Below are 144,179 nucleotides of genomic sequence, written 5' to 3' on the forward strand. Positions count from 1 at the left end.
CACTGCAGGAAAAATCCTAAGTTACTAATAAGGCACTATTAAGCAACTTAATACAGGACACTAAACCTATAAAACTAATATGTATTCGGTGAGTGTCACTAGCTGGAATACATTGTGACAGCTGGCACTGTCATAGAAACACACCATCTCCCTATCAGTATATTGATTCTAGGTTTGGCACTGCGTTCAAGGTCATCTTTGTCTTTTAAACCACTGAAACAGTACAGTATTTTTTAATTTTTTTTTTGGGTATTATTGTCTTTACACTTTGCACTTTGTAACTTGTTTTTGAAAAGTGCTCTACAAATAAATATTATTATTATTATTATCATCATTATTACACATCCATAACATTACAATTGTAATATTATGGATGTGTTTCCTGTTCTACAAAGACTACAGAAATATGCTTCTGATTTTTCATTCCTGACCAATTTCCTTTATCCTTTTGTTTCCGCTCTGTAATTTAAAAGGCAAAGTCAAACTTCTGTTTGTTACTGGTGTCCTTTACCTGAAAGTAGACAGATTCTTTTTCCTGAAATGACTTCTTTATCCCTCATGAAGCTTGAACCAATTTGGGACTTGTGAAGGCTTTAGAGATGATGAAGGGAATCGAGCGTGGAGGCTCACTCTCTGCAAAGCTCCTGAGGGAATAGTTAAGCACACATACCTTGTGTAGTTCATGATATGTAGTTAACTGTGCATGTCAAGAAATGTGTCACAAGCTTACGTATGTCTTTAGACTTCTAAGTGACAACTTGTTCCGCCTCCAGTCACACCTTTTCTGTTCTCCTTTGGCTAGATGTGGTATCACAGTGTGTTTGATAAGAGCTCAGGGGGCTTATTTGTATCAGTGTTTGTAAAGCAGTTACTGGCCTGATTGAGAGTTCACATAAGTCACATGACCACGCACTTAGTTAATAAGTACAGATGTACTGAAAGGGCTGTCGCGTTTCTTATCTGCTGCTTTGACTGTTTAGGAGGAGAAGAAAAATAAGATAAAAAAGGAAGAGACAGAAATAAGGAGTGAAATAAAGAAGAAAAAGAAAGTGATGTATGGTGAGAGAGTTTTGACAAAGATCGAGAAAGGGCAGGTGAGATAAACGTGACTGTCACGAACAGGAGTGAGCCGAATGTCTGTGTCTGGGTAGACTTGGCCGGCTGTTTATACGCTGTTCTAAAAATAGAGTCTGACTCACGGCTACCCACAATACCTCAGTTGTCCCGTTGACTGCCTCAGTGCGTGTGTCTCTATGTGTGTGTGTTTCAGGTTTGTGTGTGTAACTCTGTGACAAAGAGATAAGAGAGAACATTTTGTTTTTTCTTTTTTTTTTTGTCTGCTGTCTGCACTCGAGTTGGTTTTATCCTGCAGCATCTGATACTGCTGTTGTAGGAATAATTGAAAAGGGAGAATAATCACAAGTGATCCTTTATGCCGTCCACTCACTTCTCTGTATCGCCTCTGCTGCTATTGTTAGCCTTTCTCACTAGTTTCTCCAAGCAGGAGATGCCGGCTTGGGCTAATGTGTGGGTTTTTTGTTTGTGTGAAGTAGAGTGTGTGTGTGGTTTGAGTCTTAGCTGTCACTTTTGAATACTTTTGTGGCCAATAAAATTCTTGTGCGTTTAGGGAAATTTCAGTGAAAAACGTTAATTCATCCTAACATTAAGTGAAGGAGCAAACGCACACACGTTCCTTTTTCTTAAATGTTTAGGGCGCGTTAACCTAGAAGGGGCAAACAAAATACACACCATTCTCCACTACCCATGCAAATGACAGCAGAAAGATGAGCCTCATGTGGAACGAACCAGGGTACTGTTTAAATAAGCTCAGCAGTGTAGAATTAAGGCTATTAAGGGCAATTAGGGTTGCATTTAGCGGTGCTGGTTCAATTCAGTTCAGTCTGCTAGTTCTGCATCAAATAGCCTGTGGCGGACTCTGATTGCTAGGCTGGTAGAGGCCTTGATGGAGAGAGCAGGGAGACAGATCGTAACGAGAATGCTTATGCAACAAGCTGCAATGTCTGAGCGCAGCGGTTCAGAAAAAGCCTGTGGGGGCTGTGCAGGATCAGAGGTTGGGAGGGGGAGAGAGGAGATTGCAGGCTACAGCAGGAACCCCTTCAGCTGTCCGCCCATCACGCGGGCCGCACACCCCAATATAAGATGACAGAGCTGGGAGAAGGCAGCTCCATAGGAGGGAGCAGTTTCAGTTTCCTCAGCTTTGTTTTGATAATAATTCAGCTGACTATGCTGTTACAAGAGAGCTGTGATGAAATAGGCAGCACGTTCTCTGAAAGCATGTTGCTTTGAGGTTCTTGTTTAGAAGTCATCAGTGTGACATTTAATAAGAGGCACTGTCTCCAACCTGAGGAAGGAGGACAGTGATATCAAAAATGCCTTGTTTTACAGTTGTTAGGCTGGTCATTTTCATTCCCTTTTTCATTGTTCATCAAGTATTACACCTTCTGTCTAGAAATGAGTGTCCCACCCAATCATAGAGCTACTGCACCCAATTTCATATATTCTGCAGAAGTACCAGACAGGATGTGCGTGTGACACAAGCTAATGTTTGCTAGACACAAGCTAATGTTGTGGAAACATCCAGTCTAGATTGTCATATGGCTTGAGCTCATGGGGCTTACCACAGTTCACAAGGCTTTACCTCAAAAACCTGTTATGGAGAAATCAGAGGCTGTGAAGTAATTTTCATTGCTGAAATGATGAAAGCCTGGCAAGCATAGTGGTTGGGATTTAACTCCCTGCCCTCCCCCGATGCTAATAACCTAACGTGTGTTTTCTTCTGTCTCCCTGCAGTTCATGAGGCATCAGCGACAAAACCTGCCTGTCTGGATGCGCCTTACGATGGCCCTGTTTGGCTTTCTGTTTCCAAGAGAGGCTCTGTTCCCCCGCCTGAGAGGAGAGCAGAGATGAAGGGACGTCCTGCTTGCCCTTGCCCCACCCCCCCACTCTCCTGCCCCACACAGGGACAAGGGACCAGACTTTAAGAAATGGCACTGTAAGATGGAACACGGGTTTGGATTTTGTTTTCTAATTGAAGATGAGATGAAGAAAACACTGGTCACCGCTGGACGGAGACTGATTACAATTTTTGGGGGATTTTTGTTTGCTTGTTTTTTGTCTTTCCAAGAAGGAGCCATTGTGTTTGAAGAGATATTTTGGAAATATTTGTAAGATTACCTATTTTGTACAGTATACTGCTCTTTTTATTTGGTATTTCAAGTCTTGAAGGACCTCCATCAGTCCAGGGAATGCCTTATTCTCGCCTGCCACAGTGCAACTGTTTTGCATCAAGGAAAACATAAGAAAGAGATCAGTTTTAAGATTAGGCCACTTTTTTGGCAACAAACTGTTGATGTGGACATTTCTGTGCTGAAGTTACTGACTTAAAACCTTGAGGACTCAAGGCACATTTCTAATTTATTCTCAGAAAAAAAACAGCCCTGTACTTATCCGTTACTGTTCCACACTGGCTAATTTGAAAATGGTTGTCGTGATATTGTGGCGGTGTTACACACTGGTGTTGCACTGTTGGTCGGTTCAGATGCTTGTTTCACCAGCTTCCACTGTAGATGTAGGGACATGAAGTCAACATGTGTCATCCATCAGCATCGCCATCTCGAGTACCGTTCGTGTTGTTAAAGTAACCTAACAAACCACTATGTAAAGTCAGAGCCTGATTAGTTAAAGGATAAACACATGCATACTTGAATGAATTTAGGTGTACTGAAGATATCTTAGTCGAGTAACTTCAAGACCTGACATTGTCACCAAGATTACTCTTTCAATGTGTGATCATGTGTGTAGAGTGCGTGCTGACTGTTTCCAAAAATGTGCAGTAATTTTGAAACCAAAAAAGCACAAACGAAGTCAAACAAATCTCCTTTGTGTGATTACGATCAGGGAACTGGAAAACAATCAGACAGCTGAAAATCTTTGGATAAATGTCATCATATCCTAAAGCTTTTCAGGGGGTTTCTTTCTCTGGCTGGATTGACAATCGCACTTTCTGCCCTTGGCTGCCTGTGAGGGAGATGGCATGCATCAGCAATATTCAAGCCAGTGGAAGGAAGTAAAAGTTTAGGGATCTGTTGCATTTGCAATCAAATTGACACCCATAGAAGGACATTTCCCAGAATGTGGCTGTGTTCTCAATGAAATACACCTCATTAAACCAAATCTTTGTTACAGACACATTTTAGGTTAAAGTTACAGAGATGCATTTTTATTTTATGTCACTCCGGGTGCACTGATTCAGTCCTGTGCTGATACATGTATCTGTCAACTCAAACTTTCATTCAAGTGCTTTCTTTTCACCAAACTGCCAGTGGTACATTCAACTTCACTGAGAACTTCTTTTGTACAGTTAAAAAAAAAAGACACTTTTTACTTGTCACACAGACACATTTAGGTATAGAAGAAAGTTTATACATCCTTGTGCGACACCTGCTACGTTAGCATTTTGCAACGACACAGCCACTGTTTCTCAACATAAGGTTAATCAAGGAAAAAGTCTTTCAATGACTTGAAATGAGATGTTAAAAATTCCTCATTTGATTTATTATTTTTGTAGATTCATGATATGAAACTTTGAAGACACTGTTGGGGTTTTTTCTGCTTTATGTTTTGTTCAGGGAGTAGTTAATAATCATGAAAATGACCTGATGCTCATTATGAGTTGTGTATTCCCATTATCTACCTTCGAGTGAGGAGTCTGTGCATCAATGCTGTTAGTCTTTCATTGACGCTGAACAAGTAAATATGTTTCATTAGACTTTTTCTGTTTTCCAAATCATTTTCACACAATACAGAGGTGTGTTACAGATTGTTGGGCGGGTTTTTTCTGTAACTACATGAGGAGCTGAACCAAAAGTTTGTTTCCTGCAAACACTGAACACTGAGCCAATTCAGATCGCTGTGACACACTCTCTGGTCTTCAGTCCAAAGCTTCCTACTCTCGCTTTCTTCCATAGAACGTCATGTTTAACTACTCTCTGCCTGTATTGAGAACAAGTTTCATTTTGTTTGGTTTCTTTCAGATAATTTATTCTAATTTATTTTGTGTATATTTGCTCAGTGCTACTGTATAGATGCTATCTCAGTGTGTACAGTCGTTTTCTTCTCATTGTTGATGTGCATTCAGTAGTGTGTTTGATGCCTGTGTGGGGAGGTTGGACTAAAGCCACGTGCCTCGTGCGTGCTCACACGAATGTTGTGAGTCCTTACAAATCAACATGTCAACAGACAATCAAATGTACAAAATGTGCCTTGTGAGTAATAGACCTGCCACATCATCATCAACATCAACACTTGGCATAATTATCCAAAGTCACTGGTCACAGCTCTTGTTTCACTCGGGCTCTGTGAGATCATGCATGCTCTGATACAATAGAGTTGGCACAAACCGTACAGCGTGTTCAGTGTGCCTTGATGCAAAAAAAGAAATCAGTTTGATTTCTCACATCAGCTCACGAGGCACAGGCTCAACCTTTGACATCTCTCAGCACGAACGGCGAGTTTCACCACGCAAAACCTTCTCAATATCAGAAACGACTGTTTGCAATCAATGTGCACTGTAAAAAAACAACAATTTTTTACCTGTATACTGTATTTGCGCCTCTGTTTCTACTCCTGTGCTGAACTTCCCCGCTAGATTCCTGAAACCTTTTAAGATCTGTAATATGCTGGATCTGCCTAGCTCATCTAGGTTTTTGTGCTTTATTATCTACAATCTAGTAGGGTTTACATTTGAAGGAGGAATGAGCCACCATGGTGCCCAGTATTATTTCTATGTGAAATGGGTTGAACAGCCATTCAGTCGGTGTGGTGGTGATCTGAGCCTGTCGTTACCAACCACTGTTGCAACCGTGACTCAAGTGAGACATTTTTTATTCGTTCAACCTTCAGTGTCTTTAATATCAAATTTATTCAATCAGTTTTTTTGAATATCCAAGAAAGAGTGCATCTTTACTGTCAAGTGCTGTGATTTGGTGTTTTTTTTTATACATTAGACATGAATTTGACACAGCTATTGTTGCTATCTTTTTAAAGATTTTAGCAAAAATGTTTTCATATCTTTTTGTAAGAAGACGAAGAAAGAACTACAACAACACAACTTTTTTGCTTTTCTATGATTGCTTTTTTTCCAACGTTGTGGCATTTTTTAATTTTGGATATTGCCAAGTCTGCTGTGTCACTCTCAGTTCAAGGGCTTTTTTCGATATATGTAAATGGAGTTAAAATGCATGTCCAACATTCCTGAAAAAATCTGTATCTTAAGAGTTTGAATGTAATTTAATGGAGTGAAAACCACAATATCTCTTTTAATACATGAATTGAACAGTGGAACTTATTTCAGACTCCTGCACTGTGTGTGCGCAGGGAGTTTGTATTGTCTTTACATTGCTTTCTTTACGTTCAGAGTGGTCTCAAGGATTTCACATTCATGTGTCCTATGAAGTGAGACCCAGGCCAGATGTAGCAGTTTTTGTTAAAGCATTGGCTGTGTTATCGTTGGGACTGCTCTGTGTCTACTGCACAGTTTTCAATATCGCAGGACATGGAGCGATGGAGGGAACGGAGAAGGATGGGGGGATGTTTATTCTTTTTCTAGTGCAATATGCTGTACATAAGAGCTTGGCTCTCAAAATCTTACAATTTCTCTTAATTTCTTTTGTTGTTAAATGGGTACATTGCTGTTTTTTTTTTTTCATTAAAACTTTATGGACAATTGAAATGGCCTGTGCTTCATTTCTTTTACTAAACGCAAACAGTAAAACTGTTTATTCTCAATAATAGCAAGAATACCACATTGGCAATCCTCGTTTAATTTCTTCCCAGTCCACATAAACCGTCTTAACTATGAAACATGTTTGTTGTGTTTGTCATTCTGGTTATTTGGAAGAAAATGAGGCCTGCAACTGTCACAAGGCCTTTTTGGTGGTGGTTCCCCATTACTGGTTTAGACCAACCTTCGTCTAGCCAGCCATACATTTTAAATCCACATTAATAATGGAAAATTTTGTGGCTGGGAAAATTATCCTGGGCTGGTTATGTGTTTGCACATGTAAACATCATAATCACTAATGATTAGATGGAGAAATTAGTCCACCAGTGTGGTAAATTCAGTCCAGGGAGGCAGAAACTAAAGTGACTTTTATACTGTAATCTTGAGCTAACTCAGTTGATGCAGAAATTACATATTTGCTGGATGTGTTAAGAGTTATAATCATGTATACAAGGAGCTGAATAACAAGGTTTCTCAGTATTTCCATGTAAATGTCATATTCCTAATGTAATCAAAACTTCATCCAGGAGACTTATATTCATGTAAAACACTCACTGAAGCATTAGAAATTAAGTAAGTATAACTATTTACTTCTCAATTGTTTAATAGACATCCAGTAACCAGATTCAAGAGTCTACGGCCACGTTACCGGCTGTGTGAAGCTGTACATAGGAATAGCTGTGCTTTGCGCTAAATGCAAACATCTTTACGCTAGATGTAAGATCAGATCTTAATCTATCATGGCAATCCATCCAATAGTCACTGAGACATCAGTATAAAACCATAAACATCAACCCCATGACACTAAAGTCGGGATCACCAAATTCAGTATGATGTATCCTCTGGGAACCATGAATGTCTGTAGAAAATTGTGTGCCAAGCTGTGCAGATATTTCTCAGAATAAGTGAGGAAAGTCACAGGATCACCAGTCACACCAAAGTCATTAGGGTTCATCATCTGGGGAAAATTGATGTCTGTAAAGTTTCATCTCAATCCGCCCAGTAATTGTTCAGATTTGTCGGTCTGGACTAAAGTGGTGGACTGACCAACATTGCCATCCATAGAGCCATGCTGTTAGCATAGCTAAAAATCACAAAGACATTAATCAGTCTTGTGTGACACCCCACAAGCATCTGCTGCCACAATCAGCAACAATGCCAGAAGGTCTCTAATAAAAACCTATTCTATGACTTATCCCCACTGAAAGTCCCTAAAAAGTTATTGTAGCATGAACAATAGAAGCATTTCATAAGCCCTGGAGGCAATGTTGGAGTTTTTTAATACATGCTCTTCCTTCTGTTAGTGAAAGGTGCAACCTTACATAAAGTGTGATTCACCTTTCTGTCGCCATGTTTCTTAAGCGATCTCCCTCAGGCAGCTGCTTTGTGTAGACAGGGGCAACAAAGCAGTTTAAAGGAGTGTATACATATGTGTGCGAACTTGGGGAGTGCAGAAACACATGGCCTCAGGTAAATAGAGAATTCTTGTTCTTAGAGAAGGCCTGACCTGAACGTCATAAAGACTAACACGTTGCAGTGTGTTGAGCCACAGGGCTAGTTCATATTATAATGCTTCAAAAGCCGTTACAGCTGTGCTTTGGGCATTTTTCTGTTTTTACTACTCACACAGAGAGTACATGCTTGTTTCTGCTTTTGCAAACAGCGTGTTAAGGTAAGTGCATGTTTAAACCCAGACGCTCAACACAAATCACTTGCAGACAGGCTGCCTGCCCTTTATCTGCAGAGAACAAGTGTTCTTGTGAGACACATTTTGGATTGTCAAGTTACTTCAAAGAATAATGCCATGTTGTTGGTATTCCCAGACGTCCCGAGCACACCACATTGTTCATGGACCTAATGAGATGCTGACATCTTTTCATTCTTATTTCTAATTTCAGAATAATTTGTTGTCCTGATTTATGCAAAAAATATTCCTTATGCCTGAGCAGTAAATAAACCAGGGCTCAGTGAAAAAGATATGTCAGGGGTTTTTTTTGTTTGTTTTTTGTTTTCTTCGGTGCACTCTTGGCAAAATTTCACTGTGAAAATTGCAAGCAGACCAGTAAACACAGAGTTTGTTGTGCACAAAACATTTTAATCCTCATAATGGTTTAGAGATGAAGAGCAGACATTTTGTCAGGCGGGATGACATTTCTCTCAAAGTCGATTTAACCACAAACCCAGACTGTTAGAAACTCTTCGCAGCAGGTTACATAAAGCTTAAAGATGCATCCCAGAATGCAACGCTAACATATCCAGTTTTAACCACAAAACAGGCTATTTTCCCCTCCTTAACCTCCCACCAGCTGAAGTGAAAGCCTCGTCCCCTGGGACTTCTGGCAAATACAGACAAGTGTGTGTATAAGCATGTGTGTATGTCTTTAGGGAGAAAGAGAAAAAAATGATGGGGGTGGGGGTGGGAGGTGGAGAGGGAGGAGAAGAAAGGGGGGAGAGGGGTTGCTTGGCTCAGCACTTTTTCACACACAGCCCTGACAAAGGCCCCTCTGTTCTCCTGGCCAGTCACTCAGGGAGACGCCCTCATGATAGCCCGTTGCCTATCTCATGGGTCACGCCTCAACTTCTGCAGAGAGAGAAGCTCCAGGCCCTGACTCTTTTTGTTTACTCTTGACTCTCAGCCTGCCAGAGTCTCAAATTAACCCTTTTATGACTGAATGTAGCCTGAGTGGTGCAATGCTGCCAACAAGGAAAGCTTGTAATATTTCTCTACATGTGGCATGCAGCAGTCACATCCAAGCATTTCTTATGTCTGTGTGTCAAATTTGCAGTTTGCTATATAGTCTGGTTTTACAATAACACCGTGGACTAACATTTCCCCGTTTCTTTGTTCAGTTGTTTCATGTTTCCCCATTCATTTTGTGCTGATGCTCTGAACGAAGACAAAACAGAGGCTTACAATATCTGCCTGATTTATGAATCTACAAAACAATCCCATGAGATGTATCACAGAGTGATGACATTTCAATTATCACCTTGTAAAAGCTTTCTGTCTTACAGTTGCTGTCAGGGAAACAGGTCAAGGGAGGAGCATCTTACTGCAATGTGAATGTCAGCAACATCCATTTTTACTGAAAGAAATAATTGATCTCCAATCTTTGTCAACACCTACAGAGCTGCACTCAGTTTTTACTGATGCATATATTCCCTGAGATACAATGCACTTACTGAAGTATGCAGAAAAAAGATTGAAACATTTCTAAAGTTCAAACAAGTGTGAAAAACTAAACTGAAAAACAGAAATAGGCTACACTTGGGGGTGGGGGTGGGGGGCTAATAATGTGGCAACATAAAATTCAATAGGTGTGGCTCTACTCCATCCTCTGAGAACTTCCTGTCCACAGAGAATAGGTCCTGCTGCTCTGAAAGGGCACACATGTCAGGTGTAGCACTTTAGCGGGGTGTTAGGTCAAAACACGTTGGTGCAGCTGCAGCTGAGGGGTGGCTCTAGGGAACAGCATGACTTCCTTCATAGATGAGTCTCTGCTCTGTGGACCATGCTATAATAACTGCCGAGTATCCAAACACCTACCTGTATTTTGGAGGTGATACCTTATTTGCATGTGTAAAAAAAATCATGCAGAATAGTATCCTGGAAACGACAGGAATCTGCGAGATCATGTTTCATTTGCTCTGGCAGATATGTCTGACCCCCCTCCCATTGAAACAGATTTCCACCTGTCCTAGAGTGTGTCGGGCCAGTCATAAATGTTTATCTAAAAGGGTTTGATAAAATGACTGATGGAAGAGCGCTGTTGAGATGCTTTTGTAAACAACCAAGATGGCTGCCGCTGTTGTGGAACTGTTTCCGTGAATCCTATCGTCAGTATTATCACGGACAGTATATTTTCTCTCTAAAAGCACTTTTGTCTCTAAGAAAGCTGTGCTCACTGTAATTCTGACAGTACTATGCTATGGAACATTTGTTACTCTAATTGGTTGTAGGTCTATCCAATTGCGTTGAGAGGCCTTTTGCTCTGGCCCGTTGATGACACCCGTTGGAAATCAAAAATGAACTGAGAAGTTTATAATCTGGCAATGCCAGGCTAGTGTGTTGCATGCGTATAAAAAATTGGTACCAAATTAAGACCAGGGGCCTTTACTACAAGCAAGTTTAACATACCCAGGATATCTTTTCGTTATCTGGCTTCACTAATCCTAACAATCACTATCAGGCTAAGCGGTCACACAATGCTGGTTATCGACTCTGCAAGTCAACCCTGGGTTACTCAGAAAATAATTTAATTTGAAATGTCTTTTTGTCATCATTTTCAGGGGCACTTGATACTTGCCAGCACTGGATTTGGATTCCTCCAACCCTCTTATCCTTCTGCTTTACAGATGAACTCATCACCTTTTTCCAAAACAAAACCTGCAGGGCCACAAGTTACTATATCATGACAAAATAAAGCAATCTACAAAAAAAACATTGCGATGAGTCACAGTTTCTCAGAGAGCAGCTTCTGCAAATTGGTGGCAAGGCTCCTTAGTTACCTGGCTCCGCTCAGACTGAGCCACGCTGCCTTCACTTTACAACCACAGCCCCTCGTATACACACACACACACACACCGCACCACCCAATAAGGGTGGGGAGCAGCCAATCCATCTCCTTGGGTAATAAAAGTTAAATGCAGCCCATGAGTCGAGACATGCCTCCAGGGGGACTTGGTGCAATGTGCGTCCACTATTGTCTCTGTCATCTCAGGCCTGTATCAGGGGTGGATAAACTACTGAGATGATAAGTGGGTATTTATATGGTGGTGACTGCTGTCTTAACTCAAGACAGATGAGTGGTAAAGGGCAGCAGCAGTTGGCCAAACAGTCTTTGGAGACTAACAAATAACTTCTTTCTCTCTGGGATAAAGGGAAGATATGATAATATGTAATAAAGTGATCATGTATTTTATATACTGTGATACACAATGCCATCTCAACGTGCAGTCAAAATCACAAAGTATCTGTTCCAGACTAGAATAGAAGATCTGGCAGAGGGCCAGTACCACACTTTTTGAACCTACTGATGCAATGCTATCTGATAACAACATTAGTGACACAGAGACAGTTAACATAGTGTTAGTCATGACAGGGTGAAATTATAATGATAGTTATGTCATGTTGAGGCAGCACAGACTGTACTACAACTTTATAACAAAATGCTAATGTCAACACCGATTTTCTTGCTAGTAGAATATTTACCCAAATGCAGCATGATAGTTTAGCGTGTTAGCCTGCTAACATTTGCATTAAACAAAAGCATTAAACCAGAGTTATCACAATTCATCTTGCGGGGAACTTCATATCAGCACTACATTCCATGGCAATAAATCTAATAGATGTTGACAGATTTCAGTCTGGACCAGACGGACCGACCAACAAATGAGGACTGTTTTGAATTTTGAATATTGTTAACCGCGGTATCAGTCTGCCTATTACTGGCAGCCAGGTCAATCACACCAGAATGTGCTATGATAGTAAAATGTTCTATTTCTCAGTATTTTCGTATTCAAATTCTGCTCATTTTCTAAGATCATTACATCTGTATTGCACTCATTTCCACTGTCCAAACACAGGTTTCTCTTTGTCTAATAACGAATTTGCGTCTCTCTGACGTTATCAGAAAGAGATAATTTTCCTTTCGGATGTTTATCTCAAATCTCTGGTGTGTTCCCTTCCCGGAAAGTTTTGTTTATGACAGTCTGCATGTTGGATGAGGTTCAAACTCTGATGTTCGTGTTTGTTGACTCTGCAAACAACCATGAATACTTCCAGAAACCTGAGTTGGTGGCAGTATCAGTTTGCACAGTCACATAATGACTTGGTGACACGACGTTGTGTGATATGTAACTAATTGTGTAAGAACAGTGGAGTAACAATATCCAGCCTGCAGTCAGCCTTTGAATTAACAGACGTGATGAATTAGCTTTGTTAAAGACAGAAAACAATTATTTGTGTGTTCACAGAGATGAATAATATGCAGGTAGTGAAAACACCACATAGGTTTTGTGGTGCTTTCAAGCAGTGCATATAGACAGACAAGATATTTATAGAGCCTCATAGAAAGGATGGAGTGTGGGATGTGAACAAAGGCACTGACTAGTTGACTTATTTCAGGAAAAACAATAATCTATATTGTTGTATATGATAGCGTATTAAAAGCATACAGTACATTTAGAGTGTCCATAAAATGTAAAGAAATAAGTTTTGAGCTTGTTTGTGTTTTGTTTTATGGTATTTTTGTTTATTAATGGGGCACTTTATACATGAAGAGCAGTTTACCCATCATGGTGAGTACAACTCAACCAGTGGAAACAGTTGTATAATGTCATCTGTAGCTCCCGATGAGCTGTTCATACTTCTTGCAGAGTGATTATAGTATATCACATTAAATTATAAAGGTGTTTATGTCAATTTTCTGTAGATATTCAGTGTCATGGTTCATCTAAGGGTTGGGGTTAAATGAGGCCAAGTCCTAGTCAGGTTGTATAGTGAGATAACCCCACTTTCTTCTGATACTCAGTTATAAAGGGCCTTTTTATTAACACTATCAAACCTCATTATATGCTGAACCACAGCCAACAAGTGACGCAATCCTACTTAGGGAATCAACAAATGCGTCAATCTTTGCACCCACGTTGGGTCTGTGCCATTTCTCGGGCATGGTATGGATACACCAAAACAAACTGCCTCAGTAATTTAGAAAAGTCATAACCAAGGGATGAGCTGCATAGTTTCTGCCCAAATATGCTGATCAGAGGTATAGCTGATATATTGCACATAATGGTGGAATGAGTGAAGGAGACATCAAAACTGACCAAGAATAGAAGGCAGCTCATAAACGGCATTAAAAAATAATAAAAATCTGTGAGACTTTGAAATAGATCCCAGAAGCATTTTCAGATCTTCCTGCCTGGACATCTTAATGGCTGTTTTGGTTTCTAAATTGATTGACTACGTAACTGTTATTTCTGACTGTGTAGCGCTCCTCCACTGCCAACTGGAACAGGAGAGGTCTATTAAAATGATGTGAAAGGCAAACAACGTGAGCAGTCATTATGTCTTCCCTTAAAACACAGATCCTTTTCCTTCCAGTGTTTTCATTTCAATTACTCAGCCCGAGTATAATTTCCTCTGTGTGCCCTGAAAAATCTAAGGTCTCTGCATTAACTGTGGCCTCAAGGAGTCCATTGTAAACTGAATTGGACACTCTCCTCGTTTAGCGCAATAAATGGATATGAAATGCGACTTCAGGTCTCATGGGAATGTATAGAAAAGAGAGCTGAAGAGTCTGGGCGGAGTAACAAGGGAACTCTTCTCAAGACATTGTGTTTCATTAGTGTTTCTATAGGAGGCTGGTTAAATGTAACAATGTGTGATGACAGAGTACATTAATAGAAAAATACTTTAATTCACTCTATATATATATATATATATACAGTATATATATGTGTGTGTGTTATCCAAGAACTCTTTGCATAACTTTGGATGGATGACGTTCAGGCAGTGACATACTGTATTTCAGTCACATTATAGTGACCTTAGTATCAAAATCATGCTGTCCACATGAAACTTGACAAATATTCTGAAACTCACAAGTTCGTCTTTTACTTTTGTTTAAAAAGAAACTTTGCCTGAGACTAAAACAACAGAGCACAAGTCAAAACCAGAGAGAGTGTGAAAAAGGTTAAAAGTTCACACATACTGTCAATACCACCGGCTCGCCCCCTGAACACAAGCAGCTCGCTTGGATGTTTTTGCGTGTTCGCACTTTCCAGCAGTTGCTGCCCTGCTCTGCAGCTGGAAGACCACGGCATAGAGGCATTGTTTTGTGTGTTAACACAGTCTATCCCGCTGAGGTAAAAATAGTTCCCAACTCTATTCTCTCGCAGCAGATCCAGGGATGGCTCAGCCAAAAACAATATTTGGACATGGCAGCAGATGTCCCCAAACAAGACCAGGAGGACAGGCCTGCGAGGGGGAACTTTTGGCATCGCCTGACTCCAGGGAGAGGGGAGAATAAGCTGGAAACAATGTGGTTTATGAGGACACTTGAGGGAGAGCATAAGTGCTAGCTTGTATCTCAACTCGAGACACTCAATGGGAGGCTCAGATTTATAGATGATGAAGAACCTGCCTCTTTAAATGAAGTGGGGGATAGTTCATAGAGTTCTTATTCCTGGCTGTATGTGTCTGCACTCAGTCAGGGAGCTTTTTCTTTGATTTTGGAGCTGAGAAAGAGGTCTCTCCCTCTTTTTTTTTGCTTTTGCGATTGCTTTTTATGTGATATCTGCGCGCTGAAACAGAAAATTACAGGAAATGAGCACTAATGATTGCGTTTTAGACACAGATGGTCTGATTGCCATCAGATTTCCCAGGCAATGAAGTCCTTCACTGCCTCTTTTTGCTGCTCATTTGTCTGTCTTCTTAAGAGCTGCATTTGCAATAGTGTTTCTCTACCAGAAGATCATTGAAAAGTGTACACTTTCATACAAAAAAAACAATGCTCCACAGATTTCAGAGAAAAACAATGTAGAGCCAAGCAAGTATCTGACAAGTAAATCACTTTTGTACATATGGAAAAGTGTAAATTACACACATTCTGTCCCAGATATACTGACCACTATTACTAGTGATTCTGCTTCATGTAATATCCTCTTCCTCATGAAAACGTACCTTGTTCTTTCAAATAGAACAAAGTATAGAACAAAGTAGCACATAAACATTTCTTCACAGGTCATGCAGTGTCTAATGTAGTATACCAACCCAAATAAGTGTTTGACAAGTTGCATCCTGTTTATTTTGATTTGACAGTCGGAAACTGTGACTTTTTGCTGGATCTTTTATATATTTGGATTGAAAACACAATTTCTGCTTGGAGTATGTTGTGTTGTCATGAGTGAAGGAAGGCAACTAAAGCACTTTGGTGAAAAGTGCAAACATCACGTTCGCATCCTGCTTCAAGTCTCTTTCGACTTTTTCAATAACATACCAAGACCGCAATCTTTCCCTAACCAAGGGCTGTGAGTGCCCAAACATAACCATAAAAACCTTTTAAAAATGCTTTAGTTTCTACAAGGTTTTGCATGAGAACATATTATTGGGAAAACAAATGAAACGGCATTGCGACTTGGCAAACGACTTAGAAAATGTTGATGTAAAAATGCAATCCAGGTGGCATTGTATTTCTTTCAAAATACATTTCCTGTTGCACATTTGTATTATATAAATGTCATTTATTTCTAGAATGTCAGGGTTGGTGTGTTTTACCAGGATAAATGTTTTTTGGTTGTTCCATTGCGGACAAAACTGTGACCTTGGAGGATTTGTTGGTGTGGTTAGAAAAACAAACAAATCCTTCTATATCTGATCTGATAAAGACACTTTTTATTCATAGAGCGCTTTATCACTCACTCCTTATATAAGGAAAACAAAGTAGTAAAATAAATTAAACAGTACTAATTCAATGGAAAAATAATCATATGCCTTATAATCAGTTTTAAAGGTCTAAAACAAATGTATCTTATTTCGCCATCTAGCCTTGATCCGCCACACAAAGACCTTGTTTTTTGTACACGAAACCAACTTTAATTTAGCATTTAATGCCCACACATAAACTGTTTTGGTTGTACATTCAGCTACTGTATATAAGAAAAATTGATATCCAGTGAAAATCAAGATGAATTCAAGTTATGCAGCCAGATCCTTCTTTTTGTATAACTTCATCCACCATTTGTCACGTTGTTTCTCATGACTTCGAGAGACACTTCAACACCCCTAAGAGCTGCAATGCTGATTTTCCATCTCAATCAGCAGCATCAGCGAGAGAGAGAAACCTACACCACCTCCAGAGACCATCAGACAATGGCCCTCACATCAGTTTTTACTCCCCCTCCTCAACCAGGCTAACAAACTGTGACCTGAACCTGGCACTCTGACATGGAAGCGATTCAAATTGACAAGCTAAGAGACACGAGTGCTACATGATCCTGTTTTATTCTGGCAAGCATATCATGCCTCCAACACCACTGCCAAAATGCCGAGACAAGAGGGGCTGTGGGTTTCTTGCATTAGAGCCATTAAAGACATATAATACCTAATGTCTTTGTTTTTTACATGCGAAGTGTTCAGGGCTGTTGTTATTCAAAGACTAAGCACCTTATTCATGCTACATTTACCAATCTGCCTATACAACATGTTAATGATAAACTATTTAACTAGTAATTAATCAAACTAATGGATTTTCCAGAAACAGAAAAGTCAGAGTATACCTTCTGGCCCGACGTGAGCCAGTTTTGTAACGTAAGTCTGCGTGATATCAACAAGGGTAAAAGAGTTGTTATTCAGTCGTCAACATATATAACCAGCTGAACCAGAAATTCATTTGGGCATATTTAATGGTTTAAATTTTGGCCAACATTACATAACACTTGTTCAGCAAGATTGTGACATGTGCAACAATGCAGGACCAGCATAGGTGGGTCCCCTCCCCAGAATTTACATTTAATTGCACAGTTGAGACACAATGTAGTTCTTGTTCCACAGCTGTGTCCTACAGTGCAATCAGGAGATAGGGAGAGAGCAGAGGGAAGGAAAAAGGCGACGGAGCGGCTCTCATTGTCACCGTGCCTGGTTATTGTTCGCACTCCTCCACATGCAACCCTCCGCCTCAGTCGTTTTTATCACGCTGTGGCACGTGAGCTACAGCTGAGAGGTCCTTTCTCTCTCTGAGGAAAAGGCCACTTGGCTGCCGCTGAGTGAAGGTGAGGAAGGAAATGGAGACAGAATGGTCATGCGTTGGACTTCCTTAGATAAAGCTGGCAGTGTATTAAGACATTTACAGTTTTTTTTCACAATTGCTAACAAGCGTTGGTCAATACTAAAGCCACTTTTTCAAAATTCTTCATACTGTACAGTCTGCCAGCACACATTTTGGTCAAAAAGTTAATCTGACCTTCAGAACTCACTCAAACCACTAAAACACTTTATACATGTCTCAAAATAAATAAGCTTGTTGGACCAAAACACTGGCAACAATTACATACATTGTCACTCATTGACACTGACCTAAAAACACTAATAATGGGGAGCATTACATAAATTGTGAACTTTCATCTTTGAAATGTGAATGATTTTTCACATAAATCTGTATTTCATTATAAAACAGAATTCACTTTGTTGACCGTACTAAAAAGTATATGCAAGAAGGATTCATGAAAAATGCAGCAATTTGCTTCAATATCCTTTCTTGGTTTTATGTCTGAAGTTGAAACAAAAAAACATAATCCTGAACTTCCAGGGCTGCAATAATGAAAAATTACAAAAAGAACCCCATCAACAGCATGTGTAGAATTGTCACTCATAGTGTACAGTACTTGAGGGTTCTAGTTCCCCCTCTCGCTTACATTTGGCCACAAGTTCTAGTCAACATCACATCTTATGTCCTCTCTGGCGATGCATCTTGGAAAGCATCTTCTGGAATGTCTAATCCAACCCCGGCAGTCTTCTGGAGAAGTGTCTCCACACCCTGCATTCATGACATCCAGTAAGGACATCTGATCACATGGGTGGTGGTCATAAACCTTCCACCTCCACGCAGAGAAAAACTCCTCTATGGGGTTTAGGAGGGGGGAGTATCGAGGCAGGAATAGTACTAACATCCTGGGATGTGTAGCAAACCAGTCTGTGAATGCAGCAGTGGTGATTGAGTGGTGGAATGCCACACTATCCCACACAGCAACAAATTTGGTGGAGTTTCTTGCCTTTGTTTCCTCCGCTGGAACAAGGCGATTATGCAGGTCATCCAGAAAAGAAATGAGCCTCTCTGTATTGTCAGGGCCAATGAGTGGTTTTTGTAACAGCAAACCATCATTAGACAGTGCTGCACACATTGTGATGGTAGCTCCTCTCTGGCCTGGGACATCCACAGTTGCTCTCTGTCCAATCATGTTTCTTCTCCTGCGACATGTTTTTGCCATGTTCCAGAAACAAAGTTGAATGTTTCTTCAGTTTGCTATGATCTGTGAGCTCTTCAACCAACTGGTCATAGACTACCTGTCACCTAGTGTGTTCGCTAAATATGTGTTCATTACTAACTGTTAAGACAAAACATATGAAATAAAAAATCAGTGCATGTTTGTATGAATACAAAAGTTTTTCATTCAATGTTTGACCTGACTTTTGGTTTCACTTTAATTATTTAATGAGTCTCTTAATAATGCTGGTAGTCAAGAAATGTCTGAGATTGAGATAGCCCAACTGCAGGCTTACACGTGACACACGAACATTAGTAATCTATTCATTCTGTTACAATAGGACTTGGTGGTTCTGAAAGAGGCCACATTGCTGAGAATATGGCATGATATCCAAGAGACAGAGCCATGTACTGTGAGCTACCAGATGAATTCAAAATAGTCCGACCACTGGCCCTGATGTTGACAGTCTTAGACATCACAAGCTCTGGTTTGTTTCAGAGGAGACATAGTAGTTTGGTCTGCCTCCAGAGGAAACAACATCTGGATTTTTGCTTTTGCTTAATGGTAAAAGCACCGAGTGTGATGGACTTTGTCTCCATGAAAACCTAAATCTCAGTCTAGTAGACATCAGCTGTGATGACAGTGTAGTGTTAGAGAGATTTTAGACAGCAAGCGGACTACAAGCGGTTATAAAACATTTTGACAATGTCCAGACACATTTTGGAAATTAAATTGTTTGATACCAGTGTTGTCAGTGTTTATGTCACTTTGTGACATTTTCAGCTTTTTCCTCTCAGTTTTGTGATGTGAATATGTCACCAATTCTGTAAATAACACTTATTTGAAACACTCTTGTTTGTCTGTATAACTACGTGACTTCTCGAAGTGGTTGGTGTGTCTCTCAGAGGGTTAAAAGGCCACCATTTGAAACTCATGTCTCTCATTATTCACACTGCTGTTGTTTTAGTCTGGGATGATTCTGTAGTTTAACAGCCAAGCTAAGCAGAAAGTGGAAGTAGAAAAAGTGTGGACTTTGGAGCAGGTACAGTTTTCATGGTTTATCTGAACCAAGTGAGAGCAACTTACAGCACAGGTTAGGCTGGCAGTCAGGCGCATAAACAAATCCAAAAAACATCCAACCACGACGGCAGTGACACACAACAACATACAAGGATGAGCGACAATGAACAATGCGAAAACGCAGCGTTCTATAGAGAACAGAGAGGGCAGGGTGGTTGGACACAGGTGGAAACACTTAGACAATCAACACAGACATGAAGCAAAGTTTAGACATGGACACCAGAGGTTTTTGTCTTGTCAGTTATTCATTCTTTCTGTGCTTCCTGTTTTATTTAGAAGTTTCTACATAATAAAGTACAAAGAACCAGAAACACAGAGAGAGGAAGTGATGAGGAAACTAAAACAGGAAATACACCCCAAAACCATGACATTATAGCATAATGGCTTTTTATAGTAAAATAAGTCAACTGTCCACCAGTTCATTTACAAATCGTCTCTGTGTGATGCAGCCTGAGCTTTGAAGAATCTGATTTAGTGCAAAGAATTTGCCCAGCATAACATGTGCGTTGACCTCTGTATAATGAACCATGAACCAATTGATTTCGAGTTACACCAATTTTTATTAAAAACAAAGCAGTTGTGGAGGCAAAGGTTACTATATCATTGCTTTGAATTTCAGTGGTCGAAGAGAGATCCAGTTCTTCAGAGTTGTATACGATCTGCTCTTATCAACATTAATATCAAGTATCACCTGTCTGCAGTTCTCCTAAGGCTACATCCACTCTGCTACGTTTTTGTTTTAAACGGAGTACACTGGGCATGCGCGAAGCGGTGGAAACAGGAAGCAGATTGTCTACTCTGCAGTTGCAGAAGAATCGACAAAAGAAGAAAATACTACTAGAGACGATCGAAGAATAGCAATGGAACCACACCAGAGATTTCTTTGCACGGACCGACAACGAGGTGGAACTGTTAGTGAAAGTAACGCAAGTGGGAGTCATCGCACAGTATTAGTGTTATTTGCACAGTAAAAATATTTGAAAAAAACATTAACACTGTCAGTAGCATTCTGTTTTTGCTTTTCGTGACTGATAAGACCCACCGCTGAGAAACGCCCTGAAAACGCAGCTGGCCAATCACAGCGCAGTATAGGACTCTCTCTAAGTGAGGTCCGACACATTCATGGCTGCGCTCTATTGACTCCAATGCAAAAGGAGCTTTCTTTTGCTGTATTTTTCCAAGATATGGTCAAACGCTGTTCCTGGAGCACTTGAAAGGTTGAAAGCAGAAGTACGATTTATTCTCCTTCCAAAACCTACAACAAATCCAGGAAAATGTAGGCTGTGGATCGTTCCTAATGCAATGTTAGTTAGCTAACACTAGCTAACTTACTACTAAATGTTATGTTATAAAACATTTGTTCATCATTGTTCTGCTTTTTAATGATTGTAAAAGTGAATAGAAACCTACCCAGCTGTACAGGAACAGTGTGATCCTTAATAATGTCATCCTCTTTTTCAATAGTCAAGTAATGCGGTGGTTCACTTTTACTCTGTGATTGGTAGGCTTTAGCTTCTATCATTATTTTTTTCAGGTCAGTTCGAGTCTCTTTGACAGCCTGAATTCAACTTTCAAATGTATAATGCAACTGCAAAACTGTCTGCTTCTTTCCGAGATCTTTTTTGCTAAAAATTAGACGATATTTTTCAAGGGAGTGCTGTTATAGATAGTTGCAGCACCATGATAAAAGCCTGACAGGTCTGACAGTTTGTTGAACTTAGCAACAGTAACTAAGGGGGGGGGGGGCTTTGTGAAGGGTCAATTAGGAAGCCTAATGTGAGTGTCTGCTTCATCGTTTTTTTTAAATCCTCCATTTTTACCTGTTCACACTACTTTGCTTTCCCGGAATTTGAAAACGAAAGCGTTTTAAAATTAAAACGTAGTAGTGTGGTCTAGCCTTAGCATTACAGAGCGCTTTAGCGTATTTCAGCTCATTGTTTTGGTTTTATGGTTCACAATTCTAGTTGTTTTGTTTGACCACTCATGTTATTTCCTGCTGAAGGAGGCAGAGATGTTTTCAGCAAAAGAGCTCAGATGAACACATTTTACACTACATGCTCTCATGCTCTGCACATAGAGGAAGACAGACACAGTTAACAACTAGCTGGTGAAAACAGTGGAGCATTTAGTGGCTACAAATGAAATGAATATTAAATGAATAAGGTGATAATGTGTCAATGTTGTGTTTGCAGCTTGTTGGACCATCCCCAGTAGCAAAATAAAATAATAATCAGTGCAGGTTTTGACCATTCGCCTAGTTCCACACCCCCTAATCACTGCCCAATTCAAAAGGGTTTGGTGTTGCTCTAAAAACGACTGATTCTAGGTTGAATGACCCCCTGAGCAAGTCTGCTAGTCTGCTAAGCTAGGCTAAAATGTCCTGATGCTGAGATGTCAATATCAGCAACATGACCAGCACATACAGTATGTCTCTAAGATTTTAACAGCTGATCATGTGAACCTTTCTTGTAAAAATGGCACGACCTACTCACATTAAGTCTCAAATCTATTGGCCTTTTCTTTATCAAGACCACAAACTCTCTACAGACATGCACTTCCCATAGATATCATCTTTGAGTGACAGGATCTATGAGATACAGGCACTTTCACGCTGAGGATGTGTCACATGTCATAATTAGAGTGTTGACAGCTGTTCCCATCAGACCCATTCCCACAGCTTGACAGACAAGGAAACCTCGTGTCAGACACTGTCTGCTGTTGATAATGTTGTGGTTTTGTATATTAGCATTTGAAGGGATATGTATAGATATGGTTTCAACAACCATCCTCTGCACATGTTGCTGCACACTCTGATCTCTTACTCACAGAGAGAGATAACAAACAAACACAGGCATTGGTGTCACTACCAGGCTTGGTCCCTTCTTTACAGAAGGGTCTTTGTTTTTGAGGATATTCAAGGAATCTTTAAATTCAGTTCTTCACCGCCTTATCTTTGCACATCCCCAACTTGTTGACATGTGGCATAGCGTGAAGCCATCTGCAGAAATTTGTGGTGGGTCACCTGCATCCTTGTGCGTGTTCTACTAGAGCGCGAGATACAAACAAGATGGCGACCCGCTCTTCAAAATGTTGCTCCATAGCACCACAGGTGGTCAAAACTCCACAGGGTGCCTTTGAGGTAGGGTTATATTAGGGCACCTAAAAAAAGGTGGTTCATAAATGATCATGACTTTTATTTACACCTCAGACTTCTTTCTGCTTTGGCACAACATTTTTTTGGGCAAATATATATATTGCTGTTTCAGATAAGTAGCACATAAACATCATATGTAGGACACAGGGATGCCTCATCATTATCTGTATTATTCAGTCGTTGGCCGCATTGGCCTCACCCTGGATCACTACTGCAAATGCTAAATAGATAAGCTGTTACAAGCCGTTCTCAGGGTCATAAACAGTGTTGTCAAAAACTGAACATCTTCCTCGTAAGACAACATAATAATAAGCCCTATGTGACTTTCTGACAGCTGACTTATGAGGAGCTCCTGATTTGAAGGATTTCATTTCACATCTAAATTACACCAAAGCCAACTCTTGCCAGTGTAAGTAGGCCCTTCTTAAAAAAACTGCATTGACTATCACAACATTGAGTGATGGGGAGCTTGTACACTTTGGCACAGGTTTAATTTCGTGTGGAGAACATTAAACTTCTGGTTGCTCAGCAGTGCACAGGGAAACAGCCTTAGGCTCCACAGACACTTACAGAAAGGCCGAAAGGGGAGCTGAGCAGAGCACACGCAAACATGAGTAATGACATCCAGCTGCTGGTGCACACACACACACATACTGTGAGTGAAACAACACAATTCAGAAGCCCGTTCATTCAAGAAACAACATTATGGTAGCTTTAGAGATTAAAACCAGGCAATTTCTTCTGTGTGACAAATGCTGATGTTTTGTTTCACCTCTTATAAGTAGTGTGACACGAGACTGTCATGTAGCCAGCACACTTTTCCCACACTCACACAAAGACATTGTGCATAAAAGGATATCTGCAAATGCAAATGCCACAATCTGCTTCATCTGGTTGAAAGTTGTGGGCGATGAGGTTTGTGTGTAGAACGCCGTGTTTGGCTAATGTTGTGGTTGCTAATGATCACACTCATCTCTGCAGTGAAAACACAGATGTGAGCGACATTATGCCATTGCTTTGGTGACTTTGGTGGTTTCTGTTTACACGCAGTGGTATAGAAAGAGGAGGGCTGCTAAAAAGTATTATATAAGCAAATTTCAGTACTTACTTCTGTTGCAGGGAAGCAGCTAGCTGATTATGTTTGTGAGCATGCCTGCATACGTTTGTTTGCATTTAGAAGATGACCACAAACAGGAGCATGAGCACTTTTCTTGATAAGAGACCTCACTTAACCAGTTTCTTAGATGAGCTTTAACAGTCACGCATAGGGGACTTTCTAGGCTCTTATCTAACACTTAGAGAGGTGACATCACCGTCTATGGAGACTTTCCTAACAGAGACGTTTAGCACGGCATGACATCTTAAGAGTTCTACTTTGGAGCTTGCTACTACATTAAAATGAAAGCTGGATCACATATTAACCTCCTTATTCTTCTTATTCTTAACTCACCAACTCTGTTGTGTAGATCTGGGAAACGCTGACTGCAGCAACAATTGCATTGACTGGGGCAAGCTGTGTGTCTGTTTTACACACAAACAGTGATGTAGACCCCCTAATCATGATCTTTACATCTGTGCAGGGCATGTTTTTTTTATATAAGGCTTCAAGTAGGGCTTCAAACTTAAGGGCAGGCTGCTTTGAGTGACAGGTGGGTGCCTTCACAGATGGTCAGCCACTAGGTGGTTTCAGCAACCAGGCTCTACAGAAACCTATGTGTGATGTCACGGAGACTACATCCATGTTTTATACAAACTATCACATGCACTTTATTTGGAGCATTACGCCTTAATGCACTTGCCCTTTGGGCCCCAAACTGCTTGAAAAACTTCTTTAACGTATATACATTCGGTGAAAATACAGTGACAAGGATACAGGATGTTCAGTTTCCATTTAATGCCACTACACAACCAAGGGTGACTCCAAATGTATATAACTTCTCTATAACTGTGATGTAGTTTGTTAGAACAGGGGACTACTTTCTCCTCAAACACAGGTGTTCAAGATTTTCTCTGTTAAATTAAATGGGTTTTGGAAAGCTATAGGAAGCTTGTGCTCCTTGGACAGACTGAAAAAATGCTTTAAAAGCAAGATAAGACCTTGGAGAAAACAACAGTTTATCACTGGACACATCATCTGCTTGGGTGTATCTCAGCTTTAAGTGCCAGCGACTCGGCTAAAGCCATCATGTATCATAATTTGATTGTCCTTGTGGTCTGCTTTCCTGAAGTATTTACAGTATTTACATTGCAACAGTATAAAACTACAGACATTAACTATGTACAGGACTGGGTTTTGTTTAGATAAGATGATCTCCTGTATCTACACAGTGAAGAAATGGGAATCCGGTGGGAGCAGCTGCTAAGTCTGCAAAGCTATAGTGCTAAATGTATAAACAACTTACTTATAACACTGTCACCAAACTGTGTTCATGATTCACATTTAAAAAGCACTTAAACTTTGATTCTGCAGCTCAAATAAAAAGGCTGTGGCAAGCTATAATTTCAGTGTCAGCTGCGGGAAACAGGGCAAACACTTTGGGTTTGGGGGCACCAGCTGTGTCTCCCTGTCCAGGCCAAAAGTCTCAGCTGGGAATTTTTCTCTTTTACAAAGCTGACAGGAAAACATAGAGTCACTGTAACCTGAGATCAGGCATGGAGGGAGCGAGATGGAGCTAACGTAGAAAAACAAATCCTCTCAATGCTGCCAGTGTGTGTTAAAGAGAGAGGGACGGATTAGTGCAGGGCGGGGTGGTTGAAGCATCCCTCCCCCTCCTTGACAAGCTCACACAGAGACAGACAAAGGAGGAGGAAGGAGGTGCAAAAAGATGAGAAGAAATGTGGCATGATGATAAAAAACACATTTCACAAACAAAAACCTCGAAATGGTCTGAAAGTAAATAAATGATGTGATTTCTGATAATGCCAGTAACATTTTGGTGCCATGTCTGTCTGCATTATGAAAATAGGTTTGCCACCACACAGAAGCCTTCTTTGGAGTTTCAGGGACTTTCTCTGGAGCATCGACTTCTCCGTAGTTCTCCGCAGCCCACTTCAGGGCTGCAATCAGCTTGCACATGTGTAGCTTCCTCCACCTTTGTCTCCATCCCCTGACCCTCCTTCCTCATGAGCTTTCAACTTGGAGGCCAGCTCAAGCCCAGAGCCAGTCTTTTCATCCAGCTGCCCTTTGAAGTCCTCCAGCTGATCAGCAGTGACCTCCTCTCTGCAGGCCTCTTTCTGCATGGGCTTCATCCCCTCCATTTCTAGCTCAAGAGCTTCTTTCTCCAGCTCTTTCGACCAGCTTCAAGTTCTTTGAGACTGCCTCCATAAGCGGAAGCCTTAGCTGATCATTTTTAGCTGCAACAAAACTTTGCAGCTCATTCAAGTCCCTTATGAGCTCCTCTTTTTTTCCTGTTATTTATAGTGTCTTTCGACTCACAGGGGCTCAGCTGGAAGCGCTCTGGAGGACAGACTACATTTTTTTATGTTGCCTTTGAGCCTCTCTACCTGCTTTTCACACATGAGTCTCAAGCTCCGCTCCTCCTGCACTTTCTGCTGCGTCTCCGGGAGCCTGCCCCTGACGATGGCTCTGTTATGCTCCGCCATCATTTCTTTTTCCTGCTGAGATGGTAGTTTGTTACGTGCAGGCACTTTTTAAGAGTCAGTTCCTCCCTCCAGTGGTTTTGTGGTGGCCTTCTTACCCGCCTTGAGGCCGGGGGACTGAAGCTCCTTGTGGACATCCTCCACTTCTTGGCGGATAGTCACAGCTTTTGGCTGGGTGGGGAGCTACTTTTTTATTCGTTTGCTTGATGCTGCTGCTGCTGCCGTCATGGAGTATGGCTCTTAACTCCTCATGCTTCTTTGACTGAGCCTTGATCTCCATGTCCACCATCCACCAATTTAAAACCAAAACTTCCACACTACATACTGGAACACATGCTATGAACACAGTACAAAGTTAAAAAAGAGCCTTGCACAAGCCTTGTCAGGCCAACAATCATTTGTGATAGTCTAATATTATCTAATGTACTTGTAGGTTGATTTAGTTTCAGTGTTTTAAGTCTCAGGAGTTTGAAATGTTTGGAAGACATGTGTACTGACAAGAACCAGGAAAAGAGATCATATTTCTCCCGTTGTAGCTTCTCTGCACTGGCTCCCTGTAAAATCCAGAATATAATTTAAAATCCTTCTCCTTCTACTTAAAATTAGCCTGACCATTAAAGGATTTGTACACCTACAAATTAATTTTAGGACATAATGAGTTGAAAACTTGTGAAAAATGTTGTAGTGTTTGATTGATATTGCTTAACTGATTTGATTGATTGATATCTTTTCATTTCCAACATGTAAAAAAAAGAATTACACAAGGATAATGTCTTTATTTTAACAGCTACATTTTAAATGTAGGTTGTATTTATGTTGTTCCATAATTATTACGAGATTGTCAGGAGAGGAGTATCTCACTGTGAAGACATCCAGAGTCGCATCTGTAACCCCATGCTTGACCCCTGTGACCCTCTGACCCACATCCCCTTTACAGACAAGACAGGGTATCAAAATGTGATTTATGAAATGTGTATGACACAGGTCATCACTATCACTGAGAAAGCTAATATAAAAAATAAAACATATTGTTGGTGAGGCCGATGAAAAAGATTAAAAACTTGTTCTGTAGGCACACACTCAAAACAACTAACACCGACCAAAACAAAGGGGGATATCCTGTTTTTCCAGAGCCCACTCCTCCCAGAATAGCACAGCATGGCAGGAGGGGTTGTTATCGCTCTCATCACAGCCTGCATTATAATGGTCTATGTGGCAAGGAAACATCCCTTATTGTTTTTTCACAGGCTTCCTTTCTGACTAGGGGTTGAGGTGACCCGAGAGGACCTCGTGCTAATGGTACCACTGTCGTTTTCCTCCAGCACTGCCCACCTCATTAAGACATCGTATCTCCATCAGTGTTTGACTAATGTTACAATGACCCCACCCCCAACCTTATCTTAAGTTGCTGGAGCATGTTGAGGAGGGCGTATTGTACAAACATGCACATGCACACACTTACAACGCAATCTCATAGTCTCCCACTTTTACTAGTACAGCGGCATGTGCACAACAATATCCACACAACCTCTAAACTTTGAATGTGTCAGCAATGTTGCAGGAGCTATAAGTAAATAGCGTAATGATACATGCACTAACATGCCCCTCGTTGCAAAGCATCCCATGCATCTATGTGCACAGTACATTGCTTTCACTCAGCTATGGTTTGTGTATCAGCAACACACACACTTGCACATACACAAGACACATTCACACATCAGTTACACCCATATCTGTGTCACTCCGCTGAGTGTGCCACTTCTCATATCCACACTCACTGATACTTTGGAATGTGAAAGTATCACAGGCTCATAACGAGCAGCTTTACGCAGCAGCTGCTCTACTCATGTGCACGCTGCTGGCACGCCTTGCTCCATAAGTAAACCCATGCTTCAGGTATTTGCGGCATGTGATCCGGCCCAAGCCAGGGGCATTGTGCATTTGCGCAGGGGTCAAGGCAAACTTCAACCGAGGTCGAAAAGTCAGTAATTTGAACAGCAAGGTCAAAACTTTCAGTTGGAGGGCTGGTTAGGCACAGGGTTTGGAATGGGATGGTGCTGCAGCTCCTTCCCCGTGGAGGAGCTTCATTCTCTTCAACAGCGTGTTCCCTGCCAAGGTGTGTGACAATAGAGGGTCTGGTGCTTTGCTTTTGGCTCATGGTACCTTTTCTATTCGTGGTGTTACAATATCCGCCCTCTAGTCTACTAGATCCGCTGATTTCAAATTGGATTGTTTCCAATGTGCATATACACAATGTTCTCCAACCTTATGTGCAGACTTTTGCAGCTTGAAAGCACTGCAAAGCACAAGTCAAAGTGTCCAACTATCACTTGAATTTCAAAAACGCTTTGTTTTGTTTCAGGTTGGGCCCTGATTGGCTAGCTGCACCACTGCAACACAACATAGAAGAAAAAAATAGGACACAGTTCTAGTTATAAACACCAAATAATAGTGGCTGAAGTTCACTAGGCATAGCTGCACACTTGATGACTGTCAATGACGGGTGATGATTTGATTTGTGGTCTAAAAAATGTTTCACTTTTATTCATCTGTGGAGTTATGGTGCATACAAGGGCAGACTTAATAATCCTTGTTATATTATCCCTGAAGATAAAACTGAAGATCCAGACAAAACATGTTGTAATGTTTGAAGTGGTATTGTGAATAAACTCAAACTCAAACTCAAACACACAATGACAGTGAGTGAACGCCTCCACATGCAAACTGTGTCCAAACAGAATAGTGTAACTATAGGCTTGTATTGAGTCCTGTAATTTTACAATGTAAACAAAAGTCAATTTAATGTTAGAGCCTATAAATGCAAACAGAGAGGTCTTGCTTGGTCAGTTACGAGTCAAGGTCAAAATGGTGGAGCAGTGCTGACACCGAATGCACAGCATAGTGAAAGATGTGCACCTGTCTCGCTAACTGTCAGGGCCAACTGTCGAGGACAGACGGTCGTGGGAAAACTGGGAGCACGCTGTGCTCTGATGTTTTGTTAGTCTGTCTCAGCTGAGTGAAGAGATGATTTGCCAGCTGAGGGACATGAGCTAAATTTACATACCAGTGGAGTACTTGACTTGCCAAATGTGCAATAACTCTGTATCAAAGATCGGCAAGAATGATATTATAATCTATGGAAAGTATATTTAGAAGAACTAATTCAATCAAAGAGCATCAATTTAGACTTACCTGTATAATAACATATATTTTAAAAGTGTTTTAGCCCTCCAAAAGCTGTCAGTTTATATTTCTAGGGTTCATAATTAATGTCACTACACAATTGTGTTGTTCTGCAAGGCATTGTGCCATTTTTCGCTGAGCATTTAAAATAAATGATAAGTCATGATAAATGATAATACAATATTTAAACCCATGCTTTGCAGAAATTACAAATTGTGGAACTTCTATTTGATGTTGAGTCGAAAAGTGAAAGATGTTGTACTGTGGTTCAGGGGAGGACAGCTGACATGGCTTGGCAAACCACGTCTCACACATCACCCACGCTGTCTGAACTTGGACGGTGCAGGAGGGATGTCTATCTCCAAACTGGGTCGGGCTGCACGCTATTCAAGTGAGTTGTTTTCATCTCAGGAGAAACATGGTTTGAGGAACTCCAGGGAAATGTTCAGAGGCTTTCATGTTAACCACTTGTAAACATGATTGTATGTGCAATATTGTGTGTGTTTTTAAAGGGAAGTAGCCTATTGTGGTCAGTGTTTTGTGGCCATGCATGATCATGTATGTTTCAACATATTTATGAACTCTCCTAAACAGTGCAAAATAAGGGGGAAAACATTACAGAGCAAGGGATCTGCTTTCCTCCACCTTGAGTAGATTGTGATACTAAAGTGTGAATTGACCATTCGCTTAGCCCCAACCTACTCTGGCTGACAAGGTCAAACACGTTACAATGGCCCAAAACATTTCCATTAGTGTGTCTGCTCATGTCGGCTACTGTACCAACTGTCAAATTTCTGTTTCCAAGCCTGTAAAGCTTTCTGTTCCCGCATATGTGGGAACAGAATTTAAAAAAGTACAAAATTTGTATATGCAATACGTGATTTTGCACGAGTCAAAGTTCTGTATATTTCTTTATCTCCCATGTACAAATCATTTCTCTTTTTGCAATAAAGATTTAAGGAGGAAAAAAAGATTCTGATTATTCCAACACCACATGAATGCACCATCAGTCACCCCTCTCTTTCCAAGCATGCAAGAGAAGCTACGGTGGCCGACGGTGGCTCTTGTGCTAAATAATACGCGTGGGCCTCCTTTGTCCAAATTTCTCTTCTCTACTTCTCTGTCTTCAGACTACTACTACTACTACTAACATTACCTGTCTTCTTCTTCTTCTTCTTCTTCGTACATATTCAACGTAGTGACAAAACGCGCTCTGTAGAGCTGTTTGTCCATTTGGGCTACTGTAGAAACATGCTGGTGCAACATGGCGACTTCCATGTAAGGGGACCCACAGTGTCTGTAGATAGAAATGGCTCATTCTAAAGTAATAAAAAGATAACGGTTCATTATGTAAGGTCTTTAAACACCACTGAAAACATAGTTATGGATAATATATTGCATTACTGTCAATAGATCAACATTACACACTGAATCTTTAAGAGAAAAGGATGGAAGGCTTTCAGGATGATGACTAAGAGCTGAGTTTGACAAACGTTATGCTAACTTGGGTAACGTTGTTACAGCTGCTGCAGTGTAAACTTCCCCCAGCCCAATGAATAGCATCCAGGACATAGTGAGGAAATTATACAACGTGGATGTGCTTTTTTTGAACACCACTCTCTAAAGGTTTTAAATATGTAATATTGATCTTACCACAGCCCCATGCACTTCAGCATTTTGAGAAAAGCTTGACAGACCTGCCAAGCTTAGTTACAGTTGCTAAGCCATGATTAGACAACGGCTGGGAGGGGGTGTTTAGCGAAAGGCCAATTGGTCACCCAGTTGTTGTTTTTTTTTACATTACATTTATTTATTTAGCTGACATGTCAGAGGTCGCACGCCTCTGGAGCAACTAGGGGTTAAGTGTCTTGCTCAGGGACACAATGGTAGATGGGTCACAGTGGGGAATTGAACCCACACTCTCACACCAAAGGCATGTGTCTTATCCATTGCGCCATCACCACCCCATAACTAAAAAGGCAGGTGCCTACACTCATCCACCTTCTGACCTGTGATTTCAGTGTCACACTCTTGCCTCTTTTCAGTCCTCACACCTTTAAGAATTATTTTGTGGCCGGAAAATGTGTCTCTGTTATGTTAGGTCTATTCACAGATCACAACTTAGTTTTGGCAAGAAAAAGGTGAAAATATGAGTAACTATCTTAATGGCTTCATTAACACCAGTTCTCTCCGCGGATCCAGCTGAACCGCACAAAGTAATAAAAAGAGTTTGATTATCACTACCAAAGGTTATCACTCTGACGTGGCTTCAGATTTTTTTTGACAGCAACTCTTAATTGGTCAGGGTGTGGTGCCAAGACTCAATGTGAGAGTGAAGTAGTGATGCGATGCCAGCAGAATAGCCAGGCCACAGGAGGAAGGAGTATTTTTCTTGGCATGGATTGAAGAGACCAAATCCAAGCACCCAGATGGACTCCAACAGGCTCCAGCAATAATACACACACCGAGAGAGAAAAGAGGTCACCTCAGGACAGACGCACAATAAATCCATTGTGACTGGTTGTCTCTTTACAAAGATATTTCACTGCTCGGAGACCTTATCTACCTCAGCACACCGAGGAGAACTACTTGGTGAACAATTAGTCTCAAATCTAAACAGAGCACTAGCACACAAACAGCACACTCAGAGGTTTCAAAGTGTATAGTGAGGTAAATGCATCACCGCTTAGGACATATTGGAAATCTACTGCCTTCTTTTGCCTTCATTATTGAGAGTCAGTCATTGTTAGGCTCTCGTCCAAGATCTACTTCAGTGTCTCTTGCAAAAATTCATTATGTAAGTACACCAGCACTGAGCTGTTTGAAGATGGCTCTTTATACACTATTAAAAGGAACTGGTGCATTATAGGGCCTGTAAAAATGAATAAAAATGCAAGAGCAGTAGCTCGAAGTTGTTTGATTTCAGTTTGAGTGTATACTCTGTAGGAAACAAATAATGTGAGACAGTTTAATGCTGATCTTTCTGTCTCCACTGCAAACTGTAGATTTTTATCAGTTAACTGCTTTGCAGTCACTGCAGGCATTAAGTAAAAGATAGATGGCAACTGGAAAGTTTGCTGATTCTAAAGTGTACCTATGTGAGTAGTGTGCAAAAAACAGCCTGCTCTTTACTCAGAAGACATTTGTATGTCAACACAATAACAGACTAACGTGACAATGCCTACAAAGAGTCAAAATGATCATATCCCACAATATCGACTTATGGTATTAATGTCTAGACAAATGCAGACAGGCAGACTCGTACATGTAAATATAAAAAAGAATGTAAATAAGAAAGGTGTAAACTCAATAGAAATGTTCCATCCACAAAAAATCACACGTTTATCTACACATCATTGTCAAGCCATAACAGAACCTACTATAATTCATATATAACTGTAAATGTGTATATTGAAAGTGTAAGTGTATTATAGTGAATATTTACCCTGTGCAAGGAAACTGTTTATTTCTCTGTCTCTCTCCATTTCTCTGTCACTCTTCTCTCCCTCAATCTCTATGTTTTTCTCTCAGGAAAACAAAAAAACGCAGAAGCCATAGCGACAGAGAGCAAAGGAAGACCTGGCCCGGGCCTGTCACCTTTGGAGCGTCCTGATTGGTCGAGGCCCACTGTGTGAGCTTTGTTGCTGTGTGGACGATGAGGCTGGCAGTTCTCTGAGCGTTGCTGTGGACGCAGAGCTTTCTCAGCAGTCCTGTCAGGGTGGATTTATGCTGCAGGCTCAAAGCTGATTTTTTCACTCTGTGACACATTTTGTGGATGGATAAAAGGAAACCTTGGTGTAATAGTTTATACTAACTTCAGTGACAGGAACAAAAGATCTGCTTACTTATTGACTGTTTATTGACACAGGAAATGTTTCAAGTGCTTTTATAAACAAGGGAAAATCAGATGCCCTTCTTTTTTTTCACAATATGTAATGAACTGTTTGTTGTGACATAAAAAATAGTCAGCCTTGAATGTGCAGTTTATTCACTTATGCATGGCAAAAAAAACTTGAAGGGGCTATTTGTAATTTTTTAATGGAATCACTTATCAATTTATCACTTTTTTCTTTATGATTAGGTTGTAACCCCACATAAAAATGAACCACATGCCTTCCTTCTCGATCCCCTGGAAGAGGCACTTTGCTGCTTCTTGTGTGAAGACATTGGGTCGGATTTTCTGCATATGCGCTCCCGAGCCTTTTGCCTACTGATTCTAAACCATATACACACCGACAACACCGCAGCTAACAAAAAGGAGTAGCTAACACCAAAAAATAACTGCTGGTAACAACACAGACTCCAGCAAACTCCATGTAAGGATAAAAACGTTTTATGTGCTGAAGAGGACAAATGAGAATCAGATCGATGTCAGCTTAAAACATGGATTGACATCGGAAAGGTATTTGAATCATGGAGAGGCCTCCGCTTTGTTTTGGATAAAAATAATGATCCAGAGCTGGCTTTCATCCTATTGGACCGGTAAACTAACATTACTGCAAATCATGTGAAATATATTTTGTGCTTTAGTTGGCTCAAGTTAGACAATGTTAGCTTGCCGGCTAACGCCGACCAGTTGCTAACGTTTAGCTGTTAGCTGCAAAATACTATAGTTGTAAAGTTTTAGCTAACCATATTACTTTGCCAGCTTACGTGTCATGAGGCAGGCCTAGCCAGCTAGATTAGTATGAATCTGACATTGTTTTCTTCATAACGTTAAATTTAGATTTATTGCCATTATACCGAAACTTCTACACAGCTTCTTCACTGTAACTTATGTGACCCACATGGGAAGGTAGTGGTTGCAATCAGAAACTGAACTGCTAGAGGCCATAACTACACATGATCCCTTTAATGAAATAAACAGGACATAAAAATTGCCATGAAAATAGTTAATTAACATGTTGTTGTAAGTCAACTTACTGAAATAACAACTATCAAATACAGCTGATGTGAAAGACTTTAAACCAGCATCGATATATTTTTTGGCCACAGGTGGCAGTGGAATTTAAGCTGCAAAGACAACATATTATCCAGTGAACATTTCCGCAAACAATTGTTTATTTACACATCTTGCAGAATACAGTGCCAAAATAGCATTCATTTGGAGTTGTGTTTTGTGGCCACCCGACATACAATAAGTTAACTTTTTAGCTCTGTATTTGTTCTCCACCAGCTCTAGCAGGATATATCTGTCTATTTGGCACCTAAATGCTTGTTAACAATGTCTGCTGTTTGGTTCTGGACAGGTAGCATACAGGGGGTTGATAAGATTGTTGAGACTGAACCAAAACAATAAAATTGCGGGAACACAAAACATGTAGCTAAAAGGTGCTGAAATGCACCATAGCGCTGAGGGGAGTTCTGTGATAATTCTCAGGGTTTGTCAATACAAGCAACCCGTTTCAGAGTTCACATAGTCATTTGAACCATTGTTAATATAAAAATATTTATGAGTGATACTTTAACTGCTCAAAGCAACCACTTTCAGACTCAGTTTGGTTTTGGTATAGGGCTAACCTATGCCATGTCAACCTATGCTATATGCTATGCTATGACAGTAAACTCAACTATGAATTATGTTAAATATCTGTGCAACTTAGATAGCAAGGCCTTATGAATGAATGCAAAGGTATGCTAATACCAAGATTAACATCTGACCTAAACTCACAGTGTTGACCACAATAGATGACTGATTGGACGGCAGTGTGGTAAATGGCACCAAAAGGTTTAAGGGTAGCAAGGTAGCAGCAGCTTGAATGCACAGGCTAACCCAATTTAGAATAGAGGGTTGTATAATGTTTTTGTTCTATTCCAGTATAAAAATCCTATGTGAATGTTTTGTTTAGTTCCCATCCTGTTCAGTGTCACAGAGGGCATTGGTGTCAATCCCAGCATGCATTGTGTCATCAGTTCATCACAGTGCTGTCTTTTATTCTTCCACTAAAGTTCAGGTAGGAAACAGTGCAGATGTGAATCTGCTTTCGGCGTTATTGTTAGTCATCCTACACTTGTTTGCCCTGTGGCACGGTGCTGAAAGATGAGGTTAAAATACAGTGAATAACTACTGACAGTTGTTTCCTCCATAGGAAGAAGACATACAATGAGTTCTCTGATTCTGTTGTTCTCAGACTGGGTCCAGATTGAGGCGATGACTTCCTATGACTCCTCTGACTCACTTTTGTCTGCATCAAGGATCAAATAACAGAGCGTTAAAAAAATCATACTTTTCACCCTGTTTTCAACACTGCACGCATGATTAATGTATAAGTTCAGGCATCCAACACCTTTATAGCAATTTTTAGCTATAAATTCAGAGGCAGTAAATTTTTAATCTTAACTTGAACAAATGGAATGGATCAATGTCAGGTTATTCATTGTGTGCTGACTTAAATTCATTCTTCCTCTGAAGTTGATGCCATTTCTAAAATAGGAAGAACACAAGGCAAAGAAAACTAACAGCCCACAAAATATGGTCATATGGTGTAGTGAGTAATCCCACGCTGGCTTGGCAGACAAAGCCAAACATGATAAGAACTGAATGTGCAACTTAAAGGCAATATCAAACAACACCTCTCCTACTACCTTTCTTACCAAAGGCCGCAAATGACATGCGCACCAAACAAGAATGTATCTCATTTAAACGTTTTTGACACATACAGTTCATATTTTTTAGTATTTGTGGATCTGAATGTACTTAGGCAACAAATTGCAGTCCTACAGTCCAACAACATTATTCATGGCCAGTATAATAGATGAACTTATAAATATGTGTGTTTTTGTCTACACGCACAGACATGTTTCATACAGCTGCAGAGTATGTGGTCTGTAATTACCTGCTAATGTGTCACAGCATTAGACAGAGCTGTGACCCCTGATGGTTGTTAGATTCCCCAGAGAACAGCCCAGAGCGATCTCACTCTGCATTCAAGCTGAACTTTCAACTCACATCAGAAAGACAAAGGATAATGGCTGCACACACAGCCATACACAGACACATGTGTACTCTACATATAACACATACTCTACGCTTTCAAAAAGACTCACACGTACATACACACAAAAACACAGCAATTGCAACAAATGAAAAAGCACAATTTTCTAAATCATAATCATGACATTTTAACTTAAACCTGCAGAAGTATTTTTTTGGGCCACTTGGGGGCCTTGACATATCATCACCTTTTAAGTCTAACATTCACTCTCTTTAAGCTCTTTAGCTACTAAATGCTCCACTTTGTTCACGAGCTAGTCTCTAACTGTGTCTGACTGCTGTTTAGTGCCGAGCAGGTAGTGTACAGTGGGTTTTTAGAACTTTTTCACTGAAAACATCTGCCTGCTGCAGCCAAACATGACAATATGAGAGCGGTGAGAGTGAGCCAAAACAGCAAAGTTGTGTGCCAGACAGCTAAATAATTAGGACCTCACTATAAATCTCTGTAAGAGAGAACACCTTTCACATTACACTGTTTTCACATTGTCATTTTTTTAAATATTGTTGTTTCAGATGGTTTAAAGGGATAGTTTGGCATTTTTTGTCACATAATGAGTTTCACAAATGTCAAATCTGGGTTTTTGTTGCCAGCTGATTGCCACAATACTGAACAGCAGCAAAAGCTGGCAGAAACTGAATCATTTTGAAAATGAGAAATTTGGAAACCGTCTGACCAATTTGGTAGCCCTTATGCATTACTTACTGATTGAAAAAAAACTGAATGAACGCAAAAGCCACAAAAAAAATCATAATGTGACAAAACAGGCAGCTGCTGAGCTAATGTCCTGTTTTGAAGAGTTTGAACCAGAAATATTTGTTGTTGAACTTTGATTAAACATATAGTATCATTACAGATTGAATATTTGATTTTTTCCATGTTTGAAAGGTAGTTTGAAATTTCAAATAGTAAGAACTACCCATAGTTCATATCATTTAATAACAGTATCATGCTGAATGTGAACACTCTTGACACTGAAACATAAAATGTTTTGGCTTAAAATGTTTGTTTGCTCCTGTGTCTGACTGGCTGGCAGGGAGATTTCCAATTTTTAGATTCATGGTCTCAGCTATAAACATTCATGTTTTGACACCAAAACCTGCAAATAATATTGCCTTATTTCAAAAGATCTAAATTATTTCTTTAATATACTAATGGGATTTTAATTATCTTATTATCCTTGTTCAGTCAGAGCAGGTATTCAGCCCTGATTTATGTAGCCCTGATTTATGTAAGGATTACTTGTGACAACCTAATGAAGGAATTCCCCACTGAATTCCCTTAAAATTGATTAAGCTAAAGAAGATTCCTGGGACTGTCCCTGGGGGGACATGAGACCAGGATAAATGAGTAAAGGAACATACTTCAGAAGTAACCCTTTATAACAAGATTAGAGAAAATGTCAGAAAACATAAAAAATATGCCAGCAAGAGCTCACAAGTTGCATTTGGAAAGGGCAGTGCGTACTGTCAGTTTGAGGATGACATGCTGCCATGCTAATGAATTATTTTCAGAATATGTCATTCAAAATAGAAGGGATCCAGAGAAAAGAGTTATTCTGTTTATTAGAAATTATATAAAGCCCTGACAGATTCAACGTTGTGTCTGTTCATTTGACTGCATAAAAAGAAAAATCATTTTCCAGTGCTGTTCAAAATGATCAGTTAAAATAATCACTCACTATTTAATCCCCTGTTAAAAGCATGACGTCAACTTCAAATTTATTGTTATTAAATTAACTATGTCATGAGACTCTGTTCCTCATCATTTAGCACCCATAATCTCCCAAGGCTTGTCTAACCCTCTGAGATAAGTCCAACTCCTCAGTGTTAGCCCCCCCTCCCCTTTCTCCCAGCCGTCAGGTGTAGTGTGTCCAACAGCTTTATTCATGCAGTAACACCAGCAGTGAAGTTCACGCAAAGGTAATTAATCTGGAAACCTAAGGCTGCTCCCCATTCACAGCACACTAGGAAGATAATTATAGCTACAGGCCTTTGGGGGTACAAGGGCAATGAACGTGCAGAAAGACAGGCTTAAATGAACTGAAAAGTTATATTTAAAGGTTTTTTTTGTTTCAACCTCCAGAGTTTCATTTACTCCTTTAACCAGCTGCTTTTGGGGACCATCATGTTGTGAGGATAGAATATAACAAGAAGGCACTAAATGAAGGTTTTAAATAGTCCTCTTTTCAATAAAATCACATTTAAAATTATATCCTTTCTCCTACCTTTAACAACAGGGAGGCATGACGGGAGGTGTGTGGCAGTGCGGTGGTGTGGAGCTGTGTAAATGATGGTGCTGATAGATGAGTTGAGAGGACAAGGTCACAGTTCAAACCTGGAGGCCGTGACGGCAAAATGACCGTTTTAACTAAACTTGTTGTTTGGACAGTCCAGACATCTGTGGGATTCCAGACCAGCTTAAATCCATCTGCCAGTCATTAGGCCTTGAAAAGCCCAGACCTTTTCTAATTGCTGTTTTTAAGTAATTGCAGAGATGAATCTTGTCATCACAACCATTTCTCCAACAGAATATAGAACCAGTGTTTGTATTATTGACATCCAGCCATAGCTATGAATACTGAACGCATAGAGTTCATCAGATGCTTTTCCCAGTTGCATCAGAATGAAAGTAAATATTGGTTCAACTGGTTCATGTGGGTTTTATCTCCATTGTCATGTGCCTACTTCTGGCCAGTATGTTAAAAGCTTCAATGTGGGTTTTGGGCAGCACATCTACAGTAAACAGTATGGGTGGCAATGCCATGGAATTTGGTTGCGATCCACTGATTCATCTGTACCAAGCTGTTTACCTGAGTATTGGTATATTATAGTATTGAACGTTACGACGCAAACAGCGGCAGGTCAGAGCTACTGAAGCGTTAGCTGGCTGCTCCTGGCTGCATCACTATAGGCTAACGATAGTAATCAAATCGCTCCACATTTGCTTTTTACCGTTACATCCTTTCTTGAAGGGTAAATCAACAGTGGTACACAGGATAGTAACATGGGTCGCGTTAGTTGGTGAAGTAATGTGGAAAGCGATATAACTTTGCACCGGATAACATCAGCAACTGCTCAGCGTTAGCCGGAGAGCTAACGTGACTTTCTCTGTGTTTCTCCAGCTTTACTAATGCTGAATTTGTTCTTACTCAACATCACCTGAACCTGTTTGGTCTGATGGGCTTCAGCACATAAAACTTTATTGTTGTTTTGTATCCTTACGTGGAGTCTGTGTTTTGCTGTGAGCTGGTTGTTTTATGGTGTTAGTGGACTGCATGTCGTTAACTGCCATGTTGTCGCTGTAGTCTGAGAGAAGCTCGGGAGCGCGCACAGGGCTGAATCCGACCCAGTGTCCCCACAATCAGTGTCTGATGGAAGCAACAGAGAAAACAGGCATGTGCTTCATTTCTAAGTGAGTTTTGAGGCCATTGACAATAAGGCAATGAAAATTTGATTAATTTCATTGAAAAACTTACATATAGTCCCTTTAAGGTGCCCACAATATGCTTTTTTTTTTTTGCTTCAATGCTATTCAAGCTAAGGTCGATACACAAAACAAGACTTGACACTGGTAATGTCGATATTTTAGGTACAGATCCGCCCACCCTTAGTAGACACGTGAATTTTGTCTTATTAGTCAGCTTAACTGATCACTCTATCCTTCGTAAAATGGTCAGTGACTAAGCAGTCTGGCTTTATGGTAACATGTGACGTTGTGCTAGAAGTTGCCAAGTAGAGCTGATGATCAATTTAATGTTTGAGTCAACAGATCACCTGTTGATTGCACAAATAAATGAATTGCTGTTAGCTGCTTCAATGACTGCTGGCTTCTGAAATACATACATGATTATAACTGTTGTCTGGTTCATTAGGCTTTATGCATGAATGGATTACAACAATATATAGTAAATCATGTTAAAATTGAATAGACATAGGCTGTAATATTTAGGCATGTAGAACTTTGACATAAAACATGTAGAAAGGTTGTTTTCAGAGAGTACTTTGGATTTTAAGAGGAGAGAGAGAAGTAGCTCAGTATCTAGTTGTTTTTAATTCTTACGATACCGTATACTGTTCAGAGTGCATATTGGGCAAGTTTTCATTATTAGAAAAAATATTAGTAGTAACTGCTTGTTGCGCAGTGGCTTTGGAAGTTTGTGGAAATGTCTGTGTACTCACAATGAGTCACTCAGTGAGAAATTTAACACCCACAACCTGCCTAAATGAATATTTCCTGTTGCAGGGAAGTCCTTCATGTGGGTGTAAGTGCATCTCTGTGTGATTTATTAGTATTCATAGTGTTACAGTCAGGATGATCAAGATCAGCTTGCAAATAAAACGTAAATTCAGTCAGAAGTTGCTAAATCCATTGAAAGAAAAAACGTAAAAAAAAACAATTTATCTTTTGCCAAAATCAAGGGTCATGTTTAACTTTGATGATAGGCAGTAAATGGAACAGACCCCATACCCTTAACCATGACCTGAAAAATAATGATCTGTCTTGCAGCTTAATAATGTCCGCTAATATATTCAAAAGCAACATGTTAATTATAATAAGAGTTCCATTGAATATCATATCTCAAAATTCACAGAGGAGATTAGTCTTATCAACAGTAGTGATAAACCAGCACTGCAGGGCATCTCACTGTGGTTCTCAACTTCTCCCTCCTTTGGTCTTCTGATGAAAAGCACGGCTTGGCATCCCGCTAATACACTAATTAAAGGCAAACAGCCGCACAGCTTGCTCCACTATATAATCAGTCACCCCCTTCACCAAGATTCATTTTAACAATGGCATGTATTATCGCCCTTATTCTGTCTTTATAAGAAGATTATTAGTAAAAATAGCCTGAACCTGATGTGCTTTGTAAGGCGAGAAAGGCTTTGTTCAAGAAGGTCAAAGAAAACCTTTGGCTCAATAGATTGTAACAGCTACACTAGATAATGTTATTGGAACATATTTTCTGAAGTGCTATTTCAGACTTATTTGGGGTAATTTTATAAAATTAGGAAGTTAGGAACCCCAGTACCAAACGTTAGGCCCTTAGACGAATAAAAGTGTTATCGAAAGCTACACTATAGAGAAAAATCAGGGGTTGAATCTCTTTGCAAACAAAGACTCCACATATGTTGTCTATTCAAATGGGAAAATGCACTTGTTGAAGCCAACCAGCTGCAAATGCAATCAGCAGAGGTTGTTACACGACTCTGCGAGGCGTGCCAAGATGTGAAGGCTTCAGCTGAATAGTATCTTGAATAGCTGCAAACTAAACCTGTCATTACCAGTGATTCAGACCAATATCCTCACCAAATGCACAAGAAACTGTGCACAAGTTAGGTTCAAGGTATAGGTCAGACCGGGGTCAAAGCATGTCCCAGCAAAAAAAAAGAAGCATGTTTTAATGTTATACCATATCAGAGGCAGTCACACTGGATCTTTTGCAGAAAACTGAATTGTGTGATACTTGTGCAGTGTTAAGACATAGACATACAATCCATCCATCGTCAACTGCTTATCCTGTGTACAGGGTCGCGGGGGCTGGATCCAATCCCAGCTTACATCGGGTGAAAAGCAGGGTACACCCAGGACAGGTCACCAGTCCATTGCAGGGCCACACATAGACAAACAACCACTCACACCTAAGGACAATTTTGGAGACACCAATTCACCTAGCATGCACATCTTTGGACAGTGGAAGCCGGAGCGAACCCACGTGGATACAGGGAGAACCACGGTTTGAACCCACGACCTTCTTGCTATGAGGCAACAGTGCTAACCACTGCACCACTGCACCACCTAGACATGCAATGACAAAATCAAATTCATAAAAAAAGTCACAAAGTTCTTTAAAGCTAGAAATTTCAGCATCAACTGAGAAGGGCATTCGCGCCGTGCAGTGACCCAAATGTAGCAAGTTTGAAACAACTGTTTTATATTTTTAGGGAAGCAATAAAAACTGAGAACCACATGTTCAGCTTTAACCCATGGATCTTGTACTTTGGCTATGTTTTAATCATTTTGCCCTACATCAATGACAGTACTGCTGTCATAAACCACAATGACACTTTATCAAAGGATTCATGGTAAATTGTGGCCTAACTGTATGCATCTCCAGTTAGCAAGAGCAGCCAGAAGAAGAAAAACAACTGTGTACAACATGTGGATGATATGTAAAAATGTGGTATTGTCAGTGTCTGGGTTTCCTGCCAGGTCTCATTAACATGTGTACTAAGAATTACCAGAATTTTCACAACAAGTTTTTCCACATAAACATAACAGATGCACCTGATATTTTTAAAAGGCTTGATGTGGGTTGTATCTGTAACCACTACAGTCATTGGCGACCATGTTTACTTTCGGCACTAAAAATTCTATGTAACTGCACTGTAAGGGCTGTGCCATGGTAAATGATCTTTTCTAATAGCCTTCTGTCACATGAACATTTCATAGGTTATAAATAGTGCTTACGTCTTCCTCTGCAAATAAAAGCATTGATCCATTTCACATAATCTCTCCAGAAACGGTGGTAGTAACACATTTTATTGGGCCAGCAGTGTCAATACAAGCCAAGCATTAAAAAAACAGATTTTTGTTTTTTGTGTGTGTGTGGGGTGGGGGGCAAATGGTAAAATCAGAAGGTTACAATTGCTACTTCATAACCGAGAACTTGCTTTGCAAACATCCAGTTTAAGTTAAAGGAATAGAACATTTTGGGAAACACGCTTCTTTGCTTTCCTGCCGAGAGTTAGCAGATTGTTATTTTAGCTCAGACTGAACAATAGAGATTAACATTGCAATAGTGAGATTAAGAGGTGCTGGTTTCAGAGATTATGTTACCTTTGGACAGAGCCAGGCTGTTTCCTCCTGTTTCCATTCTTTATGTTAAGCTAACCTGCTGCTGGTTAGGGTGACAGACATGAGAGTGGTATCAAGCTTCTCATCATAATCCCAGCAACAAAGTATTTCCCAAAGTGTCAAACTATTCTTTATGTGAAAACTGGTTTTCTCCATGTCCTGAAGTATCCAACGAAGGTTGAGGTCAAGGGCAACTGGACTTGGTTGAAGATACTAGAAGACTGAAATGACTGAGAACCTTCCCAACGTCCTGAAGTATCGAAGTATGAAGTATGTCCTCATATGATCCCCTTATTCTCTGCACTCAGTACAACGATACTAAAGAACAGACAATGTGGATTTGTTCTAAACAACCAGCTCACATCTATTGTAGAAGCTACCAAAACATACCCAGTCTGTGTGGGTGGTTAGTGTGTTTAAAAAATAGGAAGAAGGTTCATACAGACAGAAACAAAACATTCAGTCCTCACACATGATGATGCTCTCTTGAGGGCCAATTAATAATAAAATTTCACTTATCACAAAGTTCGCATATCACAGAGTGAAGTCCAGAGTTCACAAAGTTCCTTAAAGTAACACTTTCCAGGTTGTATAATTCCCTAAATATGCTGTTAAATACAAAATCAAACCTTGACCTGCACTCCTACACAACACAAAGACTGATATTTGAAAATGTTTCCAGCTGTGTAACCCTGACTCATCCAGACTCCGTGTTGGAGGGCCTGCAGTAGCCCACCAGCTGTAAATCTTAGTGGGCTTTCACTTCCTTGCCTGATTAATGAGTGAAAGCTTCAGCGCTGTGAACGTCGTGAATCAAAACAGAGTTAACCCTTTAGCATCTGGGTGTAGTCAAATCTTGTCCTCAGTCAACCTTTTGGGATTTCCTGACTTAACAAAATTTTCAGGGGAAAATAGGTACTGTTGTACACTTGGCTGATGCAACCAAGCTTTGACACTTTTAACTGATTTGCATGTAGTACACTATAACTTCCAGGGGAGCTTTTCTAACATCACATCTCTCTCACTATCTCAAGTGTTTGTGCACAAAATCTGGGCTGTTGTTCCTCTGTGTGACTATGCAGTCTTCCTTTCTGTGTTTGTATCTGTGTGCAATAGAAAAGTGCGATTGTGTGCTGACACGCAGCTGCAGCAGCTTCATTCATACAGGTGTCATTTTGTGCAGGAAAGCCTATATTAGGTTTCTGAACACTGTCAGAACAGGTGCAATGAATTATCTTCCTGTGCACGTCTTTGTTACAGCCTTTTTTTGCATTCAAATGCCTTTCCATCCTTTCTTTTACCTCTTTTCTGCCTCAAGGCAGGATCTTGATTTATCCAAACCGTAACGTGACACTAAAAGAGTATTACTTTCCTTCATGGTGGACAGGTTTCAGAGAGAGCAGAGAGCAGCACTTCCCTGCGTTGCTGGGTCAAAGGACTGTGGCTGAACTGTCGTCATCACAGCACATGTGGTTGAAGAATTCGCAGAAGTTTATCAGCTGATTCACAACTGAAGCCTCTGAGCTTATGATAGCATTTCAAAGAAAAGGGAAGTAGAATTACCACAGTCCCCTGTGTAGGTGTCTGGGGAGACCAATGCCAGCCACAGGATAGCGGATTTGTGGTCACATACACACACTACAGATGGTGACTGAATGCACTTGCAGTTGGAATTAACATAAACATTCTCAGAAGTGTTTTTCATATCGCACTCTTATATAGTACTACTGCTATGTTGGCAGAATTTCCATGCAAATGCGATACGTGTCACCTGGAACATTTCAAATGCTGCAACACCAACAACCTTAATATAAACAAAAGTACAGAGACTTTTTTCATATTTAAAAAACAACTAGTAATAATAATAATATGCTGCCAGGAGTGCTTTGTCACTCAAAATATGAAATGGTCTTTGAAGGGTTCACATATCAGGCCATCAGATAAAGCTGTTTTGCTTTTGTTGTTATATGTGCAGTTGATGTGCCAAATGTCCATTGTCAATTTTATGCCTCTGCATTGAGTATGGGGCTAGAGCTAGGATATATTTATCCTAGCTTAGCATAAAGACTGGAAGCAGGGGGAAACAGCTCACTCTGTCCAAAGTTCAAAAATACACCTTCCAACACCTCTCAAACCCACCAATTAACATGCTGCAACTTGTTCATTTAATCTGTACGCACACAGTGATGTAAAAATGACTAATGTGGTGTAACCATATCTAGACAAATAACAGATTATCCAGTTGCCCAGCACTTCTGTGCAGCGTTTTAAGCTATAGGGTTGCAAAATGCTGTTGTTGAGCTATAGGCTTACACAACGTCTACACAGCCCACCTAGTGAAATCAAAACATTAGCAGAGCAGCAGCAGCAGCAGCTTCAGTCCTATGTCCTATGTCGGTGTCTACACAAGATGTGTTCAGGCTCAATATTGCATGTAGGTTACCTGTGTTTTAGCAGTGCTCAGACTCCAACACACAATCACTGTAGTGACACTGCAGTTAAATGGAAAAACAGCATAAAGCATAAAAATACGCTTTGAGTTGCAGATGTAAAGTGCAAACCGAGTGAAACATTAGCAGTTTTGCAGCCTTTATAGACAGCTGAACTTATTAACGTGTATCTTTTCCTTCACACATATGAGAAACAACTGAAAAGCAGCTGAGACGCCTCCTGTGTAGACGAGCTTTAAAGTAGAAGTCTCTACAGGCACAACAGTAGCAAACATGGCAACCTCACGGTGGTGACAATGATAACTCTAGGAGTGTACTCCTAGACTGTTACACAGTATGCACCTGGATTGCGCTGTACCAAAACCACACAGTACCGGGTCAGGGTTTCTATTGAAGGTTCTCTTTTATTCCGATAAATAGGAAAGGCTGCCCTCTTCACACCCTCAAATGAATGCAGTCCTGCTTCCCCTTGAAAATATATGGAAATCACAGTAAGTTGTGCTGTGTATGAAAAATTACTGAAGTGACCATTAGGCTTCAGAACATGTGCATAGTTTCCCAGTGGCTCACTTGGTTGAAACACAGTGCCCATCACTTTAAAGACACTTTTTGGTAAAAAATAAATAAATAAATAAAAGGTATGACAATAGTGAAAATTTTAGGCTACTGGTAGTAATAATAATGATAATAATCATTTCTACAGAAGGAATGCTAAGAAATGTCTGTGGAGGTTCTTGTATGACAGGCACAACATGAAGTGTCATTTGTGAAAAAAAGACGAAGTTGATTTTTTTCTAAACATTAAACTATTTGTGCCTCAGCACTGATGGTGTGAACAAAGCCAACAGAGAAACGTGAGCAGACAGCGGTGGTTGAGAGTGTGTGTGACGCTTGTCTAGACGGTGAGCAAGATCCTTCCCGTCATTGTTGGTTGGCATTGAGGGGCTGCAAAACAGGAAATAATATTTGAGAGAAAACATAGCTAAGAACATTCGAAAGTCTAACCACACATAAACATAAAAAATAACAAAATGGAGTATTTGAACGTTAATAAAAATGTTATTATAATTCTAATACAAAGCGCCTGCACCCTCTTTTATGTCCCATTAAAAACTGTGGATATTGTCCAAGATGAGGTGCAACATCTATGATTATGTCAGTTTAAGATAATTAAGACCAATATAGAAACTTTAGTCCTTTAGGTCTGTATTTTGTTCACCAATCTGTTTCAAACTATCTAACTGTTGGAGCAAGTCTTCAGGTCTTCAGCCATGGGGGCAGTCAAAGGGGTGTGTGTTTAATGGTCTCAAACGCCATCTTGTGGATATAGCATTCAGGTTTGAAATAGTCATGTTTTTACTCTGCCCATGAAAAAAATGACAAAAATCAGAAATGTAATTAAATTTTCTGTTTCTGTTCATGACGAAACATGGCCTCCGGATTCTCAACATATTCACATTGAGTGTGTTATCACTGCACAGTACAATTATTAATAGGGCCTACAATGAAAAGATCGCTTTTGAGTTCGATAGTCCTATCTTTGTTTTACCATAATTATGAGAAATCATTTCCTCATTAGGGTAAGTCTTATTTTACCTACACCATTTTTGCACAGATATGCTCAAGCGTTATTTGCCAAATATGCAAAGTGTTGCTCTTTGCTGTTGTAGCCAACCACTTTACTTTAATGCCACTTTGAATACCAGCTGACCTACCTCTTCGAACAGATATCATCTTCCACAAAATATACTATCTACTGCATTTTGTATTTTTTAAAGACTCTATACTGCATTAGTTTTATTGTGTGTTGTATATTTATGTGTGTAAACATGTTGTAGCTACTGCACAACGAGAATCTGTTCTCAACCGGCCTGCCTGGTTAAATAAAGGCAAAATAAAGCAGAACACACAACACATAGAAATCAGACACAAAATACCACCTTCATACATACAACCTTGTTATTGACACCTGATTTGTATTAAGGGACACACAGCAGCAACAGATTTACAATACTGAGGGCTGGATGCTGTCTGATCCCCTTATTTTAACTTCACTTGTTAATGAAAATCTCTTCTGCATTGCCCATCCAGTTTTCTGTTTTTCCATTGTATTCTGTGGATCTTGATATAGCTTGTCTGCCTCTTTAGGGGGATGGTTTAAATCAACAAAAATGTTGTTGTGTGTGTGTGTGTATGACAGAAACGCTACATTTTTAACTGAGTTACTGTAATGCTGATAGTCTGCATGACCCTAACCCTTCCCTTAGCGATATTTTAGTATTAAAAAGTTGAGCCAATAAACATAAAACCGCTCTACGGTTTTGGTCTTTGGTTTGTCCCTGTTCGGCTACCCTCGTCGGTCACGTGATCATACATGATATTTGTCCGTGTTGGTTAGCAGTGAAGCTGGAAAAGCAATCGCTTTTTTATAATACATTTTAAGAGAACGCAACGATAAACATGGAGATAGGAACAGAGATCAGCAAGAAAATAAGAGTGGGTATCGTTATGGGCTGAATATAAATTATTTTCTCCGGCCTGGTTACGGGTAGTGTAGCATAGGCGTTGCTAGCTAGCATTAGCTTGCTATCGTAATTTGTCAGTCGGACAGAATGGGAACGAGGTTTTTATTTACAAGGCCGAGGAATGGGCAGGTCTACAGGCTACAGACGTCTAGCAGCTTTTTATTTGATCTTAAACAAACTTCTGTAGTAGCTATACGTAGTGCCACGTTGTCGTTGTTGGTAAATTTATATCAGTGCAGCCAGGATGCTGATCATTATTTGTTTAGCTAGATAATATAACCTGTAACGTTACTGTACTGGTCTTTTTCAGGCTGCCATCAAGGGCAAGCTTCAAGAGCTGGGTGCCTATATTGGTAAGTGAATAAAATACATATTGTGGTGTGCTTGGTACTTCCATCAAACATTACATGCTGTTTGTGTTTCCTCTCTTTTCTGCTTTAGATGAAGAACTTCCTGACTATATTATGGTGATGGTAGCGAACAAGAAAACCTCCCAACAGATGGCTGATGATCTCTCCCTTTTTCTTGGAAACAACACTATCAAATTCACAGCCTGGTACGATCAAAGCAATAACTGTATTTTTCCTGTCTCATAAAAATGTCCATATTTTTTTCTTCTAACATGCAAAAGGAACACACGCTCTCTATGCTTAACAGTTATTTTCCACACCACCCAATCTGTTTTTGCCATAACATGGGTTTGTTGACTGATTTCAGGCTACATGGTGTCCTTGAGAAGTTAAGAACTGTTGCAGTCGGTAAGTCAGACTATGTTGAATGCATTCAAGATTTTCCACACTTTTTTATTTTGCTAAAAGCATGTATGTGACCTGTAGTTTCAGTGTCTCAGACATGCTCTTCTTCCAATTGTTACAGAGCCTGCATCCCTCAAACATCAGCTGCAGTCCGACAGTGGTGCTGTGGCTTCGAAGAGCCGGTCATCTGTAAGCGAAGACAGCAGAGCAGATGAGTTAAAGGTGCTGACGGTGTCCAGTTCACGCTCTGATAGGACTGAAGCTCGTGTGTCCAGTTCAGCTCATGAAAGCAGGTGCCTAATGCGAAACGTGCTGACATTCACTATTTAAAGATCATATGCCAGACCCTGCAAATGTAAAAACACGTGTATACCTCTGTTCGTTAGCAGAAGAGGCGCCTTGGAGAAGAGTTCCTCTCGACTTACCTCCACTGTTAAGCCCCTCATGGAGCTGCTCCCCTTAGAGGCTGTCATTGACATCAAACCTGAGATGGATGACGACCTCATTGCTGAGGACCATTTAGAAATAGGCACAAACCATGGTCGAACACGCCGCACAGCTAATAGACCCACCGCTGAAATCTACAGACCGGCTCAGAGCAAGTTTACATCAGTAAGCTCTGCGGATTCATGTCGACCCACAGAAGGATCCTCTAACACTAGGCAGCAGGACAGCAGAAACAGCAGATCCTCCAGGACTGGGTCCAGTAAGGTACAGTGATTCCGCGAGAGCACACTTGGTCCTCTTTTCCAAGAAGGATCATTTTTCAGGACTTGCTTCAGACACGGGACTACACAAATGATCTTTCTGTTGACAACGTGTCAGGCGGGTGTAAGTAAGGATCCCTTAATAATAATGTTCTGCTGTCTTTGTTCAGCAGGAGGAGTTGTCACGGAAGCGTAAGGCGCCCGTAGCGAGTTCAGTGGTGCGAGTGAACCGAGCGGCAGACGAAGACAGCGATGACGTGGAAGAGGAGGATCCAGGCTATGGAGGCAGAGGCCTGTCAAGTAGAGTGTCCCTACCCTCCAAACCAGAACGCAAGTCAGTGTCAACAACTCATGATATTTTGGAACATCATGTGGTCAAGCCAGGATTGTAATTCACTGTTAAAAATTATGTAGCAAATGTGATTGGATTCAGTTAAAATCCTAATGTGACCCCTGTCTTTCTTCTTAAATTACCAGACTGGGCTTTAATGTTACTGTGGTTTCTATCGTTTCAGACCTACTCTCCCTCCAGGCAAGCAAGCAAACCGGAATCTGATACTGAAGGCCATCTCTGAGGCCCAGGACTCAATCACCAAAACTACAGCCTACCCCACAAGTATGTTTTAACGTGTTACCATGAACATCTCAATTGTTGTTGCTGTTTTCACTTTCTTACCTTGACCGTTCGGCCCTCCAGTACCACAGAGGCAGACTGTTCCTGTGGCACCTCGTACTCGCTTGGCCAGCAGCGAAGAGATGACTGCAGCCATCCAGCTGGTCCAGGACCACCTCCACAGCCTGGCCCCTAGGGTTCAGACCTACACCTCCACAGAGCTACCTCCCACCAGAACACCTGGTATGTGAATTACTACATCAAACAGAATGTTTTTTTTTCCTGAGCACTACTTTCAACACGCTGCTATCTAAAGGCCAGAATCACATATAACATTCTTACTGTTCAGTGAGCTAAATCTAAAAAAAATTTTCACTATTTAAACTCCAGTGAATTAGAAATTGTTGTTTTTTGTTGTTGATGTTACATTTTCCTCCCAGCTCCAGTGAGATCTTTAGCTTCACGCCTCCAGTTGGACTTACCAGAGAGCAACGATGGAGCCGAGCAGAGTGACTATGGTGAGTCTTTTTTGCTACAATAAAAGTTTCATCCCACAAATGTGTACTTGACTTAAAACATTTAAAGTAATTACTAATAATGAGTATCCCAGAAGCTGTCTGATTTATTGTCTTCAGCGATGCATTACCCTGGGATGTGTCCATTTTGTGATGTACCTGTAGGCGTTGAGGTCGCTGCAGGCAGTGAGGCGAAGCCATTTGATACCCGCTCCTTCATAGTGAGTCGATCGCAACTGCAAGAACCTCCAGCCAGAAGCCAGCAGCGCCCTCAGGTCAAAGAGGAAGTCCAGCCTGCTTTGCCACGCACTGTCCAGGCCAGGTACACACACACACACACACACACACACACACACACACACATTATGTGAGTATGCTGTGTCAGATCTGTCCAATATACATAAACGTAAGTGTGTGCCATTGTGGATTTGATGTTTTATTTTCTCCTTTTCGGCTCTGTGGATTTTCTCACACCAGTAAGGAGAGGGGCGACTCTGCCAGCCCCAAGTTCATTGTGACATTAGATGGGGTACCGAGCCCTCTGGGGAATCTTGCGGACTGTGAGATGGAGCTGGATGACGTGAGACCACCCTCAAAGGTCACAGAGGCGACCGTACACGCCAACAGGGAGCCCAAAGTCAGTGTTCTTCACAGACTACAGGGAGGAATCACATCTGAAGGTGCGGGGTCTCGTCAGAGTTCTTCTTTACTGTAATATGGGATAACACAAATAATAATGTCATTTAGTCATATCCCTTAACATTCTGTCCTCTGTTTGACAGATGATGTGATGGAGGTTGAGATGGCGGAGGAGGGTGCGGTCCCTGTAAAGAAACCAAAGGTGATGGAGCGCTGCAAGTTCTGGCCGGTCTGCAAAAGTGGAGATGAGTGCACATACCATCACCCTACAACACAGTGCAAGTGAGTATTTATGTTGATAAACCGAAGAAATGATGATGGAGCAGAAATGATGATGGAGCTTTTATCACTCAGCACTCACCAAATCAGTATTCACAAAGTTTTTTTTCGCATTTTGCTTTTCCGAAGAACTTTTCCCAGCTGCAAGTTTGGGGATAAATGCCTTTTTGTCCATCCGAATTGCAAATATGACGCCAGATGTACCAAGCCAGACTGTCCCTTCACTCATGTCAGCCGCAGAAGCACAGTTGGTCCTCTTCCCAGGCCAGGTACTCTCTCATCACCCCCAAAACACAGTCTTCTATACCAACGTCGCAGCATTGTCATTTTTGATCAACATCACAGTAAAGCAGATCTTTATTTTTTTGCAGTTGTCTAGTTTGTTAAGGGGGTGCATCTCTAACTTCACTTTTTCTGTTCTCAGCAGTGCAGCCAGTCCAAACGGCTAGCGTGTGTCGGTTCTTCCCAGAATGCAAGAAGATGGACTGTCCGTTCTATCATCCCAAGGTAAAACATTCAGAGTAGTGTAGCTATTCCACAGCTACTACAAAGTGTAGCTGTGGAGCTTTGATTCTGTAATGGTAATTTTAATGCATATACAGATGGGTGACAAATTGGTACAGATATAATGTTTGAGTGTGTGTCAGTTCAAAATCTTCCATAGTCTGAAACTGGGTTGAGATCCGATGACTGTAAAAGCTTTTAGCATTTTATTCACGTCATTTTTATATCAGCGAAACCTTTGAGCCAGAAGTACATGGAAGCATCTGCTATGGATATGTCCCTCCACTCTTTTATTCAGGTTTTTCCTTTTAATTTGTACTGTCTGTATTGTCTGTAGGATTAGGTTCAGTGGACATTGTGCACAAGCCCTGAAGTGCCGTCTGACTTTTCTAAATGTTGTTCCTCTCCATCTATAGCCATGTCGCTTCGCTGCGCAGTGTAAACGGGCCGGATGTACCTTCTACCACCCAACCACAGCTGTGCCTCCCAGACACGCCCTGAAGTGGACAAAAGCGCAGAGCAGGTGAACAGATGAACAGACTTTAAATCAAAGAATCTCCTGCATAACAGAATCTCAACTAATGTGTGAGGGTCTTTCACCCAATAAAACATTTAATACATTTTTAAATAAAAGCAGTGATTTATATTAATGCCAATATATTTATCCGATCTCCTAATTACAATGTATTATAATGACATACTATAGTTGGAACACAGCTTATACAGAAATGCAGTCTATTTTTCCACCTACTAAAGGCTGTCTGTCTTTCTCTTTCACAGCTAATAAAGTCCAGGGAGCCTGACAGAAGTCTGATTATGTTAACTTGTGGAGCTGGGGAAGATGTTCTGTGTATATGGGTTTTCATTTCATGTTTTATTTTAATTAATTGTTGTTTGGATTTGTTTTTAAGAGAAGTGTTTTGTAACATGAACATGTTTTCGCTGAAGCTCTCTGAATATTAAAATACTCCACATTGTACTTAATGTTTTATCTCATCATTATATATCTTATATATTCATTCTATGTATATTGTTTGTGGTTACTGATATTTTTTCCAATTTTAACTCAATTTCTATATTCCTGTCACAAATAACTGGGGACAAGGTCAGCCAGTCCTAGTTGAGAAGAATGTCCTTTTGAGAAGAAAGCAAAAGACATTCTTCTTACCTACATTACAAAGAAGTAGGCTACTTATAACATATATGTTAACATATATAACAGATATGTTAAAATAAAAACATCTGTATGTTCTGGTTAATTTACAAATTCGCTTGTGTACCAGGGAGTCTAGATGGAAAAAGATGTTCTTGCATTCTTTTTTTTTTTGTGTCCACAGAGGTGAAATAAGTCGCTTTGGATAAAAGTATCAGCTAGGCTAAATAAATGTAATGTAGGTACAGTTGTAGTTCAGTCTATGGTTCAAAGGTAGATCAGGACTTTACATACAGACAGTAGATGCAGAAAAAAAGGTTTGTCAGGGAAATATGTGATTAAAAAAATAAGCACATTTTCGCCAAGTTTCTGTAATATTTTAAGGCACATCAGCACTTTCAGTTTCCGCCGCTGTCTCGTTCTCCGTGATGACGTCCACGTCAAAAGTCCTGTGAGCGCGTGTAAACGCCGCCGGGTGCGGTGGCGCGCGCCTGTAATCCAAGTTACCGGGAGGCTGAGGCTGGCGGATCGTTTGAGCTCAGGAGCTCTGAGCTGCAGCGGACTATGCCGATCGGGTGTCCGCGCTAAGTTCGGTATCGATATGGTGCTCCTGGGGGAGCCCGGGACCACCAGGTCGTCTAAGGAGGGGTGCACCGGCCCAGGTCGGAAACGGAGCAGGTCAAAGCCCCCGTGCCGCTCAGTAGTGGGATCGCGCCCCTGAATAGACGCTGTAGTGCAGCCGGAGTGATACAGCGGGACCCAGTCTTTTACACTCATCCATAAACTGCTGTCACTACGGTGGCCGGGAAGTGCAAAGCAACATTACAAAGACTGAAACACTTTTGCAAAGCTTGAGACAAAGTTACATTTTGGAAAACATTTTTAGCCAACCATAAAACACAATTACATGGGCGAAACACTTTTACCAAGGGCAAAACATTTTTACCAAGGACAAAACAAATTTACATTTTAGAATACAAATTAGCAAGACGCAAAACACTTTTACTCGTCCCGAAACAAATTTACAAACGATCGATCCCTCACGGAAAGGGAATGTACCACATACCGGAAGTGACGAGTGAACGCGGGTAATAGGTGTTGTTGGTGAGCGCGGTTAATTCGTGTTTTCAATGTGGTGAATATGGCGTGAATATGAAGCATATAGGAATTTAAGTTTTTGGTGACCGAACATGGACTGCGACCGAGGGATGTTTTGCCCGTTTTGTGGTAAACACATGAGCAGCTTAACCCGGTTTTGCTTTACGTGCGGTCGGTGTTTGGAGTTTTTAAAGGACGCGAACCAGACGGAAACACCAGACATACTGCATCATTGCGTTCAGTATTTTAACGAGGGCCACTCGTACGCTGTAATCGTGGACATGATGTCAAGTCTACACGGTGTAAACATCAGCTTGAGGACGCTTAAAAGTAAACTGAACGAAGCCGGGATGTACCGCAGAAAGGATTATTCCTCTCCAAACGCCGTGAGTAACGCAATCAGATCTGAACTTCGTGGACCTGGACAACTATTTGGCTACCGCACGATGTGGCAGGTACTTAAACAAAAGTACAATCTTCGAGTGAAGAGAGATGATGTGATGAATTTCCTCCGGGAGCTCAATCCCCGAGGGTGTGAGAGCAGAGTACGCAGAAGGTTTACAAGAAGAACCTATCACTCAATGGGACCTAACTATATGTGGCACGCAGATGGTTACGACAAACTTAAGCCATTCGGTTTGGCCATTTCGGGATGCATAGATGGATTTTCACGTAAAGTATTGTGGCTTGAATGTGGACCAACAAATAATAACCCAACAGTGATTGCTCAATATTTCAAGTCATGTGTGCGAAACCTCGGTGTCATCCCCATGAGACTGAGGACTGATTGCGGCACTGAGAACGGCATAATGGCTGCAATTCAATGTACCCTACGCCACCATCACAGTGACTACTACTCTGGAGCGTCCAGCCACATGTACGGCTCATCTGTAAATAACCAGCGTATTGAGTCGTGGTGGTCTATATTTAGAAAGGGAAGGTGAGTTGTCTTCATATAGGGTCATTGAATCTTTGGTCTTTCGGGTTTTCTTCTTGGGAACGAGTAATGAAAAACGAGCACAATAAAGATCTATAAAAAATGTAAAGCAAGTCCTGCCCGTCAGGAAAAGTAGTTGTTCCTGAAAAGAAAATTGAATGGCCAAAAGATTCACAGACCATACATTTCTTTACAACTAACCTTTGATTTCATTATTCAAACATATGTGTATATACTTGATAGTATAAGTAAACATTTTTATCCATTTCTATAGGTCTCAGTTCTGGATGGAGTTATTTGCAGACCTTAGAGATGCTGGATACTTCAACGGGAGTCATGAGCATCAGTGCCTATTGAGATATTGCTTTGGTGAGGTTATTCAGAAGGACCTGGATGAGTGTGTGAGACTGTGGAACAGTCACAGGATTCGCCCTTCCAGAACAGCAGCATGTCCAGGAGGAATGCCCAATGAACTCTACTACTTACCACACAGGTAATAAACAGATCATAATATTAATATAATGTTTTAACTTAGATGAAAAGAACTGCAATTATGTTCTCTATTTAACATAGGTTTGGCTCCAGAGACTGCGGATTTCAAGTGGAACAGGCTGAACTGGATGCCCTTCCTGAGGCCAGCCTGTCAATGACTCCTTGTGGGGACCCAAACATGCAGGAATACTTGGACTTTGCCATGGAACACAATAAGATACAGAAGCCGGAGAACTGGGAGTCTGCATCAGAACTGTATATGAAACTAAAAGAAATGGCTCAGCTATGAAATGATCAAAAAGGTTTTTTTTGAAGTGGTGAAACACTGCTGCCTGTCTGAACACAATATTTATGAATCTGTCACTCAAAGCTTAATTGTTTTTAAGTGTGAAGTAAATTAATCAAATGAGTCAAAAATAGTAATGAGCATTTATTACACTTTGTAGTAAAGAAACAATAAATTTTCTTGTTTCTTTATCTAAAACAAGTGATTCACAAAGAGATCCCAGTTTGAGAGTCATGGATCTAAAACATTTTCAAAATGTTAACTGAGAAAAGAACAATCTGCTCACATACTGTAACATTATAAAAACAACTTTGGCAACTGCACTTTTAAAGGGATAGTTCACCCCAAAATGAAAATGCTGTCAGTAATTACTCTCCCTCATCTTGTTCCAAATCCATAAGAATTTCGTTCATCTTCGTAACACAAATTAAGATATTTTTGATTAAATCTGAGAGCTGGATCACTCCTCCATAGGCTTCTAAGGGATCGAAACTTGCTGGCCCAGAAAAGTTATTAGATATAATTAAAATAGTCCGAGTGACTACAGTGACTCAATCTTAAGTTTATCAAGCGACGAGAATACTTTTTGTGCGCAAAAACAAACAAAAATAACGACTTCATTCAACTATTAATTTCCTTCGCTGTTGCCCTCGAGTGAGTTTGCGTAGTGTAACAACGCAGCGCTTCTGTTGTACGTCACACGTAGGCTCACGCTGGTCATGCGTTTCAGAGTCTTAACTCTAGGGGTCATCCATCGTATAGCTTAGAAACAGCCAAATCCTGGACTATTTTGAATTCCAAAGTCCATTTGTGACTTAAACAAAGTGTATGAGTCTAGGAGTGGTAATTTCAAAGTGTTTGAACATGTATTTGCCATTGGGAACACAGAGTCATCCAGGAACTCTATTTGTGGCAGTGGTTCCAAGCCAGATGGGGGAAGTGAGGACAGCCCAGTAGCAAACATCAAAACATCTTCCACAGACACAGCAGCCTGGTCTTCTGCAAAGAAAAAAACAATTCAGATACATCATTGCCATGTGTTTTCTTAACTAGTTATACAAAAAATGAACTAACAAACCTTCACAATCAAGGAGATAGTCTGCCCAGTAGGCCATGGTTTGACTTTCTTTAAGTCTTCGATTACTCCCCGAAGGACTGAGGTCAGTTTTGAAGAGTCTCTCAAGTTCAGAAGCAGTGATTCGACTTTCAGAGTGGTACAGGACAGGGGCCAGCAAAGTAGGGTGTTGCTGTAGTGCATTCAAAAACTCCAGGGTTGAAAGACCATCTCTGAATCTACAGAGTGAACAAAAACATTTCACTGCTGTGTAGGGCCAATTGAATTTAAATTATCTAAAGAAAACTATTAAATATTCTCTTCTCTCCAATTAATATCCACCTTAAACATACATTTGGGGGAAAAAATTATGTTAAATTAATTTAAGAAACCCTATTTTTGCGTTGCACATTAAATGTTAATTGTTACAAACTGAGTATAACACAGAAACAAAAGACTGGAATGACAGACAGCTGGGTGGCTTGAGCACTCATACGATGCCTTCAGAAAGTCTACACACCCCTTGCACATTTTCAAAACTTTGTTGCATTATATAATCAATTTCAAATAGTAATATCAATCTTTTTCCTCCTCACTCTACACACACAATACATCATCATGACAAAGCAAAATTAGGTTTTTAGAAATTGTAGCAAATTTGATAAAAATTAAAAACTTAAATATCACATTCACACAAGTTAATGAACATACAGGCAAGAGTGGAAAATGCTAAGCAAAAAATAATTTCTAGTAATTTTTTATATCATCTGGACTTAAATAAAACATATCCAAAAGAATTAAAAAACAATTAGATATATTTTTGGATTTTATGAGTTGACTCCTGAGTCACTTTGCCTGACTCAGGAAAAGGACCAAGTCATTAATCTGTTGACTGTTACTGCATGTTTACACCAGATCTAATGTTGACAAATGATAGATCATTCGAAAGCTTACGAACTCGAGACAGCCTGTGAAACCCATTTTGAAATTGGACGTTGCGTAACTATAGAATCGGTATTCTAAATTCTTTTAATGGGCTCCTCCCCTTTTGGGCATCGTCATGTTTCATAATTTATGATCAAAACCTTTTTTTATCTTGACAAAAGACATTGTCAGAAAGGTCTAAGTCTCAAGGTTACATATTTTGTGACAAAAGTGATATTTCGACATAACTTTATTAATTTGTTATGGCAGAGTGCATACAATTATTCACCCGGTGGCTATTTTTTCAACTTCAATTTGGAACACAACTTTGTTATATATATGGCTTTGATTTTATTGTAATAAATATTTTTTAAATACATATTCTATAAAAAATGGGGGAAAAAAAAATAGTATATTTGATTTAATGCAAGTTTAAACTTCCATAACATTTTCATACTTTCACTGTTTTCGTTAAAACAAGACCAAACTTAGGTCTATATTCCATAGCATTGTTGAATTACAATCATTTAAGTTTGAATAGTGCATTTTAAATAGAGATAGATTAATTCCTTTTTTATACCCTAAACAGGCAACGTGACTCAGGAGTCACATACATTTCAAAACATAAATAACAACTACTAAATAACAACATGAACAACATATTACTTAATTTTAATTTCTCCTTCAGCACCTTAATACAATGTTTACAATTAGTGTCAGCATTATTTTAAAAAATTTCCCCAGGAGAAAAGTTAGTTTAATATATATATTTACTATTTCTAAAATTTGATTGTTCTGCACCACTGGCAGCCATGTTTTATTTAGGTCAGGCTGACTAATTGATCACAAAAAATTTGAAAAAACATCATGTGACCAGCAGACTCAAGACAGACCAGGCTGTCATAAGTGATAAGGATTTGATGAAAAAAAATCATTCTTATGCCCCAAAAAAAAAGACTGTTTTAGGGTTAAGCACCTTTGGAAGTAATTCCTGCCTGGATTCCTCGTGTATGAAGCTACAGCTTTACACACCCATCAACATCACCACACTCTTTATATCTGATTTTCAGGGACACACACAAGAGATACTAAAACATCTTTGCATGTCATGATCTCTATGAGAACTGGGGTCAGAAATAGATTCAGATCACTTTAATGAGTAACTGGACTGATTTTCCTCTATGGAAGAATTAGTCAGGAGGAGAATCTTGAGATCTAATTTCTGTTTTTGCTTTGTCATTATGATGTATTGTGTGTAGATTGATGAGGAAAAGGATTATATATATTTTAAATTACATCTATAAAAGGTGAGAAGACTTAATGAAGGCACTGTAGTTTGACAGAATGAAGGAACATCACATATCAGTTGAAATACACTAAGGTACAAATTCTGTCACAGTGACAAATTGATAACAGATATACATGCCTGCATAAACCAAAGATGGGGACCATGAGGCATTTCAAACTAGAAAATTTGTATATAAATTCATAAAAAAAGAAAATCATCACTACAAATATCATCTTACCTTTCAATTACAGATGAGTTGCGGTCAATAATATACCATTGGAGGTAGTCTGACACGATTTCTTTCTTTTCTTCCACAGTAGCCACATGTCTCAGACAACCTGCTGTCTGTAACATTGTGCTGTGTCTCATCATACATTCTTGCAGAGCATCCAATGAAGCAGCATTCTCAATCTGAAAGACGTGACAATGGGCATAAACACCCCTGTCAATAACTGTGTGCACTGTATCTCCTTGCCTATTTTTTAATGACATACATAGCATGGTGTAATCTTACACTATTAAAAACTAATAAATTAATTAATTAAATTCTGCACGCGATATAGAAAGTAAACATTGTCTCAAAACACTGCAGGTACTATGTAAAATTCTGCACTACCATACCCTAGCCTTATGCTACTCTCACCTCTTGCAAAGCTTTCCCTATTTCTTCATCAGTTATTAAGTTATTTGTTGCTTTGAATGAAGGCTGGCCTGCAAGATAATGTACAAGATCTTCCGACAGGAAATGGGGCCCTGGACCTCCATGCACAACTGACACAGCAATCATCTTTCCTGCCAGGTAGTATTCATCCTCCCTAACAGCTGTGAATTAATTCATATTGCAAAATAAAACAAACAGTGCATTACTGTAATATACAAGCATATGTCATGTGATATATACAAGCATATGTCATGTGATATATATATATATATATATATATGGTCAATGAGCATTAACCAACCATTAGTAGCCTATAGTACACATCTAACCAATATGCATACCATTTGCATTGTAGACCAAGAACCGATGTCCTTCTGGTCCATCAAAAATGGGCCGGTCTTTTAGGTGTTTCATCAGTAGAGTCAAAAACTCTCGTCTTGGACCACCAGTGTCAATTCCCTCTTCCAGAACACCAGTATCATCAGTAAATTTCACCAGCATGTCACAGGTTTCAGAATAGGTTGTACGCTTGAAACCTCTGACTGCCCCATCCCAAAAGTTAGCCCTTGAGATGTTGAACCGGCTGACTTTTTTGTGATCAATAGGAAGTGACAGGTTTGCCACGATGTCAGGTAATGTAATGCCCGTCTCCTCCCTGTAATGACAAAAAGTGACTTCATTTGTGGATATACCAGAACTATTGTACAGTGAAAAAACTGGAGTGCTATAGTCAAAAGCTGTCATATTACATTGCTGTGTGTTGAAAATTCGTCACATTGACAGCAACCGGCTCTTCGTCTTCTTGCTCAACATTTGGTGAAAACAGGTCTGTGTATTTACTGTTGGGAAATTACCATTTCAATGTTAAAACATCTTACAAACAAAAATCCCATGTAATCAGTTAAATAAATTTAAATTATGTCTTTATCTTTTTTTTTTTTACTTACCTGTAGCAAGACGGTTTTTCTGGATTTGTTTCAGGTGGATCCAGATCCTCAGCATCAGATATTACTATCTGAAAAACAGATTAAAATGTCTTAAACAACAACACTGAAAGCAAGAAATGTCATGCTGCCACAGTCTGCCTTATTACCTGTCCTGGCTGAATTGTTGATGATTGTCCTGGTGCATCTCTGAAACATGATAAAACATATTACAATGATTAGCTCCATGATAAAAGCTATAAGGCAGTTTTGAGTAATATGTAGTAGTAGAGGGAGGGAACAAAAAGATTTATACAAAAAAAACAACAACATTATTTTGTTATAAATCGCATACATATGGCATTTTCTGTTTCAAGTTCATCCGAGCTAATTCTCTGATCACATCAACAACTCAAATAATTTATCTTAAATTATTTCTTAAGAACATGTGGATAGGAGCGCTTCATGAACTCAAATCTGAGTTTGTTTGAGTTTCTTTTTGAATGGAAAATGTATAAAATAAGAGAAAGCTCAAACTACTATTTTTAACTATTACAGTACTTGTATTGCAAGTTTCAGAGTTATAATTAAATAAAGGCCTATAGTACCTTTGTAGAAACGAAAATGATGTGGGACAGTGGATACCCCCCACTTCATTCTCGTGTGTTTTTTTAATGGTTTGGTTAATTTGTGTCATTTGTGTTTATTCACCTGCAAGAGCAACTGTATTTCAGTAGGTTTATTCTGTGATGTTAAAAGTAAAGCTCACACAGGCAGCTGTGGGTACTCTTGGTATGCAGCGAGGGGGCACCTCAGTCAGTTACAGAAACGGCTGATAGCATGTAGCAACGTTGAGCTTATGTGCAGAAATATAAATGTATGTATAATGTGTCTGTGTCAAGACGTAAATAAATAATTTCAACCCATGCAAGCCTGAAAGTTCCTTTGTGTCCAAGTGTGCAACACCTACCTTTCATCTTCCAGTTTGTATTTGGGAGTACTTCGATTTTGTGGTTCAAAAACCTGAGAGGAAACGGATAAAATGATCAGCTTACATCATTTTTTTACATTACAACACAGTATATCAATGCTGAATGGTTGTCTGTGTTACTGTTTAATAGTAACGGCAAAATAATCAAAACAAGCCTTTTTCACTAAAATATTGATCAGGATATTGATGTTATGCTTAAAATCCAATAAATCTAATAAATGATATGAAAATGAATAAATACAAACATACATAATTGGTTTAAAAAAGAACTAACAGATGTACCAAAGTGTCAGCTCGATTGAATTCAGCTCTGCTCCTTGTTGTGATGACAATTTCAGAATCAGAATCTGAGGTATCGTACTCTGAAAAAATTAAATCAAACAACCATTATTTATCCTTCAGCAGAGTATTTGAATATTTAAAAATATTGAATTATGAGATCCACTAACCTCTTTTAAAGTGCTTTTCTAGGCAAATGAAAAAAGTAATCCTGGAATATGCCTTTCCTATTTCCTTTTTATATTCTGCCAATTTAAATGGCCTTTCTGACCCAGGCACATGGACCACCTCTGAGCAGTCTGGATACAAAAGGACATAAGGTCCTTCGTGCATGTCCTTGTTAAATGTTCTCATTTTCTGGACAGCTTGTTTCAGTAGATCAGGTGCTGCTGTCTCTGGGTCTGTAAATAACGGGAGTGTTTTCCCTCTTAGAGGTTTTAAATCAGTCCGTCAGTTCCATGTGGCCCCATCAATCCTACGTTTATCTAGTAATATAACAAAGATATAATTCATGTATAGGTAAAATCCACACACACAAATACATATAGAACATTGCAAAATTTTATAGGACGGTCAGTACAACTTACCTGGACGTTTTTTCTTTCTTTAGGCCTAGATCTTCCTTTTGGCCCATAGTTAAAAGACTGTCTTTCTTTTGACTTCGAGCTTCTATACTCCATGAACTGTTTGTATGATGGGCATGGTTGTTCTGCTGAAATGGATAGAGTTCCGTTTCAAAATAGAAAGTTAGAAGCATAGAGACTGTAAAAGGTTAGAAGCCGCTCGAAAAATCATTAGCATTACTACCCAATTTTGTCCATATGTCCTCAGATAGCTAGCATTATGCTACACTTACTTTGCTTAGCACTGTCCGGCTGTCGAGAAGTCCCCTGTGTTTCCGTCTGGTTCGCGTCCTTTAAAAACTCCAAACACCGACCGCACGTAAAGCAAAACCGGGTTAAGCTGCTCATGTGTTTACCACAAAACGGGCAAAACATCCCTCGGTCGCAGTCCATGTTCGGTCACCAAAAACTTAAATTCCTATATGCTTCATATTCACGCCATATTCACCACATTGAAAACACGAATTAACCGCGCTCACCAACAACACCTATTACCCGCGTTCACTCGTCACTTCCGGTATGTGGTACATTCCCTTTCCGTGAGGGATCGATCGTTTGTAAATTTGTTTCGGGACGAGTAAAAGTGTTTTGCGTCTTGCTAATTTGTATTCTAAAATGTAAATTTGTTTTGTCCTTGGTAAAAATGTTTTGCCCTTGGTAAAAGTGTTTCGCCCATGTAATTGTGTTTTATGGTTGGCTAAAAATGTTTTCCAAAATGTAACTTTGTCTCAAGCTTTGCAAAAGTGTTTCAGTCTTTGTAATGTTGCTTTGCACTTCCCGGCCACCGTATGTCACAGGACACACTCGCAAACATTTTATCTGTTCATCACACAGCTGCTTCATCTTCTTGTTCCATCAAAAACCTCCACAAACCTGCTGCTCTGCTTGTTCTACACCGCCTCCACCTGGAGGACACCTGCAAGATACTTCGCACGATGTCCTGCAGGTGGCAGCAAACTAAAACTACAAACATTAAACAGCTTCCTGTTGAATCACTCATGAACACTATTCCATCTTTATCAATGTTTTCGTGGTGATAGTTTCGTTCTAGAGAAAGTGCAGTAACTGTTCAAACTAAGGAAACACACACATGTGGACCTCCACAAAACTGCTCCAACAAGTATCTGCAGGGTTCTTGTGTGTGATTATGGTGTGAAAAACAGTTTGAGGTGTTTCTGATCTGTTGTCTGAATCCACTGACAGATGATTTAACATTAAAGAACTTCCATCCATGTCTTTGGCTCTGTTCTTCTACACATGTGCTGTTTTCAGTGTAAAGTGTTTTACTCAAACATGAAGCTAAATGACATTAGGCTACCTCATGGATATTCATTCATTTCTCTTAGGGGGAAATAGGCCTAACTGTTAAAAGGAAAGTCTGTGTAGGAAAGACAAGACATTGAAGATTTCTTCTAGCATGGTCCAGGTCTTTTTAACAACGGAGTCTCCCGTCCTGCTGCCTTGACTCTGTATATGTTCACAACAGTGTCAAAATGCCACAGGTGATTGTCACTTTGTGTCACTTCTTCCCACACAGTGAGAATGCGGACTGTTTGACCGTTTAAAAGGGTAAAATATTTTCCACAGAGGTTCAATATCATGTGGGCCACACTGTGTGGATTTAGCTGCAGACATGGTAAGTAAACAGCTCTTTAAAATGACTGAGTAGAAAATAAAATGAAAGTAAACTGGCTTTAGGGGGGCTGACATGAGGTCCATACAAGGGAAATGCTTCAACATCTGTGTTTCTACAGGCTTTTCTTTTTTGTCAGTTGTCTGTTCAAAAGGGCAAAAACTCCACAGACCCATCCTGCTAACTGAACTCTATCTTCACAATAGTGATAAAATCCCACTGGCTGATTGTCGCTTCTTCCCACAGTGCAAACAGATTTAATGTTAGACATCTTTTTATCAAGACGGAATATTTCTCTCTGAGGTTTGATGACATGAGAGCTCCTCATATATTTTACAGTTCTGTGTCAGAGAAGCTTTGCTATAAAATGCTAAACAGAAACGATAATCAAAATGTATTGTCAATCAATCAGTTAAAATATTATCTCATATGCAGAGGTGTTATAATGAATGGTTTATTTGTTTGAACTGTTTCACATTAGTTATCAGATTGTTTGACAGATTACAGAGTATCAAAATAGCTCTGACTTATTATAAAACTCTTAACAGGTAGCCTAAATGTTACTTGACAAACTGATTTTCTGTTGAGTTGTGTGTTTTGATTAAGGTTTTATTGTCATTTCAGTAATAATTGTATGTGTCTATAACCTCATGTCCACCATAAATTAATAACAATACAAAAAGTATCTTGCATCTGATGGACATGACCTTGACCTTGACATGTGATAGGCCTAAAGATGTGTTGTTGTGTTTGTTTTTTAATTGTTTAGGCTCTCGTCGACTTATTTGACTTATGGACTCCATAAGTCCACATCCTACTCATGTGCAGTTAGCCTACGTCACTGTAGCGTTTCAGCCCCAAACAGTGAGGCTTGTTCGAGGATCAATATCTGCAGCTGCCTCGTGCTCCGTGATGACGTCACTTTAGTCCACGTCAAAAGTCCTGTGAGCGCGTGTAAACGCCGCCGGGTGCGGTGGCGCGCGCCTGTAATCCAAGTTACCGGGAGGCTGAGGCTGGCGGATCGTTTGAGCTCAGGAGCTCTGAGCTGCAGCGGACTATGCCGATCGGGTGTCCGCGCTAAGTTCGGTATCGATATGGTGCTCCTGGGGGAGCCCGGGACCACCAGGTCGTCTAAGGAGGGGTGCACCGGCCCAGGTCGGAAACGGAGCAGGTCAAAGCCCCCGTGCCGCTCAGTAGTGGGATCGCGCCCGTGAATAGACGCTGTAGTGCAGCCGGAGTGATACAGCGGGACCCAGTCTTTTACACTCATCCATAAACTGCTGTCACAGCACACACTCGCAAACATTTTATCTGTTCATCACACAGCTGCTTCATCTTCTTGTTCCATCAAAAACCTCCACAAACCTGCTGCTCTGCTTGTTCTACACCGCCTCCACCTGGAGGACACCTGCAACTACTGAAGACTAATATTCAGTTTTATACATTATGTTTTAATGGGTTAATTACATAATCAACAGTGACAGTGATACAAAAGTTGTAGTCGACCAGTTCAATTGCATTTGTTTTCACTTCTTCCCATGTGAAACCTCTTGTGATTTGCTTGTCCACACCACCTTCCCTGGAATAGAGATGTGATTGTTCATTCATTCATTCATTCATTCATCAGACTGAGACTGACTTAGGTGTCAACTACCAGCAGCTGGTGCTATCACGAAGTTATAATCTTGATCTATGATTTTAGGGTTTGCCTTCCCATGGTGGTCTAGCTGTGATGGGGAAGAAGGGTTGCCTCATATCATATCATATCATATGGATTGACGCAACATTCAAACAATGCAACATATTGGAATAACTTAAGCGGTTTTGCAGTCAGAAATGTTCCTGCCTAAGAGTATTTCTAAACTTAATCTGAAACTATGGTAATGTTGGAAACTTTCCACCCTGTTGTTTCCCAGTTGAAAGGAGGGCCATTCTGTCTTATTTTCTTATCACAAACAGGTGACATTTGTGGTCAACCACAAACTATGCCACGGGTGATATTGTGACCATTCTTTCAGCTCGTGTGTGAATATTTGCCAAGTAAAAGTCCATAAAAGAGCCAAACATGTGAGGAGTTACAATAACTAAAACTTTTGCTACCATGACTCATAAATGGCCATTGTTTTGAGGAGAATATTTTATCTGTGTTCAGTATAATTAATCTCACAATACACGTATCAGTGTTATTTTTACGGTCATCAGCTTCTACATGATTCTTCACTTTCCCTCAATAATTCGGTGCTTATTAGAAACCTCCCACAGTCATTTCCAAGGAAGAGAGACCACAAATGAGTGCATCTCAGTTTTCTATCTAAATAAATGGCCCTTTAAGGGTTTTTCCACGTATAAGCGAGGCCTGAAGAAGAGGAGTGACTGCTGTTGAAAAAAGTAGTTAAAATCACTTAAAACTGCACATCAGCTGTCACCTCAACTAAATTTTACCTCAGGATGGGTGTTGTCTGAGCAAGTGTCAAGCTTGAACTCTGTTGCAATTGATAAGCTGCCATCGGTTCTGTTTTGCAAGTTCTCGCCGCTTCTGAGAGCTTGGTTGAGTAACAGAATTAAAATGAGAGAGAGAGAAAAGCTGTCTAATTTTTAGTAATCCCCAGGTGGAATAGGGCATAAATGCAACGCCAGTTCACTGAAAAAAAGTCTGACAAACAAATAAAAAACTATGCTTCATGCTTTATATGTGTTGAAATGATCATAATCCTCGCATCATTTTAAAGACTTGATGGTTTATTAGGGATCCAAATGCAGTTTCTGAAGAGTCCAGGACTTGTTGTGCCTCTAGCACCTTAAGGTCAATTAAGGCTTAGTAATGGACTGAACACAGAAAGCCGTAGATTTGTTTTGTTTTTCTATATTTGTACTGTATTGTGTCTGCGTCCTGGTTAAAGCAGTTAATTTGACTAATCAGCTTTCCTCTCCGTTCTCTTTTCTTTTTACAGCCTCGACTCTTCTGGATGGCGTTAAATGCCAAGCATTAGAAATGTCTGCCCTTGCCCAAGCTCTTCAAAATTCCTGTGATGGTAGAACATGTTTTTGTGTGGGAGGGCTGTTCTGCCAAGCAAAGCTGTTTTGGGCCTGATTCTATTTTCTTTTTCTTTTTTTTTTCTCACAAGAAAATCTTGTTCTTGCATCACCAAATGCTACTTCGTGATGGGGGCAAACAAGACAATAATTCGAGAGCTCACATATGCAGCTTCGCCGTCAGCCCTGACCTTAAGGCAGATTTTAATGGACGTTAAAGCTGCTGTATGTGTCACACACACATAAATATTTCCACACCCTTTCTAAAGTCAATGAATGAGAAGACAAAAATTGTATAAATTTCCAACATGCCACCACCACTGGGTCCATCCAGTAAATTTAACCTCCTCAAACTGTACATTTTCTAGAAGATTCCCCACCCTTAAACATTTTAAGAGTCATTTAGCGTCAAAGACAATGAGGGAATTCTAGGTGGGGTTTTGGGTAGCCCCTTGAGCATTTCTCTCACTGCCCGAGCCCTCCACATTGTCTCACCTTATTGCAGCTGGCGTATCGCAATGCAAGAAAGAAGCATGGTACGGTTGTGGAAATTACCATGAAGCATGGTTAGGTATTGTCAAGCCAGTCATCCATGTGGACTTTTAGGATGCACGGTCTCTTGAGGATTTAGTCGAAACATGATATTTTATGTGGCTGCTATAAAAAGAGGAAGAGGGAATACCCCCCCCCCCCCCCCCCCCACACACACACACACACACACACACACACACACATAATCACATGTGGAAACAACAAAGGTTGCAGCGAGGTTAATATCTTGTCTTTTAGGATAAAGTTAGTTTTTCTTTACTTTTGATTGTGCTGCTGCCAAACATTAATTTAATAAAATGAATAAAATTAAAACCGAGGACAACTCTGGAAACTGAAAATATTCACCCATATGTATTCAAATTGATCAGAACTTAAGCCCTCAATGTTATTTTTCTGGAGTTTACAAGATTACCTTGTGTGCTTTAACTTTCCATCAGACATGTGACTTCCAGTCTAATGTAACTTACCCGGATTCTTACCAGAAGCCACATCAGATACAGCTAATTAGGCAGACAGCTAGTCTCACAGTGTGTGTGTCAGCGAGAGAGAGAGAAAGAGAGAGAGAGAGAAAAGAGAGAGAGAGAAAGGAAGAGAGCACGAGCGAGAGTGAAAGAGAAGGAGGAGTGACAGAAAGGGAAAGAAAAGAGGGAAGAAACAGACTCATTAAGCCAAGTTCTTCTGAGCACTTATTCTGAGTTCTGCTACACTCTCTTTCTCTCCCTCGCTCTCTCTCTCTCTCTCTCTCACACACACACACACACACAAAGCACGCACTATAGCACGATACTCAAAAACACAAAGCAGAAGTGGAGAAAGACACACGGTTTCAGTCGCCGCGGTTGGCTATGGCTCAGGGCTCTGACAGCAATGACACAAGTTACAAGTCCCCGTCTCCTGGAAGCAGGCCGGTAAGTGTACACTCAACAACGTACCCAGTTTTACGTTTGTACATCCTATTTTCTTTGGAGAGCTACAGATGTATTGAGACTGCTTTTTTTAAAAATACAAATCCTATGAATTAAATGCTTCATATTTCTCCTAAATCTCTGATTGGATGCGGCGTTTGGTGCAGATCTGGTGGGCAGCAACGCAGCCTATCACAGTGACACTAGTTGTGTCTTTGTTGGCTCTTTTCACAGCTTCTCAAGTGTTTCACTTGCACACATGGGTTGCAGGCGTGACTCGCCTCAAGTGTAGGCTTTTGTGAATTGCAAAATTTATCACTTATCCAAGTAGTGGGAATCCTTTGTTTTTGCAAGTCCCCAAACTGTGAATGATTGGAGAGCTGTCGGGAACAGACAGTGTGGTTGAACACAGTGTGTGCTGTACGTTTCTGTGCATGTGAGACTCATCGTCCTCATAGCTGACTGGTTTCACGTGTGCTGGTCTCTAGCACATTGTTGCTCCCTCTCTTGCTCAAGAGCATTGTGGAAATAAAACGTTCAAATGCTGCTTGTTCTCTGTTTGCTGCAAGCTGTGAGCTTTACTTCTATGTGGATGAGACAATTACCAGCAGCATCGGTTGTTTGGGGGTTCTCAGTAATTCAGAAGACGTTAGATAATTAATTGGTTATCTCTTTGATGTACAACTGACTCAGCATTTTGAATGAGATTAGTTATTACGATACCAAGAAAATCGAGTATTCAGGACATGAAACAGGGTGTGTGTTATACCTAACCGATGACTCAGCCACTCCCCAACCCTGCCCCTCACATTAGGTGTTAACTTAAGCCCATCTTCTGTCAAACTGTCATTTAAACCCTTCCATTTCACAAAACAAAGCCACCAGCAGGAACCCATGACATTAACAACACAACGCTGTGATCTTAATCAACAAACTAACTTTTTTCAGGTACAGGAAACCCCCCCCCGCCACCCGTTCAGCTTGCCACTTGATGTTTATGTCACTGCACACACACATTAACTGTCAACACTTGTGTTTTTTCACAGAGCTCCTCAGATGATGCAAAGAAGGTGATGCGGCGGGAAAAGAACCGGATCGCTGCTCAGAAGAGCAGGATGAGGCAAACTCAGAAAGCTGACAGCCTGCACTTGGTGAGGAGACCTTTCTCTGCAACACATGCACACACACACACACACGCGCGCGCGCGCACCATATCCATGCTCATACTTCCAAAGCAACACAATTTGACAGTGACTTCTGATTCTTAAGACATTTAGGAGACACTAAAGCAAAAACAGAGAAAGATGTTACATGGCGTTAAATATAAAACCACCGTTTCTTTAATAAACTGCTGCACAATTGTTAGTGGGACAAACTAAGATGGAACACTGAAGCAGATATAGCATTAGTCAGGGTATGATTGAACACAATGACTTCTCCAGTAATTATGTAATTATCTTATGAATCCTTTATGATGTGCAATATCTTTACATGCTGTCTCCTCTTTCATCAACACACATTTCGTCGTACTGACGACATCTCTGTGTGACTTCCTTGTTCAAGCCAAGATACTTTGTGCTGTAGACCTACTGTACTCTGTGTCAGTTTCAGATTATTATATACCTACTAATAGCAGATATAGCATTTGTAAGGGTATCCTAACAAAATACTGTACAGAGTAATTGAGTGAAATTTACTGTCAGCGGTGTCATCTCAATGTTTTGCCAAGAGTGACAGAAGAGCAATGGTGTTTTCCTAGTGATCAATTTCCAATCCAACTCCATGTTATGTGGCCCTGCACCTACAGGAACTGTCTGTAATGCTTTCTAGGTTCCCATGCAGCACTTTCAAGCCTCTGGGAATGGGTTTGTACTATATTTACAAAATGCTACCTGACCATGTGGCGATGTGTCATGGCTTCTGTTGGGCTGCACACTTGGACGCCGCTCTGTGTGTTTGCAGAAGCTTAGGGAATAAATTAACACGTGTGGGCAATCACTCCCTTTTTTGCAGCAGAATCCAGAACCAGAGATTGCAGCGCTGAATACGATAACAGAAGTGCGTTCAGCCCAGCCACTTTGTTAATTGCCTCCGTCATTCGTTTTAGGCAGCTCGTTTCATGTGATGCTTGGTAGTCGGTGTAAGAGATCACTCTGTTATTGATGAGTCTTTTATTCATCTATTAAAACATCAATAAGAGGGCAGGCAGTTCTTCTGTTTTACCTCCAAACATCTGAACTCGCAGCTTGCAGGCACAACGATTTATCTAATGAATCCTTATAACCGACAAAAACATGCAACTTTACATGCTGTCACCTCTTTCATCAACGCACATTTCATCGTACTGACCACATAGCCACTCTCTGTGTGACTTCCTTGTTCAAGCCAAGGTGATTTGTGCTGTTAGGCCTACTCAACTCTGTCACCATGATGCTTTCAGAGCAGCTGTTTCTGTGAACTTTATCAGATGAACCGAAGTGATTTTGACATTCAGAAAAACCACACTGTAGGCAGTAGTAGATCCACTGATTCAAATACATAAGAATCCTGTGAAGAATGATGTATTTTATCAATCTAAAACATCCCAGCGTCACAGAGAACACCAGGGGACCACACAGCAAATTCTGTGGTTTTACTTTCATCGTCTCACTAGATAAACAGGAAGGCAAATTTTCCCTCTCTATGACACAGTGGCTTATTTCCTGTTTCTTCAGTAGTATTTTTTTCTTCTGTGTAAATGAGCTTGAAATTCTGTGTCGTGGGCAGGAGGGGAGAAAAAGGCAGTCACTTCTTGTAAAGCACTGATAGCAGTGGGCTGTATTTGGCTAAGTGACGCAAGTACAGGGGTTTGCCCAAAGGTTCTGTGACAGTAAGGACCCACAGCTCAGAATTATGATCTTTCGGCCACGGTGTGTTGACCTTTTCACTACCCAAGTGGAATATTTCTCCCCTGCTATTCCCACATCAAAAAGAAAAAAATGTTGACGTACAGTTTGCTCTACTTTTATTATCTCGAAGTTGATGTTCGGTAAAAAAGACACTATAGAGAGCTTGTTTTGGAAATGACATGACTTACATCATCAAAAATGTTAGACTTTTCAGATTATGGTGCTTACTCAGCTACACTGTGTTTATACTGTAAAGGTAGTGATTGAATCAGTATTGATAGGTGGGTGTCAAAGGACAAAAACAACTTTACCTAAGTTAGCTAAAGTGTGCTGTAGATTTTTTTTTATGTGTTTTTATTAACTTCCCAGCAACCTATGGGCTCTGTTCATTTATGAATGACAAACATGTTGAATAGACATTCAATAAATGTCAATAAATTTTAATAAAAATTGATGCTCACACCTACTGAAGTGAATGGAAACTAATGGCTGCTATGAGTTCAGAAACAGGACTGAAAGTCTGCACTCATGCTAACTGTAGAGCACAGTACTGATTTGAGCCAAGGACTAATGGCAGCATGCTAACATGCTTACAATGGCAATGCTAACGTGTTAATGCTCCTCATGCATATTGTTTATTAAGTTCAACATCTTAGTTTAGCGTGTTAGCATGCTAACATTTGCTAATTAGCACTAACTATAAAGTAGCCTACTCTACAGCTGAGGCCAATGGCAATGCCATTCGTTTAGCAGGTATTTGGTCATCAGCCAAAGTACTGTGCAAGTAAAACATTTGACCTGATGAAGGTGCTATTAAAAGTCAGAGGATCACAAAAGTTATATATAAAGTTGTGCTGAAGGGGACATGTGTGTACTAAATTTCATGGCAAACCATCCAATTGTTTTGGAGAAATTTCACTCAAAACTACAAATGTCAGCCTCATGATGGTGCTTGGTTAGTCAGGGGATCAACCAAGTCTGTAGGATTAAACCCACAGACTGTATATAAAAAGTGGACGTAGTCATCGTGGTGTGACCCGTTGGTTTGTGGACTGCTGTGTTGAAGGCTTGAGTTTGACCGATAGGCCGCCACCATGTTGACCAGCGTCACCGGACATGACCATATGTGGACGAGACGGTGGAACTAACAGCCGTGTGTGGAGCTAGTTAGTTTGCTTAGCTAGGTGCATCTGTAATTCATGTCATTTTAACAGGGCTGACAACTTTGTCTAGCAGTCTTAAAACTAAATGTACTCACCAGAGAAAGTGAACAGCCAACTCCTAATAAGCTTTTTCAATGGTGCTGGTTAAAATTACACAGTGCCGTGGGTACGAGTCACTCAAGCCTGATTGACAGGTCGCCATGGTAATGACTTGTCAATCATAGATAATTCCGCCCTGAAGCATACTCTGCTTTATGGTCTATTTTCCTCTAAACAGGACCATAATTTACTAAATGAACATCATGTTGTATTGAAGAAGACATGAAACTAGCGATTGAGACCATAATCTCATTAGGAAAGTGTTTACTGAGGTAATTAGTCAGCTGAGAAGTAGGGTCATTTTACCATCATGTCTAATGGAGCCAACCAGAAGAGTTGCACCCTGCTGGCCGTTTGATAGAATGCAGGTTTAAGGGACTTCGGCGTTCGCATCAGTTTGCTGACTGGAAGCTTCCCGCTTGATGAAACCTCTAGGGACTGTGATTGTGTGTACAAAATTGCACTGCAATCCATCCAATAGCTGTTAAGCTGTATCAGTCTGGACCAAAGAGGTGAACCAACAGACAGACATTGCCATCCTCAAAGCAAATACATTCAAATAGATTTTTAATAAATCTGCCATGCTTTGGAAAATGGTCACAGGTGAAATATACTTTCAATATACTTTACAAAAATACCTGGATGGAAACAGGATAATGCTACAGATTTTAATTTCCATTGATAAGATTTGAAGTCACCCAGTCTGACTTGTAACCACACAGTAAAGCCGCTGGTATCACCAATAAAAGAGATCTTTTCTCAAACATCCTGTCCCTGTGTGTTTTCCAGGAGAGTGAGAACCTGGAGAAGGAGAACGCTGCCCTGAGGAAGGAGGTGAAGCAGCTGACTGAGGAGGCCAAGTATCTGTCGTCTGTGCTGAGCAGCCACGAACCTCTGTGCACCGGCCTGACTCCTCAGACCCCTGACCTCCTCTACCCTCCTCATCACAGCAGCTACCACCACCAGCACATCACTGTACCACACTACCAGCACTGACCTGTATGACTACTGAGACGGCCGAAGACGTGCTGCGAACAGATGACTGACCTCAACAGAGAGAAAGACTGACTGGAGATCTGTCCGTAAATGTTAACCATTGTTCAAATTGATCAAGGAATAACATGGCAGGCCAATATGTCTGCCAAACAATGACAGTATGGGACCCAAACTGTACCATGCAGTATTCAAAACTATTTATTTTGCTTCTGCTCATGTCTTTGCTTTTTTTCCTGATTCATTTCAGTGATCTGTATGGCTCAATAAGTAGAATTGTCAACCAGTCTATGTTTACATTGGGAGAAAAAAAAACAACCTACGGTATGTTCAGGTGACTCAGATGATACGGTATTTTTGTAAATTGCTTAATTTTTTTGTGTCACAGAGAGCACCTCTGTCATCCAGTCATGTTTTGAGTTTTCGTGTTTTTTAATGTGTTTCAGTGTGTAAATGTAGATGCGAATATGCTCAGGAGCTTTTGACAGATTTGATTGTGGACAAACAAGAATGTAAAGTCAAGATCCTAAAAAGAGGCTTAAATGTACCAAAAAAACAGAATGGCTCACAGTGAAGAATGCGTATTCAAAGGGTCTTGACTTGTGTACTGGAGACCCAGCAAAGATATTTATTAAATGTGATGCCTTTTAGGTGATTGTTTCTGACCTCTGGAGGGTTTTTATTCAGGCCTTCATGCAGCTAAAGTCTGCACTGGTGGTGATCACATGTGCAAACCACCTTGGTGTTTCATTTTGAGAGAGTCCCTAGATGGCGCTGCTCACCATTATGAGAGATGGAGTTAAGAGTAGCCTAGCTTGTTGTAAAACACAAACATTCATTCATAGTCTGCCTTGTGTGGGCGTGAATGCATATCTGTCTTTGAACACAACTTAGGCTTCCGTGTCATTCACCCTTTTAGTAACCATTCTATTATTATTATTAGGCTAGTGGAGAAAATAAATGACCTTTAATCAGCACTGTTTTTAGACTAGAAAGTAGCCTACAATGGTAGTAATGAAGACATAGCCTACATTATAATCGAAGGAACCGCAGATATTTGAGGACGTAACTAATCGTCCCAGTGTCAGATATCTCAGCGTTACAGGCTGATCAGATAAAACAAAGAACAGTGTTTGAAACTCCGCCCTTGGTTTGCGTTGACCGAGTACTTTCAAGATCCCAAATCGTTTTTAGGTCCGGGTGGAGGGTCACAGTAGGCGCCCCTACACGTGTTTACGCTCGGAAAGGTCGATCTGAAAGAAAGGATCATATTCATTCAAGAAACTGTCTGTAACTCTAACTGAAACTGCACTGGCTTCAGGCGTAAGTTACTAACCTACTGCTGAACGAACTTCAGGAGGAAATGAATTAATGGAGCCGAGAGTACTGCACAAACTGGAAGTTGTAGAGCCGTCACTACTTGCGCATTAGCCTAACTATTCAGATTGCACTGGAGAGTTGAACTTGTAGGTTTAAACATGACGCTGTAGGCCTATCTGTCGTTAACGTGACACATAACGGAAAGCGCTGGGCTGGTAACAGGGCAAGTACTTTGAGACACTTTCAGTGGAGTTTGCGGTGATTTAACGCACATCCGTTGAGCAAAAACGTTATACTCAATGAGTGTATTGAGGAGACTTGTTTAATATGAACGAAAAACCAGCGTTAGGAGATAAACTACACGAGGATCAAACTAAGGCGGACTTGGAGAACCATGTGAAGTTGGAGGCGGGGGACGCGGATCTGCCCGCCGATAATCAGAGTGAGCTGGACAGTCATGTAGCGCTGCCACCCACCCATCTGTACAAACGGCGCTGGATGATTGTCCTCCTGTTCAGCTCATATTCACTATGCAACTCCTTCCAATGGATACAGTACGGCATCATCAACAACATTTTCATGAAATTCTACAACGTGGGCACCTTCACTATAGACTGGATGTCTATGATCTACATGCTGACATACATTCCCTTCATCTTCCCGGTGACCTGGCTGCTGGACAAAAAGGGGCTCCGGGTCATCGCGCTGGTGGCCACAGCGCTCAACTGTGCAGGGACATGGATCAAAGTGGCCAGCGTCAGACACAACCTATTCGCCGTCACCTTTCTGGGACAGTTCTGCTGCTCGTTCGCGCAGGTGTTCATCCTCGGGATGCCGTCGAGAATCGCGTCTGTGTGGTTTGGTTCAGAGGAAGTGTCAACCGCCTGCGCCATCGGAGTCTTCGGGAATCAGGTAGGCCGAGACGAAGGCAGTCCTGTAGTCAGTTACAAATCAGCTCTTCACCTACTTGATCATTGATTTATTAAGTTTTACTACGTAATAGCGCCACTAACTCAGGATCATTTGGACATTCCCACCTCTATTTGGCACGTGTGCGTAATTACGCGCGTTGAAGCAACCACAGAGGATCTCCTGTGCGCACAACACTCAATATTGTCTGCTCTGCTGAAAAGGTGAGAGAATGACAGCAATATACATGGAACCGGCATGCAAGAAGAGACACATTTTACAAGTCTAACAACATCACTATGTATCTTAATATCAGCGAGAGATGAAGCCAAAACAGTTTCTCTAATCATGTTATATTAAACAGTGTGGAGAAAAAAATCTCTACACACCTGCAAAACTATGTCAACTCAAAGCCACCTATTATTCAACAGCATATTTGATTTTTATTTATTAGGATCCCCATAAGCTGATACAAAAAAGCATCAGCTACTCTGACTGGGGTCCACACAGAACTATAACAACAGAGAAAACACACTACACCATCAATACACAAAACAACAAATTACACACAATCAGTACAAACAACAAAACATTTCAAAGAAATACACAATCATACACAGAACAACTTTTATGTGTTGGCATAGAACAAATAAGATTCATATCAGAAAACATGTAGTCAACCCTGTATTTACTTACTTTTTGGCTGTGGCCCAAGGAACACCTAAAGGAGAGTTGGGAAAATGATACGATTTGGAAGGGACATCAAATACATGCATGTCTGATATGTCTTCAGGCACTGTGTGATAGAAACACTGAGGGCAGAACCGTCCAAAAACGAACCAGTAGCTAATGGCTGTAATAGGTGGCCTAATGTGTTCTTGCTGCAGTTTTTTCAAAGCTTTCTTGTTAGACTGAGAATTCTTATTCTTTTTAGGCCTATATTAAGTGCAATTACTCAAAAACAAACAAACAGATCAAATTTTGCATTTTTATCATCCACCCGAGCAGCCAAATAAGCAGACAGGAGTGCAAAGATCAGCATCGTGCCACTGTTAATATAAGCCCACAAGCATCAGATTTAACACTTTAAGATTTTGAACAAACAACACTTACAGTGTGATACAGTACATCAACTCCAAGTAAATGTCACCGAAAAAGTCATCACTTAGTGCTGGACGATTTGCTGTGTGTAACCCAGAGCATGGACTGGGTTTTTTGGATGCGGTTTCAGTAAGTAAGAGAGAACATTTTCTGGCTTTCTGATAGACTTCTAAAAGATCTAGGTAAATGTGTTTTGGCACGGGTATCTGTAGGTGATAAATAACAAAGACTTGGAAACATTAATATTTTCAAATAAGTTATTCTTAGACTTTATTAAAGTTCAACAGAGAAATATGTTATGTTATTCAGACTAAAGAGGTCAGGTCTGAGTAGGTAGGAGTGGTTTAGGTAGAATTGGACGATTCCCTAAATTAACATCATATGACAGGACAAAAGAAATGTGCAATGAGTTGTGAATGGACTCCAGTAACTCCAACTGTGCTTGCTCTCTGGCTTCTCTGAGAAAAGCATCTTTCTACAACAGGCAGTTGGTACACAGGACAGCAAGCTCTGAAATTTTAAGACCTCTCACGCTCCAGTGGCCCACTTTAGGACAGTTGAAATGCCACAAAACAATACTTTGAAAGGCAACCATGCAAATTCTGAACTCGGTGGTGAAGCGTGGATGTGGTCCAAGGCTGCAGAGAATCTCGCTCCGGGCCTCGTTTCGCTGCAGTGGAGTCCAGGAGCTTTAGGCAGAGACATCTCCGCTGGTTCACGGTTAGACGTTGAGGCTTTACAAGGTGATCAGGCAGAGCTGGTCCTCAAGGCTGAAACCAAACTTTACCATCGTCGCTGGTTCATGCTGTTTCTCTTCAGCGCCGTCTCAGCCAGCAATGCCTTCATTTGGCTTCAGTACGGCATTATAAGCAACATATTCATGCGCTTCTATAACACTGACTCTCTGGCCATCGACTGGTTGTCCATGATCTACCTGCTCACTTACATTCCGCTTATTCTGCCTGTCCTGTGGCTTCTGGACAACAGGGGAATCCGGGATATTGTTCTTGTCGGGTCGGCCTTTAACTGCATTGGTGCTTGGATCAAAATTGGTAGTGCCAGTCCCAATCTGTTCACCGTCACTTTTTTAGGCCAGTTTGTGTGCTCAGTTGCCACGGTGTTTGTCCTTGGTATTCCTTCTTACCTTGCCTCAGTGTGGTTTGGAGAGGAAGAGGTGTCAACTGCTTGTTCCATAGGAGTTCTGGGAAACCAGGTTGGTCTGAATATCTGACAGTTTTGCAGCAGGGTCTGCATAGCATGGCTGTCTGACAGCTGTCTGTAGATTTTGCAGGGCTGCACTGGATGCCAGAGTCGCATAAGACCTCTAGTGTTCTGGTGCAAGAGTCCTGAGAAAATTGTGTTAACTGTTCGATGAAACCATCTTGTCATACTTTGTCTGTTTAGCTGTTTAAATGTAAAAGCACTCTTTCCCAATTGTGAAATTCTGTGTTGAATGAGTCTGATCACATAGATGCTTTTAAAACATGTTTAAATGGCAGCCTGTTTTTGTAATAAGACAATAATGTGGTTTGTTATCACTGGGTATCATTGACCTGCACATGTGAATTCTACATGAGTAGTGCAAAATATCTGTTGATGGTTAAAATTTATTTGACAACCAAGATGTGAGGCTACTGTGGATAACTTGATATCTACCTTTTAAAGAGCAAGTAGGTCTTAAAATTATTCAATTTACATTTAGAGCCCTAAATACTATTAAATGAGTGTAATATACACTGGTGTCAAAACAAACAGTAATAGCTACCAAATGTGAAATAAATTCTTGGGAGCTGGTCAACCCTTATTGATAAAGAAGGTGTCAAGAAACTCAGGCTATCTTTCATATGCACACAACTATGTGAAACCATGTTATTGGATGTTGAACTCTAATGCATCTAAAACTGAAGAAGAGCACCGTATCGCTCGTCCTTGGCTGCCAAGGCAACAGCTCGTCCCTATCTACACAGCTGTCTTCATGTACCCACAGATAGAATACAGCGGTATGAGCTACTGAGGCCGAGGTCATTCTGTTTCTATGTCTGCAAGTTACCCCAAGTGTGACTTGCGTATGACCTGTACCTACTACCCTTTTACCCAGCTAGCTCCTTCACACCAAACACACATGTCGTGGTAACACTCAGTCAGTATGAATGAGATTCAGAAAATATGTGGCAACAATAGGATACAAATCAAAACTTTTCTGTTTTTAAGCCACCTTTGAGTTATAGATATTTCGTGATATGACATGGTCACTTTTAAGCTGTTTTTTCTCTCATTTGTGTTATATGTGTTCATTGTCTTATAGCTGGGTATTGCAATTGGGTTCCTTGTGCCTCCCATTCTGGTGCCTAATGTGGAAGACATGGACGAGCTGGCTCACCACATCAGTGTCATGTTCTACATCACAGCAGGAGTGGCTACCTTACTCTTCGTCCTTGTTGTCTTTGGTAAGATTTGCCACGTAGCACAGTTGTTCCCAACCGATGTTAAGGTTGGTTTAGACTGCAATCATACTACTACCACTTAGAGTAAAGATAAATGTTCCAACCATTTATCCATTACTTTTAGCTACCTATTTAGACTTGTGTGCTTGCTTGCTAACTAGTAACCCCTGGTTGGGAATCACTGATGTAGCATGTCAGTCTAGTGCACAGTTTTGGTTTTATGTGCCATCATTTTGAGACATGAAATCACAATACAATAAGTGAATGGATTTGGTTTATGCTGCTCAAAGCATTTTCAAATTTTAATTGGGACAATTACTTTGATGGAAACTAGTTGAGTAACCAGGGCATTGTTTCCGGCATTACCTGGTGGTGTGCAGTTTTTCAAAATGCAATTTCTCAATGCTTTGTTCAGCTCAAAAGAAGTTTTACTCACCTCCATCATGTTGGAATGGCAGCAGTATTTTCAGAGCCAGACATCTCTAAAACCAGATAAAACTGAAACTTCCTGCATGGCTAGATACCATGAACGGTGTTTTCTGCAGTTTCGGCAGTTTTTGAATTTACATAAAATGTACATTTTTCAACAGATTTTTACTGTACCGTGTAACCAACCATATTTTTGTGAATGGATAGAGGGGAAGTGGTAAATGAAGCAGTAAAGTTTGTGAAATATGAGTATTTTTTCATATTTTCCCTCAGAAACATACTCAGAGCTTTTGATGTATATTGTCTAGGCCCTTTTTCGCTTAGTCCTATGGGATTTCTTTATTTGGTGGCTCTACCTGATGATAGTTTTAATTTAGAGCATACTTACACTCTGACAAGAAGCACCATTCAGTGGGAAAGAAAAGTGCTGAACAGCATGTTCACAACAACACAAAAGCCTCCCTCAAGGGGAGATTGACAAAACGGATACTGTTGTGAAACAAGTAAAGTCCTGAGAAATGTCACAAGAATGGGCACAAAAGTACAAGAGTGCTTCAGCAACAGTATTATTTAAGTACATGTTAGATATACTTAGATATGATATAGAGTTATTAGGAATAGAGGACCTATGACCACAAAAGGACAAAGCATCTTCTGGTTGTGGGAAGTGGCGTGACTAGGGTTAGGGTTACATGTGACATGACAAACAGGATATGAGTTGTTAGGAAAAATGCTGATTTTTAGTCTGCTTTATCTGCTACCCCTGCATTTGGACTCTCTTGGACCATCTACCCCATTATAAATGATCTCAGCGTTTATATTTGTAATTGCACGTTTAGCGCGTCACATTTGGTTTTTCTGTCTATTTTTACTGTGGCGAAAACTTGAATCATTCACTGTGTCATTTAAGGAGGGGGCAGATAAATAACAGAAGTGGTTAGTCAGTACAGTTCCGTATAGTAGCAAACTATGGTGTGTGGTCCTTTTCTATAGAGAACACTGGGCTGGGTCGTTGTCAGAGAGGAGGAACAAGTTGCATGAAAAAGCTGTTGTCCGGTCAGGGCTGGGGGAGGGCGCGAGCGCTCATAAGCGTTCTGTATTCAGACACACAAAAGGATGCTTGTGAAGGCATTCCATAGAAGACTCGGACTGTCAGGGTTGTTAGTATTTTAACTGCAGTCTCCTGTCGTTAATTGCTCATTGCTCATTTCATAATTTATTTTAGTGGTTTCAAACATTTTTTGTGACCTTTTTAATAGAACATTTTGGTATTTACTTTCTTGCCAAGAGTAAGATGAGAACACTGGCACCACACTCATGTCTGTGAGGAAAATATGGAGCTACAGCCAGGAGGTGGTTACCTTAGCTTAGCATTACTCTTTCCAAAGGTTACAAATCAACCTACCAGCACCTCTACAGCTCAGTAATTACCTTTACTCATTTAGCTGATGCAAAGCGATGTACAATTGCTACATATGTCAAGTGATTTTTTTCAAGGACATATCAGTGGATGTGTCACAGTGGAAATCGAACCTAGGTCTCTCACACCAAAAGCACATATCTTATCCACTGTCCCATTGCCACCCTGGTTAACAAGTTATTCCATGTTGTTTTACAACAGAGATATTTTATATACTATGGACGCAGTAACTTCATTTCAGTTTTTGTACAGAAACAACAAAACAGATGTAATGTCTTAATTTATTACCTTTAGAGGTGCTAGTAGGCAAATTTGTTTTAGCTTTTTAATGGAGTCAAGCTAGTGGTTTTCCCCATTTCGCGTCCTCATGCTAAGCTACATTAAGAGTCTCACATTTACCCCACAGAGATGAGTTCTTGCAACGCTCATCCCAGTGCACACATCTATGAGTTGTGCTCTTACTGGAAGAGGGATTTTCCTCTCAGACCGTTTCATCTGAATACATTTTAGGTGCATGAATAAGGTTCAAGTGTACGCTTTTTCAGAAGAAAAGATTAGAGAAATTTAACCAAATGTATTGTAGCAGAACTTCCTACTATGAAAATCATCTTGTGACCCTTTATATTGATCCCCTTCTGGGGGACCCAATCCCCACATTAGGAGCCACTGATTTATTTTATTTATTGTAAACAGTGCAATTGAAAGATAGATATACTAGAAATGAAGAATAAAATGTACAATTCATCCACATTGTGTAACTCTGTAGACAAAGCTTTCGCTGTATTAAGATTGATCAGGACTCTGATTCTGTGCAGGAAGTATAGGCTGTCCTCCACTTTCGGTCATGCGATGGATACTGTGGTGCTGGGAAGGGATGTGACTTATGCTGCTCTTGGTTACTCCAGCGAGATAATTCATACCAGTTGGCCACAGTAGTTTCATGATATGACACATTTACTCACACACATAACACACCCTCACACATACGTGCAAGATGCCATGTGTGAGGGTTGTCCTGCTGGCAGGGCCATCTGTAGCCCTGCAACAGGCCTGTGAGTCAGCAGGGCAGACAAAGTCCCAGGATTCAGAGATTTGCATAAACTGTGTTCAAAGAGAGGTGAGAGAAGAAGTTTGGCTGCTGCTTTCCTCTAAACAAAATTGGCAACCAAAGTTAACCACAAAGAAAGTCTGCATTAAGACATGAGTGCCTGTGGTTGATTGGTAAAGGGGAATCCCCGGGGCTGTTGAAGGAAAATTAGCATGCATAAACTGTTAACAGTTTGTGCACTCCAAAGTCTAGCTGAATAACACTTGTTGTTCGATTTCATTTGAATGACCGCACACAAAGTAAAATGCACCTTAGATCCTTAATAATGAGTAAATAAAGAGTAGGACAGTTTCACAGGATTCCTGAGAGCTGGTCACTGAAAAGTGGTCAGATTTGCTGGAGGGAGAAAGGCTGGTTTAGCTCCAAGAACCACAACTGTGATTTCCAATGAGGCCTAGGAGCACGTGTTTTCACCCAGGATAAAGAGTGACTAAAACAGGTCACATCACAGTTATCACCCCAGAAGGTGGGTCAGAGACCGGCCTACTGTCCGTCTGCCTGAGAAACGCTTATGGGAAGAATATAAGGGTATCTTCATCATGCATTATGTGGAGGTGTGTTAAGCATACCGTATGTGCATGGACATGTCTGACTGTGTCTGGATGTGTCCCATTCCACATCTTTGGAGCTGGAGCTGCTCTCTTTGGAGATGATAGTACACAAAATAAAGACGTCTCATCTGTGCTGGGGCAAAGATCCATGCACTTTTTTTAGACTTGCATGTGGAGGACATTTAGAAAGTTGCAGTCTTGTTTATTTGTATCAAGAGGACAAACATAATGCCCAATATGATGCTTCTGTTGCTTTAGCCAGTTAAGCCAGTTAAACATAGGTGTCATTTACACTGGGGACGCTGGGGGCAAGTCCCCCGTTTTGAAAGCATCATTTGTGAAAAAACATTCTGAAATATAGCTTTCAGTGAAATGCTTTTAGAAGGGTTTATTTGCACTTTAAGAAAACATGCAATGCAATTAAAATATAGAAGAAACAAATGTGCATTGCCAAAAAAAGTAACTCAAGACACAGTTTCTTTTTGGCCAAGTTTTCCGTTCTCTCTCTTTGAACATGACAAAAGAGGAGGGAAGACTAATCATGCATACATGTTGCCTCAGCAGGGATGATATTGCATGAGAAAAGTTGATCTCCAGGAGAAAGAGATCTGAAAGTTTCCTTTTAGATAAATAAAAACATTTCCACCATATATTGGTGCAGAAACGTTCACCAGAATGCAGGAAATGAAGTGTTTAATGATCACAATATCCTGGGGAGGTCGCCCCAGACCCCCCACCCCCATATATCTCGGCATTGAGGATGTCTTTATAACACTGTTTAAGAATCTTTTTGTCTTGTTCTTGTGAACTTAATTTCGCATATCACGATGTCTCGCAAGCTAAGTGTCTCTTCACACCCCTAACCTGAGCCCCCTATGCCCCCACCACTTTTCATGTTCCAAATTGAAACTCTAATACCCTCCTAGTGAGTTATTATGCAGATGCAGTGTGGTATTTCTTTCAGTCAGGCAGTTGCAGAGCCTGATAAACTTCCAAAACAACGTTAGTTTGTGTAGATGATTTAAATGTAAGTGTAAAATTTGCTGTTGGTATTTGGGTTTGCTGTGTTTTACATTACAGATTTTGGTCTCTCCTTATATCAGTCTTCCAGGAGCGACCTGAACTGCCTCCGACTCAGGCCCAGGCAACAGCTCGTAGCATCCCACCAGAGCAGTACTCCTACACTGCCTCCATCCTCAGACTGCTCCGCAACAGGCCCTTCATCCTCCTCATCATCACTTATGGTTGGTCATCACTTTTCTCCAAAGTACTATTTATTAAATTGCATTATTCATTATTTTTATGATACAGTATAATAATATAAATATGTTATTTTAAAATAAGGGAGATGGGTAATTTCTTCTTTCTGTGCTTTAAAATGCATCTTGAGTAAGTGGGGGAAATTACTTTAGTTGATTTATGAATTTATGGATTCTTATAGTTACTATTGAATTGACCAGACCCACAATTTTTTTTTTGCCAGATTCAGGTATTCTCCAAAACCACACCAGTTAGTGATTCTCCTGGATAATAGCTGTTATATTAGCACTGAAAACCCTTAACTGATTTCCAAGAAAGCCTCAACACTCCAACCTTTAAAGCTTAACAAGGTTTATCTTTAAATCTCCTAAACAAAAAAAAGCACACAAGTCATTAGTTAATCAAAAGCTCCTGAAATGAGAGGGACTTTGTCCTGGAGTGGTCCAAAGTTTGTTTATGGTGTGACAATGTTTAACAAATGTATTTGATCGACGTGACCCAACTCTTCTTTGCAGTCTGTCAGGTTTGTAACGTCAATCAAGTCATAGCAAATACTGTATGCCCAACAGCTGTGGACTATTTTACGAATTTCATGTGACACAGTTCATGTGACTATTATTATCGTGCGTGTCTCTGTCCTTCTGTCTTCCTGCATAATGATCTTTGGGAGTTTGTAAGACAACTATGCAGAGTTCACTTGGTCTCAAATTTACCTGTGACCATTACTCTGTGTCCTGCAGGCTGCAGCTCCACCTGTCCCTGTCTGTTTCACTGAGCTGTAGCTGCTGATCCTAAATGTTCAGTTATATTCAAGTAACCGGCTCATTTACACAGTAAAAAATATTTAGATACTAATTGTTATGTTTACATCCTCACTAATTTTATCACGCTCTTTTCCAAAAATGTTGTTAATGTTTGTTGTTAATGGGTTTTTTTTAAAGCAAGTGTATCTTTGTGTGTAGTTTGTCTGAGTTACTGACTTTATCTCAAGACTCAGGACACTCAGTGCAGACCTATCCTTTTATAGAAATCCTTGGTTTGGATCAGCTCTCTGTTTCGGAAACTAGCCTGATTAGGTTCATTTGACACAACTCAAAACTAAAACCCTTCCACTGCTCACATTGAAGGTTTCAGAATTCACGCTCAATATTTCCTTAACATTGTGAAACATTTTTCTGAAAGATGTTTTTGTCCAGTGGTTTATGGTGTCCAGACTTTGTTTGACAACATTTCCCAACTCACAGGTTTGAACGTGGGTTGTTTCTATGCTGTTGGCACCCTTCTGAACCGCATGATCATCGAGCATTACCCTGTAAGTTCTGCCTACTGTGTCTCTACATGAATGCACATACAGTATAAATTAGCGGTAAGACAGCATTTTGCTTTAGTGTTTCCTCTGTGTTGACCTGAAATGAACCAAAACTCTTGTTACACTCCCAACATTTTGACATTTCAGGGCTTGATAAACTGGTTTACTGGTATTTAAGTAGTACATCAAAGATACATTTACAGGTCATGGGAAGGTGAGTCAGGCAAGACTAAAAAACAGGAATGTAGTAATAGTAGTAATAGTAATGTCTATAGTAACACTTTCACACAGGGCAAGTAGACTGAAACTATGGGGAAATGGGATGCTTATCTTTATTGAAGCATCAATACAGGCTGCTGCTCAAATATGTGTATAATTTTATGTTGCTTTTATTTTAATTTTACTCTCCATCAATAGGTGGTGTGGAGAAATGATTGCTGTGACACTAGATTAATGCAGAAACTCACTCAAAGTCACCACAGCTACCAGGCTTGAAAGGATGTCTGCTTTCTCTGAAACTGCCTTGCCTTTCCTTAGTATGTAAGGGCACAAGGTCACTAACCTATGTCCTTTCTTCCTTGACACTTTAGGGAGAAGAGGTGAATGCTGGGAGGATTGGCCTTACCATTGTCATTGCAGGGATGGTCGGCTCACTGATCTGTGGCGTTTGGTTGGACAAAACTAAAACCTACAAGTACGTGTTGAGAATCATAAAGATGCACAGAGAGGGAGTTAAAGCTGAAGTTCACGCGGTGGATAATTTAACAAAAAAAGAAGATTGTGTGACTGATTGACAAAGTTTATGACTTCACTTTTTTACTGTTTTTAACTGTATTTAACTGGACTGTTTTTCTAACTGTATTTGTTCCGCTACACACATTTGACATTTTCTGTTTATTGTCATTTTGCTTCTCATCTCTTGTTTGGTGTTTACATGTTGGCTGTTGGGGCTCTGTGTCTGCTTATCCAGGTGCAGCATGCTGCTCTAACATTGATCTTTCTGACCTCTTGTGCTTGTCCTATGGGTCCTCTCACTGTGTAGAGACAGCAGTGTTTACCCTGTGGAGAGCTGCAGTCAACCCCACTCTGTCTTATTTACAAGCGTTTAGGGTATTCAGGTGTGTTTTGTGGCTACATGCAGGGACATGGTCAGGCCCACTTGGCTTTGTTGTCTAATCCAGACATTTGAATTACACACGCATGTATTCTGATTACACTGTGATTGCCCAGTCTCAATACTAATGTCAACATTTCAATATTGTTGAAAATTCTGTAGGATCCTATGCTGCACTTTTTTAAAGAATTTTTCAAGGCCAAAAGTCAAAAAGGCTTTCTACCAACTATATCTATCACAATGAAACTTTACAAGCTGAAAGTATACATACATTAATTAATGAATTACATTAATTATATAATATGAATTATTTATTATGTTTTTTAATAAATAAGGTATTTCCTTATTAAATGTACACTGATTTGAATGTCACATATCACATTTTCCAGCAAACTGATGAGTCAGATTTGTTTTTTGGTTACACTGTGATAATATACCAAATGGCCACACATTTACAGAACTGTTTATCAAAATACAGTTTTTTCATGAATTTATTCAAAATATATCACTCGTGTGACAGACCCTTTTCCCCACATATTTACAGACAATTCATTCTGCTGCTACCATCATCAGTTACATCATCAATAAATATTAATGAGCCTGTTCCAGAATCAGCCATGCACGCCCAAGCCATGACATTACCTCCACCATGCTTCACAGATGAGCTTGTATGCTTCGGATCATAAGCGGTTCCTTTCTTTCTCCACATGTTGGCCTTTCCATCACTTTGGTAGAGAATAATTTCTGTCTCATCAGTCCATAAGATTGTGTTCCAGGACTTTTGCGGTCCATCTCTGTACTTCTTTGCAAATTTCAATCTGGCCTTACGATTCTTCCTGCTGATGAGTGGTTTGCATCTTGAGGTGTGGCCTCTATATTTCTGCTCTCTGAATCTTCTTTGAACAGTGGATGGTGATACCTTCACCCCTGCACTGTGGAGGGCGTTGCTGATGTCACTTACTGATGTTTTGGGGGTTTTCTTCACAGCTCTCACGATATTTCTGTCATCAACTACTGTTGTTTTCCTTGGCCGACCTGTTCGATGTCTGTTGCTCCAAATTGTTGTGCTTGCTATGCCCAATGTTTGTCCAATGGCTCTGGTCGATTTTCCCTCTTTTCTCAGCTTGACAATGGCTTGCTTTTCTCCCATAGACAGCTCTCTGGTCTTCATGTTTGTTTATCCTCTTTAATAGGAAATGCAGTCTTTATAGGTTTGAACCAAGGATGAAAACTTAGACTAGTCATGCAGAGCTATTTAATGTTTGGACAATCAACCTAAAAGGCAACACCTGGGCAACACCTGTCAGTAACATGTTCCAATAGTTTTGCTCACTTGAAAAATGGGTGGATTCAAACATCTAGATGTGAATACCATGAAATGAGAGCTCTTGTTTCTCATACTCATCTTTTGATCTTAAACCCAAATGTCTTCAGTGAACAACAAAAACAAAGGAATTTGCCTTGCCGACCTAAGAAATGACTTGGCTTACAACAATACACTTAGCACAAAACTAAGTTTGTCAGATGAGCACATTTCTTTTAGATATCTAACATCTTCTTTTAAGGAATAGAACATACATGTAAAATGCTAACAAAGATGAAATTCACGATCTGCAGTTGATGGACTTGGTATAAAATAGGCAAATACTAATGTTTATACATATTATTCAAAATTTATAAAAGTATGGTAATTATTGTTGCAAAATACTCTTTAAATCTGATTGAATTTACTGAAATTGACAGATTTAAGCAAGGGATGTGACATCTCACATGTATTCTCTCCATACATGTCTCATATAATTATAATTCAAGTTATAGTTGAATAATATAATTATTATAAAGTGTTAAAGGTGCTCTGAAGTTTTCCTGTAAATAGACAATGTTTATGTACATTCAGTGTTACTCGCCAAAACGCATTGTGTGTATCCTTGTGGTCTAAAAAACGTGTTAATGCATTTCTTTCCTCATAAAACATCTGCTAAGGTGACGTTTTTGAACATTGTGAAACTTGCACTGTTTAAATATATGTTTACTAGCTAACAATCTTCTTGTTCACTGGCTTTGTGGGCGCACTACCGTGTTAGTTCACCTGTGTATCAGAGGAAGAGTGCAAGACCTGCGTGCCCGTGAGTGTGCACGTACATCATGCTGTGCATGCACAAAAACAAACTGCTCATAAAAATGTCTATTGCGCTACTAGTGATCAAAAACTCCACAAAGAACCATTCAAATATTGAAGCTGTCTATAATGTAACATGTGTAGCCACACAAAATACTGCAATACTGTATCGTGCTAATGATGATTACAGTGTTCACGGTTTATATTTCCAGGCAGACAACCCTCGCAGTCTACTTCATGTCTCTGGTGGGGATGATAGTCTATGCTGCTACACTCGATCTGGGACGCCTCTGGGTGGTCTTCATCACCGCTGGAGCACTTGGGTATTTTTCATTCATTCTTTTAACATGATCTAAGGGTTTCTTTATTTTTAATGATTTGTACAATAATATATGATATGTACACATAATATATGTACACATTTCATTCAGTCAAGGGATATGCTAAATTTGTGAAGTGCAATATTTCTGTTGACATTTGCAACAATAATTTACAGCCATGTTTATTTAGCCCTTAACTTTGGCCTGATAAGCATTTGCATACACTCAGTCACACCGTAGGGCCTAGGGTAAAGATTGTACACACCAGTATTCAAACTTTTTTGAATTTTCTTTTCAAATGGGGGGGGGGGCATATGGAGAGAGGCCACAATTGTGTGGAATCATGTTAAACATTTAATGGGACCATTAAAACATGACTGTTGAAGATGGGCAGGTATTACAGCGAAGTGGATAAATACTTTAAAATAAAGGTTGTAGAGCCAGTACGAATTGGAAAAATTACAGTTGTGAAATTTACACATCTTCTTCTCTGAAGGACTACACCAACATAATATTATATATGCCACAGACCGTGTACTTAATTCCTGTGAGGCTAAATTGTCAACTAACAGAAAGCTTCAGTAGTTTATGCAGCTAGCCTCACATTGCTGCTAGGATTCATTGTATTCAATTGATAAAGGTGTCCAACGTATTTTTCTTGTTTTTCTCCTCCTATTGCATCTAAGAAGTCCATTGTTGATAAGTATTAAAATGAAAATGTTTCTATGTCTCATCCCTAAACAAACTCTTTATGAAAATTAAACCTGCGGTGCAGAACTTTTGTCTCCCCTTCTGGCAGTGAGTGGAATTACACAAACACTGTCGATGCATGCTCATGATGTACAGTAAACATGTAGGTGAGCTCGCCTCAGGCTTTTGTTTAGAAATACAGAGACAGTCCACTGTTTACAGCAATGTCGTCTTGTTCAGTTCTCATGACGACACCCCCCCTTCAGCTCTGACAAACCAATCATAGCTGGGTGGCTCAAAACCAGATTTAAAAACTATAAAACTGCGAATACAGATTTACCAAGCGGTTAATCAGTGATGAACTTGTTTGGCAAAGTCTTGAATATAACAGACGTTCATTTATATGTTAAAGTGTGTAAACAAACAAAAGCAAAAAAAAAAGCAACAAGATGAAAGTGTTGTGTTTAAAGCTCTATGTTCCTGTTATCACAGCACATTTATTGGCGGAGGATGCATAGCCTACATAAATGTCAAAGAAAAGCATCTGCTGCTGTTGCCATTTAAGAACCTTGTAGTTGAGTTTCGCTTTTTGTCACTTCAGTGGAAAGAAGACATGGTGCTATTTATTGAGACCAATTACATCTGTTGTCATTGGTCTTCTTTCAAAACCTGTTATTCAAGGGCTTATTATTAAGGGAGAGAGAAAATACAGCACTGGGTAGGGCCTGGGCATGAGGTGTGTTTTTGTGATAAACTACTTAATCCTTTACAAGCACATTCAAGGCAGTGTTATTAATATCAAATACTAGACATTTTGTGGTTTAGCAAAAAAAAGTGCTGCACCTAAATCACCTTGTGATTCTATATAATTTGATATTCAATTTTCAATTCAATTTTATTTATATAGCGCCAATCACAACAACAGTTATCTCACAGCGCTTTTCATAAAAGAGCAGGTCTAGACCGTACTCTATGATGTTATTTACAGAAGCCCAACAATTCCCACCAAGAGCAAGCACAGGCGACAGAGGCAAGGAAAAACTTCTGGGGGGGGGGGAGAGACACTCTCTACATAATATACACACAGAGGTACAGACAGTAAAGGTGATGTTGCAGTAAATGAAAAATTGTATAGATATTTATAGTAGTGTTAATGATAATCATTGTAATGTTAATGATTATAATAACAATAGGACTAGTAACAATAGTTGTGTGGTGTCGAGCAGGAACACTGGAGCAGCAGGTGACCCGCAGCGACAGATCCAGACTCCACAGCTCCAGAACCAGAAACACCTGCAGGAAGTGATAGGAGGAGAGAGGAGAGGGACGAGAAAGCACAAGACTACCGGAAAGGGGAGAAGTTGTGTTAGTAACATGCAATAATGGGATGAGGTTGCATACAGAGGGAGAGAAAGTAGAGGGGAGAGGAGCTCAATGCATCATAGGAAATCCCCCGGCAGTCTAGGCCTATAGCAGCATAACTAAGGGATGGTTCAGGACTCATCTGAGCCAGCCCTAACTATAAGCTTTATCAAAGAGGAAAGTCTACTAAATGTGGAGATGGTGTCTGCCTCCTGAACCCAAACTGGAACCTGGTTCCACAGGAGAGGAGCTTGATAGCTGAACGCTCTGGCTCCTAGTCTACTTTTGGAGACTCTAGGAACCACAAGTAACCTGCATTCTGGGAGCGCAGTGCTCTGGTGGGGTAGTAAGGTACTATGAGCTCTTTAAGATAAGATGGTGCCTGACCATTAAGAGCTTTGTAGGTAAGAAGAATGATTTTAAATTCTATTCTGGATTTTACTGGAAGCCAATGCAAAGAAGCTAAAACAGGAGAAATGTGATCTCTTTTCCTGGTTCCTGTCAGAACACGTGCTGCAGCATTCTGGATCAGCTGAAGAGTCTTAATGGACTTTCTCGAGCAGCCTGATAATAAAGAATTGCAGTAATCCAGCCTAGAAGTAACAAATGCATGGAACTAGTTTTTCTGCATAATTTTTAGACAGAATATTCCTGATTTTCGCAATATTACGTAGGTGAAAAAAGGTGGTCCTTGAAATTTGCTTAATGTGAGACTTAAACGACATGTCCTGATCAAAGATAACTCCAAGGGCGATCCCATCAAGGGAAACTATATCTTTAGATAATGCGTCACGGAGGTGCTTAGGCCCCAGAACAATAACTTCAGTTTTATCTGAGTTTAACATTAGAAAATTACAGGTCATCCAGGTTTTAACATCCTGAAGGCACATTTGAAGTTTAGCTAACTGATGAGTTTCATCTGGCTTGATCGATAGATATAACTGAGTATCATCTGCATAACAATGAAAGTTTATGGAATATTTTCTGATAATATTGCCTAAAGGAAGCATATACAAAGTGAAGAGGATTGGTCCGAGGACAGATCCTTGAGGAACTCCATGACTAACTTTGGTGTGCATGGAGGACTCATCGTTAACATGTACAAACTGAAATCGATCTGATAAATAGGACTTAAACCAGCTTAGAGCGGTTCCTTTAATGCCAATGAAATGTTCCAGTCTCTGCAATAGGATCTGATGGTCAATGGTATCAAATGCAGCACTAAGGTCTAATAAAACCAGTACAGAGACAAGTCCTTTGTCTGATGCAATGAGGAGGTCATTAGTCATTTTCACCAGTGCTGTCTCTGTGCTATGATGAACTCTAAATCCTGACTGCTTTCTCCAGGATCTTACAGAGAAATGGAAGGTTAGATATAGGTCTATAGTTGGCTAAAACATCCGGATCAAGTTTGGGCTTTTTCAGAAAGGGTTTAATTACAGCTACTTTAAAGTACTGTGGTACATAGCCTGTTGATAGAGATAGATTGATCATATCAAGTATAGGAGTGCTCACTAAGGGTATAACTTCTTTAAGCAACCTAGTCGGGATGGGGTCTAAGAGGCAGGTTGATGGTTTAGATGAAGAAATTATTGAAGTTAGTTGGTAAAGATTGAGGGAAGCAAAGCAGTCTAAACATATATCTGGTTCTACAGCTGTTTCTAAGGTTCCTGAGTTTAGAGATAAGTCGGTGCCAGTTGAGGGCAGGTCTTGGTGAATTTTGTTTCTAATAGTTAGAATTTTATCATTAAAGAAGCTCATGAAGTTGTAACTACTGAGAGCTATGGGAATATCTGGCTCAATAGAGCTGTGACTGTCAGCCTGGCTACAGTGCTGAAAAGAAACCTGGGGTTGTTCCTATTTTCCTCTATTAATGACGAGTAGTACGCTGCTCTGGCATTACGGAGGACCTTCTTATATATATATATATATATCTTGCCAAATTAAATGAAAATTTTCCAGTTTGGTGGAACGCCAATTGCTCTCAAGTTTCTGCGATATTTGCTTTAATTTGCAAGTTTCAGTGTTATACCATGGAGCTAACAGTCTTTGTTTTATTATTTTCTTTTTTAGAGGGGCAACAGAGTCGAGTGTCATTCTCAGCGAGCCTGCAGCACTATCAACAAGATGATCGATTTGGGAGGGACTGAAATTAGCATAGGAGTCCTCCGTTACTTTGTGACTTGATAATGAATTTAGAGCTGATGGAATCGCATCCTTAAATTTAGCTACAGCACTATCAGACAGACGTCTTGTATAGACATTTTTGCCCAATGGCGTGTAGTTCAGCAATACAAACTCAAGTTATCAAACAGTGGTCAGATAAAGAGGGATTCTGTGGGAACACTATACTATGTTCAATTTTAATACCGTATACCAAAACAAGCTTCATGAACACTCTGAGAGAAGCCAATGGAATCTAACAGAGAGATAAACGCAGTACTAAAGTTGTCATTATCAACGTCCACATGAATATTAAAATCCCCTACAATAATAACTTTGTCCGTTTTAAGGACTAAAGTTGACAAAAACGCAAATTCAGATAAGAATTCAGAGTACGGACCTGTGTGTGTGTGTGTCCCCGTCCAGGTTCTTCATGACAGGCTACCTGCCACTGGGCTTTGAGTTTGCGGTGGAGCTGACCTACCCAGAGTCAGAGGGAACCTCATCCGGACTACTCAACTGTTCGGCACAGGTACAGCTTAGTGACCTATAGGGTCACTCTCAACATAATAGTGCAGACAAGCCCAGCACATCAGCAAATGGATGGCATGAGAACAAATGTTTTTACTGGTTGTAGAGAAAAAAGTGAGCCCTTCTTCCTCCATATCAGTGCAGGTTTCGAAGAAGACCTGAGTACATATATTAAAACAGTTTAGAGAACAAGAATACAACTAATAACAGTAACAGTCTGCAGAATCTGTCCAGAGCTAATTTCCGGATTTGACTTTACATTTTGAAAGTCTGTAGATTAGTTTGTTCCTTGTTGACCCAGAAGCCTTTTCATCAAATTCTTCAAATCAAAACATGCAAGCTGCAATTTACAGCATGACACAAAACAAACACGATACTTCATGCACATCATGCATGAACATGTGTGAGCCCTGACTCGTACATTTGAGTTTCCCGGAAACAATAATTCATGAAATGCGATGCTTCTACCATTTACAATCTGAGTGTAAGCGGTGATTACAAAAGAGTTTTTGTGAAACGGGCCCCCGGATAGCTGATTGCAGGTACTGGCACTATAATACTTCCACGGAGTACAGCAGTTTTGGCTGCAGGGAAAAATATGGATGCTGCTTCTTAAAGGCCTTAGCTGCTGAGGGATGAAAGTGAGAAGCACATTTGTTTTGTTGTTGTTTTTTTGTCTGCTGTGTGTGCGTGTCTGTGCATGCAAATACCAGCTTTATTCCTAACTGGCGTGTTCTGCATGCCCAGGTGTTTGGCATTATATTCACCATCTGCCAGGGGAAGATCATCGACAGCTTTGGCACACTTGCAGGAAACATCTTCCTCTGTGTCTTTCTTCTAATCGGTACAATAATGACAGGTAAGACCTTTCTGACTATGAAACATATGCTCTATAGAGTCATAGCAAGCTACTGAATTTATCCCACATAGAGCAATGCTGAAGAACTGTCTCGTCGGTTAGTTTCTGTTATGAATTTGCTCTGGGAAAGTGTTGAATTCCAAGAAAGTAGATGATGGGTACTGTGCACTTTGAAGGGCTGTTTCAGGGTTGTGTTATGATACAGATTACCAACATAATGACAGATGTTTTTGTATCGTGTTGTATATTTAGCAAAGCATTGTGTCACATCCTTACAGGAAAGCTATATGACCCTGGAAGTAGTTTCTTAGAAATTATTTCATCTCCTTGAAAGGGTTCAATACTGTGCCTTGTTTAACTGAAGTTGGGGAAAAGATGGTGTGTGCCTCCTCAATTGAAAGTGACTGTTTTTCATTAAGCAAACACTAAGCAGAAGTTTCAAGACAAGTCAGAGGCTGCAGCGGTAAACATTTTGTTGTCAATTGACTGAGTAATGGAAAATTTTGCATCACTCAGAAGGTAAACAATGCACATGCATTCTGACACTCAATATCTTTTTGTGTAAATGTAAGACTTCATGCCTAAGTCAACACGTAGGTTTTTTTTGCATGGCCTATTGAGGGGTTTATAAGCAATGTATAACTTATTAAAAGCGCTTTAGCCACTGAAGCGCTAAACTTTGTACACAATATAAAACCACTGCAAGACTATGTAATGACACTTATCTTCTCACAAAGGTCAGCAAAATGACTCAGTGTCTTTTGTAACTTACTCCGTATTTAGACATATGAGTGGACCTCTTGTTGTGGCCACCGTGCCAGTTTTTAAAGGAAAAGAAACCGCTTTATGAGAAAACCACAACTGAACTCATTTCTTTTATTTGTGTGATATACCGTAGAGTCTTATGTGAAGCTGCCATCAGTGTTGGCCCTGTAATATATTCAGTTACAAAGGTTATAATCTGTTGTGAAATCGGAGTTAATGATTAAGTTGCAATCACGATGATGAGTGCAACATTGAGGGTAAGTTAGGGTGCATGACTTTTCTGCAGAATTGCTTTTGTTTGTTGAACTACTTTTAAAAAGTGTATTAAACTTAAATAGAGCCACAGTTCTGATTGTAATGTGTCTGTGCAAATGAGCCACCTACTGGACAGTCACATTTATTACATCATGTCATACAACCACACTGTTTTTATATATTAATAATCTGCATTAATATTATTAAAATTTGTTTGTTGCTGGGGCGCTGGCTCGGTTGGTAGAACATGCGCCCCATGAACTAAGGCAGAATCCTTGTCGCAATGGCCTGGGTTTGAATCCGACCTGTGGCCCATTGCTGCATGTCACCCCCTCTCTCTATCTAATAGCAAAAATCCCCCCCCGAAAAATGTTTTAAAAAACCAGAAAGTTGTGTGTCATTATGTCATGCAGTCTTTATTTCCCTGCAGGTTTAATCAAGTCTGATCTACGGAGACAAAATGCAAACCTTCTGGCCAAAGCAACAGCAGTAAGTGTGTGAGAAAAAGCCTGCTATGATAGCACTATGAAGTTGAATAGGCTTTTTTTTTTTTTGCAGAGGACATTTTGACATCTCACTATAGGAAAAAGCACAGGTATAAATGTTAAAATGAATTATGGCTGAATACCATTTAGCTGCTTCAGTTTCAGGGTCCTGGTATACTGTCACCGTGATAGCTTACTCTGACATTTGAATAAAATGGAGCCATTGCTAGTGTAGTAACACCTGTGCTTCTACTATGCCAAGTCAAAATTCTGCTGCGAAAAAGGCCCATGTATTCTGTGCTTGCTTTGCAAGTTTTCATGGAAGGCATGAAGTCAATATCACATGTGCGTCTTGTGCTGCTCCAGAAATAATTTTTATAACTAAGAAATAATTCTTTTGTCTCTATTTTTGCTGTCGTCGTGAGTCAGCCTGCTCGTCTGTCCATAAAACATGGTTGAATATGGGCAGATTACTGTCTCTGCAGTATGTGTTTTTGTGCCGTTTTCATCTTTCTCATGTGTCTGCGTGTTGTAAAACAGAAAATGCATCTGCCTGCGTAAACCTCTCTCCCAGACACCTTAAGAGACGCAATGGCAACCGACGCTATTACCCATGGGTTTTAGCCTCCTCATCAGGGTGTCTGCCTCCCATACTCAAGGTCACTGGTTCAAGTCAGAATCAGGCACTATAATTTGGATCCAGTTACACCTGCAGATGCTTACATGTTTAGAAATGTATTCTCAGACATAATATATCTTAATAGCTCATTCAATTTGTCTGAATAGTAACAGTTAATGCTTTATTGCTTTCACCCATTCTGTTTTGATTCGGTCATAATACATTGCTTCCCCTTTCAATTCTTTCTATTTTTATTACAGCATCTGGAAACAGACCAAGAATTTACAGAGGGACAAAGTACCTCAAATTTAAATGATTTAAAGCAAAATTTAGTGAATATTTCAATGTTACACAAAAGCAACCAAAGCAGTGCTGCCCCCATGGACAAAACGTTGTTGTTGATGTCTGGGTGGGTCTCCAAGCTCTGTGGTCAAGTTACTGATGAGCGCTGACAGGAAATCAGCAGTCAACATTCCTCACATCTAATGCTTACATTAGATTACATTTGGTTTCTGGTGGCGAGTTAGATGAGATGATCAATACCACTCTCTGTTAAATACGAAGCTAGAGCCAAGAGATGACTAGCTCTGGCCTGCTCCTGCCTACTCTGCTTTTATGTTACCAAACTCGAAACACTCAATTTGGAGGTCCAGACCGACGTATACCAAGGCACATAACACTTGAACCTCCCAGCAGTAAGTGGTATACATTTTCTTTTCTAGCTATTGGAAATAAAGCAAATGAGCATATTTCTGAAATTGTTAAACTATGCTTTTAAGCATAACCTCCAAGCTGGATTTAGCTTGACTTTAATTACCTAAAAAATACAAACAAACAAGAGGGAATTCATTCTGGCAAGAATTCAGTGAGGGAATTACAAAACTGCCTCTTAGATCATATTCTGTCACAGCAACTTCATCCCAGACTGGAGACTCACCTCTGTAAATGCTGAATGAGAAGTGATCAGTAGCTGTTGTTTTAGGCGGAGGCGCAGAAGTCAGGACACGACTACGGAGCCACGGCGCTCATCTCCCAGCCACAGACTCTTCCTTCTCAAGCCTGATCAATGCACCTTTCTGCTTCCACAAAAATCAAATCTTACACAAAGATGCACAAAGGTAGGAGCAGAGAGCAATCAGCACACCCTGTCATTAATCACCAACACCTGCTGCACGTCCTTCCACCTGTCACTGTTAACCCTGCCTTTTCTGTCTCCCTCTCAGTTTCCGACTGTCACGCTGAATAATATTCACACAATCAGTAATTTTTTTTCACTAAGCCTGGTTGAGTTTGTGTTGATTTTCTTCAACTACATCAATTGCAATTCCATCTGAATTTATCTCAACTAATTTAAGTCCACTCAATAATTAATCCCAACAAAGCCTATGCACCTGATATATAGTTGGCAAAAACCATATAATGATAAAAAAAAATCATTGACATGGGAGTGTACCTGGGTTACTATTGACTACTGCTATCACCATCACTCTCAGAATAATTTTACTGTGTGGATAGCTGACTGACTTTAACCCTCCCCATAAATTCCGTATACGATTTCAGTTCTTCATCAGTATACAGGGACATTTTTTAGATGTTGGTACAAAACCATCTTATTTGAAACTACAGTTTTATTTATGGAATGAAGAAATAGACATTTTGACATGTAAAGCACAGGTGTAAATAAAATTAATCATGGCTGGATTCCATTTAGCTGCTTCAGTTTTAGAGTCCTTGTATTGACGTCATTGGTGCGATGCACACGCTCACGTGGGGATAGAAAACAAACCACAATTTATGAGATCAACATTTCAGGTTGTTTTGTACCTTCAAGTTGTTTTTAAACCAGAAACCTATGCGTGCTGGCTCACTGTTATGTCTTATTGACTGCCATTATTATTGTTATTAGCAACACCTGTGCTGTTCCTACTCCATTATTTCAAAATGTCTGCTGCGAAGTCATGTTGTGCCATTTTTCATCAAGAACTGAAGACATTTGAATAAGTCAGAGAATATATAGTTCGCATATCCACATACAAGCATTCATACAGTGGCTATGTCCTTTAATAAAGCTGAAGAATTAGCGTGTTTTGGTCCTATCGTCTTTCATTAACAGAATGTAGACATGTATTTGCTCTCAAGATTACAATAATGACCAAAGTACAGGTAGGATAATGGGGAAAAAATCCATAGAAATGTATGCACTCTTTCAGTCATAGGTATGTTAAATGTTTGAGTTCAGAATGAATGTAGGAATGTGTACATAGGCTTCAATAAGAGTAGACACTGGTTGTGGTGATCAGATGAGAGAATGGCTGAGATTAGATGGATCTGATGAAACTGTAGTTTAACAGGGAGGAGGTGGGTCGCGATGACTCACAGTGAAATGACAGCTGATGGCAGCAGAGAGGACAGATTGAAAGTTTTGACAGCAACAGTATGATTGGCTGACCGAGATCGTGGCGAATTCTGTTTGGTTTTACTGAAGAGTATACGCCCATGGGAGTTTATGAATGAGAGAGGGTTGGAGAGAGAGAGAGAGAGAGAGATATGAATGAGCGAGAGAGATGTGAATGAGAGAGTAGCACAGTCTTCCTGACTGAGCTTCAAACTTCTGTGTTGAATCCATAAAACTGTTAAATTGACAAACCTGTTTCGATTGATAGGGACCTTCCGACTGCCACAATGGGAGCCTGGCTGCACCTTCTGTCGTCAAAGAAGCAGTTTTAGACGCACATGCACTATCATAAAAGTTTTGAGCATAGAAATTCCCTGCTCAGAAATATCTTTTTATATTTAAGTGTAAATTAAATGCTGTCCCTAAATCTGCAAGACAAATGTATGAAATGTTTGTTTGTGAGTTGATCATTTTACCTATCAGTATGTTAAAAGTATACAGTTGATTATGTGCTGTGTGTGTGTGTATGTGTATATATGTGTGTATATATATATACATATATTTGCCAAAATGGATATACACAAATTTTGTCATTGCGTAAACCGTTAACCATGTAAATCCAGGATCCACAGTTTTACAAGTGACTTTGGTAGAAAATCCATTCAGCAGATGACAGACAGTTGTGTAATATGTGTAACATTATTCATGTTTACTTATTTAACATCAAATAAAACTGTTGTACGATGTTTCTTTACTTCATCGGGTGTCACGTTTTACGTTACTGCGGATGTCATGGTGAAGCTACCTGACTGAGCCATAGACGATTGGACAACCATAACCCAGTATACCCAGATGGCACACCTCCAAAACAAGTCAGGGAAACGGGACCTGCATGATCATACGGTGAATGTGACAATGGCATTTCTCACTGTGTTATCACGATACAGATGCCACTGATTACAACATCAGACATGTATAAAAATTAAGGGCACAGGTAAATGCACACGCATACAGCAGTTATCTCTCTTGAGCAATTGCAGCATGACATGTTGACCAGAAGGCACAGGTTTTACAAGAGTAGAAAAAAATAACCAAGGAAGCAGATGTGGATAATGTTTCAGTCATTTCAAGTACAATTTTGATGTACTTCTGACTGACAACTGTAGTTACCAGTTGGTTTTCAAATGAAGATTTTACTTTCTTTTTTAAAACATATAAGCTTATAAATACAATACAAACCCTCACAAAAAAGCACCGTGTACTCTGGGCCCCAGAGTCTCTGGTTTCATTTAAATAATTGCCTGAGGCTCAAAGAGGTCAGTGTCACAAAAATCAAAGAATAGAGAAAAATAACTATATATTTATGTGTATTGACTTCTCTTGCTCAACTATAACCATAATCTGCTTTTGACTGCAGGACTTTTACTTGTAATGGCCCAATTTCTTTTACATGGTTGGCCACATGGTGGCAGCATTGTTACAACAGGGCTGACTCCTCAAATGAACTGAAGGCCCAGAAGGATTTGAGTGAGGAGCCCAAGAGGAGAAAACATAATTAAAGTACATTGTTGATATAGTTAGTATTCTGAGTGTCCCATTAACTGTTTATACTGTGATTTAATCAACTTTGAAAATCTCTCCTACGGTGTAACCTGAATAAAGGGGATATCTGCTGATCTAAAGTGTTGGTCTGATTAAATACATTAAACTTCACATTGACATAAATAGAGATAAAGTTGCCTCTGAGCAGCTCTGTTATGAGATCATCCTGACTTCAAGCCAGTGCTCAGAGAGCAGCTCCCATTTGACTGATTCTCTGATGATCTCATTGTTCTCCAGTTAGCTAATGACTGATCCTTGGCATATTCTTTGTTAAAGGTTCTGTCATGAGTTTTCCCTGGTACTACAGGTTCATTAGCACATAGATCTGTGGGGAAAAACCTATCCATTAATGCAAAGTCCAGCTAAGAGTATGGCATAAAAATACCCCTCTCTGCACTTTTATCTTTTGTTTTTCAACAGCTGCCAGTCATCAGTCAACTAATCATCTAAATGCTACTTTTAATATTTTAAAACTTAAGTTCCTAAGAGAAGAATAAAAATGTAAACAAACAGAAGACCACATTTCTGTTTTTCGGTTTCGGTTTTGTCAAGAAGGCGTGAGGCTGACCTACCGTACAGCACTGCCCCTTTTAGTAATTGTGTCAACACTTTATAGTGTACACCACGCAGTAGAGTTTCCTTCTTTTATGACCTTTATTAATGTGGAATATATGAACTGGAAGGTCACAAAAGGATGAGGACGAGCAGGGTGTGACCTCAGACTTGCTGGGGAAACTCCTGACGGCCTGCCCACTGTAGGGATGGATTTGAATAAGGACCGTTGTATGCATGTGACATTTCAGAGCTCTTTGGAAGAACTTACTGTACATATAAAAATTTGGGTCATTTTGTTCCTTCTAAGGGCTTTTGTTTGTTTGTTGTCATTTCTTTGGTAGGTGGGAGGGAGGTAGGATGGAGCATAAAACTAAATTTTCCTCTCATCTTTACATTTGTTAAATCGATTTTGTTGATGTTACATGGAGCTCAATACTTGGCCTTGGTATTACACAGACAAAAACACACATCACTGTCTCATGCTCTTATATGTAATGTGAGTAGGAATGGACAACACAGATAACATTTTAATTCACAGTACATACCATTTTATATTATGATATTGATATCTATCATTGAAGAACCCAGAGCCATGTTGAGAGCTCCACAACCTGCCATTGAAAAAGGGCCCATTGGAGAGAATGTTTGTTACTGAAAATTGCTTTCTTATTTTGATTATTATAGTTTTATAGTTTGTGTTAATATGTTGGGCAACATTGTATTGTATGCACTCATGCCAATAAAGCCACTTGAATTTAAATTGAAAAGAGATGACGCAACTCTTTCTCTGCATGGCTCTGGAGCAGCCATAGCTAGTCCACATGAGGAAGTGTCCTTGGGCAAGACACTGAGCCCCAAATTTCTTCTGATGGTTGGCCAACACCTTGCATGCTAGTCACTACCATCAGTGTGTGCGTGAATGAGTCAATGAGCGCCATTTATCATTTACAAACACTGACAATTTGTGGGTTTTAGAAGGAGTTGCAACTAATTCTTGATGAACAAAAGTGTATCTCTCTGCCCATGCAACTCTCTCGACATATCTGTGTACGGATGAAACAATTGTGTTAATCAGTTAGCATCAGTGGTACCAGTAGACCTATTTTTGAACTGTGGAGAGAGCCAGACTACCCGTTTCCCCATTCGTCTATATGCTAAGCTAATTATCTCCATACTTAACACACAGCCATGGGGCAATCTTCTCATCTGACTCTTGGCAAGAAATCAACTAGGGGTATTCCCAGTTATTTTAAAAGATAACTGTATAAATGCTATGGCATTTTTTCAGTATCATCGCCTCCCTCTCCTAGACTTGGTGGTAGCTACTTCCTTGCAGATTACCTGTTTTACCAGCATTACCACATGATCGGTGAGCGTACCTCTCTTTCATGACTCACACCCTGTAAACACAAATACTGAATACTCCTCTGTAAGGGTCTATGATGATTTATTCTGCAATGCTGTTGCATGATGGTTAAGTTCGTCATTGGCCCTGAGGGTGCTGATCCTATCTGGCTGCTGGTGCTTCACAGATACTATCAACTATCCACACCATGATCCATCCTGCAGCCACAAACCCAAAACCTAAAATGCACATCTAAAATTACAAACACTTGTTTAGTTTTCATAGATGTTTGTCTGAGTGGAAGGAAAACAGCACCGTGCGATCAGTTGTGTGTGTTTTTTTGTCACGTAAGGGAGTAGGGACTAGATTTGAGGCCTTCTCATGACTAGTGAGAAACTAGAAATAGAACATCAATTCGCCATTAACACCACAAGTTAGCGTAGGAGTGTAGATAGCCATCAGACTGATGAAGCATGATTGGAAGGAGAAATGTGGAGGGAGGAGGCTAAAAGCGAACACAGCATGATGCAGTGCCTCCTGTTTGTGTTGCCTGTTAAAACAGCAGAGATTGATGGTGCTGGCCACGTACAACACACAGTAGTAAAAGAGGGAGCCATGTGCACCCGAGCACAGACACATGGGCGGGAAAATAGATAAAGCCTTAAAGCAATTTCTAGAGATGAGAAAAACAGAAAGAAGGAGCGCTAAAAAGTGAGATTGGTCTAGCTGACAAGGGGGATATCAAAACAACTGCAAAGAGAGGAGATGAAAGTATTACTACGACTAAAAGTGAAATACAAGTAAGTGTGGTGAAGACTTTGTCATACACAGATGGCCACTTGGTGTATTTTGGAGAGGCTGCTGTACGAGCACATCATCCATGCACATTCTGGAGAAATATAACTCACTCACAGATGGACTGCAGAGAAGGGAGGTGCTGCAGTGAAGTCAAACTGTAAACTGATTCTTGATATTCAACAGTGGCTCGGCGCCAGAGGAGCTGTGCTTGGTACCAGTGTATTCTTCTTCCTCACTCCACAGAGAACATCAAGACTTTTCTCATTTTCTTAGTTTGGTCACTTTCTTTTTATTTATTTTTTTGGCGGGGTGTGAGTATGTCTGTGTGTGGCCTCCTGCCGGCATTAGATAATGAATGCTTGAAATACCAAACACTGAAAAGTTTGTTTTTCTATTCTGAACATACAAAAACATATGCCTGTTTGGTGTTCTTGGTACTTGTTAATGACTGGAGCACACTGAAGATTTCAGGTGAGGCAGAAAATGACAATAAACAGGAAGAAGCCATATGTCTTCTTCTGCTGTACAAACCAGTACAGATTGTTATATTCCATCTCAGTCTCATAAAAATGATTTAGATTTTATGCAGGCTGGCCTTTTCACAACTACTCTTACATTCATTAAATCAGTAACATTTCAAACAACCTCATTAAACACCCCTCCTCTTTAATTATCTAAAATTTTAAATAACTTCATGTCATGGTGAGTCTCATGTGGTTTACCATGATTACAGCATGAAAACTTTGGGTGCCACACAAATTTTTGCCTTCAATTTTGTCACACAAAAAGGGCGTCACGATGTGTGTTGTGGCTGTGTTGATTAGCTACTGCACTTGGGGACTAATTTCTTCCAGTGTTCCCCGAGGGGTGTGTGTTGTTTTCATTTTATTGTTCATGGGGAAAATGGCTCAGCTGGTAAAAATGGAAAAATCACTTAATTTTTCCTCCACTGCCGAGCTACTGTTTTGGCTTTTAGAGCTTGCACGCCTCCGCCTACGCAGCTGTTTGGAGACTGGATGTCCATTAAATGGTTTATGTTTATGGGCACGTGGAGGTAAAGGTGCTCCCAAATCCTGTCAATGACACACTGTAATGACCAACAGTACTGTAGGACATTATGGAACATTTTTCTACAGTACAGCACACACCTAATGACAAGCGAGGTATTCATGCAATAGTTTGCAGAAAAAAAAACTTCCTTTCCTTTATTTACCTTGATTTACCTTTACATTTTTCTTCTGCGAGCAGGAGAGGCCTGGGCCGTAGCTTTCGGAGGAGGTTTCTCTGGCTGCCTCGGGTTTCAAAGCTGGCAGGCTGATCAGAGCACAGGAGGTTTGTAAGCCTTGGCACTAACACACAGCACCAGGCTTTGAGGACCCAGATTAACCTGCACAGTAGTTAAATAAACACACATCCATGCGTGCCGCATGAATGGACGTTTCATCACCACTTGCCACATTTCCGTGATTGTATAAGACTCACACCTTATTGCACTCCATGATGCAATTAAAAATCAACAAAACAGTCATAACACAAAAACATATGTGGAATATTGACTAGCAGTGAAGTATGAGTAGGCCTACAGTGTGCACTACAGTTTAAACTTCCTAAATTACCTTCACTTCTTCACGTTTGGAGCTTTTTCCATGACTTTGTTTTTTCAAGATTTGGTTTAGATGTTTGTCAGTTGTTAGCTGCTTCCTGTGTTCACCGATCAAGCTTTGCATTGTGCACTTTGGTCCAACTAAAATTACCTCAAGACCAAATTGGCTTGGCCCCAGTGTGTGTATGAGTCTGTGGCAGAGTGGGGCTGACTTTCAGACAACTGCAGGGCAGGAGCTTAGTGGGGTGTGAGGTAAACCCCCATGGCGGCGGGTCGTGTTAAAACAGCAGAGGCAGGAGGGTGGGGGGGCAGCACTTGTGTTTGTACACAGGGAACCCCGGGCAGGTCAGTAAAAAGAGCTTTATTATTTAGGCCTCCGCCAAGCAGAGATCAGGGTGGAAAATACACAGGATCCCCGGCGCCAAGTCCCTTGCTCTCGGAAAATCCGCCCCAGAAGCGTCCAAGCGAAGGGCCTGGATTTAATCACCCACCGTGGCATTTGTCCTCAGTCTGAAGAAAGAAAGCTACAATCAATCTACATCAGTGTGACTCTAAATCTCTCCACCAGCAATCGTATTAAAAAGACACGTTCTCTATTGTGTGAGTAACCCTCAATTTTAATTCAGGACAAGAATTCAGAAATGACTTATGTCTGTTAATAGAAACTGTCAAACTATTACTTGTTCTGGCAAAAAAGCTGCACTTCTTTAACTTCATGTCCATTGATAATATACACATTCATGCACTGTGTCATAATGACATAATATTTACTTTACTCTATATGAAGAATTGTGTTTTGCTAAAGAGAAAATATGTCATGCACTTTAAAGTTAATACATTATCTAAACTAAATTCTGCCAGGCAATCTCAATTTTGACATTTTTTCCCTTTAAATTAAGAAATGGAAAATACAGCAGGAGAGTTTTTTTCACACCTTGTTTTCAACTGGGGTCTGAATCCAGCAAACCAAAAGGATGTGTAATGCTGAAAATGACCTGCATGGATCTAAGCTCCCAGTCCCAATTGATCTGTCACTGTTCCCATTTGCTTTTGGACAAATTCAAATTCATCCAGAGCCAAAGTGCTCATTAGTGCACAGAGATACTGGAAATATTCTAAAGTTCAATATAACCGGTGATGTACAGTGACAAGAGTCAATTGATGAATAAATGGCATCAAGCCATATCTGTTGCATTTGTTGGGGATGTTAGTTCGTCTAGTGATGGAAACTTCGACACCATCAGACAGACAGTGCCTTTAGTTGTTAATCTGACAGGCACTTTGGTCATTTCTATCACTCCTGTCCAGTGATGCCCCCAGAAATTTTTCATAGAAGTGGCCAGATGGGGCCACTGGAAGTCCTGGGGTGGCACACCTAAACCAGAAGTCACAAGTGATTTTCAGTTCTATGAGCCAGCTATTTTAAGTGAACAATGGGAGCTGAGCTAGCTGTGTTTATTTTCTTTCACATGAACTATGGTGAAAAATGTAGCCTACATTACTAATTTAAATGAATAGTACCTAATGTAAAATATAATCAGAATAGCATTTTAAACATATGCGACTTGCCAGTGGGGGGCATCTAGAGGGGCCAGCAATTTTATTAAGGTGGCCATGGCAACCCCTGAGCACCCCTTGATGGTGCCCCTCCACCTCTCAATCCATAAACACCTCAGAGGTCAAACAATACACATGAAAAAGTGTGGAAAATAATATCTGACCTCTGTCAAAACTCAGCTAGCTTTCAAGAAATCACAGACACTGTTTTGGACATTTTTACAATCTATAATCTACTATGCTATCGGACTTCATGCTTTATAACATCATCACATAGATATTAATATTTCTTGGCAGAAAAACATGGGGACAAATATGAAGACTGACAGGAGAAATCCTGAGACAGCTGTTTTTGTTGTTTTCTAGCATCTTCTCTCACACTCAGACTCACACTTTGTTAGGTTTTCACTAGAGGATTCGAAAGTGGACACAAGGCAGATGTCAGAAACACAAGCAGGTTTATTCCCAAAGGAGCACAAGATAACACAGATGGTAGGGGAGGGAGCGGAGGCTTCCAGACTAAGTGGGGCTAGACTGTGGCGTCCTTCAGCTCTGTTCTGGGCAGACTGACTGGCAGACAGGCAGGCAAGCAGGTAGGCAGCGTTTCAACACTCAGGTGGTAACTGAGGTAGAAAAAAAACCGAACGTTATGCTCAGATCACAAAACACACAAGACTGTAATTCTAGGAGTTGGCCAGAGCAATTGTACCACAGGAGGTAAACTGGCAAAGAGTGGACGCTGAACCGGAGTATTTGACTTCATGGGTTGATTGCTTGATGAGCCACAGGTGCGAGACGCTGCAGGTGGTGAGCCAGGACCGGACGCGCCCAACAAACACAGACATGACAAACAAGACTGACAGAGACAGCAGGGGAGGGAAAACTGGGAGCACACTAGGAAGTGGGAGGAGGCAAAGCCTAATCATGACACCCTGCCCTTAGGCAAAGTACTATCTGCTTCAAATCATCCTCCTTCAGTCTTCTGCCCAGAAAAGACCTGCTTCCCCAACTTCAAGGCAGAGAGAGTGACCTCAGTCCTAATGAAGACCATCGAGTGCCTGGTTTTGTCCTTCACCAAATGTGTCACAAACCCATCATTATTTTCACTTTGCCTGCATGAGAGTCGAAGTGGGTCTGAACTGTATCTTGGACCTGGAACATCTGCATACACCTGGATACTTAGCTTGGATGATGGTTATTGCTTTGTGTTCACGGCTAAAATTCCCAATTAAAAGCATGGACGACAGAGCTGTATCTAGGAAAGTTCTGGTATAACTTCTCGACAACTGATGCATTGTTAAATAAGCTTTCCTGCTCAAAATTCAACACATTTAATGAATTCATTACATGATTCATTATTTCTGGCTGCCAGACATTGTTTAATACCTGGATTTTCATTATTTGCAGACCTTAAATAAGGATGATTATCTGGATAACTCTTGGTAAGGCTGGTCAGTAACAAGTGAGGGATATAGCAAACACAATTACAGCCTACAGGTTGATATTGCTAGTCCGGTGGAGAGAAAAAATGGCATTTTAACTATAAAGTCTCTGCTTTGTAGCTGAAGTTGTGAAAGAAACACCTAAGTGTCATTCAAGCAAGCCAGGAAAGATGAATGCAACTCTGCAGGACGAAAACAGCTCCAAACTAACGGTGAAACACTAACTAATCCTAGATGTGTAGCCTACACAACCTGTGCAAAAAACAATATGATGAAAAGTGCTGTGTTTCAGGCTCTTTTATCAGGCTGAGTACATGGTCCACATCACATGAGTAACTGTTGTTTATAAAAAAGGGTTTCAACCTCTTGCGCATGTGCGTGATGTGAATCTGTACATTACACACCTGGCAGTCAGGAAGAATTCATAGTATTGCACATACATTCAATGTACATAACACTTGTTGATGATAAAACCTCTTTCACCTCAACCCCACTTACACTGAGCTCCTCCCACATCTACCAGGTGATGATGGTACAGTGGATAGGACACATTCCTTTGGTGTGGGAGATCTATGTTTGATTCCAACTGTAACATCCACCAATGTGTCCCTGAGCAAAGAGCAGAATTTGTGTGATTACATTTGGGGTTTTGAATCAAAGAAACCTTTTCTTCTATAGTTCAAAGAAACACTCAAACTGAATGATCCAATTCTGAATGATCCAATTATCTATAGCATCTTAATGATCAAGTTTCTTTACTCGTCAGACTCAAACTTTGTCTCCTCCAAACCAACGGAAATAAGTTCAAGGCTATAATAAACCAGAAAAAAGTCTCTGACCCAACACATCTAGTTACTGGTTTCAGAGATGATGCTGATTTGTTGAGACCAAGATAACTCTTCCACTGCCTCAGAAAACATGCCCACAAGCCACAATTATCAGATCTCATTTTTCTTTTTATACTCACTATTACTACATCATGCTACTCTCTTCCAAAGCACTGCTGGACACCAACACCCACCAACATGTGTTCAAAGAGAATCTCTCTAGACAAATAGTCCTGAGATCAATCACCTGCCATCAAAAGGGAACATTTTGCCACATCTCCTCCACATCCACTTTGATCCACCAAACAGGTTCTGAGATCACAAGAAAACTGAATTCTTCAACTGACAATCATCATCTGGATGAAGATGTTAGAAAGGCAAGGCAAAGAGAGTTATGTTCACAACACACCCTGTTTGTGATTCACCAAACACAGCTGCTGTTGGCCGAGTGCGTCCAGGCATCAGTCCAGCCTTAAAACTGTTTTATAGTACAGTAGGTACACCACTGAAGAGTAGATTTTCTTCTCTAAAATGTTCCCATGTAATTTTACAGGACAGTAATCAAACTGATCACCATGTTAATAACAGGTCACCTGCAATTTTGAGTTAGTGTTTCTGAATGGTATCACATTTGAAATTAACCTGTTTTTCTCCTGTTCTGTCTTTACATGTTATGTTTGCATTAGTGCCTTTCACAGCAGCAAAAAAATAATGCCGAAACAAAAACACGTTGAATTAGGTTGTTGCATGACCTTGTGTGACGTGAAAAGTGTTAGCTGGCGTAGTAAAATTGTAATTTGCATCACAGATTGTACCAATAAAATAATATTTATTAATGACCTTATAGTTATTTTTTCTGTTATTTTTTAAATATATTTATTGAAGGGGCATTAGGGAGTTTTCAGCGGCCACCAGCGGTGTGGTTTTCACAACCAGGCGTGTGCTCGTACATGTGCTTGCTTGAACTCATGAGCGAGTATAATCCAAAACACAACCGCTTTAATACAGAAATCCTGCAATAAACGCAGAAACACCGGCATGCAGACTGTGGTTTTTCTCCAGACATGTTCAAGCTCTGTTACTTCAACGTTCCCGGCTCAGAGATCAAAACCGGCTCACTTACCTTTCATTCAGCGCAGCAAGCCGCATATTGGCACAATACTCCCAAAAAGAAGGCAGAGTGACAGCGTCTATAGACAGACAGGGAGACCTCTTCACACAACATGCTGGAAACTCAGGTTAACTCCCACTGCAGCGTTACAGTAATATTTTTACCAGTTTGAGGTTTAACTAATCCATGCTCGTTACATAATATCGTTATGTCTGTGAAGATTCTCAGTCATCCAGGTCATAGTTATCCAAAGAAGGTTAAAGTCAAGGGCAACTGGACTTGTTGGACGTTTCGTCCCTCATCCGAAGGACTTCTTCAGTTCTGACTGACTGGTAGGGAAACTAAGCTATTTAACCTCAGCGGGGTTGTTTGCCAGGATCGGCTGGTTCCTGGCTGTTGTAACGACAGTCGTTATGGTCATCAGGGCTACCGGAGGCCAAGACTGAACGACCACTGTTGGCATCCTCACCTGAGGCCAATAGGCTATGTTTGTTGAGTTTCCTTGGAAGTGATGAAAGGACAGCATTGTAAGTGGGGGATAAGTGGTGGCCTAGACCCCCCTCCTCTGTTCAGCTATGGCTTCTCAACCCGGGTGTAGATGGCTTCCTTGACCCTTCTTTCAAAAACCATCCATCTTCTCTGTCTAAAATGTGCACCTGGTAGTCCTCAAATGAGTGTCCTTTGTCCTTCAGATGTAAGTAGAGTCTTGACCTGAGGAGTTGGCCCTTCTGTGTTGAGCCATGCGTTTGTGTAGTGGTTGTTTAGTCTCCCCAATATACAGGTCTGTGCATTCCTCACTGCATTGGGTTCTTGGGTTTAAAAAACGTCTCGGGTTACGTATGTAACCCTGGTTCCCTGAGAAGGGGAACGAGACACTGCGTCGGTTACGACACTATGAAACGCTCTAGGCGTAGCAGGTCTGAACGTGAATGAAATCACTCCAATCCTATTGGTTTGTTGCTAGAACGGTAAGGTGTGACGGAATAACCGGAGGAGTATAAAGCACACCTGTACACACTCATCATTAGCTTAAACTATGAAGCAGGCGCTTCAGGCGGGGAGAGAGGTGCAGCGGGCCGACGCAGTGTCTCGTTCCCCTTCTCAGGGAACCAGGGTTACATACGTAACCCAGACGTTCCCCTTCGAGGGAACTCGAACTGCGTCGGTTATGACACTATGGGAACGAGATACCCACAAAACCGTGCCAAAAACCCCGCCTGCCCCAGTGTGCAATAAAGTGGCACGACTAAGAGGAGAGTGCACGAGTGCCAGGTGCCGAAGGAAGGTCAAGACTGTAAAACCGAATGAATGTGTGCGGAGTGGCCCAGCCAGCCGCTACACAAACATCCTGCAAAGAGACCCCGGAAAGGAGGGCCGCCATGCCTCTGGTAGAATGAGCCCTCACAGCCACAGGTGAAGGCAAACCGCGCACCTGATAGGCCAGGGAAATAGTCTGAACAATCCAGTTGCTAATAGTATGTTTGGATGCAGGGAGCCCAGCCCTGGGGGACCCAAACACACTAGCAACTGGTCAGCCTTCCTCCAACAGGAGGACCTCAGAGTGTAAATACTCAGTGCTCTGACAGGGCAGAGCAGATGAAGTCTCCCGTCCTCCGCCGTCACATGAGGTGGAGGATGAAATGCCTGCAGCACTGTGGACCCTGCCGCACAAGAAGGCACTTTAGGGATGTATCCTGGACGAGGGTGCAGGATAGCCATAATATTCCCCGGGGCAAACTCCTGGCTTTGCGGGGAAACTGAAAGCGCTTGGAGATCCCCCACCCTCCTCAGAGAGGTGATAGCTAGGAGAAAGGCCATCTTGAGGGTCAAGTGCTTAGCCTCAGCTGACTCCAGGGGTTCGAAGGGGGCCTCAGCCAATGCCCCAAGAACCACCGCCAGATCCCAAGTGGGAACCTTGGACCGAGTCGCAGGTCTCATCCTCCGGGCACCACGGAGGAAACTCACAACCAAGGGAAGTTTCCCCAAACAACCCTCCCTCAGAGGGGTGTGGAAAGATGAAATAGCTGCCACGTACACCTTGAGAGTGGAAGGGGAACGACCAGCAGAGAACCGGTCCTGGAGGAACTCAAGTACCTGAACCACTGGGCAGGTAACCGGGTCCACCGACCGCTCCCTACACCAAGTGGAGAAAACACTCCACTTCAGGCCTTTCCACCGCTGTGTTGTCAGAACGAACCAGGACGTGGTGGCCTTGGAGATCGGGCAGGAAACTCCTTAGAGCCTGGAACACCGCCAACATCTCGAGACAGTGATATAACACTCGGACTGATGCACCTGTCAGGATCCCCTTGCAAAGCAGCCGCCCATGACCGCGCCCCAGCCCGTGAGGGAGGTGTCTGTCGAAATGACCAGCTGGCGACAAGACCCTCCCAGCACAGGCCCCTGGGACAGGAACCAAGTTTCCTTCCAAACTGATAGGGAACGAAGACGCTTGCGTGTAACCCAAATCAGACGGAAATGATTTCCCTTCGGGGAAAAACCCTTGGTCCTTAGCCACCACTGCAGGGGTCTCATGTGCAACAGTCCAGATGGTATTACGCTGGACGCAGCCGCCTGGTGACCCAAAACTCGTTGAAAGTGTTTTATAGTGATGGCGTGGCCTAACTTCACCCCTTTCATGGCATCCAATATGGTGTCGACACGTGCCGGAGACAATTGTGCCCACATCGTTGTCGAATCCCATTCTACCCCTAGGAATGTAGTCCGTTGGGTGGGCACCAGCACACTCTTCTTTGCGTTGAGCCTCAGCCCTAAACGCAGCAGATGAGCCAGAACGACATCTCGATGCCGAACCGCCAACTCTCGAGACTGGGCTAGGATGAGCCAGCCGTCGATGTAGTTGAAAATCCGGATGCCCTGCAGCCTCAGCGGGGCCAGTGCTGCATCCATACACTTGGTGAATGTGCGAGGGGAAAGTGCGAGGCCGAATGGAAGAACCCGATACTGGTAAGCCACACCCCCGAAGGCGAACCTCAGGAACTTCCTGTGAGAAGGACAGATGGAGACGTGGAAATAGGCGTCCTTTAGATCTATCGTGACGAACCAATCTCGTAGAGGGAAGGGACCTACGCCTGGCAGCCTCAGCTGCCTTGGGTCCAGACCGGCGAGGGAGGTACTGGCGGAACGCTTCGCCCTGCGTCTTAACGTGCTGGAACCGATCCACCACCGAGTCCACCGCGTCACCGAAGAGGCCTGCCATGCTCACCGGTGCATCGAGGAGGAAGCTCTTATCCTATTCAGAGGTTGAGCCATAGGTGACGCTCTGTGGCCACCAGAACCAACATGGACCGGCCAATGGAGCGGGCTGTTTCTTTGGTGGCCCGGAGAGACAGGTCCGTGGTTCTGCGAAGCTCCGCCAGATCTTCCTCAGAGGGACCGCCCCTCTGAACCATCTCCTGTAGCAGGTCGGCTTGGTAGGCTTGAAGCACCGCCATGGTGTGCAAGCTCGCACCTGCCTGGCCCGCTGCCATGTACGCCTTCCCCACGAGCGTAGATGTGGTGCGACATCGCTTGGAGGGTAACACCGGCTTCTCCAGGGAGGACGCAAGTCGAGGGGAGAGATAGCTCGCAAGCGCATCCTCCACCCGAGGCATCCTCCCATAACCACGGTCCCTAACCCCCATCACTTAGCCGACATGCTACGTCGTTAGTTCGCCTGCTGCTTTTCAGTAACTATCTTTACTATCTGTGTATCTTTCACTGGAGGCTCAGCAATGTTAGCACAGCTAACATACATGTATTGGATTATAATGAAATGGTTACTGAGTTGGACTGAATATTATTAACAAGATTGTGTCACACTTTATAACAGTTAGACCGCAGTAAGAAACGTTACTGCAGTGTTAGTGGATGGATCTTCCTCAGAATCAGAATCAGAATCAGAAGGAGCTTTATTGCCAAGTAGTGTTTTACACATACAAGGAATTTGCTTTGGTGTTAAGGTGCTACACGCAAACAGACATCCATGTGACATAAATAGATGTAGAAATATATAAATATGTAATAAGCATACGCAAGTTACTTAAATAACAGAAGAATAGAGAATAGAGAAATAATACAACTGACAATATAAAAAAATAAAAATAACAATTGAACAACAACAATTTACAATTAACAACAAATTTGTGCAATGTGCCAGGTTCGTGCATGATATGACATGAAGTGATATTTACATGTGCAGAGACGATTGTTTTATTGAAAGGAGGGGAAGTGTCAGACAGGTAGAAGCTGTTTTGTGGCGAGAGGTTTTGGTCCTGATGGACCGCAGCCTCTTGCCAGAGTCCTGGAGACGTGTTCGTCCTGAAGTGATGGAAGATTGCAGCCAATCACCTTATCTGCAGAGTGAATGATACGCTGTAGCCTGCCCTTGTCCCTGGGAGTGGCACCAGCGTACCAGATGGTGATGGAGGAGGTGAGGATGGACTCAATGATGGCGGTGTAGAAGTGCACCATCATTGTCTTTGGCGGTCTGAACTTCTTCAGCTACACTTATCCCCGGACTCTGCAGTTCTCCTAAGCTCTAAAGAACATTTTAGCATTTTAACATCTTTCAATACATTGTTTTGGTTTTACGGCAGTTTTACTTTTTAAAAAGTGAAAACAACATCAACATAAATGTTGTAAATTAAATAAACATTTCTGAAAATGCATCTGTGTTTTATCAAATAATAACTGTACAGCATATATTACATATATGCATGTATGGGACCATCAGGATAAGCTGCTAATTTATTTTGTTTTGGGGTAATAAATGTAAAGGTAAGAAGAACGATTTACTGAAATAAATCTTTAAAGCACCTGCTCTTGTGGTCCGTGGTGCACAATCTCTGTCCGCTTTGATTTACTCTGCGTCAAAAAACTACTGGTGAGTCATTGTCTGGCCCCCTCAGGCTAAACGTGATCCAGGATCCTCTGGCCGGCTCTCCTTTGTTTGTCTCACTATTGGACAAGGCAGTTGTGTGAATCACCACACAGATCTCTGATTTGCTGCGTCAGCTGTCTGTCTGTTTGCCTTATTGCCCTTCTGGACAAATATCATGTAAACTCTTCATGTTTGGATTTTAGTGAGGTAAGAAAACGCCATTCCTCTGGAAATGATCTCTTGGCAAGAAAAGGTCAACTGTGAATGTGATCACTGAGAGTGAAAAGGGAAGTTACATCATCCCTCGAATAAGCCAAGTTAGTGAATTATGATCAATCATTGTCTAAGACTTCCACAAAGCCCAGTGAATGAGTAGAAATGGCAAGACCTGGCATTGACTTGGTTATGTCAACTACCGAACCCACCGCCTCTACAGCCTTTGATTTACTCAGAGAATTTATCAAAAAAGACATATTCCTAACACACCCAGCGTTTAGCTAGCTAGCTAGCATGCACAGTGGGCTTGGTGTTTCACTTAACAACATTACTTTGGTCAAGTTGGGTTTTTTTTTTCTTGTGGGCAATAATACATGTGTGTCTGTATGCATGCTTGGATTTTTTAAGAGCTTACAGGGTCAAACGGGATCCTGGCAGCTAAAAGGCTGTTAAAGTCAATTTTCTGAGGTTGTAAGCCCCATTTTATCCCAGTTTACCCTCTGTTACTAAAGTTATTATTTTAATCCCACATAGCAATTAGGCCTTGCTTTTGTCTTGGCCTTTTTGTATTCCTTTCAAAACATTAGTCATCACACAAAAATGTGTGAGTGATGCAACCGATATCCTTCTTAGAGAAATACAGGCTGATGATGCATCACATGTAGTTGGTTGTTGGGGTTTTCCCCTCACTCACTGCTGAGCTCGCTGGAAGCAAAACTGAAGTTAATCACAAGCTAAAATGAAGCTTTAATGATCCATGAGGGGAACTTTGGTTGCTCTATCAGCAAATAGCAAAAGCTATTATGGCACTTTTTTAGCACGACAAAGCATTCAAAATGCCCTGCATTTACCCATTCATGCAATCAGCGTTGACATGTGGCCAGGGGGAGCCAGGAATTAAAACACAAACCATGCAATTAATGGACGACCTGCTCAACCTCCTGAGCTACAGCGGAAAATTACATAATATGTAAAAAGCTGTAGTAAATACACAGCTTGACAACTTACAGTAGGCTATATACTGTATATGTGGTAAAAACAAGGTAATACCGAAATTGTTGAATGTACAATATAAAATATGAACTATGTAAAACAATGTGATTCTATGAAAATTTGCTCATTTTAATAAACCTAAAGAAACAACAATACAATATATTAGTACTTATTATCATTGGGGCCTTAATCAAGCTTCTGGTTGGAGTTTTACCAAGTTCAAGTTGAAAAGAAATATTATTTTTGCAGGACCGGGGTATGAATAACAATAGTATAGTATAGCTATCACATTGGATATTCAGATGTGAAAAAGAATGGCACAATTTAAAGCACACTAATAATAATAAATACTGTTAACACTCGGACAGGTTTCTAAGCCTGTAATACGAACAAATTTAAATTCATACAGTTCTCTCAGTCTTTTGGCACAAATGTTACATCCTTCCTGTTACTCCATTTCCTATAGTTTTGGCCACCATTGCTCTCTTGAGATGACGTAAAATGCTTTGCTGGTTTAAAACTAATATTGTTGTATGGGATTTGCAAGGAAATTAGGGGTTTGCTTGAAGCCTACAGGGCCCTTCGGCAAGCTGTTCCCAGTGAAAAGTGATCTTACAGAGGCTCCAATCATTTTTCTGCCCTTTCTAATGAACTCTGGGTTGTTTTCCATAAAGAAGAGATTGCTAGTTTCTCCCTTGAGTAAAATGCCATCCAAACATGATTGATTTTAAAACACAATTTCTTTGCCGTACATTTTGACAAAATAGACGTGAATCACACAGTGCAGATTTTTACACTGATACGTGGTGTCAGCGTTCAAAGTCACTAGTGGTTATATTGCTCATTTGCTTCTAAAACCACGCATTATGGAGTGGCTGCTACTTGCCCTGAATCCTGGTGTCTGTTTTCGCAACAGCACAAGAAAAACAGTGTGCTGCCATGATCTCTCACTCTACTCTCCACATCAATCCCCAGTGTGGACTACTGATGCCTTTTTCTCTCCAGATGACTCTTATTAGGTTGATATGAAAACCCGGCTTCATCTTTATTCTCATGGTCGAGAGCCATTCTCACTGTGTGTGATTTTAAACCTCCCATCTGTAGTCTCTGCTGCCTCAAATCAGTCCCTGACCAACAGGCCACAAAAACACTTATTTGTTTTGGATGTACAGTAGAATGGTTTTGCACAACCCTGATGTTTAAATAAAGCCTGCTTGATAGTTATAGTGTGACTCCTGGATCAGATTTTTGTCTGTAATTGCAACAGTAAATGGAGATTTTGGAGGTAATTTACATTCAGCCATTGCCCTTTTCTTCTAGGTCAAAATGAAATTACATTACAACATACTATCAATGAATGTTTCTCAAAGCACTGCCATTAAACTGAATGACCTGCAGTTCTTTTGAAGTCTTTGTTGTATTGGGAGCTGCTCAAGGAGCCATTGGGAGGGAGGTTTCTGGATACGGTGTCCTTGCACTGTCAACACTTAAGAAATCAAAGCCTCCTCGTCTCTTCCTGTGTGAAAACGCCCTCATGTTTTCAATTTCCCAGCGAGTGGTGGACTTTTGACTCTTTTTCACAATACTTTTCTCACTAAAAAAACCCAATGTAGGCGTCTCATGTGGTATGCTGAAGCCTGCGGAGCTGCTGACATGTGCACCAGCTTTAGCTTTCACAGCTAACAGTTTCCCTGTAATATGCTATCTGCTGGTAATTAAAGGCTGATGTTATGTCATTCAAAATGTAAATTAAACTTTTTTTATTGTGTATATATATATATAGTTATTGTCTAGTATATTACAGTATATAACAGTATGTAAGTGTTTGCTGTATATGCACTCACCTAAAGGATTATTAGGAACACCATACTAATACTGTGTTTGACCCACTTTCGCCTTCAGAACTGCCTTAATTCTACGTGGCATTGACTCAACAAGGTGCTGAAAGCATTCTTTAGAAATGTTGGCCCACATTTTTGTTAGCATCTTGCAGTTGATGGAGATTTGTGGGATGCACATCCAGGGCACGAAGCTCCCGTTCCACCACATCCCAAAGATGCTCTATTGGGTTGAGATCTGGTGACTGTGGGGGCCATTTTAGTACAGTGAACTCATTGTCATGTTCAAGAAACCAATTTGAAATGATTCGAGCTTTGTGACATGGTGCATTATCCTGCTGGAAGTAGCGATCAGAGGATGGGTACATGGTGGCCATAAAGGGATGGCCATGGTCAGAAACAATGCTCAGGTAGGCCGTGGCATTTAAATGATGCCCAATTGGCACCAAGGGGCCTAAAGTGTGCCAAGAAAACATCCCCCACACCATTACACCACCACCAGCAGCCTGCACAGTGGTAACAAGGCATGATGGATCCATGTTCTCATTCTGTTTACGCCAAATTCTGACTCTACCATCTGAATGTCTCAACAGAAATCGAGACTCATCAGACCAGGCAACATTTTTCCAGTCTTCAGCTGTCCAATTTTGGTGAGCTCTTGCAAATTGTAGCCTCTTTTTCCTATTTGTAGTGGAGATGAGTGGTACCCGGTGGGGTCTTCTGCTGTTGTAGCCCATCTGCCTCAAGGTTGTGCCGCATACCTCGGTTGTAACGAGTGGTTATTTCAGTCAAAGTTGCTCTTCTATCAGCTTGAATCAGTCGGCCCATTCTCCTCTGACCTCTAGCATCAACAAGGCATTTTCGCCCACAGGACTGCGCATACTGGATGTTTTTCCCTTTTCACACCATTCTTTGTAAACCCTAGAAATGGTTGTGCGTGAAAATCCCAGTAACTGAGCAGATTGTGAAATACTCAGACCGGCCCGGCTGGCACCAACAACCATGCCACGCTCAAAATTGCTTAAATCACCTTTCTTTCCCATTCTGACATTCAGTTTGGAGTTCAGGAGATTGTCTTGACCAGGACCACACCCCTAAATGCATTGAAGCAACTGCCATGTTATTGGTTGATTAGATAATTGCATTAATGAGAAATTGAACAGGTGTTCCTAATAATCCTTTAGGTGAGTGCATATACAACAGCATTTGGATCAAATTTTAAGTAAAATATGTTGACCATGTCCCATACTTCTCACTTTAAAGCGGCAGTGTATTAGCAACATTAGCTTTGTCAGTTAAGTGAGCAGGTAGCTGTAGCGGATATGGGGCAATTACTGAGTGCAAATATTTAATAACAGCTAATCTGTTTTGTTTTGTTCTAATCTAATTTTTTGTTTTGCAACCCATTTTATTTTAGTGACAAATAAATCTCCACATAATAAACCAGCCAAGTGTGAACTTGTGAACAGCTGGAGCAAGTGGGGCCTGATCCATAAAGATGCAAATTGCATTGCACAGTGGTCTCTTTTGATATGAATTCTGTTGATATTTAGTAAGGGAACATTTCTTTAGTTATTCTGGGAGGGTTTCTGCATTACATCATGTCACCTGTATTTATCCAGTGGTACAAACACCACCCCAAAGCTACAAATGGACCCGGAAATCGAAAGTATGTCACTAATAACTGTTAACATAAACACTTTTATTTATCAATTCCTCATCAAACATACAGGTTTAGTGATGGTAGCATGCTTCATTTCCTTCCTTTTGCACACACACATACACACAGACACAGACACACACAGACACACACACACACACACACACACACACACACATACACAATTATCCAATAAAACCACTTTATCTTGTGGTTTTGCCTCATGCAAAGACTCAACTTATTAGCTACAAATTGTTCCCTCCTTTGCAGATTTTAACATGTCCGATGGTGTGATCCACCTACATCTAATACACACTTTAATATCTAATCTGTAGAGCTTCACAAGGACCATGTGGCCTTGTGGTTGCTGTGTGATATGTGTTAAGGCTGAAGCTGACCATTTGAAGTTGCCAGTATATCTGTACCAGATGGGGCTGAGCCAGGCAATGCAGACTCCATGACTGTCGACTTCACTTACGTGCAATTTGCAAGTGAGACATTTCAGAATGACGATGATGGATGTGTTCTCCTCACTGATGTTTAATGTGACACAACTGTTTAAAAAAGTGACTGAATACAGCCCTGCAGACAGTGCCAGGCAGAATCACTGCATCTCTCTGGTGAACAGAATTTTTTCACTGCACGTTACTTTTAGAAGATACTATAGAAAATGCAGCCTCTCCTATTTGTAGGCTGATGTTGTCACCTCTCACCTTGATCGGATAAAAACTCGCTGTAATTTTGTGAAAGACAGCAGACAGGAACTTATATGAATATAAATAAGGAAAAATGTCAGTGCAAGGAGAAAGGTGATGCTGAAAGGTGACTCCATGTGTGTGGTCTCCCCGTATCAGATGCCCTATAGGAAGACATGAACGCACCATGTTGATATTCAAAAGCCTTGGATGTTTGTTTAAAGTGAGTAATTGATACTTGCCACTGGAAGAATTTCCCCCAATTTGGCACAGAGTGTGAGAACAAGGAGAGTCCAGTTTGCCATGTCTGCCTGCTCCCGGCATGTGTTATGCTACGGAAAATACTGGCCCTGGTCCTCCTGCTTCTTTGGAGTTCACTGCAATGGCAGCACCAGACCACACATACTGCCACTTTTATGGTTTTCGGCTGAGGATTCCTACTGTTGCTGCCAAATTGCCTATTATTGAAACTTTCAATAAACAAGCAAAGAAATGTAATGCCTTTGTTTGGTTTGGAACTGCAGTTGAAACACTTTAAGACCAGTTTTTAGGACACCAAAGAATGAACTATTTGAGAAGAGTGCAGACATCTCAAATTGAAAATATGAGCTCTTACTGGAAGGCTCTGGAAGATTAGTAGCATTCCCATGAAATGCTCCCTAACTGAATTACTTTCTTAATTCATCTTTTGAATTACTCGCTGTTGCTGCGGCTGCTGCTGCTCCTCTAGAGACTAAGTGTCCTCCCAGCCTATTGAGAATTTGTTGATCACTGCTCCATTTAAAGAGACGCAAAAGTGGCCATGGCTTCTTTGATCTCAGCCTCTTTGACACCTTAAAACACGACATGAAAAAGTGCACTAAAGAGGCTTAGCCACAGCAGGATTCCACCTCAGCTGTTGTCTTTGCCAGCATGGCGTTGCCTCTGAAAAGGGAGGATCTTTGCACTTTGTTTTGATTGCCGCTACTTACACCGCCAGCATCTCCTCTCATGCACAAAATGGTGCTTGAATATCATTTTGATCATTTCATTCTTCTCCTTTCAGCTGCCCTCATTCTTGTGTCAGTACAAAGTGTGGGCCCTAATCCTTTAATGAATGTCTTCTTCAGGGGCTTCACATGGCAGCACATTCCAGCCTCGGGACAGTGAACAGCTGGATGACTGCAGCACAGTGTGTTTGATTTTATCCCGCATTGTCAGGCGTTCATGTTTGCAAAGCACAATTTATCTTCGTAGATATCAGGGATGACAGCTGAACTGGGATGAATGGAGAGGAAGCCTCACAGACAAGCAAAATGAAATTAGTGATTGGACGGACATCAGTTTAGCAACACGTTCAAACCTACACTGGAAACTTCCTTTTAGTGTTTTTGCAGTTAGGGATGACTTACAAAATGTTTTACTGTTTCATGTGAGAGGGGAAAGGCCTTCATTTGAAGATTTGGTCTGATTAATGCAGGCATATATTGGGAAAAAGGATCATTCTTTACTCAAGTTGAATAATTGCTCCCTGTCAGGGTAAAGGTGATTGACTAGAGCAGCACTGCCATAAGTGTAAATCATTTTTGTTAAATGCATTTTTTTCCTGGGAAGCCCATTAGCTGGCACTTTAGCTGCCACAAATCTTTTTGGGGTCTACCTGTCCAGTTTTTGAACATTTCAATATAATTTTTCTATTTTACAACGGCCCTTGAAAACAATTTGACGCATTGTTATGAGCTCAATGTTTGGGAATGTTTCCTTTTTAGTCACATCAACAAAGATTAAGTATCAATACCAGGATGTGAAGTCCAAAGTAATGCTAAATGCTCACTGTGCTCGCTATCTAAAAAAAAGTGTTTAAGAAAGGATCAATAAAATTACATAATTTGAAGTTTAGTACAGTACATTACCTGTAGTTCAAGTATTTCTATGTATACATGGAGGTATTTCCTCTCAAAACATGACACAGTGACTTACTGAGAGCAACCACTTTAAGTCCTGATGCGATCTTCTCTCCACCATGGCATCCAACCAAGATTTTTATGTTCTTTCCCTACACACAGGTGCAAAAACAAACAATAGTTGCCATAACCATCAGGGAGGATGTATTTTTCACATTCTTCTCATTCTTCTGAACACTGCAACCCTGAAATTAGTGGTCTTCAAGGTTATCTAATCTGTGAAAACCAGCCATTACCTTTCCATTTCCAAGCTCCCTTTCCAACTGTCTTTATCACCCATTCATGCAGTATGTGTCCATGACCTTAAGTACAAATGCTGCTGCTGTTGCTTGATGATGCAGATTTTTGCACACACAAGGATACAACTGCAATTAATGACCTCATCCTCAAGGGCTAAAGAGGCCAGATAATTGTCCCCGCACTGCAAAAGTTCATCCTAATAATAGCTCCCAAGGTAGCGTTAGCAATGCCAAATAACACAATCACAGACTCTCACAGTCCAGAGGGGCATGCATTTTGTGTTTGTTCAGTTTCAGTTGTATGATAAGACGGTGGGAAATTCATTGTGCATGGATGAGGTTAGAAACACAGCTGATTGCTTATGGCAGTCAGTCCTAGTGTTTAATAACACCTCATCAGAAAGACAAGAGCCCCAGTACATAAGAACACTGAAGACTGAAGGAGTGTGTGGCTCAGAAGATCGCTGAACAGACATAGAGCATCTGCGACAGATAATGGTGCAAAATAAAAAAAATCAAACAAATGAAACCTGTAAGGGTAATGCATTTTCAGATAAGTATTATTATACTTAAGGGTTTAGTATGCTTGAAATGAACTAAGGCATACAAATACGATGTGTCATCTGACGTCTGAAAAAGTGTGTACCCGAATGGCCACATGAAGTTTGGTCAAAACGCCAGCTGTCATACACTCCTCCAGGCTGCATCTCACTCGCTCCACGAACTCTCTTCAAGAACTCTGTCTTTTCCAAGAACTCTCTCTTTCCGTGTCTTTGTGGGCTCAATCCAATAAATAGTACAAATGGGAATAATGGCGCGTACTTTCAAGGTACAAGGTTATTTATTTTGCATTATACAACACAAGAAAGTTTGTAGTCATTTCATTCTACATACACAGAACTTTTATTAAAATATGGTAACATATAAAATAAAATAAAAAGAAATAAAACTATATATACAGTATACAGTATTTATATATATATATAAATACACCCAGAACATTCCGCAGTGCATTGTTTGAATTTGCGTCTGGGGTGAATGTAAACAGCAGCAACAACATGATAATATGGTTTCATATTCATTTAAAAAAGTCTGACATTTGGGAAACAGTGTCCATCTTGACTGCGTTTGAGCACCAAACATCATCGATGTGAAACGCCACCTCCTCTCAGCTTGATTCGGGATGTTGATGAGCAGGTCTCTGTAAAGATGTGGGCACAACAGTCTCTGATTTCCTTTGCTTGGCCAACATGAGTCTCATTTTGTCCAGACCAAACAATAGCAGCCTTAAGACAAAGCTGGGCCAACGTGGCTCCTAACCCGGCTCTCTTTCCTCTCCTCTGACTGTTTAACTCACCTGCTGTTGTGCCTGGTCCCGTTGATCCGGCCAAGTGGAAGACCCCGTCCAATTTCTGTCACATGTTTCGGGAATAAAGCTATAAAAAAGAAGAAAAACTAAAGTGTTGGGAAGTTTGAAGGAGCTTCTAATACCGCTGCGAGGTGCCTGTGTCTTTTTTTGTTCATTTTATTTATTTATTTATTTTATTGTTGCTTGTTGTTACTTCTGGCGCCTTCTTCAATTTCTTCTCAAAGGTTTTGATGGTGCTGCCTTCAGATGTAAACATGGAAAGTGGAAGCCATTGTTGGATTGTCTGTTTTGGAAAATTACAAAAAATTGCAGCCCCCAGCTTGATGTCAGAAAATTGTGGGGCGGGAAGGGGCTTTCAGGAGCTGTTTGCCCATCCGACATTGTCTTTGTAGCATGCTGACGCCTTTATACTGTATTAAACATTTCACTTTATGAATACTGAGGCCTTTAGATTAACAGAAGAAAAACTCTTCATTCTCATGATCTTCTTACATCATGTTAAAAAATGTATACCTTTTTACTCACTGCTTTGGGTTTCTCCAAAAGCTCCCTAAGACTGCCCTGTGAGATCCAGCAGGCTTTAATGTTTTGCGTGGTTATAGCTAGAAGGGTTATTTTGAGAGAATGGACATCTTTCTCCCCCTCGTTTTAAGAAGCTCAATGACATGGTGTCCTGTCTGTATTTGGAGGAGATTAGGTGCTCTTCTGACTCTACCGGACAATTCCAGCCTGAAAGGACATATCTGTCACAGCTGCTACGGACACAGTTTGAGCATGCACAGACAATGGTATGGCTTCAGTAGATTTTTCTTCTTTAAAAAACAAAAGAGTCATATGTTGGTGGGGGTGGGGTAAATACTAACTCCAAAAGTTCAAAATAAAATTTAATCACTTTTTGTCACTTTACAGCAGCACCTGAAACCAATCCTCATTCGCTGCCTAATGCACTGCATTTACTTTCAACTGTTTTATTTGACTGCCTAAATTCTAAATGTAAAATGTACACACAATGCAAAGAAACATTTTGTTGTGTCCATAGCATGTACTCTACTTTTTGCTAAAACTGAGATAAGTTAAGTCTTTATCAATCCCAGGAGTTATTATAGCAAATTATAGCATTATAGCAAGGCAAGAGTAAACTATAGCGTGTTTATAATGTAGGGAGAAGTGAGTGATTGAATGAGGCAGGGATTTCAGACAGGTTCTATGTCATTTGCAACCCATTTACAGAGGGACTTTTTATTACAATTTTACAAGACATTAATCAGCAGATATAACGTCATCAAATGCCACAAGGCATCTGCAAAAATCATGGTTTATCTGGACATTATGGGGCGAATTAAACCTCCACCTTAAGAGAGGAGCGAACAGGAGACGCAATATTAACCTCTTGACATAAGAAAGCCATGTTGGCATCCTCCTCAGCATTCCTTTCTCTGATACCAGATGACTGTTTGCACCTGTGAAACGCCCCCCAATTCACCAGTAAATAGGCCCAGGGAATAATTGTCATGCTATCAATGTTTCATAATGCTCACTGACAGATGTGGTGAATACCGCATATTTATTATAACGCTGGCCCTTGTTTAAGTGCAGCTCGTGCTTACTGATTCTAGGAAGGGCTACTATGAAAGTCTTGGCGAAAGCACCAAGTTGTAGTGAAATTTGCTGTTTTAAATGCTGTCGCATATGTCATGATATATATTCCACAATAATAATCGCACAAATTATGCCTTTACAGTATGTTCCACCTGCACTATTGGCCCTATGAAAATGTAAATATTAGCCACAGGAGCAGTGAATAGTCTTTAATTTGAGCCATTCAAATGTGTAATGAATCCAAACTGGCTAGACACTAAACTCCTACAGCTTCTGTAAAAGCTGGCGGTTCAAATGTGCTCTATCAAAATATTGTATGGCTTCAGACATACCACATCATGTATTTGCAGTAAAACTATAATGGAGAGAACAGAAGTACGTGCTCCGTCTCTTCCATTATCAATCTGTCATCCACCTCTCATTGTCCTCCAGCCCAACCGTGCCTTTACCAGTTAGCCATGCAGTCATTTTTTCCCCCGGTGAATTATCGCTTTACATTTACTGTGTGGTATCTTAGGGGCTCTTGAGAGTGAGGAAGACATTGCGATATCATGGAAACTCGCTGCAGAAGCCAACAAGGAAGAGAGAGTTAGAGAGAGGGAGCAATACAAAGTCAATTTTACGGCCGGTCATGGAAGATTGCCTGTAGTAAGACATTTTAAGAACCATGTCTCATAATCTTGTACCCCCAGTCTACAATAGCCAACCATTCCCAGAGCGCTGCATATCCTGTTTACATTAGCTTATAGCTATAAAGCTATAGCTCATGAAGAAGTCTAAAAGCTGGTTATGTGAAAGGCAAAGTTATAGCTGCTACAGAATTGAGAGGTCAAAGTATTTTAATCTATTTTTTGGTCTGATGCTGATTGGATCAGCAATAGTGGTAAAGGCAAAGACTGCTCTGCTATGATGCTGTGAAATGAAAAAGTTCTTTGGGCTGACATCCACGATAAGATTCAACACACGGGCACACTGCTCTTATTGATGTCATGTTACTGAAAATATATCTTCTCTGCACCCCAGCCAAACCCGGATCATCACTTCGGCCAATGTTTTCTTTTCTCTTCAGGCTTGGGGCCAACATAATGTAGTTGGATGCCAGTGGGTTGCTAGGCAGGCATCTTAATGACGTTATAATGGTATTCATTCCTGAGAAAAGACAGAAGGAGCATCAAAGCAGCTCTCTTGTATCTTCTCCATATGGAATAAAGTTATGCTTTTTAGAGTGTTTGTGGTCATGGCCATAGCCCTGTAGCTTCCTAGTCTGAAACTGTATCTTTAGCCACAATAATGACCTCTCCCAGTGAGCTTTTTCTGACATCCCTATACCCCCGCAGGGACATCAACATTTAACTGGCAAATTAACAATGGGAAGATCAACTTTCCTTGTAATTAATTTCTGTGGCATTTTTATGGGCACTTACTTTGGGGTATTGGGTCACAGTTATTAAAAGGTAACTACGTGTAATATCCTCAGAGGGGTCTTTAGGGGGGGGGGGGGGGGGGCGGTGTGTGTGTGGGGGGGGGTGATATAGTCTTTGGTCTTTGGAAATGGAAAGTTTTTTAAAAGTTGCACAGCTTCTTGGTTTTGTTTGTTTTTTATTTCATGAGTTTTCCCACAAAATGGCTTTTTCTGTGTCTGGACTCAGGAACCCATATGTATGTTTGCATTTAGGTATTTATCTAGTCATTCTATCTACCACAACTTGCAATGAGCAGAATAAGCTTAAAACTGTAGATTGTAAAGTATTACATGCAATAAGTGGCATGAAATGTAATGCTAGATGTAGATGAGAAGAAGTAATCAAAATTTTAAGATAGAGCCAGCAAGTGATTAGCTTAAAATTCAAATTGGAAAGGGAGAAACAGCCGACCTGCCTACGTCAAAAGTTCAAATATCCACCTGCAAGCACCTCTTAAAATGTTGTTTTAAAATTTCTGTTTTTGTACAGATTAAACAAATGAGACATACTGTTCAAATTAGTGAGCTTTACAAATGTTGATAGGCAAGATTTTTACCTTTGTTCAAAGTCAGGCTAGCTATTTCCCCGTGCTTCCAGTCTTTATACTAAGATAAGCTAAGAAAACTGACTCTCAGCTGTAGCTTTATAGTTCATTCTAGTTTCAAGCATTCCCCAAAATGTCAAACTATTCCTTTAACAAGAAATTATGGTTTTGGTGCATTATAGTTATTTATGTATTATTATAACATTATAGCATTATAGTCTGTTTGTATTGTGCATTTACATATAAAGCTTTACACAACCACTTGAACTCCGTCATCCCATATTTTTGCTTTGATTTATGAGACTATTCCCATTTTTATTTAAAAAAAAACCAAGAAGAAATTAAGCTCTGTATGTTTTCAGGGTAATGACTGAGTTTAAGATTAACATCTAATCTGATTTCAGCCAAAGAATCCTAACACACGTCTGTTATAAATCTGTTCTCCAACCACATCTGTAGATATACTTGATCATAATAGAGAGGCTTCAATGGATCTACCATATGTAGCTAACCAACAACATACCTGAACGACCTCCAAATTTCCCTGGTGTCTATTTTTAACTCTAGGTCTTGCTGGTTGTGCTTTTGCAAAAAGTAATATTTGGAACATGTGGTACAATTTAGTTTTAGTTTTTAAAGTAAGAGTGCAAACAGGAAATATAGTCTGTGGTTAGCATAAAACACTTTTAGTTTCTGTTGTGTCAGAAGAACTTTAGAACTTTACGGTATGAGCAAAAATTTGTTGGCCCATCAAAGTTCAGATGGGGAAAAAACAACAGTAAGAATTAAGATACAAAGTGAGGGGCTCAAACTATGACAAGAAATAAGAAACAGGAGAAAATGGGTAATCTCTCAGAGGATTATTCTTAGTTCATCAAAGCAATACATTAATCATGTGTCCTGTCACATATTAATGTACAGTTGACTTTTATGTACAGTAATAGATCTTTTCTGAAGAAGAACGCTGGACATGAAATTGAATTCCTTTCCCTTTTCTTTGTTGTAAATTCTTGGCAGTAAGTGGTGATTAAATTGGCAATTGCATGGTCGAGTTCATGTAACCTCCTTTAAATGAAAGCATCCAAAACGCTGACAATCCAAGAAAGCTAATTGAGAAGCTGAAATGGGAAGGAGCTGAAGTGATGAGAAAAAAACTCTTTCCCACCTTCCTCTTGGTAAATGAGAGCCAGATGGGGGGCTATGCACCCCTGATCCCCAGAGGCAAGACAACTCTGCTCTCTGTGAGCAGCAACATGCTAATGAGAGCCCAGTCGCACTGCTAGCCAGCCTCCAGGAGTCATTACTCTGAGCAGAGATAAACCTGCACCGCCAAATTCACTGTCTTTCAGGCTGGGCAACAACTTTGTCAGATTCTGTTCTCTTTTTTTCCCCCTCCAGCAGCTCTGGCACTGCGCTCCATAATTGTCAATGTTTCAGCCTGAAGTTGCAGTCTTTATATGGGATCCACTCCCAGTTGCATTTGAATAACTGTGATTGATCAGTGCTGAGGGGCTGTGATTATGTAAGACAGTGGTTTTATTTTCTTTGATATTTTAGCTCGTATTAGCAAGATGACACATTTTTGACTCGAGCATATCAGTAAAACCACAACATGTTTGCGTTTCATTGCCTCCAAGCACAGCCCTCTCTGTGTGAGGCCTAACATTTGGATGAGAAGTTGTGCCTTGGGATTCATTTGCCAAATACATCTGATAAATGTTGTTTGATAGCAATACTAAGTAAATGATCAGTGAACCAGCAGACGCCTGAATGCCACAGCCACCCAGCATGTATGGGACCACTGCTGGGAGATTCATTCTGACTCGTTACAATGTTTGGGGCAGGGTGTGGCCTGATGGCAGTGCTTGGTGGTCTCTACATCTATAGATTAAAGTTAAAATAAATATTTACTAGTTTTCTTTAAGAAGGGGCCAGTCAGCAGACAATTTTATAATGAGGTACATTTTTTTCTCTGTACAGTACATTTGTAATTTCCTCGGTGTTGGTGATGGTTGACCTGCAATGTGTGTTGGTTTCTCCTGAGTGGAGGTATGGATGAAACCTGAACCCCACATTAAAGAATGATACATACCCCCACCCCCCAGAGAGCATGCACTGAACACTGTAGATTTTACAGGAGTTCAGGCTGGTGAGACAAACACAGAACTCAGTTTTGGTATGAATTCACAACACTTATTCTAAAGGCATAGCAGACTTCAGTGGCAAGGTGGGTTTTTTGGGAGTTTCTGTCCTTGATTAATATTTTGCAAAATAATAAGATGTGAAAATCTTATCTTAAAGCATTTTTTGGCAGAGGAGCAATGTTTTTACTATAAGCTAAAGGGGTAGGGGGATTCTTCTCTGGAAATTCCCTGATACATTTCACCAAAAAAGTCAATTGTCTCTGGACAGTTTTATTCTTGAAAAGAAGAAGGATTGCTCTTAGATATCCATCTTTTGTTTAGTAGCGCTGAATTCTTATCAGATTGTAATGGATGGAGTGAAATCTAAGCCAGGAGTAGAGATTATGACCGCCATGGGACTTTAAAATAGTCAGACCCTGGGGCTTCTGCCTACATTTACAGCACTGATGAAAGAACCAAGCCTGTATGATTGATCTGATGTAATCAAGGGAGACAAGGTGTAATTTGTTGGAAAGGGATACCAAATCCTGCTCAAACACAAGCAATGTTTCTTTACTGAAATGTTGCTAGAGAAGGAAAAGTAAAGGTGTCTTTAATTAAAATGCATTCATGGGAACGATTCCTGGTTCATAATTATCCAAACTGTCAAAAGACACCTAAAACAGGAAGCTCCGGGCAAAGTTAATTGCAAGTGTACGGTAAACCATGTATAATGGTGGAACATAAATTAACAAAAGCAGAGGCCATGTGAGACTGTGACGGGTAATGGCAGGTTATGTGCTGTGTTCTGGAGATTACAGGGGATTAAATTTCATCCTGAACTACCATAAACTTCTATCATTACTGACTTCAAAATGCAAAGTTAGATTTGCAAATGTTTTGTAGAAGATGTTCTGGAAGTTTAAAATGTCTTAATTTGGGGGGGAAACAAAATAAATGAACAAAATCTGAACTCTGTGAGGTTTGTGGCTTCTGTAAAGTGTAAAGTGTGAAGCATACAGTATTCAAAGATGATGCTGATAACAAACTGCCAGTGGTTAGAATGACGTCCTTGCAACTTAATTCATTGTGCCCAAACTCACTATCTTTAGCAGTGTTTGTGGTAGCATATATTTTTCTCTTCAACACCCTTACACGCAAACTCAAATTAGCTGTGCTGTGACCATAAACGTACTGTTGAAGAGTAGCGAGAGAGCAGACAGGCTGCTGGTGTGTAAACTGAATGTATTCTGGGAAGTCGTGAGCCAGTTTAACAATTGATTCAGATATCATTGTTTATTTTGTTTGATTTTTTTAGATCCCTTATTAGCTACAGCAACAACAACAGAAGCTACTCCTTCTGGATTCCTCATAATGTATTTACAATACCTCAATGGATAATTAAAACCAGTACAATAGATTTTAGCAGTAAACTAGCCATTTTTTGTTGTCTCTAAGTCATCATACATAAAACACACAACTGTGGGTGCTTTTTTTTTTTGATGATATAAATAAATGCATAAAACATACATACATAGGATAAATCAACTACTCCCGAAATATCTTTCCACTATTAAATAACCTACTAAAATTAAATAAGGTTGAAGAAGAAGAATCAAATTGAATCTGGCTTTATTTTTCTCACAGTACTTAGCCAGTTATTAGTCAAGACAGGACAAGAAAACCTGTATCACTTGAAACTATTATGTATTTGGATGTACCATGTGACTAGGTGTCTATCACTTAAAGATGGATTCAAGTTCTGCGGGATGTAGTGCGAAGTCTCAAGAGCTCTATGCACCCAAGTGGGTGAACAGGGTGTTTTGATAATCATTTACATTTACATTTACTCATTTGGCAGACGCTTTTGTCCAAAGCGACTTACATTTGAGGAACAACATACAAGCATCAACAGAGCATCAACTACAGATCTACAACTGACAATACATACTAGTAAGAGCAGCAATAAATACTAGTAAGAGCTCATAGTACATATCACATCAATGGGGTAGATACCTAGGGAAGGAAGTAAGAGTTAAAAAAGTGCAATCAAAACAAAAAAGTGCAATCAATACAAGATCATTGTAGGGGATAGAAGAAGAAGAGCACAGGAAGTGCATGTTAGATGTTAGGAGTTAGAGGTGTTCAAAGAGGAAGTGTTCTCGGAAGAGGTGAGTTTTCAAGAACTTCTTGATGTTAGAGAGGGACGCCTCTGCTCTGATGGCGTGTGGTAGCTCGTTCCACCATCATGGTGTCACAGATGAGAATAGCCGGGACCAATATTGCGTGTTATTGTGTGAAGGGATGGCAGAGCCAGGCGGCATTTATTGCAGGAGTGTAGTGGCCGAGAAGGAACGTAAGTTTGTATTATGGAGTTTAGGTAGATGGGTGCAGACCCAGTAGTCACTCTGTATGCAAGCATTAGTGACTTGAATTTGATTCTGGAGGCCACGGGGAGCCAGTGGAGGTCACTGAGTAATGGAATGACATGAGTCCTTTTGCTCAACCATTTGTAAGGGTTTCACCGCACAAGCTGGAAGACCTGCTAGGAGGGCATTGCAATAGTCAAGGCAAGAGATAACCATGGCCTGTACCAGAAGCTGGGTGGCGTGCTGAGTGAGGTAGGGCCTGATTTTCCTTATGTTGTATATAGCAAAGCGGCATGACCGAGAGACAGCAGCAACATGGTCTGAAAAGGACAGCTGGTCATCAATCATGACACCCAAGTTTCTCACCACCCTGGTTGGAGTGATGGTTGAGGAGTCAATTTGTAGTTTGATGTTATGGTGGATAGATTGCTTGGCTAGAATGACCAAGAGTTCAGTCTTAGAGAGGTTTAGTTGAAGGTGGCAAGCCTTCATCCATGTAGATATGTCCAAGAGACAGTCCATGATCCGCGCCGAGACGGTGGGATCGCCTGGCGGGAAGGATAGGTAGATAGGTCTGCGTGGCAGTGGTAACAGAAGCCATTATATAATCATAAGCTAGCTCACAAAGGTTTGCAACAAAACTAGTATGTACTCCTCCAATATTTCCGGCTGTGCATCGACCAAACACTGACTAGTTGTTCAAAAGAGGGTCTAGTTGCATCAAACAACTTGGTGAGGTCTAGCTAAAGATCTGGGAGGGCTATCCAGCAAGCAAACTAACCACAAGTGGAAAGACAGAAACATGTTTGGGCCCTATTGTACGGCTACTACATCAGTTTGATCAGGGAGTGACTGCTAGAAGAAATCTCTCATCTATCTCATCAACATATTTAGATTTGCAAGAACATGCTTAGATTTGGCAAGAACGTGTTCTTGAGGTTAATGGGTCCTATGTAAAAATGCCAAAGAGTAAGTGAAAACATAGTGCTGTTAAAATAAAATTACTGACTTGAAAAATTTATTGAAATAGCTGAATTACTCAATAGAGCTTCTCAAGTGGAAATGTTATTTCTTATTCCATCTTTGGGAATTTTAATAGTAAAACTATTGTTTTTTAACGCAGGATAGATTTCTGTTTCGCATTACGCTGATTATGTTTGTGATGCTGAAAAGATAAAACTGAATTTAAATCTTAATCCATGTAATAAAAGAAACATGTTTAGTCACTGGGCTGGAGATGTGGACTGTTTGGCGGCCCGCAGCTTGACTACAAGGATGTTTGTTATTTGCCTTTTGCAAACATAACATAACACAGCTGATCAGATCAGATTACAGCCACAGTGAAACCACTATTTCATTTGGAAGGGAATACAAAGGGAAACCAGATTGGGGTCTGGAGATGGAGGGGTGAACAGCAGTGACACAGGAAGAAGACATCTTATTTTGTATGTTTACAGATCCGATTTGGCCATCTGTACAAATTAGAATATCTGAGCATCAGAGAGCAGAGCAACTGAGCCAGCAACAGTTTGTGAAGAGGCATTTAGTTTCACAGGAAACACCTTCATAAAACAAAAGAAGATGAACACTCACAGTTGACCTCCTTGTGAGGCTATTTCCATCAAAACCATCAGTGGCTGTATTTAATAGTGCAGCTTGCCAGGTCCAAATCTTATTGTGGTGTGTTGGAGCATGTAGTGGGAATGTGAGAGGAGACTGCCTATTAGTTTTTGTTTACAGTGACGACAGGATGTGGCTTGAAAACTATGCAATGTTTGTTTAAATATCATAGCGACTTGTGGATTATGAATCCTGCATCAGCAAACCAAAGCATCACTCTCACACTGCTCTGGTATCAAGGTGTAAATTATAGAGACGAATCAAGATTGTAGATGGATGTAGACAAGCCGCCGTTACTGAGGTAAACCTGCTAAAAACTATAATGTATGTAAAGGATTTCACTTTTTCAGATCTGCTAGCTTGGTACTACATTTCCTAGCCAAAATACCATATTCTTTTTCTTTATGTTTTTTTTATTAAATGAGGATTTTCTACTGATTGCAAAGCAAGGATTCACTGAGTTGGATGTTAAGTGTAAATCATAAGCTAGCAAGTAATTCCTGCTGCTGTTTAATGAGCTACATCACGTGGCAATTGACATCACACTGTGTTGGTCAGAAGAGGCATGTTAATGCAAGTTTTCTCAAAGCCTGTGTCATAATTCATTTCAGACTAGCATTTGGAGACTATCCACTGTCGATGTGAATGTGTTCAAAAACGGCATCATAGCTTGAGATAAAGCCTCTCCTAACACAATGGTCACTGTCAAAAAGGTATAACCCTAAATATAAAAATATATACTTCATAATCAATGAATTAAAAGATATATGCAGTATATGTATACACAGTATATTTCAGTTCTACTGTACACCATGTTAACTTTACTCCTATTTTCAGTGCATTTATTCATTTTTATTACTTGTACACATGGACCCTATATTTATACCTTTACGTATAAAGGCCCAAACACAAACATAGCCTATACACATATAAGTACAAACCTCCATGGAGAATTTCAGGCCTACTGTACATTACAACACACACAAACATATTGTGTGAGACATAGAGCAGCGAGTTGCCTATGGAGCACTGCCAGCCAAAGGAGTCATGAGGTCTCATGCAGATTAATGTGGAGGCACAAACCAAACATGTTTCTCATTGACTTTGTGGATGAACAGCATGTCTTTGCTTCTGCTGGTTACTTGGCAGCGCCGAGGCTGAAATATCTTGTTACTAATAGAAGAGTAATTACAGCGCTATTAGAGATGTACAAATTGTACTTTTTCCACTTTTGTTGAGTAATGTTGGCATCGAGCTGCGTATGTTAATGGACAAAAGTCCAATGGTGCAGTTCCCTGTATCCACAAGTGACTGATGGTAATGTCACGTTTGAAGCAGCTGGACATTTGAACAGTTAAGTTATTGTTAAATCTGAAATACTTTTCTTCACTTCAGTACACATTTCAGTTTGTTGTTTTTGTCAAACTGTACCAGACCAAAGATACTTTCATTTCAATGGCTCATCATCACTGGTGGCCTGATGCCTGAACAACACATTATTGTTCACCTATACTTATTTAAAGACCAAATTCTTGATTGGTGTAACAGCTTCTGTTAAAAAAAATCTTTAGTCCAATTACAACCCATGTAGTTGAATGTATGGAGTCTGAAGGTACATGTAGACTATGACAGTTTGGCCACAGAGGACACTTTACACTAACTTCAACTGCAGCTGGAGACTATTATGCATATTATATTAGGTTTTATTACAAAGGCGTAGAGCATAGAGTGGTAAAAACCTCTGCTGTAGACACCTGTTTAAAGATTTTTTAGGAAATACCTGGTTTTCATTTGTTCAGTTATATTTCAAACTCCACAGTATATGAAACACCTGCAGACTTTCGTTTCTATGGACGAACTTTAAGTGCAATCCATTTTAATGATCCGTAACTACACACAGTACAGCACTGTATACCTGTGTTTGGACTGGTATTTCCAGCATAAGTTTAAGGCAAGGTCGTGTGATGAAAGTGAGATCACGAAAGACTTTTATTTTCAGCATTTCTTACATCTGCTGGGGCCTCTTGCTGCTCATTGACTTGGTGACTGTAAGCTTTGTATTCCTTAGCCTTTATCCAAGTGGTATAAATCTCTTCTTTGTGGAGAAACCGCTGCATAGCTGTTTTTACCAGTTTGATCCCCAGTAACTGTGAGAACATACAGTATGCCCAGACAGGCAGAAAGATAATAAACTTAGCAAAACCACTTAAGTCCCCATTTTGGAGCTTGTGCAGGAGAAAGCGCCCTGCTGACACTGTCTCCATTACCATTTTGAGTGGCAGCAGCTGTATTAGAGGCTGTTAAGCATATGACCTCCCTCATCAATCTCGTTTGCACTTCTGGGATGAGTTTTAGTGGGGAGGGGGGAAGCTGGTGTTACCATTGCCTAGAGGGTAATCTAACGAGAATAACTGCTCAGGTGTCCATATGATTTAAGATTCTCCTTTTCTCACAACCCATATATGTGCATGTGCAAGCACAGAAACACACCAGCCCAGCTGAACACACATAGTGTGCATACAGGATGCCTTAAATGCCACACAGACGTCCTGCTTTATCCGCAGTCCTCATGTTTCTCTGAGAGTTTATATAGTAGTAGGTAAAGCATCAGGGCCTATAACTTGATGTAAACGGAGAAGGTGTTTACAGCTACAGAGACAAAATAAACAACCAAGTGGAAATCTAAACCCCACTGCCAAAACAAAGTACTCCCTTTTATCCTTTTATTGTCAGGATTTTGTACAGTTTGACTGTTTGTGTATGTGACTTTGTCTTCCTGTGTGTCACATGATGTGAGCACTGATATTTTTTATAGGATTTCTTCAGGATTATTTAAAGATTGAAAGCTGTTAAAGGGGTTCACAGTCATCCTACATGTGGTTTGGTTCGGGCAACAAAAACATTTCACATAAGGTTAGGAAAAGATGGTGTTTTCATTTAAATGTTGAAAAAGCAATATAAATATAAATCTGAAGGGTCACCAGATGATTAAAGAGATAATAAAAGACTTTTGTGTAACAATGGCTTTTGTGTAAAATACTGTATACTTTTACTGTTTGCACCTAATGTCCACACTGTCCAGGCCGTAAGGGGTTGCAAGTAGACATGATTAGTTTTAAGAGATCACAAAGCAAACATGGTTAATTGTTTGGTCTATAAATGGTGAAAAAACAGTGGAAAAATTTCCCAGTATTCCCAATATACAGATGGGCAACAAATTTAAAGGAAAAAAACTATTTAAAGTGTCTTAATAAGGACAGTAATGCTGCGTTCCAATTACACATGGGAATTCAGAATTTCCAAGTCAGAAATTTCAAGAGGAACGCCCCCTTAAGTCGGTTTTTTGACTCAGAAAGTTTGGAGAATCTCACCAACCTCGACCTCAAAATCTAAGATGGCTGCTCCCGGGAATCATCAGTAGTGAAAGCTTTAGTAATTTACTGTTTATCTCACTTCTGTCTTATTTGTATCTCGTTAAGATCAGCCATACACACAGTCCTGTTCAACTTTTATCTGCAGACATGTTGCTACGGTGTTTGTATGTGCAAAGTAATATGTTGTTATTAATTGGTAATGCTAACAATGGCCAAAGGCATCAGTCTTGGTTTTCCGACTTAAATCTGTTGCTCTACTGGAACGCCGTCAACTCGGGTGTGATGTCATTCCCAGCACAGACCTCCGACTTCCAAGGTAAATGCAACGCACCATAAGTAAGAAACTACAAAAGATATTCCCTCATCTGTTGTTGATGATGGTGGTGCTCCTCAAAGTCCGCTAGCCAGTCTGTTCTGTGTGTCCACTGAAAAAAAATCTGGTGTTTGTACACAGCTCTCACTCTGTAAATGGGAAACAAGCTAAGTGGATCAAGCCACTTTTCTAGGCATTTGTGTGTTCGGTAAAAGTCATAAAATCAGTGTGAACTTATTCAGTAATATAATGTTTGTAATATTGCAAAATATATATCTAAAGTTTGCTAACATTAGAGAACATCAGCCACCAAAAGCTGCTGGTCATACCAGACCGAGTAAGCTCCTAAGGGGGCATTCAAACTGAAGACAGCCCTGTGTTACAACAGCACAGGGGGCTGCTTTGGTGGGGACGTGTTGTTTAAGGTACAAGTTCAGTTTGAGTGACAGATCAATGCATTTAAAAGCTTATCAGATCTGATCAGATCACAACGGTTTGTGATTTTGCAACTCTATGGCAACTATCTACTAACTATAGCTTTTATCTTTCGTCAAAAAGATTGTGAGGTAAACAGTAGAAAAATACAGCATTCACGTTACAAAGTGAATCCACCAGGAATGCGTGATCACATATTTAATTCGCCCACCTCTGGTGTTCTGCCAATTGGCTGAAATTAAATGAATGAGAGGATAGCCCAAGTCGGTCTGAACGCTTCCTTAGCATATTGAATTGAGCAAGGATGTGTTTCCATTCTTTCAAAAGTTACATTACATTACATACACACGGTTTCTGTCATCTTATTTACCAATCTTTTTATTTATTTTTTACTTCACTAAACCAGCAGTCCTTGTAATTCAAACTTGAGAACTTGGCTCTTGTCTTCCCAGAGTAATAAACTGTACACAATGTTGCATCCTGATTTAAAGGGTGTGCAAATTATAATCTCACACTGTCTCGGTCTCTCTCCCTTTCTCACACAGTCTCTATTTTCCCTCCCTCTCTCCACACCATCCCTCTATTATTGGAATGCTGTCACGGAAACACACACTCTGCTGTAATATAATGCTGTAGTTTGATCCAGACCTCCCATTCATTTGTTTAGCTATAAAGGTCTATGAAGTTGATATGTGTTTACATATTTGTTCACCCCTTCACTCTTTTCCAGTAACTATGGCTGCTGGCTTGACTTGTATATGTATGTGTGTGTATGCTGAATTACACAACTCTTTCCACCCTGGGTCCTGAGAACTGGTCTGATGTGACCTGATGATTTTATTGCTGCAACAGTCCTTTTGAGGACTCTCTCTCTCTCTCTCTCACACACACACACACACAGATACTTATATACACACACATACTAACTTTCCCTCTCTGTCTTTCACTTCCCCCTCTCAATTTTTTTCTCCCTCCACATCTGTTAATCTGCTCAGGGAATAGCAGCAGACAGTTTTCCAAACCTCTGTGCATTTACGTGTCATGCAATTCATCATTGGTAAGTCTTGGAAGAGCACACGTTCTGAGAAAGTCGGACTCCAAACCAGAAATGGACCCTGAACTCGAATCAGATTATGGCTTCCTCATCCAGTAGCCGGGAGCTGGAAATAGGTTTATTGCAGGTTTGGGGTTGAGGTGGTCAGCTTTCCATCATAAAGGGCAAACAATGTTCTTATCTGCATCTTTAAACCATCCTTGATTATCCCTCTGCTACAAATGAAAGTCCAGACTCATCTGAATCAAGAAGATACTCTCATCATATTTGTCATGTTGCTCAGCGTGCCTTGTGTGTTTGACCAGTTTGACCTAAAACACCTTGATAGAACCAAACGCAGAATCATCGAGACAGCAACTCTTGTCTCCCATTTGATGAGCACGTCCCATCCCTGCAGCGTAAGCTTTATTGTATGTCTCTCACTGTTTGTGTGGTGTTCTGCTGAACAATGCGGCAAGCCGCTATGTGAGCCAAAATGACTCCTTGCATGAATAGAAAGACCAAAGCCAAGCTACAGCCTCTGAAAGGCCTCGCCATCGCTAACCCCTCAGCCTGCTTCTATTACACTGACATGGGAAAAGATACTCTGGAAAATTCAGCTATATTGTTTTACACTTACTGCATTTAGTTGTGCAATATTGCATTTACTGACCTGAAGAAGTCAACAGTGAAATGGAGTTGCAGAGCAGTTGGTGTATGTGATACTGAACCCGTGAGAGCCTTGCTGGGTTGTATTACTTAAATGTCTCTAGCAGGGACTAATGGTCTAAGATGTAACTATTTGACATGACCTCTGCTGGCTTTTGCTGAAGGTTAAAAGTCAATCACGCATAGGGCATAGCTGCTCTTTACCAGTAATGTGTGTTTGTTAGTACAGGGCTATCTGCAAAGCCATTAAATCCCCAACCCCTGTTTCTAGACCTCGTCATGCCCTCTGGTCTTTGTGTTCACATCATGGTTCATCTCTGATTGATTGTGACAGGGAACAATAACGGGCACACAGAGAAAGGGAATTCTCTCTGGCTACTTGTCAGTCCATATTAGCTCAACCCAACATCCCTCAAATCTGTGCGGCTGGTTGCCAGTCCAACAGTCTTTATAATGTGTAAATAATGGCTTAATTAATTAAACATTTAGTAATGCTATAAAGATCATTAATAAGAAATGAATAAGAGCAACTTTTGGAGTCTCACTGGCTTTTCGATTCCAAAAGAGGTCAACAAGTTTAGTTTGCCAATTTTAATTGAGTAATTTATGATTGAAGCATAATGGGTTTCTAATAAACCATCAGTTTAGCTTCAAATCATAATGCATTTTGATCCAGATAGCTCTGCATCTCTTTTTCACAAGGTCAAAAGTCCATTAGAGTGGTCTTTATGATGAATTTAAGAGCTAAAAAAAACAAAGTGTCATGCTGGAGGAGCATAAACACCTAAGCTGTTACCAAATGTACAATATGTTTCTCAGGATTCAGTGTGATTGATATATTTTATGAAAAATAAGAGAATAAAGAGATGTCTGCACATTAATATGTACTGAAAAGAAGAGTAATAGCTTTTTGCCTGGGAAAGCTGTTAAGCAACAATCCCTGAGAAAGAGAGGTTGAATTTATTACTCTGGTAGAAAAAAGCCTCTGCATACGCCTGCAGGAAACAGGTGGGACTGGTGAGATTCGGGTAAGAAAAATTATGTTTGTATGGAACCAAAACATTATGAGAAAATAGCATTTTAAATGGCATTTCAACATGGCAGACAAGACCAGTGGGCAAATTCATCATTTTTGGAGTTAAATGTTTTTACAGATCTATCAAATTTGATTATTTAATAAACGCAATGCAAGTGATTCTTAAGATTTAAAAAGGGATCATACAGGTTTTGCATGTTAAATTTTTAATAATAATCACGATCAACAAGTCAATCAAACAATATTACTGCCACAAAACGTTGCCTAAATGTCACCTAAAGGCAATCCAAGAAGGGTTGAAGGGCAACTGCACTTGGATGAAAATCATTTCGCCTCTCCCCAAGAGGCTTCTTCAAGAACACAACTGAACTGAAGAAGCCTCTTGGAAGTCCTCTTCAACCAAGTCCAGTTGCCCTTGATTCAACCCTCCTTGGATAACTATGACCTGGATGACTGAGAATCTTCACAGACATCTAAAGATGACTCTGACTGGGCGAATCACTAACAGTACGGGGATTTAGAATCATTCTCTTGACTGAAAAAAAATTTGGTCGAACTGTACATCCAGCCACCGTCATGACTCCCCCTCTTAATTTTCATGTTCCATTAGGGCTTCACACTGTAAAAGAGCACCAAAATAAACAGAGACAGAGCAGAGGGAATGAAAGACTGCAGTGTTTTGGGAACACCAGGGTCCTGACTACACATGCGATTCCTTGTCAGCTGGCTGGAGTGAAGGGTGACAGGTGAGTTGACAGGAGAGCAGGATAAAAAAGAAGTTGACAGCTGCATTTTAAAGTACATGACATTGCCTGTTATTGCCGGAGAAAAGTGCTTCTGGGGATAGTCGCCTTTTTATAATAACAATAAGACTTTAGTCAAACATATACTGGATCACATGGTCAAACTAAACTTTGTATGTGGACAAAAAAGCTGCACATTCTTCTAAATTACAATAAAATATAACAGTACCCACAGTTTAACATAAAGGTGTTTGCACCATGGACAATGGAAATACAAGTCAATATTTATCCCAGTTAGTGAAACAATCAGTATTTGACCAGTTGCATAACAGACCAAATCTGCTATTAATGTAAAAGAAATCTCATAAAAACCTGTTGCATAACATGTGTTCCTTTCCAGTATATTCTTTGATGTCCCAGAAATAATTTGAACCTGTTAGGGATGAGGACTTCCAGTGAATGGCAGTGTGCTCATGGCTAGTTTCCATCACAGTTCTTCCCTTCCATACAGGTCCCCTCTTCTTCGCCTTCCATCCATTCTAATAGATGCACCACATAAAAAAAAGGCCATTGCTGCTCGCTGGCCAAAAAAAAGAAAAGCTTGGCTCGACTTCTTTGTTCATTCACTTTCCATTGCAAATCCAACAGGCATTCTCTCAGCTCTCCTTTTCCCTGACCACAGCTATGGCTTTGGATACAGCAGCAAGTCTGCCCTTTCTCCTTTTGTGTTTGAAGATAATGTCCACTGTTTGAAGGGAAGGGAACTTAAGTTCAAGGTAAAAATCCAGCCTGAAAGGACTCTTCACCCACTCAAGAGGTCTGTATTTGTGACTATTAACAATATCACCCCAAGGCCAGTAACAGTAAAGCTGCTTTGGCAATGTAGAGACTGTAACTTTGTGGAATATTTGCAGAAAATATACCACAAAGTAAGTCTCTTTCGTTCACTGTCCACAAAGCAGCTTCGGGTCAGTTTTTCTCTTTCTCACAGACTGATTTGTACGGGGCTTTCTGCAATCTAGCTTTAAGAGTTTGTTGTCCACCTTCACAAATATCAACAAGGAAAGATTGTTTAAGATCATATTGCAAGATGAAGTTTGGGTTGGACTTTTTAAGATGAAAATAACTACTTGTCATCCATAAGTGACTGAGTAGGAGGGTGAAAAATAAAATGCAAAATAATGGTAAAAAAAAGATGATCTCAAGTTTTAAAGAAAACCTGCATCCTCCAGAGTGGTGTTCAGATCTAAGCCATGAGGCCACAGGGTCAGTTTAAGTATTTGTCACAGCTAAGAGTCCAAAAGTCAATGAGCATGGGTTTCGTCAGTACCTTGTAAAATCCTGCCATACTACCTCGCCTTTCATGTCTTCTCAGCTACACTTGCAAGACTTGACAATCATGTTGGAGAGCTGCTCTACTTTGGGGGTTCGTCCAGAGTAGTAGAGTATAGTGAGGGGTTCCAGGTCTTGAGGGACACAGCAAGGGGAGGCCGATGCCTCTGGATTCAGAGTGTTGTACAGGCTCAGCAGCTATTGAAAAGCACACAGGAGAGATATAACTCAATTTCAAATAGGATTTATAGTTGTGGACACAGGTGTAGAAACAAAATAAAACAACAAAATAAAAGTTAAGTTACGAACATCAACAATCAACCTCATACTAAACAGTTTACAATGAGGTCTGGGGATCATCCAGACTGACCGGTATATAATGTGTCTATGTCTAATGGTGCGTTCCATTTGACGTGGGAAGTCAGAAATTTCAAAGGGAACGCCCCCTAAAGTCAGATTTCCAACTTGAAAAGTCGCGAGAACCGCACTACCCCGACTTTGTGATCCAAGATGGCTGCTCCAAGTACCAACAGTTTGTGAAAGCTGTAGTTTATACTGTTTATTAGCGCTTCTGTGTAATTGTGTCTCATAGAAATATTTGTACAGAAAGTTCTGTCCAACGGCTGTCTGTGGGCATGTTGCTACAGTGTTTAGTATGAGTATACAGCACAATGTGTGTGTTTTATCAACCGGATTAACAATAGGTA

The 144,179-nt window shown here is 40.5% G+C and overlaps 6 protein-coding genes and 1 pseudogene across 13 annotated transcripts in view; 5 read left to right on the plus strand and 2 right to left on the minus strand.

Moving 5' to 3' along the window:
* Nucleotides 1-48,454: 48,454 nt before the first annotated feature.
* Nucleotides 48,455-53,620, plus strand: LOC119908955 (zinc finger CCCH domain-containing protein 14-like). Of its 5 annotated transcripts, none has more exons than XM_038726923.1 (17): nucleotides 48,455-48,600; nucleotides 48,940-48,982; nucleotides 49,071-49,185; nucleotides 49,347-49,387; nucleotides 49,506-49,677; nucleotides 49,771-50,095; nucleotides 50,262-50,425; nucleotides 50,607-50,707; nucleotides 50,789-50,947; nucleotides 51,145-51,222; nucleotides 51,385-51,541; nucleotides 51,697-51,899; nucleotides 52,002-52,140; nucleotides 52,267-52,406; nucleotides 52,562-52,644; nucleotides 53,058-53,164; nucleotides 53,422-53,620. In XM_038726923.1, exons 1-17 carry the CDS (start codon nucleotides 48,565-48,567, stop codon nucleotides 53,423-53,425), a joined length of 2,067 nt encoding a protein of 688 aa, XP_038582851.1. In that variant the 5' UTR covers nucleotides 48,455-48,564; the 3' UTR covers nucleotides 53,426-53,620. The 5 variants fall into 5 exon arrangements, with proteins under 5 accessions (XP_038582851.1, XP_038582853.1, XP_038582854.1 ...); XM_038726925.1 differs by having other exon boundaries at nucleotides 52,565-52,644; XM_038726926.1 differs by having other exon boundaries at nucleotides 50,265-50,425.
* A 579-nt stretch (nucleotides 53,621-54,199) lies between these two features.
* On the plus strand, nucleotides 54,200-56,957 carry LOC119908957. The gene is made up of 4 exons (XM_038726929.1): nucleotides 54,200-55,832; nucleotides 56,104-56,322; nucleotides 56,403-56,517; nucleotides 56,776-56,957. Exons 1-4 carry the CDS (start codon nucleotides 54,985-54,987, stop codon nucleotides 56,779-56,781), a joined length of 1,188 nt encoding a protein of 395 aa, XP_038582857.1. The 5' UTR covers nucleotides 54,200-54,984; the 3' UTR covers nucleotides 56,782-56,957.
* A 36-nt stretch (nucleotides 56,958-56,993) lies between these two features.
* LOC119908958 lies at nucleotides 56,994-64,249 on the minus strand (annotated as a pseudogene).
* A 4,930-nt stretch (nucleotides 64,250-69,179) lies between these two features.
* LOC119908476 (basic leucine zipper transcriptional factor ATF-like) lies at nucleotides 69,180-75,281 on the plus strand. 2 transcript variants are annotated; one of them, XM_038726181.1, is made up of 3 exons: nucleotides 69,180-69,476; nucleotides 70,520-70,624; nucleotides 74,413-75,281. In XM_038726181.1, the coding sequence occupies exons 1-3, from the start codon at nucleotides 69,414-69,416 to the stop codon at nucleotides 74,617-74,619; spliced, it is 375 nt and encodes a 124-aa protein (XP_038582109.1). In that variant the 5' UTR covers nucleotides 69,180-69,413; the 3' UTR covers nucleotides 74,620-75,281. The 2 variants fall into 2 exon arrangements, with proteins under 2 accessions (XP_038582109.1, XP_038582110.1); XM_038726182.1 differs by lacking the exon at nucleotides 69,180-69,476 and adding an exon at nucleotides 70,273-70,421.
* Nucleotides 75,282-75,584: 303 nt separating this feature from the next.
* Nucleotides 75,585-101,820, plus strand: LOC119908474 (feline leukemia virus subgroup C receptor-related protein 2-like). 3 transcript variants are annotated; one of them, XR_005445291.1, is made up of 12 exons: nucleotides 75,591-76,848; nucleotides 80,252-80,393; nucleotides 85,002-85,142; nucleotides 86,403-86,470; nucleotides 87,058-87,161; nucleotides 89,666-89,707; nucleotides 89,913-90,023; nucleotides 94,662-94,767; nucleotides 95,514-95,625; nucleotides 97,076-97,134; nucleotides 98,732-98,867; nucleotides 100,413-101,820. XR_005445291.1 is itself a non-coding variant. In XM_038726177.1 (11 exons), the coding sequence occupies exons 1-11, from the start codon at nucleotides 76,264-76,266 to the stop codon at nucleotides 100,494-100,496; spliced, it is 1,554 nt and encodes a 517-aa protein (XP_038582105.1). In that variant the 5' UTR covers nucleotides 75,585-76,263; the 3' UTR covers nucleotides 100,497-101,820. The 3 variants fall into 3 exon arrangements, 2 of the variants coding, with proteins under 2 accessions (XP_038582105.1, XP_038582106.1); XM_038726177.1 differs by lacking the exon at nucleotides 98,732-98,867 and having other exon boundaries at nucleotides 75,585-76,848; XM_038726178.1 differs by lacking the exons at nucleotides 89,666-89,707; nucleotides 98,732-98,867 and having other exon boundaries at nucleotides 75,590-76,848.
* LOC119908475 (feline leukemia virus subgroup C receptor-related protein 2-like) lies at nucleotides 77,632-80,220 on the plus strand. The gene has a single exon (XM_038726180.1). It carries the CDS (start codon nucleotides 78,509-78,511, stop codon nucleotides 79,175-79,177), a length of 669 nt encoding a protein of 222 aa, XP_038582108.1. The 5' UTR covers nucleotides 77,632-78,508; the 3' UTR covers nucleotides 79,178-80,220.
* A 39,766-nt stretch (nucleotides 101,821-141,586) lies between the features above and the next one.
* Nucleotides 141,587-144,179, minus strand: part of LOC119909133 (transforming growth factor beta-3 proprotein-like) — a 12,805-nt gene continuing 10,212 nt past the window's right edge. Inside the window, exon 7 of the mRNA XM_038727212.1 lies at nucleotides 141,587-143,670. Coding sequence (XP_038583140.1) covers nucleotides 143,512-143,670 — 159 coding nt within the window. The 3' untranslated portion in view covers nucleotides 141,587-143,511. The remainder of the gene's footprint in view (nucleotides 143,671-144,179) is intronic.

Source organism: Micropterus salmoides, unplaced genomic scaffold (genome assembly GCF_014851395.1).
Source record: "Micropterus salmoides isolate LMB-PRFRI ecotype aquatic unplaced genomic scaffold, ASM1485139v1 Ms_hic_scaffold_18, whole genome shotgun sequence".
In the NCBI taxonomy this organism is placed as follows: domain Eukaryota; kingdom Metazoa; phylum Chordata; class Actinopteri; order Centrarchiformes; family Centrarchidae; genus Micropterus; species Micropterus salmoides.

Coding starts and splice junctions, on each gene's coding strand:
- LOC119908955 (XM_038726923.1), top strand. CDS start 48,565: ATGGAGATAGGAACAGAGATCAGCAAGAAAATAAGA. Junction 48,983..49,070: donor AGAGCTGGGTGCCTATATTG/GTAAGTGAATAA, acceptor TTTCTGCTTTAG/ATGAAGAACTTCCTGACTAT. Junction 52,141..52,266: donor CACCCTACAACACAGTGCAA/GTGAGTATTTAT, acceptor GCTTTTCCGAAG/AACTTTTCCCAGCTGCAAGT.
- LOC119908957 (XM_038726929.1), top strand. CDS start 54,985: ATGGACTGCGACCGAGGGATGTTTTGCCCGTTTTGTGGTAAACACATG. Junction 55,833..56,103: donor TCTATATTTAGAAAGGGAAG/GTGAGTTGTCTT, acceptor CCATTTCTATAG/GTCTCAGTTCTGGATGGAGT. Junction 56,323..56,402: donor CTCTACTACTTACCACACAG/GTAATAAACAGA, acceptor TATTTAACATAG/GTTTGGCTCCAGAGACTGCG.
- LOC119908476 (XM_038726181.1), top strand. CDS start 69,414: ATGGCTCAGGGCTCTGACAGCAATGACACAAGTTACAAGTCCCCGTCT. Junction 69,477..70,519: donor CGTCTCCTGGAAGCAGGCCG/GTAAGTGTACAC, acceptor GTTTTTTCACAG/AGCTCCTCAGATGATGCAAA. Junction 70,625..74,412: donor AAGCTGACAGCCTGCACTTG/GTGAGGAGACCT, acceptor TGTGTTTTCCAG/GAGAGTGAGAACCTGGAGAA.
- LOC119908474 (XM_038726177.1), top strand. CDS start 76,264: ATGAACGAAAAACCAGCGTTAGGAGATAAACTACACGAGGATCAAACT. Junction 80,394..85,001: donor CTTCGTCCTTGTTGTCTTTG/GTAAGATTTGCC, acceptor TCCTTATATCAG/TCTTCCAGGAGCGACCTGAA. Junction 85,143..86,402: donor CCTCCTCATCATCACTTATG/GTTGGTCATCAC, acceptor CCCAACTCACAG/GTTTGAACGTGGGTTGTTTC.
- LOC119908475 (XM_038726180.1), top strand. CDS start 78,509: ATGCCACAAAACAATACTTTGAAAGGCAACCATGCAAATTCTGAACTC.